Source organism: Episyrphus balteatus, chromosome 1 (genome assembly GCF_945859705.1).
Source record: "Episyrphus balteatus chromosome 1, idEpiBalt1.1, whole genome shotgun sequence".
NCBI lineage: Eukaryota > Metazoa > Arthropoda > Insecta > Diptera > Syrphidae > Episyrphus > Episyrphus balteatus.
In genome coordinates this window covers 54594285-54735516 of record NC_079134.1, presented here as the reverse complement: position 1 = coordinate 54735516, position 141232 = coordinate 54594285, and the positions used below count along the sequence as shown (strand labels likewise).

Here is a 141232-nt window from a genome sequence, read left to right as displayed (position 1 = left end):
TTCATTTTGTTGATATATTCTGGTTTTCATGCTAATTTACGGCCGTAAAATTAAATTTTAAATGAAAATAAAATGAGAAATGTATGCAAATTGGTTGTTTGTTCACACTTTTTGTGGATTTTTGCTGTAAAATGCTTTGATTTTAAAGGAGCCTTAAATCGCCAAGTAGTGTCTGACCGAAGCTTCGGCCATCGGCTTCGGCCGATTCGGCCAAAAAAAAACAACATTCGGCCAAACCTTCGGCTTCGGCCATTTTAATCTGTTTATTATATGGAGCATCGTACTAGGCGCCGGAAAAAATTTCAATTTTTGAATATCCAAGAAAAAATTGCAATCTTTTCTTCGGTAGGTATTCAAAAATTTCAAAACACATGTGTGTCATCATAAATAAATAAATAAAAATAATATTTTTATCCATTTCGTCGCCCGAGAGTTGTTTTGTCGTAAACGCCAAAATGCACTTTTTTAAACTGGATATGTAGTAATAGGTTTTAGAACGTTCTCTTTTCATTTCTGTTATCAGATTTGTCCTATCGTTTACCGTTACTGAGATAATTAGTGTGCATTTTGTCGTATATCCACAAAATAAGCATCGGATTAGCGTTGGTTTGTCGTAAGCGCCAACTTTTGGCGTTTACGACAAAAATTCTATGTATTTTTCAGCTTTTTTTTCTTCAGTATTGGTTTGTCGTACGTCGTACAAAACAGGTAGAAAATTTCGAACTTGTTTTGTCTTACATGTATGTAGGTATATGACCCAAATAGAATATAAACAAATATAATAAACCTACTAGAAAAGTATTTATTGAAAATAAGGACTTCATGTGCTATAAGGACAATGAATTTAAAAACTAAGGGCTGCATTAAGCTTTGCGCTTCTTGAGGTTTTGCACTATTCCTAGAGGTGCAAGGAAAAAAATGTGCATCTGAGAGACATCTCAAATGTTGTATTTAATTTTGTCATGGTTCTTGTCGTTTGTTCCTGCCGCTAGATACTTGACCTCATCCTCGGTCACAAGTACCGCTTATAACTATGTACACTTGTTGATCTTCTATCGAACACAAGATCAAGAAGTCGACCGTCTGTCGCGGGCGCCGCACAGTGTGTCGTCCCCTTATGATAAATCACTTTTTTTTTGTTAAAAATTAATATTTTTGCTATTAAAATATAATTTAGAAGTGTCAACTCATATGAAAACATATTTATCTTACAAAATAACCCAGGTTATGTATTCAAAATAAGCTCCGAAACATGAGTACCTCGGAAATTGAAAATATTTTGAGGAATTTATGGGAATCTTTGAGAGTATATATTTCACGTTTGGTAATTGTTTGAAAAATTTTGTTAATGTTATTTTGTTTATTTGAGTGTTGTTGTAAAGCGTATAACAAAAAAAAATTAAATTTATAAAATTATATATGAGTTATTAAAATTTCTTTGATAAATGGCCAAAAAAAAAAATTTAATTTTTAAACTTAATTTAAAAAAATACTTATTAAATCATATCGATAATTTTTTTATATTATTTTGCCATAGGCCTATACTTAATATTGGCAAAGTTTGGTCTGCTTCTCTTTGCGATTACCAGAGATATTCACATTTATGTGCTACGAGTCAAGTACTCAAAATAATTCATTTTTTGAGAAACATCTTCAAGGGGATCACAAAAATGAAAAAATCGATGTTTTTAATAATTTTTAGCCATACACAAGTAACAAAACGCTGTTTATGTAATTAAAAATATTTTAAATATTGTTTTCAACAAGAAAAAAATTATATTTTTCTGCATACTAGATTTTTAATATAATTACTTGACCCGGCCACGGTCTACTGTGTATTATAGCGTATTTACCAACCTCGCCGATATAAGAATTTACGAAAATGCAAATAAAACGTTATTTCAAAATTTGAAAGCGATTGACAAAAAACTATTCGAGATTTGCTATGAAACGCAAATAAACATACGATTTTTTTGTATAGAGAAGATAAACAAAACAAGTTGACTTCAACTTAAGATTTCTCAAAGTACAAAAAAGATATTGAAAAGATTTAAACGGGCTTTAAAAGAAAACATTTCGTTCTTTTAGAAACTGTCACAAATTTATTTAAAATAAATCACCACGTTCAAGAACATAACCTCAAAAACTGTTAAAAAACGACATTTCAGATTTTCTAACGGGAATATTTCAAAAACGTGATATGATAGAATTTTTCTGACTTCGGATTCGAGTTCAGCACACCAAAAACCTTACGTAAAAGTATATTTTTGTTTATATATAAAAAAAAATTAATTTTGCTCACAAGTGGCTTCTTCAATAAATGTTAATTTCATATATTATACTAAAAAATAAAAGTAATAGGTTGTTTAATTTGTTAATTTGTAATTTTTTTTTCTATTCCTGCCATAAAAACACAAAAAAAGATATTAAAACTCCAAAAACTTAGCTGCAAGTATTTATGATAAACTTTTGTATGGGCTCGACACACTGTGCGCCGCTTCGTTCAAGCGCGTTGTCTTGAGCGAAGTGAAAAAAGGTCGCAGTTAAATTGTTTTATTGTTGTACACTTCGTCGCCTGAGAATTGTTTTGTCGTATACGCCAATTTTGGAATTTTGGGAAATCGCATTTTAAGGTTTGAGCTTTTATAAAAAAAAAACTGGCCGATAGATTTTTTAGAATAATTTAGATAGAATATTTTGTGCGATATCTTCTTCATATTTATGTTGTCAAAATTGTCACATCTATTTTAGCTTTCAAATTATCAAGGTTTTTATCCAAAATCAGTTTGTCGTAAACGCCACCAAAATCAACTTTTTTTTCCATCCCATACACGTACGACAAAGTAGGCGCACGTACGACATTCCAATACTAAAAAATAAATAAAAAAATTTTCACAGTTCGTTTTTATTTATTAATTAAACATTTAAAAAATAGTTTCTTATTACATAGAAGTAGTATTGGTTTGACTTAGAGGCTCAATTATTAAAATAAATAGATTAAAAATAAAGAAAAACCAAAAAATATGACCATAAACATAAAAAAAAAATTTAAAAAATGTCTTAACAAAAAATAGAAGTCATCCTATGGCTATGAAATATGAAAGACATAAAATAAAAATAAACCAAGTTTGGTTAAATTAATAAATTAATATATGGTCATAAATAAAAGTAAATTAAATAAATATCAAACTAAAGAATTTATTCTAATTTTTTGATTTGAATAACGCTTCATAATATTCTTGGTCTGATTTAGGCATAAATATGAAAAGGCTTTTAATATCAATAATCTTATCCTTAGTTATCGAGTTAGATTTTTTAGTAATTTGAAGACATTGGCTGAACAAATTTACAGAAGTTGCTATGGTAGACTTTTTATATGTTTTAAATATTGATGAGCTTTTATATTCCACTTTTCTACCGCTCGCTTTATAAAATAGTGTAAAAGTATCATCAGTATCATCAATATGTAAAACAATAGGTAACGCAAATTTAGCGAAGAACAATGGCGGCTTAAAAAAATAATTTTCGACCAGCAGGTGTTTTTTGCGAGCGGGTGCAATAACAAAACTCACAGCAACCCTTTTTCGCTTCGTTCACGACAACGCGCGTGAACGAAGAGGCGCCACGGGCTCGGCGCCCACGACTACAGTCGAGTTGTTGATCTTGTGTGTTCGATACAAGATCAATAAGTATACAACAATAAAACAGCAACCTTTTTTTCACTTTACTTCGTTGAAGACAGCGAGCGCGAACGAAGTGACAAGATCAATAAGTGTACAACAATAAAAAAAATAAAACTGCGACCTTTTTTCACTTCGCTCAAGACAACGCGCTTGAACGAAGCGGCGCCCGCGACCGACGGTTTTTAAATTCATTGTCCTTATAGCACATGAAGTCCTTATTTTCAATAAATAGGTACTTTTCTAGTAGGTTTATTATATTTGTTTATATTCTATTTGGGTCATTTACCTTAGACAAAACAAGTTCGAAATTTCTACCGTATCTGTTTTGTACGACGTACGACAAACCAATACTGAAGAAAAAAAGCTGAAAAATACATAGAATTTTTGTCGTAAACGCCAAAAGTTGGCGCTTACGACAAACCAACGCTAATCCGATGCTTATTTTGTGGATATACGACAAAATGCACACTAATTATCTCAGTAACGGTAAACGATAGGACAAATCTGATAACAGAAATGAAAAGAGAACGTTCTAAAACCTATTACTACATATCCAGTTTAAAAAAGTGCATTTTGGCGTTTACGACAAAACAACTCTCGGGCGACGACTTATTGATCTTGTCACTTCGTTCGCGCGCGCTGTCTTCAACGAAGTAAAGTGAAAAAAAGGTTGCTGTTTTATTGCTGTATACTTATTGATCTTGTATCGAACACACAAGTTCAACAAGTCCACTGTAGTCGTGGGCGCCGAGCCCGTGGCGCCTCTTCGTTCACGCGCGTTGTCGTGAACGAAGCGAAAAAGGGTTGCTGTGAGTTTTGTTATTGCACCCGCTCGCAAAAAACACCTGCTGGTCGAAAATTATTTTTTTAAGGCGCCATTGTTCTTCGCTAAATTTGCGTTATTGTTTTGCAAATTGATTATACTGATGATAGGTACTTTTACACTATTTTATAAAGTGAGCGGTAGAAAAGTGGAATATAAAAGCTCATCAATATTTAAAACATATAAAAAGTTTACCATAGCAACTCCTGTAAATTTGTTCAGCCAATGTCTTCAAATTACTAAAAAATCTAACTCGATAACTAAGGATAAGATTATTGATATTAAAAGCCTTTTCATATTTATGCCTAAATCAGACCAAGAATATTATGAAGCGTCAAATCAAAAAATTAGAATAAATTCTTTAGTTTGATATTTATTTTATTTTATTTTATTTAATTTACTTTTATTTATGACCATATATTAATTTAACCAAACTTGGTTTATTTTTATTTTATTTCTTTCATATTTCATAGCCATAGGATGACTTTTATTTTTTGTTAAGACATTTTTTAAATTTTTTTTATGTTTATGGTCATATTTTTTGGTTTTTCTTTATTTTAGATATTTTTATTTTAATAATTGAGCCTCTAAGTCAAACCAATACTACTTCTATGTAATAAGAAACTATTTTTTAAATATTTAATTAATAAATAAAAACGAACTGTGAAAATTTTTTTATTTATTTTTTAGTATTGGAATGTTGTACGTGCGCCTACTTTGTCGTACGTGTACGGGATGGATTGGTGGCGTTTACGACAAACTGATTTTGGATAAAAACCTTGATAATTTGAAAACTAAAATAGATGTGACAATTTTGACAACATAAATATAAAGAAGATATCGCACAAAATATTCTATTAAAAATTGAAAAAAATTTATCGGCCAGTTTTTTTTTTATAAAAGCTCAAACCTTAAAATGCGATTTCCCAAAATTCCAAAATTGGCGTATACGATTCTCAGGCGACGATTTGGTAAGGAGAATTCTTGACTTTTTTCAACCTTAGGTTTCGGCTTCGGCCGAAGATTTTCTTTCAGCCTAATAATTCGGCTTAGGCTTCGGCTGATAGATCGAAAATAAAAATTTTAAGGAGCGAATTAACAGTTCCAGAGCCCGTTTGGCGATAAATGGCCGGCTCTGGCAACACTGGTCCTAGATCGCAAGCAGTATATGCAAACGATCGTCCGAGAAAGTCGTCCGAGTATTTCCGACCCAATGTCGGCCGATAATTCGGTTTTGGTGTACGCGAATCGTAAGAACAAGTTCATACGAACCAGTCTAGCATTTTATTTTTTTTTGTCCAAGGAAATGCGGTAAAAACGGATTGTTCGGTTAAAATGAAGAACTTATTGAATTAATAAAACAGAACAAGATTGTTATTTTTTTTATGAATTCAATTAGTTCTTCTGTTTTAACAAAATCAAAACAAACGTTATTTGAATTTTTGAATACCTAATATATTCTGCTCATTAGAAAAAAGTCTGTATCGAGAACTGTCAGATGAAAGAAAAAACAAGATGGCTTTATAAGTTTTTGACAGCTGCCCCATTGAAATTGTTGTTGTCAACAAAATTGTCTTGGATGTTGTTGTTGCTTTTGACTTTGCAATATTAAACGTCAAAAATTATTACTCCATTTTGTTAAATGGCGACTCTAATGATCATACCTTGTCTTCTTATACCATGGATTCTGCTAACTGTATCAGTAAAGCCAAATAACAATTATTACTTTGTATTTTTGTTGTTTTTATTTTGTGGCTGCAATGAAACTTGGCAGCAAATTTAGAAATAGAGACTTCTTGCAGTCCTGTACTGCATGCAGATTTTTCTCCCCTAAGAGGGCGTGTTATTTTATTTTGCTGCAGAAAAAAAATTGATCGCCTGTTTTGACCACCAGGCGATTAGTCAGTTACTTCGAACTAATATTTAAGTTATAAACGACCATATAATTCACTTTGGATTTAGTTTGGATTAAAGTGAATTTTAAATCCAAGGATTTAATTTTTTTATTCTATTATTCACTCAAAAAAAATATGGAATTATTCAATAAATTTTGTATAATTTGCATTTATCTTTATTTTTCTTTTCAAAATGCTTGACAAAATAACTGAACACTGTGAAAAATAATTTTTCATCAAAAGTTATAAAACTTAACAGACCTCCAGATACAGAGAACAGTATATATTTAATTTGGATAAAACATTATAAAAACCTTTTAAAATAACATGTATGTATCGCACCCTCAGTGCAAAAGAGCGAGAACTCAAAAAAGTTCATTTCGAGAAAACGCTTCTGCAAAATACATACTGACTCTAAACTTTCCCCTATAACTTTCCATGGGACAGCAATTTCCATAATGTCAAAGCTCTATTACAAGAACCATTATGTTTATTTTGTAGTTTTAATAAACTTATTTTTTTTTAAATTGTTTAAATTAGGAAAGAGTTTGACTTTTAATATAGTAGGAATTGGATAAAAACAGTCATAATCTTTCGAATTTTTCGTTTACGTTAACAACAAGCCCTTCAAAAGAAAGGTAATTTAAAAAGCAACATTTCCTCATCATTATCTCAAAAATGTCATTTTTTGACTTATCGCTCTTTTGCACTGAGGGTGCGGTATGTAGAATAACAACCCACCTTCAAAAAAATACTTACTTCAATAGTTTAGGAAGATTCTGAGACGATTGATATATCTACATCGTACACTGCACTACAAAAACAAAAAACAAACAGGAAGCAAACAGTTGTAGGCCAAAGATTATGATTTTATTAAAAACGACCCCTAAATGATTAGATTGTTTACATCACAAAAATAATAGTTTGATAATGCAAATGTCAATGTTTACTGGGGAACACCATGCTAATTTTTCAAAAATTCAAATTAAAATACGGGTTATGATGAATTGATAAAGCTCTTTATTTTGTTCAAGTAGAAGCGCCAAAATCCCGTCCGAGCGCCTAATTAGCAATACAGCTGTTTGTCGAAGCCACCCAACATTTTGGAATACATAGGTATAACTCGTATCAACGCCATAGGAGTTCATTGTCTTTAAGAGAAATCTCACTTGTTGTTAGGGCTTTGTTTTCGAGATTGGTAAACGAGATCAAAATAATAAAATGCACGACCAGGTCGCACGTACTTGCTCGTGCAGTTCAAAGTACATTTATGTCAGTTTACTTGTAGATTTTATGAGCTGGCTCTATGTTAATTTAAAAAAAATTTGATATTGGGGAAGAACCGACATAGGGCAAAATTTTGTTAAATGAAAAAAAAAAATTTATTTGACTTTTTTGAGAAAAACTGAAAATGCAGTTTAATTGCAATCGCTTTGAATATTATGTCTGCAAAGTTTAATCAAAATCGTTATAACATGAAAAATTTTTATGGGAGGTACACTTTCTAAGCGAGATATAAAAAAAAAACAAAAAAAAATCTTTCAGAATTCCATAAAAATCATCTGTACCAAATTTGAAGAAAATCCGTCCACCCGTTTAGGCTGTGGAAATGTGTGCAGACGCCCATACGGACGGACAGAATTGCGACACCCACTTTTTCGGACTTCTCCGTCACGTAATGTTGGTTTTGATTAAAACCTCAAATTTTTTTTCGACACGAAACCAATACTTGCCATATAGAACAAGTAAAAATTATAAACAATATTCGATTAATATTCATGGTGTTAATAAGTTTACGCCTTAATCTGAGCAATATTGTTGGTGTGAGGGTTTCTATCTTTAACAATATGAACCTGCCTATCTGGTAATTTCTTTGACTAGATAAGTGACTTTTTAACTGATTCTACCGCTTGATTTCTCTTACTTAATATGTTAGATGCAAGTCCCGAAAACGTTCATCAAAATCAAAATACACGAGTCAGCTATTTTTTTTTAGCTTGCAACCATATGTCTGGCTTAAGGGGAAAAAATACCTCCAAGTCCCTGAAACATATTAAATGGTAGATGGAAAGATTGAACCATTAGATGTACTTAATCATACATTTGAATGTAGGGGAAAGGTGCTAACAGTGAGACATTTAAGTTGTTAATTTTCCTACACCGAGAAATATCACACAAAATCAGATGAAAGTAGTTTTTGGTGTGTTATAAAAAGACTGTATAACACACAAAAATCAGACCAATGAACTTTTTTTTACAAATGTATTACATTTATATGTTCTTTCATAAAAAGATAACAAGTACTTAGAGTTCCTTGTCGAGAAATGACAAAAAGCAAACAGTGAGACATTGAAAAAAAGGAATCAGTGCGAGAACTCAAAAAGACCTAGGTGAAAAGAAATCCATGAATTGAAAATGATTTCAGTAATGATTTTGGGGGTGAATTTTTCTTTTGTTTTTTTTTTCTGTTTTTTTTGTAACTTTTTTGAAGTAATTGGTTAAAGTAACATAGTTTAATAAAGTAACTACTAGTTACTTTCTCATTTGACGTTTTCGTCAATTTGTTTCAGTTTTATTCGTCCGTCTCACTGTTCGCCTTAGCCTGTCTCACTGATCGTACCCCTTGCAAACAGTGAGACGTTTTTACTATTTCTACATTTTAGTTTAATGCGATCCTTTCATTCATTCTTTAATTATAACTTTTTCTTTAATATTCTGCAATATCTGCAATTATGTAAGATAAAATACGTCTACTTCAAAGTTTGGCTGAGATAGCTTGGAAACTTTCTGAAATATAACAATTTGAAAAAAAAAGTGTCTCACTGTTCGCACCTTTCCCCTTATTTATTAATATAATTTTTATTCTTTTAACCTTTGTTAAAATATTAAAATAATTAACAATTCAGGTGTACTTTTCTTTCTTCGTGAATATATTGAGAATGTAATAAACATATTGAATTTAATTTGAGGGAGACTTTAATATTTGTAACCGGATGGATTTCTTTTATTATTTGGGTCCGACCGCGACGCCCGCCCTAGAGCCTTGACTATTCAATGATAAGAAGTGCTCTATAATGTCTTATATTCATTCAGAAAAAATGGGCAATTACCACGGCCCCTGGGTATAGAATTGAAAAGTTTAAAATGTTTTACAAAATCATAAACCACTAGCATTACAAATAAAAGTGACACCAGATGAACTACATTATAGGGTTGCACTGCACCTCAACTTATCATTTTTAAACCTTCATTAAAAATCCGGGTGATAATAACGGCCGTTTTGCAAGGTGTCTATGTCTACCTCTTTGTAACTATTTAATGCTACTAGCTTTAATATGTACCAAGTCTTTTCTTTCTTTTTTTCTTTTTCTATTGAGTCTGGGCCCAGGGCGTACACAGATGAGACTTGTATCTAATAAAAGCTTATATTGAGCTCTATTAGTGAGCCAAATATTTTCAAATATGGTTTTGGGGATTTCGAGATATTTGAGTCCGAAGTTGGGGACGGAAAAATCAGAAAAATCGTATATTTTCGAAACAAATCCGAGCATCCGAAGTATAGAACCTAGAAAAACAATTTTGGTACCAAAAATGGGTCATGTCCTTTGAATTTTTTTCTCTGTACAAACTACCAGTTCTATTATATGTGCCCTTAATTATGAAAGTGGACTAAGTCACTAATAAAAATGGCATCAAATCTAGCCTTAAAATAATTATTATTTCAGGGATAAAGTTTATTTGAAAGCGAAATTGCAGTAAATAAACTTCTATATTGCTCCTCTAGTGATTTCATAAAAGAAATATAATTAAATCGTTATAAGAAAATTATTATTTAAGTTTTTCTTCAAACAATGCAAAAAGTGACTTAGTCCACTTTCATAATCATGGGCACATATTACCAAACTTCAAGACTCTACGATAGTCAAAAGAGCTCGATAATGTTTTGCATAAATCCAGCGGAAATGGAATATCTCAAATTTCCGATTTTTCTTTTGCCAAAAGAAACAAGGCCAAAAGACCAATCAAAGTGTAAAATTTGAAGTTTTTACGATAAATTTGATGATCTATCCGTTAGTGAGTCGGTGTTACCCGTTTCAGTGGTTTTCGAAGATCTTATTTCAATAACTACTCATGCCAAGAAGCTAGACAACTTGACTAATCACTGCCGTGCCCCTTGATGCACGCAACTCCCTAGTCCCAGAAAAAAAATCACTAACATCAGAAAAAATCTTTCGTTTTATTAACAGTATATTTATTTTTCTTTGAGAAATGTACTTCTATTCGAGCATTTTCATGATTGCTTCTATACTTTTTCCTTTTGTCTCGGGTACAAAAGCTATGACAAATATAGCTCCTGCTAAACAGCAACATGCAAATACAAACATTGTTCCATGCATTCCCAAAGAAAGTGTCATCAGCGGAAGATACTAGAATATATAAGAAAAAAAAAAATAAATAAAATGATATTATTAGATTTTTTTTAAATGACAATACAAATTGTCAGCATAGCACAGAGAAAAATAAGAACCGCTAAAAACTAACAGATTGCCATATTGTTTTACCGTCCATACATTTCATAAGGAAATCTTATTAAAATTAACGATTATAATAAGGATTTTTTAAAGAGATTTCTTATTAGTTTTATAGAGAAAATCTTATTAAAATTTGACTGAAAAGTTGATTTTTTTTTTGCAACTTAGCACTAGAACAAAAATCGCGATCAATATTTTCATGGCAGGTTGGTTCAGGTGGTAAGGTGGGCGACTAATGATTTGAAGTCTCCAGTTCGATTCCCAGCCTGGTCATCGTTTTTTTTATTTTTTTGCAGATTTTAAAACAATAAGTAAAACCCGATTGTTTTAAGGGGTAATAACACGTTGTAAACAATGAAATCGAGCGTCATTTTCATCAGTGTATAAAACAAAGAAGAAATATTATTTTCTTTTGGTGTTTGTTTAGTTTAATTAAGTATATTAATAGGTAACAGAATAGGCTAATGTTAAATTTTTTAATGATGTGAAATTTTTTAAATGGCGGTGTAGTTCAGGATGATAATAAAATCCTGTGCTCCCATCGGGCGACCAACTAACTCCTACAGTTTTTAACCGATTGGGCTGAAATTTTGTGTGGAGCTTAGAAATACTATTCTCTAGTGAAGTTCGTAGGATTTTTTTGAAATATTAAAATTTAGCGGTTTTATGGTCTTTTTTTCAATGAATTTTGTTTTTGGAATGAAATAATTTTTTCAAACTAATGCCATTTCTTTAAAAATTAATATTTCAAAAAAAACCTACGTACTTCACTAGAGAATAGTATTTCTAAGCTCCACACAAAATTTCAGCCCAATCGGTTAAAAACTGTAGGAGTTAGTTGGTCGCCCGATGGGAGCACAGGATTTTACTATCATCCTGAACTACACCGCCATTTAAAAAATTTTACATCATTAAAAAATTTTACACTAGCCTATTCTGTTTCTTATTAATATACTTTATTAAATCATCAAACACCAAAAGAAAATAATATTTCTTCTTTGTTTTATACGCTGATGAAAATGACGCTCGATTTCATGGTTTACAAGGTGTTATTATCCCTTAATAAGGTTTCCTTCTTGGATGAAAACCATAGGGAAATCTTATTGTTTTTGTTCTATTTTATGTGGTCTATTTTTCTCTGTGAGGGAGTACATAAAATATATCTGCAATCTGCATCTCATTCTGGTAAGAATGTATAAACAGTAAGGTATGTAATGGGGAAATGCTGCTCTCCTGCAAACTCCCAGGACACAGCAAGTCCTGTATAAGACTTACCAATTTATTCATCTATTTCAAAGTATGAGGGTGGACCGGTGGACCCCCTCTTGTTTCAATCGAATTAAGTTTTAGTACTTTTTACTTAAAAAGCTGTTGGCATTTGCGCCTGCCCGGCGACTTTACATACTCTAAGCGGGGAACGAAGTTGCTTTAGTGGGACAGATAACCCGAAAAGTGAGTTATAATTCTGAGAACCCGCGAAGCGGATCAGAGATACTTTTTACCAAAAAAAGTTTGACTTTAGCGAAAACGGTCTAGAAAATAAAAATGGTAGGTTAGAAAGTTTATTTTCTTATTATTTTCTCAAATACTCGGAGGCTTAGAATCATAAACAAAAATAGTATTCAATATGTTTTTTTTTTAACTTTTTTTCCATATTTTGACTTCTGGCTTTTAAAAAGGGTATCATTCATAACTGTTAGTATTGCCGTTGGTTTTTAATATTTTTTTTATTCTGAGGTCTGAGCAGGGCCACAAATTTTATTTTAATAATTTTTTCGATATTCATCACCAAAAAAAAGATAATGTCAAAAAACAAATGGCATGTCCTAAATTGTTCATGATACGCAAAAAATGTGTATGCATGAATTGTAGAACATGGTAAAAGCTACAAAAAAGCTTCTTGTAAAATTTTCGTATCTAGACGGAGTTATTGTCAAAAAAACAATTTTATCCTATGTTCCAAAATGGCGGAAAATGCTCATAGGAAAACTTCAAGTTAAGCATCCCCTACAACATATCCAAAATTAAGCTTTCTCGTCATTTTGTATTTCTAAGCCGTTTTTTCCGAAGAAATGACTGGACTAGAAGTAAATGTAAATGTTAAGGAAATATCTGTGTGGCAAGCATCCTTTTTTTAATAAATGTTACCATACGTTTAGCATAACTTTTCGATCATAATTTTTTTTTAGTATTTTTAACTGAAAAAAGGTTTAATTAATAAGTACAAAAATTACTTAAGTAACATATTTTATAAATATTTTCATAAGTTTTGCTATCAGGTTTCCTATCTTTGTGAATGTTTTGTTCTAGTTTGTTTTGTTACTTCGATAATTTTTTTACCTGTGGAGTAACTAAAGTTGAAAAATTGGCAATATTAGGGAACCCGACCGAACAGCTTAGATGTTGATGATCTTTTTTTTCAAACGTCGGTAATTAAAAATATATAAATCTATAGATTAAAAATTGCCGGTGTTGCTGTTTTGATTTTTTAAAATTTAACTAAAGATTTTTGTGAACAAAAAACATTTTTTTTCAAAAATGTTTCTTAAATTTCATAAATTAACTGATGCCAAAAGATTGTCTAGGAAATTAAAGGAAACAAATATATGAGATTAAGGTTCCATGGTTCAAGCGATAGATGCAATCTTCTTATTAATTGGCTTCAAACACAAAAAAAAATATTTGAACACAACGGGAACAACTACAATATTTAAATATACATTTTTAAAAAGCTAGAAGCTTAGTCATATTTGTAAAATTTAAATTAAGTTAATTGAATGCAGGGCTTTTGAAAGAATGGTAATTGAACTCAGATTTCTGAAAAAAATAATTACTGACAAAATCTTAACATGTCGTTTTTAAAACTTTTTTCGTATTATAAAATGCATTTATTTTCAATATTTTTTGGTCACATGTATTATAATTTGAAATTATAAAAGGAAATGTCAAAATGTATTACGATTTTTGAAAAAAATTAAAAAGTATTTCATTTTCGAAGAAATTTTTTTTAATAGAAGTCTTGAAAAAAATTTAACTTATTTTTTTTTTTAAGTTCAACATTTAAATATAAAGTTATTTTTTATTCATTAAATACCCTTATTGTTTAAAGTTAAAAAGCAAAAGTTTAAAGTTCTTATTTGCCAAAGTCTTTGAGAAATTTAATTATTTCAATGCAAAAATTCAGTTTTTATCAAGAAAATCCGATGAAATTGAAGTAATTTTTATATATATTTTCAAAACTGTACTATATATTACCTTTTCCTCTTCGGAATTCAACTAATAATATTTATGGCCAAAATATTTTTTTTTAAATAAATTCATGTTTTACTACGAAAAAATTAAAAAAAAAGCCATTTAAAATTATTTAATAACGTTTTTTCCAAAATTTTGAGTTCAGGACTATTCTTCAAAAACTCTTGACTAAATTTAGTGGATTTAAATTTTACTGATAGAAATGAGATTCTGGCTTAAAAACGTGTCTGTAAATATTGTAGGTGTTGCCGTTGTGTTCAAAATATTTTTTTTTGTGTTTGAAGTCAGTTTGTGAGAAAATTGCATTTATCGCTTAAACGATGGAAGATTGTCCCTTACTCCCTCATATTTTTTTCCTTAAATTTCCTAGAGAATCTTTTGCTATCATTTGTTTTATGAAATTTCAGCAAAAAAATGGTTTTGTTCCAAGAAAATTTAATTTTAATTAAAAAAAAAAAGCACGGCAACATCGGATTGTAAATTTTGATTTATCCTTATAGTCCAAGAGGCGAGAGGCGACCGTCGAGTTACTTAGCTCATAAGGTTGGAGGTTAAAATTGGTACAATACTCTTTTTTAGAGTACGGTTGGGATTTGGGAACCCTACCAACCTATGTGTGTAATTATACAAGAATCCAGCTCCTATTTTTAAGAATAACATTTTAATTTTGAAAGGAGCTTTTGGGTGGATTTTTGTTATTTTCTACTTAAAATATTACTCGATCTTTATATGAATTCACTAATTTAAATGCACATCAGTAACTCAAATATTTTTTTATCAATTAAGACAATTACCTTGAGAACGAGAAAGGCAAACACCCATAAAACCTCCATACAAATCATGCAACCAATATTACGAATTTTCGGCGGCATAACTTCTGAAACAACTAAGAATGGTAGTGTCAAAACTCCCATTGAGCCTACACATACAGCAAATGAGAAACTTGCTATTGGAATCCAATTGAAATTTTCCAATTGATAGCCATTCTCACTAAGGTAGGAATAAAGCCCTAGTGAAAATAATCCAAAACCAGTTCCAATCGCTGATGTTGCAAGAAGAAGCTGCCAAAATAGAATATAGATAATAAAAAAAAATATTAATATGTACACTATAATAAATAAATTTCGTGCAACCTTTCGTCCGGCGCGCTCCACAAGCATTGTAGAAATATAAGATCCAATTAATTGAATGAAACCAACTATAATGGCTGATAGCGTAGGAGATAAACTTGATCCAGATTGTTTGAATATAGTTGCAGTATAATTAAGCATAGCGAAGCATCCACAAAATTGATTCAAAGCCATTAAAGCAATGCCAATCACAAAAGCTTTCCTTGCTATTGGATTATCTAAAGAAAATATTTAAGAACAAAAGGATGTTTTATAAAGACGTGAACAGGGACACAAGCAAAGACAACAACAGTCAAGCAGTAGGTATGTATATTAGGGTGTTTCTTATCCGATATATGAAGCTGGAATTAGTGATTTGCCAACCCGTAAATTTTTCAACTCGAGTTAAAATTCGTCTAACACGGGTTGTAACTCAAGTTAAGTAACTCGAGTTTAATGACTCGATAAAAAAAAAAAATAAAATAATTAAAAAAAAGAACAACAATTAAGGAGGGACTTTTCAAAAAGGGATAAAAACACTTCTCAGAAAATTGAAGAAACTAAAACCAAAGTTGCGATTTTTCATACGATTTTATATTTTCACCGTTTTTCATCCGATCAATTTGTCGTTTTCATTTAATTTGGACTAGTTAAATTAAGCGTTGGAATGTGGACAACAAAACTGCATACTTAAGGTATAACTACCACTGCCACTTTTTGCAAAAAGTGAAAATTTTCAAATTAATTTTGTGGCATTTTTTGCTACCACAAATTAAAAAAAAATGGTGCAGAAATCTTATTTTTTGGTTTAATAAAAAAATTTTGTAGTGTTTTTCCAAAAACAAATAGCGCTAGATAAAAATAAAAATTTTCCTTTTGTAAATTTCCCACTTAAGGCTTAAAGTTATGGCTTAAGCCTTTAAGTCTTAACTACAATACCTAAAAAGGGGGACATTTAAAGAAGTAAATTTTTTGTATTTCTCTCTAGCGCTATTTGTTTTTGGAAAAAACTACAAAAATTATTTTTTAGACCAAAAAATAAGCTTTAAGCCTTAACTACATTGGCTCAAAAAGTGAAAGTGGCTGGAAAATTAAAACAAATGATGCAGAAAGCTTTTTTTTTTGGTCTAAAAAACAGCAATTTGTATACCTACTCTTTTTCACAAAACAATTCGCTATCCAGAAAAAAAATATTTTACTTTTGTCCTTTTTCAAAAAGTGGTGTATGTAGTTAAGCCTTTATGCATCATTATTTTTAATTTTGTGGTCGCAAAAACTGCCAAAAAATGAGTTTTGCAACTCGAGTTGAATTTTTTAACTCGAGTTTGCTCTAACTCGAGTTGAAATTAAATTAGACGAAATAAATCATGATACAATTTTGACTAACTTTTTTAAAAATCATTTTTTATGTAGTTTAAGCTTTGTTTTTTACTTACTAAAATCATTCCATTCTAGTGGACTACTATCATTAATGGTTCCACCTTTTTTTACTTTCAGTTTTTCCAGTTCATCTTTAAAAAGTTCATTTTGCTCTTTAGATTTTCGTCGATAATTTCGAAAATACCTTAGTGATTTTTCTGCTGCCTTGAATTTAAATCGTTTTTTTTTATAAATCTTGTAATGGAATATCATTTTACCTCATGCTTATTAGACTTCATTAAATACTGTGGTGTTTCCGGTAGGAATATAACTCCAATCAAAAATATCACTGGAAGTGTAGCTAGAATTAAGGGCACAGCCTTATAAGATAAAAAGTTTCCCAAAACGAATACTATAAGAATGCCAAAATTGCATGACAAAACCAAAAAAGATCCAATAGTTCCACGTACGCTACAAAATAAAATATTTATTATAAATTAACTACTTACTTTAGATTTTAGGTTATGGCCTACCGATCCTCAGTAATCTCAGTAACATAAACTGGAACTAGCGAAAACGAGGCACCACCCCCCACTCCGCCCAGAAAACGAGAAGCTAACAAATAGTTTATACTCGTTGCAAAAGGTATTAGAAGCCAACTAAGCTGAAAATATTAAAAACTTCCAATTTTTATTCATTTAAAAGGAACTACCTACTTACTAATGAAGGAATTGCAACTAAGAGCAACCCAACTTTTTTTCCACAACGCTCTGCAAGCCAGGAGAATAGAAGGCTTCCAACAAATCCACCAGCACAGAGAATAGCACCCACCCAGGAAGCTTGTTCATTTGTCATTGGACCTTGCTCAAAAGGTGATTCAGTTTTTGATTGAAGTGTAAGAAAACCTGCTGAAGGCCATCCACAGAAGGCTCCATAGGATATTGAAGCTATATTTACTAGAATATAAGAAATACAAAAATAATAAGCTTAGAACTGTTTGAATGTGTTGTTTAAAACCGAAAGAAATATACACACCGAAAGGTGTGATTCTTGGCTATATTCTAAGAAATAATCCTTTTTATAAAAAAAAAAAAAACAAAACTTGGAAACTTGGATTTATGGTTTTCTCATGGATTCAGAATTGAGTTATAAAAATTTGTTTACCCAGTCCAAAGTTATGAGGTAACAAACATAAAAAAAAAGAAATACAGACGAATTGATAACCTCCTCCTTTTTGGAAGTGAGTTAAAAATTGTAAACAAGCTTTATTATAACTCTACATACAAAATCATTAAATGAAAATTATTTTTTTACTCAGCCTTTTGAGGCTAAATTAAAAAAAAAAAAACAAAGATTTTATTTGTTGCAGGTTTACCAAAGTATGAGGTTTCCCACAAACTTTTGAATGGCCTTTTTGTTTATAATTGTTTCCTCCGAAAAAATAACCTTAGGTATATTACATTATGTTAATCACGCATTTTTCAAAAAAAATCGGTCTCAAAGTAAAAATGGATCATGGACCAGAAAAAAGCTTTAAAATGAATATCTTAACAATCAAGGCAGTTCTAAGGAATTAGATTTTTCTTAAAAATAAAAATCTTAACGAAGTTTCTTCCATTACTATTAAAGAAATATTATTATCATTTACATGAGTGAAGGTGTAAACAAATGTAAGCGTTTTCTTGAATCATCGGTTAGTGGTATCAACTTTGCAGATAGAGCACGACTGTAAAACAATTGTTTAGAACACACTAAATAAAAATGTAACCTACTCAACTCACCGAAATTCAAAGCTCGGAAATAGACATATTTACTGAAACAGAAGAGGATTTCAACTATAAAAAAATTCTGATGATCAGACCAGGTAATAACTTCGAAAAATTGTATAACTCAGCAAAAATCTTGCTTTTTCCTTATTACCTTTATTTTTTCAGGAGGAGATTTTCCAATCACTTCTACAGAAATTGTATATCCCAAAAAAGATCCAACTATTAAAGGTTAGAATAATTAAAATAAAAATAAAAAAAAATTGCTGAATTTATAATTCAGTAATTGTTTTTGATTTTACAAACGACTCTTCCTACTGAAATAAATTGCTCATACACCCCAATGTACAGTGTATGTACATACTTTATACTATGAAGTATATGAGTAGAGTACAAAAAATACAGGTCCTACAAAACGTGATTTGTTTCCACTTGAGTTATAGTGTTTGCACATTATACAGGGTGTTTCGAAAGTAATGGATCAAACGAAATATGGGTGTCCCAAAAGTAATGGATCACATAAAATAGGCTGATAGAACAACTTAAAAGCTCTCAGAATTTGGTAACTTGTTCATCCCAAATTCTTACCGTTTTCGATCAAATGCAGTTCTTGTGAAATTTCACTGGTTGAAATTAGATCGAGAAATATTACAATTTGATTTCAACCAAACAGGGTATAGCAAAAAAAAAAAGAAAAAACAAACGAAAATTGTTCAAAGAGAAATAAACAAACAACAGTTCTAGAAAATTTGTGTCTATTTTTGTTTGTTTTTTGTTCTGAAAATCCCAGTTTTGTTGAATTCAAAAAGGTTACCAAATTCTGAGAGCCCTTAAGTTGTTCTATCAGCCTATTTTATGTGATCCATTACTTTTGGGACACCCTGTATAGTTTTATTATTATGTATCGCAATTTTTCTTAATTTTTATCTTTCATAATCTTCCTTTTTAATAATTTTAAGATACAACAACTTCAACTGTTGAAGCACCCTTCAACACCCCTACGAATAATAATGTCCTTAGATAATCAAACCATCAAAACTCCTAAATTTAAAAAAACACTAAAACGTTATAACTTTCCTTATTCACATGCTAATGTTTTTAATTATAGCCTTGTGTAATTAGCTGCGTTCCTTTGGAAATATTTATCTACTTTTTAGTACTTAAAGCTGCTTTGAACTACTTTTTCAGTATAGCAAAGTTGATCAAAGTAGTTTTAAGTACTAAAAAGTAGATAAATATTTCCAAAGGAACGCAGCTATTGTAAGGAGTTTAGGGACACCATCATTGCCAATCAAGAGGCAACCCAAAAAATGTTTAAACTCCTCACCGAAGAAGTTTTCTTGTTACGAAAAGAACTCCGTGAGGAAAGAGCTTCACGAGAAATGAAATCGCACACCGTCGTTCTTCCACAAAAACCTTTCGAATTGATAGAAGAATTCCTTGAATTCGAAAAAGGAATTCAAAATTCGCAGGAAAATTTCAACAACTTGGCAAATCTTTTTTTTTCTTAAAAGCTGCATTTACACTCTCGGTTTCATCGCCGGTATGTAAGTTGTTCGTTTTTTGAATTAAAACCGAACAACAAGAGGGTTTTACTATTTACATTCTCTCGTTGCACGGTGTTAGTTCAAGAACGAACATCGTACATCGGCGATAAAACTGAGAGTGTAAATGCAGCTAAGTCTTCAACTGCATTTAATACATTTGGCAGATCTTCTTCGCTTTGCTTCTATGTTGGTTTTTTTTAAAATAATAGCCTGAAATGTCGACGACGACGACCTCTCATGTACCTACTTTAAAATAACGGTTTAAACCTAGTTTACAGTTCAACGCATACCAAAACTCAATTTTCAAAACCATGGCACACGATTACGATCATACGTTAACGTTTTGACTATAACTACCGTCTCTATTTAATCAGTAGAAAAATATAGGGACAGATAGCGGCCATTCGTAAACGAACGTATGTCGTGATCGACCCCAGCTTGAAAGCAAAAATGGAATGATAAAATGAAAAAGTCGAATGAAAATTCCGATGATAAAAATAGCATTTCATTCTTTCACAGAACCAGAATATGCGCCCAGACAAAACGTTACATGCCTTAAAAAAGAAGACTCAGGAACACAAAGAAGATTTGGCATAAACCTCAAACGTGATGGTGGAAGTTTTCTTTGTAAATTAAAAGCTAGTATGTGTGAACTTAAGGCTAAAAAAATGGCTTAGTTTTTAGCGTGTGCATTAGAGTGTCCGCAAGAAATCGATTTTCGAAATTTGGTCGGGGGAACCCCATAAAATGTTCCGCCTTTGCAGATTTTTAGATAGCCAAAATTTAAGCTCGATTGGATAAGTCTAAATGGTGCCGACACTCGATCAAAGTATCAAAAATCTCTGTTTTTTTACTGTTTTTCGAAGAAAATTAGCTCTAGCTCCCAAACAGATGGGGTTATTTTCACTTTTTATATATTAAATGAAAGGTAGTGTTATTACACATAATTCAGATTCAAAATTTGTTTAGTTTTACAAAAAAAAAAATATTGTCATCAATTTAAATTTTCAGTACTTACCTCAAAAAGAGCTGAAGTGCAAACTCGATTTAAAATAAAACTTTCTATGTTATAGATTGATGTTACCTATCTAATTGAAATGCTTCTCGTATTATATATAATAATATATAATAATTTTATCAATTATAGAAGCACAGAGTAAAATTGACTGAAAAAAAAAAACAAAACAAAAAGGGCACCCAGTGGGGGTTGAACCTGCCATGCCTGGATTGATAGGCGAGCGCTTTAACATCGGGCTAACTCAATGTTGACAATTGTCGTGACAAACTAAAACAAATCTTAAGATATTCAACGAAGTGTTATGGAATTTTCAGGATTTAAGCTTTTAATAGAAAAAAAATTAAATTTTAGAGAAATAATTTTTCTGTTTATTTACGTTTTTTTTTTATAGAAACAAAATAAAATGCAGTTGTAAAATACATATTTGTTGTTTTTTTTTTATGAAGTTTAAGCTTCACGAGTCGTTTCGTTGGTAGTTCAATAATTTTATTAAGATAAACTCTCGCTTTTTGCTAATTTTCCTTTGTATATAAAATAAATTAACTTAAAATAAAATGTGAGTATTAATTCTGTTGCGTTTTTGTTTTAAGATTAAAAGAAGTTTTAAGAATTGTTAGTGTTTTCCAGATATATTTTGTGTTCGTTGATATGGCATTGGCAGCAAACACCCGAGAAAAAATTTTTCTTGTAGGCTATCCGTCTCATCAAATTACAGGGTGTAAATTACCCTCAAATCGTCAAGTTTTGTCAACACTATTTTTTAATTTGCGAATTGTAAAATTAAATTTAAAGGAATCTGCAAGACTTGTCATTCTTTTTTGGGAAAAAGCCAGAATTCAAACAAAATATGAAAAAGATGCCATTGTTAAATTAGAAAAACTTTACAATGAGTGGAGAAATCACCAACGAAATAAAAACAAAACGCTTGAAAGCACCAAAAATAAAATAAAAGAATTTGCGTTGAAAATGGACGATCTCTTTGATATAGCACATCGAGATGCCTTGACCATTACTGAAAAAAACGCAGAATTGAAGAATTCAGATTTGATATTGGTAAGCTTTAGTATTATTATCATTTTAATTAGATCTTTGCTAATGTTGACTGATTTTAAAAGATACTGAAGATGACGCGGAAACACAGGGGACGGAGGAGGAAGCTCAAGAAGAAGTATATAGCCAGAATTCTGCGGATTGGGATAGAATGGATGTTTCTCTATCTCAGGCAACCTCTGGGCCATCGGGTAGCAGGAAAATGAGATGGAAGCGTAGTTGGATTCAGAACACCAGGAGCCACTCATCATGCTAGGTGGATGGCCAAAGCTATTTATAGCTTAAAAATATTCATGTTTCGAAGCCAGTTTAAAATGAGTAACGAGGAACGTAACGCTCTCGGTGATATCTGCGTTTTCATCGTAAAAATTTACTGCAAGGCTTGGTTTAATGCCCCAAGAGCTTATCTGGCTCCTAAACAAGATCTTGATCTTTTGCGTGATTTCATTGAATACCGCAAGATAGACAAAGACATTTCAGAGAAGGCTCTTGCTAAATTCTCAAACCATTTATGGTATTTGAGTTCAGAGCTGGTAGGTCTAGCGTTCTTTGACCCAACTTTACCAGATGGCGAAAAATCAGAAATGGCCAACATAATTTTAAAAAACAGAGAAACAGAAACCAACAGAATAGTAAATCCAAAGCTACATCCACATGAAATTGAACAATTTGTCACAGCAGGGTTAAAAAATATTGTGAACAAAGAAACATTGAACTTTTTCGGCCGATTGAAAATAGACACAAGTTTTCTCAAAGAACCTCCAAATCTTTGGCCCGAAAACCCCCATTTTAAAGAAGGCTTTAAGAAAGTGAAAACACTTAAAGTCGTAAATGACATGGCAGAAAGAGGAGTCAAGTTAATAACCGATTTTAATAATCTCTTAACTAAAGATGAGGAACAAAAACAATATGTACTTCAGGTAGTCAGTGAGTGCCGAAAATTATATCCTGATGCTTCTAAAACTACTTTAAGTAAGTCACTTGATTAAATTTTTTAGTATTTACTTCAATAATTATGTATAAGAAATTTAACACGATGTTAAGTATTTTGTTTTTTAGAAATCTGTTAAATGTTTCGATTTTTTTTTTAAATAAAACAGTAAAAAAAGTTTCATTTTAAATCGAGTTTGCACTTCAGCTCTTTTTGAGGTAGGTACTGAAAATTTAAATTGATGACAATATTTTTTTTTTTTGTAAAACTAAACAAATTTTGAATCTGAATTATGTGTAATAACACTACCTTTCATTTAATATATAAAAAGTGAAAATAACCCCATCTGTTTCGGAGCTAGAGCTAATTTTCTTCGAAAAACAGTGAAAAAACAGAGATTTTTGATACTTTGAGCGAGTGTCGGCACCATTTAGACTTATCCAATCGAGCTGAAATTTTGGCTATCTAAAAATCTGCAAAGGCGGAACATTTTATGGGGTTCCCCCGAAAAAAATTCGACAAAAATTTTTTTCTATGGGAGTTGCGGTCACTCTAGTGTGCATGGAAATGATTGTCAAACAATACACACACCCTTGCATAAATCTAAAGAACCGTTTTCAGATTCCTTTCACACTTTTTTAAAGTGATTTTACACAGTCGAAAGAAGAGCCACTTATTTAAAAGCGCTACGCGACGCTTTATCATTTAAGTGAAGAAATACTGAATACCTTACCTTCACCTTAATGATTCATAATGCAATCATATTTATGCTTCAGAAATGATTTGCGAAATAGTCATTTAAATAAATATATAGGCCCTTATATACATTCATTTAAATGAAGTTTAAATGAAGAATTTTTGGATTATAAATCATTCAAAAAAGCGATTCATATCGGTGTCCAAGTACCCAGGTAAAAGAATTCAAATTGCATCATAAGTGAGTTCTTTTCCGGTCAGGTTCCTCACTTTTGTGATTTATTTTTGCTTCAATTCTAAATTAAAATGTTTGCTTTTTTTAACATTTTAAAGATTAAATCAAAGTCTAATCAAACACAAAAACAAGCAACAGGTCGAACTTATGTATGTAAATAGAAATGTCAAAATATTTACAGATTATTGAAGGTACATATCCTGCTGTCATTCCACTGGAAAGTGAAAAGCTGCCATTAATTTGACAAATGTTTGTTTGATGTATCAAATTTCTTAGGTATAAGACTTCTTTTTTGTTGAAAAAATTGATATTGGTACGTCAAAACATGACAATTTGGCGACCAACGTCAGCTATCGAATTCTTAATTGTTTTAAAATACCGACGAAAAACGCACAAAAACCGAAAAACCACGCACAACACTAATTTTTTAACAATTATCGACCATTTTCCGCGAAGAAACACCAAGAAAATTTGTTATTTTCCAATTTATAATTATCTTAAATGACATTTTATAAATTAATACAAAAACAAATTTCCTGTTTACTGCGATTAAAATATAAAAATCAAAGGCCGATTTGACAGATTGGTGCCCATTTTTGACAAACAAATTTTGACAACGTTCGGAATATATTACCTTATTATGTGTACTGTGGTGTTTATGGTTTTGTTTCTTATAAGCGAGTTTTTCTTATAATATATGTAAGTGTTTCTTATATCCGTAAAATACTGTATAAAGTGTTTAGAGATATGGAGGGAAAACAATTTCTTGTCATAAATTTTTTCAGTAAAATAAAGTTTTTCATTTCAACTTAGGGCCAATTTTTCAATAGTCAGTTAAACAGTCAGTTAGTAGGTACTTATTCCCCTGATAGAGAAAAAATCATTTTTTCAACAGGCAGATATAGCTTATTCCTAGGAATAAAACTATCTGCTTCTTTCAGGGACGAATACAAATTATTCTAAGGAATAATTTAAATAAAGATATTGTGTATATTGTCAAAGCTGCTTTGAAAGAATTTTGACAAAAAATACAGAGGAACACAAGAATACAAAAACAATTATGTATGAATAAAAATGACGTTTAATTTTGAATATTTTTGAATTTGACAATTTTTTTTTTTTTTTGTTATTCTGTAGAATAAATTATTCTTGATTGAAAATTTCAATGTTGTTTTCTGATTGTTTATGAGCCTAATAACTTTACAGTTAACTGACTGTTTATTAGAAGATTGAAAAATCGGCTCTTAAACAGATATATATTTGAAACGTACCGATGGAACTATCACAAAATTAAAAAAAAAATATGTCAAAGTTTTGTACAAGTTTTTTATAGTTTTGTACAACCAAAGCTGAGTTTTGTACAAGCTTACAACCAAAGATATAGCTTAGTGAAAGTACCAGGCTGGGGAAACGTTTCCCCAGCTCGTACCTTTCGCAAAAATAAAAAAAAAAATATGTAAAAGTTTTGTACAAGTTTTTTATAGTTTTGTACAACCATAGCCGTAGCTAGGATTTCATTTCGGGGGGGGGGGGGGTTAGCTCAGACCAAACAAAATTTTTTTTTAGAAATCACAATACTTTGTATCAACTATATGTAACTGCAGTGGATTCTAAATCCCACTAAATCAAATAGTCATTTGAACTGTGTAGAAGCGAAAAATTTGCCAATATCCTTTTTAAGTATTTTTTAGGAGAGGAATTCGTAGTTAAAAGTTTAAAAAAGCCCTGCTTACGGTAAACGAATTTAAAAATGACCGAATATTCAGCGGCATCTCTAGTTTTGTAGGTCAAAAGAGTGATAAGTTGGTTGATATAAATTGCGAGCGTTAGCGAGCAAGAAAATTTTTTTTAAGAAACAAATTTTAACCATTCTAAGGCTTTATAAAAAAAAATTATTTCGTACAATTTAATATATAAAACATTGAAAAATCGACTTTTTCTTGCACTGAAATTTTGTAGCAGAAAATTGACAGGTACATTCTATCTATTGAGTTCTAAATGAAATTAGCAATACTTAAAAACCAAAATTTTAAATAATCCAAGTTGTTTCACATGAGCTAATTACACTGGTCAACAAGGTTTTTGTTACAGAAACCAGGGTATACTTTTCTATAGGCTGAGCTCGAATCCGAAGTCAGAAAAATTTTATCACATCACGTTTTGGAGATATTCCAGTTAGAAAATCGAAAATGCCGATTTTAACCAGTTTTCAAAGTTATTTTTTAGCGTTTACTTATTTTTTTTTTAAATTAAATTTGTAACAGTTTCTAAAAGAATTGTGTCAAAATTTGAAAGCAATTGATACAGAACTTTTCGATATTTGCTATTAAAACCATTAAAAGCAAATAAATATGAGATGCCCCAAACAATTTGATTTCAAGTTATGATTTCTCGAGGAAGAAAATAGATATTTAAAAGATTTAAACGGATTTAGAGAGACAAAACTTAATTTAAAAAAAGTAAACGCTAAAAAATAACCCTGAAAAGTGGTAAAAAGCGGCATTTTCGATTTTCTAAAGGGGATATCTCAAAAACTTGATGTGATCGAATTTTTCTGACTTCGGTTTCGAGCTCAGCACACAAAAAAACCTATAGAAGAGTATACCCTGGTTTCTGTAACAAAAACCTTGTTGGCCATACTCAAAATAAAAAAATGCGATTATACTTTTGCAATGGAATCATATCACTAAAATACAAAACACAAATCATTTAGTGCTGCACATATTAGACTTGTATATGTTTATAATATAGGTATCTTTTGATTTTCTGAAAAAAAAATTTCGGGGGGGGGCTGGAATTTTATTGTTCAAGGAACAATACTCTAGGACCACGGCTTTTTGTCGCCGAAGACGAATAGCTAAATAGCTATCTATTAAATTTCCAAGAAAAAATCCTTTTTATACAGAAAATAAATGGCATACCTACTCCCTTGTGGTCATATCCATTTAAAACTATAAAAACGTATTTTTTATTTTTACATTACTTATGAAATTTCTAAGAAAAATTAATTTATAGTTTTGTTTTAGTATAAGAGCTACTTTTATGAGCATCCGACCCAGTCGTGCATGTTCTAAATGCCAGATAGGTATTTAAACTATCTAAAACTCTAGAATCTTGATTCTTGAATTTTATAGCTGGGAAACATACACAGAACTTTTTTTCTTAGAACCTTAGAAGAATATTTTGTTTTCCACATAACGCACGTTTAATTTACAGTAATATAGCATTACGAAATTCCGTAATGGTGACTTACTACTATTTCTTTTTATAGGTATTTACTACTTATACGATAATCTACGATTTTAAAATGAGGACAATTATTTCAAGCTCCCTACACATTATAGTTCAGTATGAAGGAATGATTCCATATCAAATTGACTTTTATACTAACCACATGCAGCCGCATAATATTGGTTGATCACTGTATTAACACTCATTATCTTATGAATTTGTTATGATTGATTAAGTTAAAAAATGATTCTTCTATAAAAACTCATTTAAGTTGACAATTATTATTTCGGGTACACTATTCGATCTTTCGCCGATGTCTCTTATTTTTGAGAGAATATCTATCCATCCAAGGTGTTTGAAAGACTTTAAACTTACCTAATCTAAAACTCGCAGTAGCAAAATTTTTTTGTTTATACAGTGATAAGATGCTTTTTAAACAATAAAAACAAATCAATTTATTCAAAGTCAGACAAAGAACATCAAGTGTGATTTTAAAACTGTAGTCTTGTTATTAAATTATTGAGGTAATCTACTGAGGTGGATTCTGCTGTAAATATTTGATCTTAGAATATTTTTAAATTTTAATCTCTCTGTACCTACGTTTTTTATCTTTTAAATCTTTTATTAAGCAATTTTAGTCATAAATATTCTTCTCTTAAGGATGAATTTTGGGAAGGTCGTTCAAGATCGTTTGTTGTTTTTATTTAGGAGTCAGTTATAGAGATTGCTGTATTGAACGACTGAGTCACACGTTCTTGCTCTTGTAGTTCGAAGTGTATACAACACTACTGGCCAAAAGTTCGAAAAAACCTTACCTACCTTATTTTGAAAAAGTTAATTTGAAAATACTATTCCCTTACTGAGATTAAACGTTATACCCTCTTTGAGTATAGATTTTAAGATCAACGCTGTATGGGAGTTTGTTATATGTTTTCTTATAAACAATTGAACGTATGTATCTCAGGCCTTTTTTTTTTATAAAATTTCAGGAATTTGCAAAAACAAACATCGCAGCTAGATTTATTACCCTCAAAAACTGGTTTTAAGCTCCCAATGCTGGTTTAAGCACTACCGGCGCCCCTGGACAATATTGCACGTGACGCCTCTCAAAAAAAAAAAAATAATAATAATTTTAAAACAATTTTTTAAAATCACGAAAAAAAGCAATAGCAGATTATGTCTTACCTCTCATACTTGTTAATGCATTTATGTATGTAATAAAGTGCACTTTATTATTTTTTATTTTATTTATTGACAATAATGGTTTGTACAGTAAGATTACATCTTTTATAGTAATTAGATATAGTTAAAGTTAACATTGATTAGGAAAGCAAAAAAAATAACAAAAAGATAAATTATGATGAGCAAATCTTTGTGGAAGTTGGGATTTGGGAATAGGATCAAAGTTGGATTAGGGCTAATGTTAAACTGGGAGGGATGAGAAAGGAAGAAAAATTGCAGCTTTAAATTTTTTAACGACCAATGATTACATTGGTGTGTTTATACCCAGATAAAGATCGGTCTATAACAAACCCAAGGCTAGTACAATGCTCAACTACTTTAATTTTGTCATCTCGCAGCCTTATATCCGGAATGATGCAGAGATCAAACTTTTTTTTGGATATAGGAATGATTAGTGATTTAGCCGGGTTCAAGAGTAGCCCATTGACGATAGACCAAGCGTTTATTTGACGTAGATCATCATTCATGGAGAGCGAAAGTTCATCCAGCTGATTGAAGGGTTTTGATAGATGGAGTTGAACATCATCCGCATATAGATGGACTGAGGCATGTGAACAGCAAGACGGGAGATCATTGATAAAAAGGCAGAAAAGTATTGGTCCGAGAATAGATCCCTGTGGGACCCCTTGCACAACAGGTTTAGAGAGTGAGTATCTACCATCAAAAAACACTTTCTGCGATCTACCAGATAGATAATCAGCAATGAGTTTGCATGCCCGTTCACCAAAACCAAAGAGGCGTTGCAGTTTGCGCTGTAAAATATTATGGTTTACTTTATCAAACGCGTTAGAAAAATCGAGCAGGCACAGAAGATTTAAATAACCCTTATCATAGTCCACCCTAATGTCCTCAAGAAGATTTATCATAGCAGTGGAGCAGCTATGTTTAGCTCTAAAGCCAGATTGTTTTATGTATAACAAATTATTGGATGTAATGTGCCTTAAAATTTGCTTCTCAATTATCTTCTCGAAGACCTTAGAGAGGCATGGCAGGATGCTGATTGGTCTGAAATCTGCCGGAGTCATACAATCTCGCTTTTTTACAATTGGAAGAACTTTGGCAACTTTCTAGGAAACAGGGAAAGTGATAGTTATAATACACCAGTTTATTATGTGAGTGAGATGGGAAATGATAAATGGCATTAATAATTTAACGAAGCGAATGGGCACTCCATCCTCACCTATAGAGTCAGACTTTATAGCCATCACACATTTCGCTACATCATCTTCATTGACCACTTGAAAATCTTCCAGGTTAGCAATGGAATCTGAAGAGTTGAGTTGAGTGTTTAGTTCAAAATCATAAACAGGAGTTGGGCCACCAAGGAAAAAATCATTTAGTTCATCAGGGTCGAGCAAACATTGAGAACCTTTGTTCTTACAAATACCAATTTTTCTTAAATTGCTCCATAACTTTTTTGATGGTAAAGAGGTGTTGAGTTTGGATGAATAATAATTGGATTTAGATACTCGAATTTTGTATGTTGCTTGATTGCGAGCGAACTTGAAAGCTTTCCAGTTTTCAGCAGTTGGTCTGTGCCTCCACCTACTATGCAGTATATTTCTATGCTTGATGGCCAAAAGTACAGACGAGCTTAACCAAGGACAACAATTATTGAGTACTCTTACCGTCTTAGTAGGGACGCATTCATCATACAGTTCAAGCAACACATTTTGGAAAGAGTTGACCTTATCATTGGCGTTTGCATGTAGGCGGCAATTGGTCCAGGGGGCAGAGACAGTAGCTTGATGGAGATTATTTAAATCAATCGATTTAAAATCTTTATAAGAGAAAGTTTCATTACTGGCAGGTTGTGATATCTAAAGTAAAGTTTAACTTAAAAAAAATGTCTGACTTTTTTATTTAAACACATTTAAAGAGATGTGATCCAGTAGGTATAGTTGGTCTTATTTGAACAATATTTTTTCAAAAACTTTTTCAACTACATTAATATCGTTTTCGATTCAAAGATTCGCTCATTCTGAAATCCAATACAAAAGTTCGAATCGCTTCCACTCAATTCTGAAATTTAATATCTGTACATATTGGTGGAAAATCAAATAACATTTTTTGTTTTTTCACTAGCAGAATTTTTTTGACATGGCCCTGTGTGAATTGCGTTAAATAGTTAACACCGTGTAAAATTTTTGACACTATTGAGGTGAATACAAAATTTTCACTTGTTAAAAATTTAATGGGCTCTGGGACCTGGTTAAATTAGGTTAAATTTTTTTTTGCAGATGGTTTTGTTTTGTTTGTTTTTTAGTAAAAAGGAGTTTCATGGCAGAAAAGAAGCAGGGAAATATATTAAACAATACTTTATACAGCTGAAATTTTTTTATTCACCTCAATAGTGTCAAAAATTTTACACGGGGTTAACTATTTAAAGCAATTCACACACGCCCTTAATGTCGTTGTCGATTGGCTCTCCGGAAGCGTCTGGAATCATTCAGAAGCTTTCTGAAAGTATTTAATTCGGACAAACATGACAAAAAGAACGCTTCTCAGAATAAAAATTATCTTCTTGATTTCAAAACAGAATTCACTCAAAATGAACAATATTTTATTTGATTATTCACCAATACAGATATAAAAATTCAGAATTGAGTGGAAGCGATTCAGACTGTTTTATTGGATTTCAGAATGAGTGAATCTTTGAGTGGAACCAATCGAAAAGGACATAGATATCAGTGATTTTGAGTGAATTCTGTTTTGAAATTTTTCGTGCGAATAAATAAACGCTTTCAGCAGGCTTCTGATTGATTCCGTACGGGCACGTACGACGTATTTTTCAATTTCCACACACAAGCGTAGTTTTTATGAGAAATAAAGGAGCTGTCAATTTTTCAAGAATTGGAAAATGAGATCGGGAGTAGTTCTCGCGTCTAGTTGGAAATAAATAAAAATTGTAAACAATAAGAATAATAAATACCGAAAGAGTGCTTACGTTGCACCTATTTGCAACTATTTAAATCTTCATCTATTTAAATCTTTAAAGTATCTACAATATTTTACAAATAACCCAATTAGTGAATATCTACATATGAATTTTGTTTTGACACATAAATAAATGACTGTACACTGTACAGATTGACATTCTTTTCTTTCCAGTTCTGTTTCCTTATTCATTATCATTACAGTCTGGATATTCTTCATAAACTATTTTGACTCATCGGTCTATTCTTTTCATATCCGGAAAAATAAAGAAACACACTCCATCTCCATATTACCAGGTATGATTTAGTGATTTAAATATAGGAGCGCCTTTGCAAAAATTAAATTGGTTAGAGGAATATTAGGATCACGGTTGCCGGAGTGGGTAGGATCCTACCAAACTGGGTAGGTTTTTTTACCTTGGGTAGGTTGGTAGGTTTGAAGTCAATTTGGTAGGTTTTTCCAAGTTCTTTCTCTAAAATAATTTTATTTTTAATAATTGACAAAAAAAAATTTAATTATGTCAAATCTACCCAAAATATTTTTTTGCCAAACAAATGTGCCCATCTAAACCGAGAGTAATAATATTAAGTAGTGTATGTAAACGCAGTATCCTCATTGTTGGTGTCTGAACTCATCCATTTTCATGTTTTGTGTTGACACTAATTTCACATTCTTGATTAGTGATTTCTACAAAATGGGATTACAATTTTATTTTAAAACTTTTTTTCCAAAAAATTATTTATAAAAAATTATTTTTTTAAAAAACGGTTCTAACGATTTTGAAATTTTTTTTCTAAAAATGCACGTTAATATATCAATCAAAACTGCATACTTGTTTTTGTTATTTTATTTTTTTTTTTAAACGAATTTTATTTCTATATAAAAAGTCTTAAAAATTTAAGCAACTTTAACTCCAAGAGCAAGTTCGTGCGACCCAGTCGTGGATTTTATTTTTTTAAACAAGAATTTATTCTCTTATGTCGTTTTCTTTCACTCCAATGAGAGTACCCTTTTAGTACTTATTTTTGCACTTTTGAAGGTTTTGTGTTCTTTGACGCCACAAAAGTGTAAAAAAAAAATTACTCCGGAGTAATTTTAGTACTACGGAGTACCCCGGATTTACTCCACATTTTTAGTCAGATTTACACCGATTTGCACACACACTTATGAATTTGAAGTTTGACATTTTTAAATTTTGTTTGAAAATTGAAAAATGGGAAAAGTTTTTCTTTCAAACTCTTTTGTTATTAACAAAAACAACCCTTATGAATATATTTTCTACTGTATTATATTCCGCCATATATATTTCTTCCATTTTTTCGTTAATTCTTCGCTTTTTCCAAAATGAAATTGAAAACCGAATAAAAAAAATTTTCAGCCAGTGTTCTTCATCAATAAAAAAAATCCTGTGCCATATAACAAAAAAATCCCATTTTTTTCTGCGTTGATGGGATATTTTTATTTTACAATTTATAAAATCGAACTAAGGGTGTGTGTCAATTAGGGTGAAAAACCGATCAAAAGCATAATGAAAAATATACCAAAAGTAAAACTAAGTCCGCTTCTACACGAAGACGCAAAGAGGGACGCGCATAAGAGCAAGGGAGAAACAAAGTTCGAAAAAAGGGAAAGAAGATTTTCTACCGTGAGTCTCCGGTAAAAAATTTTGTGACTCTTTTTGACGTTTCCCTTTGATCTTGTTCTTTTTTTTGGTGTTCTGCTTTAATTTATTTCGTCGATTGTGGAATCTTCTTCGTCGGTCGTGTATTATTTGCGTGTATAGTAACGTTTTTAATTTATTCAGAGCAAAGGAGAAATCGATCATTCTCTCTCCCTTGTTCTTATGTGCATCTCGTGCGTCTACGTCTTCCTGTAGAAGTTGTCATACGAAAACAAGAACAAAATAAAACCAAAGAAAATAACTGTCAAATTTGCGTCTTCAAAAAAATTATACGTGTAGAAGCGCGTGACGCACCGAAACGAAAATCAAAAAGAAATTTGAAGATGATTTCTGCGTCTTGCGTCTTCGTGTAGAAGCAGACTTATCAACGATATTATTATGCTTCATATTTTTTTGAATATTATTTTTTTTTGATTCATAAAATGTTTTCCCTAGGCCTGTTATCACTATTTTTTTCAAGGAAATTATCCATTTTAGCCTTGTCACACACACAATTACAAAAAAAAAATTACTCTCATTATGTTCTTTCACTCCAGAAAAAGGAGTAAAAATTTAAAGTACTCCTTAATAGAGTGAAAGAAAACGACATTAAAATCGAAAATTTTCGTTGGGTAGGTTTTTCTTTGAATTGGTAGGTTTTTTTGAAAAATTTGGTAGGAAATTTTTTATGCGAGTGGCAACCGTGATTAGGATTGCTTTAGTCCCGTAATTTTAGATTTGTTTTTTATGTATGCATCAGTTGAAAGTCATTTATTGTAATCTTTTAATGTGGCTTAGTTTTTTTGTGTGAAAAATTACATCGGTAATAATAGATTTTTTGTATTGTTTTATATAAAATTCTTGTTATGGAAGTTTCAGCTGCAGGTGTGTAGGTACTTTATTTAAAGAATTTATTCATTGCATTTGAAGCTTTAATTTATTGTAAAATGATTTTATTTTAAATGTAAGTAGAAAGGCAGTTTTTTTATTCTTCTGCTTTTTTAATGAACCTTTTGTGATATCATTCGGTGTTATTCGGTAACATTTCTAATACCATATTAAAGAGGAAGATGTCAAAAAGCAAAAACAAAAAAAAAAGTTTGCCCGTTAGTGTCCGTCTACCTTTTATGTGAACCTAGGTTTGTGAAAATTATCTACTGTTTTAATTAAAAAAAAAAAATTTGACGAATTGATATTTTATTATCAAGTAAACAAATATAACCGTGACATTTTAACTATCAAATATTTATTGATATTGAAAATATATCAGAATTCACTATTTTTTTTTTAGTTTAGGTATACCAACCTACAAATCCAAAATACTTTATTTATACCTAAATTCACTAGAAAAAAGCTTTATTACTGTCAATCGGTCAAGTACAACTTCATTAAGCGAAAAAAATTCTGATTAGCGGTTTTTGAAGGTAAATAGATACTATTGCTACGCGACGTTTCGTTTTATAAAATAAAAGAAAAGTCACTTAAATTGTTCAAGAATTTTTTAATAACATGATAAGTAACTCATATATCATTTTTTGTAATGAGGGACACATAAATTATTCAGCAAATGGCCCTAATTCTTTTTAGATTTTGAATTATAATGAAATGAAGAGCAATATATGTACATATTTTTTATTTTGTACGTTCTGTAACAAATGTGTTATAAGCCCGCACAGTAAAGTAATAAAATATCTCAACAAAGCTTAGCAAACTTGCTCCAACAAATAATCCAGTAGTTCCACCCATTGACACTGGAAATAATTTAATATCTTATAATTAATATAATTTTCTTTACATTTTGTATCGTAAAATTGGATGTTGGAGCACAGAATTAAATGCAAACTAAAAAACAAATTACTAACTCAAAGTTATGTACACATATAGAAGGTAAACGTACTCCGAATTTTCATTTTTTTCTAAATATATATTCAACAATCAATAATATTTTTTGCAATTATTTTTTACTACATACACGCACTTGCAATTTGACACTCCTCCTCACTTATGATCTTTTTTGTATGCACAGAGAAAAATAGACCACGTAAAATAGAACAAAAATAAGAAGAAGGAAGCCCTATTAAAACAATCGGGTTTTCCTTATTGTTTTAAAATCTGCACTTGTAGGGTTTTGAAATCGAACTGGGAATCGAACTGGAGACTTCAAATCATTAGAATCGTTAGAAAATATTGATCGCGATTTTCATTCTAGTGCCAAGTTGAAATAAAAAAATTAACTTTTCACTCAAATTTTAATAAAATAATAAGAAATCCTTGTAGGAAAACCTTATTAATCGTTGCTTTTAATAAGATTTCCTTGTAAAACATATGAGCAGTAAAACAATATGGCAATCTATTAGTTTTTAGGTGGTAATATTTTTCTCTGTGTGTGTGACCTGATTTTGATAAGATGCGCAATATATTACCTTCTATAAGTGTACTATGGAAGTGGATTGATAAAATGATAATTGTTCAACATTCGAAATTTAACCGACAACGTTTCCACTAGCGATAAATATGTATATAACCATCGCTAGGAGACGAAGAGATGGAGTGATTCATAAAAAGCTTTTACAGATGATACAAACCAACTAAATCCAATTTTCCTCGTACGACAATCCGTTTATAACGTTCGGTTGGAAGTTCCATTAATGATATTTGAACCTTTGAAATGGGATTCTGATGACCATATATGCTATAAGGAATACAATTTGGAAGAATAAGCCATTCTTCCAACCTAGATTTAGAATCTATTTTCTCACTTTTCTTTGCTATCGAGAACAGTTGATATATCGACTTCACTACATGATGGCAAACAATCGCATACCAATCCCTTACGTCCATATGACCATTTAGCAATAACCACTGAAAGATCTTCATAATATTCATTAAGGCACTGCAACCCGGTCATGTTACAATAAAGCCATTCCGGAGTATTTGGCATAAGGTGACTTGTACAATTGCAAAGCCTAAATTGCTTATCCTTGCGGCATTGAACAATGCAAGCGCTATAGCTGTAGTATTTATGAACGTTGAGAATATTTTCATCGTTGAATCGACAATTTCTTTGCTGAACACTAGTGCTGCGAGTTTGCTCATCATTTTGAATATCTTTCTTTGATATAAATCTTCTGTGAAAGAGAAAAGAATATTATATACTTATATTTGACTTTAGAATTTAAAATTACTTACAAATAAGACACATAAGGACCAACGGTTAAAATTTCTGTCTTTGGAGTAACCAGGTTTGGGACTTCTTCTTCACCAAGTACATAAATCTAATTTTTATAAAGATATAACAGATAGTTCTTTAAACATTTGAAAATTCAATGCCTGACTGGATTGCACGTAAATACCATCTGGGCGGCTTGGATAGTTTAAGATGCTTAGTTTTAAGTACATATAAGCTCAGAGAAAAAAAAATGTTATTTTGTTACTATTTGTAGAGAATTCGAAAAAAGTTACAATATAGTTAGAAATAACTATTACGATAGTCACTTGCCACGCCATAAAAGTTAAAAGTATCTATTTTGTATTTTGTAGAAGCAAATGTGTGAGTACTATGTATTTGGAGAAGTCTGTGGTACAAAAACAGGACAATTTAACAAAAAAAACAAAAAATAAATAAACAACAGTTCGAGAAAAACCAGTGTCATACCATATGTTTCAGTGTGTTGCTCTCAAATAATAGTAAGAAATTATTATTAATTATTAATTGTTCTAAATTATTAACCAATATTTCAGTCAAAAATTTGTAAAAAAAAAACAAAAATCAATTATGAACAGAGAGAGCAAGCTACAATCAACATATTTCGTGTTAACCTTTTTTTTCGGCACACTCTGTATAAAAAAAAACCATTCCAAATAAAACGATTTATAAACAATTTTTTTCATTTTTAGTGTTTTTTTTAAATAATTTCCCCTCCCGCCTAAGCGGAGGGAGACATACCACTCCCACTCAAAAAAACGCATTATATATTAGTCCCTCCAACTGACAATTTTAATAGTCACAAATACATAACTTTTTTAATAGTTAAAATAACTTTAGTTAATTTGGAAAATACTTCGATTGACTATTTAAAAAGTCATAAACAACTATTTTTAACTATTTAAAAAAATCATAAATAACTATTTTTAATTATATAAAAAGTCATAGACAACTATTTTTAACTATTTAAAATAGTCATCCGTTTTAACTTTGAAAATAGTTAAAAAGAAAATAGTTAGATTTAAATGACTATTTTTTATCTGCACTAAAACAAAATTGCTTGCATAGGAGCTGTTTTTAAGTAGCTTTATTAGTTTTAATTAAATTCGAGTATCGCGACATGACAAATGACAGTAATTTTCTTACTGCAAGAAATACTTTTGCAAATTTAATGAAACAAAATTGAATAATCATGAATATTGAATACCTTTGGGTATTCAATAACAAGAGTTTTTTGTATTGCTTTTGGGAACTTTCGACTTTCGAGAAATCAAAAGGACATCTCAGGCATTGTGATAAATTCTTAAATTTTTCAATCTTTGATCTTGTACGAGTATATTAAAAAAAAAAGAATTGTTTTTAACCAAAATGAATAAAAACAAAATAATTGTATAGTTACATTTGCCTCTGTTAGTACATCCATTATCAAAGAACCTGGCCCGGTCACTCGATTTGAGTACATAGACATTTTATCAGGAGAACTAAATGTCACAAAATATAAGGTATCATACAAATTAAAATTACCTATCAAAAAATACTCACCTTGTTTGCAAGGAATTAATAGCATAACAAATTCCGAGCTCTGTTTCCAATTTTACAAAATACTTGCAACAATCAAATGGAGAACCATTCCATTTACATGATGAAATGGTTTTTTCACAACTGCTCCGAACTAGTTTTGCATAATACGAAAAATTCGAAGTGAAACAATTTTCAGCCATTTCATTTTCACCGCATTCATGCACTGTATGATAAGATTCGCCTCGAAAAAATGCAATTTCACTTAGAACTTCTTCTAGGGTAAAATCATGTTCATATCCCCAAAGGCTAGAAACAATAAAGGTTATAGAAACAACGAAACGTTAAATAATTATTTTAGTTTGGTGTGAGCAACGGAGTGGAGTGACTTTAAAAATACAAAAAAATAAATTGTGTTCTACATACAGGGTGTCCCAAAAGTTAACGTCGAAACGAAAACGGTAGATAAGGTAGGTGGTGACAGTTATCAGAAAAATAATACAAAAAATCGCAGCCATATATTTTGGGAGTTATGGGCATTTGAAAAAAAGTCGAAAAAATGGTCACCCTGTGACGGTTTTTCATGTGCCGTGACTACAAATCTTAATTTTTCTCATTTTTTTCTTTTGTTACGGAACCTTGAATAACCCTGCTATCAAATGCATTCAAAAATTTTAACTCAGCTGCATCAGTTTTAAAGAAAATATTACTTTTTTACCCAACTTAGTACTAAAAAATTTTACATGACTCTAATTCAATGAGCCGTAGTGTAAAAAAAATGCACTACGATGTTTCGGCAAGTTGCCTTAAAAGTTGGTGTGTTCAATTCTCTTTTCAAAATGGTATAACATTGTTGGGAATATTTCATAAATAACCGAGATAAATTTTTTTTTTTCTTAAGAAATCCGACTTTTTTTTAGGTAAATTTTCCATATAATTTAAGTTTTTGTATTCTGAAAGGTTCTGATAGTCCAGTAATTTTAGGTTTTATCTGCGGAAAAATTCCTACTGGGCTGAATTTTAGTATACAGCTTAATGACGGCTTTGTTATGAAGATGTGAAAAATCGACATTGATATCGTGTCCGCGTTAAGAGTCATAGGGGTCAAAAGGTCACAAAAACTGGTTTTTCACGATTTTCAGCTAACGGTAAGTCTTATCAAAAATTTTTCAATGCAAGAATTGTAGACCAGATTATTATATATAAAAAGTGTCATGACACTTTTTTTCCTAAGACCCACCGTTTTTTAGGTATAACGATTCAAAAAGTTGAAGTTTAGTTGTAATCGTCATAATCCTATTCCTGAAAAAAAAAACTCCTAACTGAAAAGTTCCTGAAATTTCATTATTTTTTTAGCTTGAATTTCGTTCCTCAACTGTTAAGAATATGTGGAAACCAAAAAAAAATGGAAATTTTCTCCATTTTTCCGATTGGGGCCCTTCTCCCGAAACCATTTCCCTGGGAATTTTTGTTTAGAATATGTCTGAAAATATACAGGGTGTGCAATAGAGAATGAACAACCCTAAAACGGCTTATAGCTACACTTATGATTGTTCTATAAACAGATAGAAAATAGTTCTATCGCAACCAGTTCATAAAATATGGACTTTTTTTCGTTCAGTGTATTTTAAATTTTATCATCTTATGTTTTCGTTCACTACAACCACGAATGAATGAATTTTATTTATTTCTTTTTTTTATAATTTTCTACAATAATTGGATGAGTACATATACACTTTAAAAACTGCAAAGCTATTGCACATTTTCGTAAAAAAAATTTTGAAATCTGTTTTTTGATGCAAAATGTAAAAAAAGTATTTTATGAAAAATTTTAAACACCTGTGGTATAAAATAAATCTATAGAAACCTAGGTGGCCAACTTTCTTAAAAATATTCTGGTATAAGGAGAATATTTTTAAGAAAGATGGCCACCTAGGTTTCTAAAGATTTATTTTATACCACAGGTGTTTGAAATTTTTCATAAAATACTTTTTTTACATTTTGCATCAAAAAACAGATTTCAAAATTTTTTTTTACGAAAATGTGCAATAGCTATGAAATTTTTAAAGTGATAGATAGATAGATAGATAGATAGATAGATAGATAAAAATTTTATTTCCAAGAATATATACATAGTTAATTTAGTTTTCTTAACTTTAAAATTTAAATTTAATGACAATAACTTATAAAGTTGCCTGTCAGGTAAAGAGTTTTAATAAATTTGTATAATTAGTTTTAGCTTAGCGATTTGTTATGAATACTCATTTATAATTAAACTTCGATAACGTAGTGCATTTCTAAGAAAGTTGTAGAGATTGGTATAATTTTGTCCATTGAGGATATTAATGGACAAGTGTTTATGTTAATGTTTTAAAGTGTTTATGTACTCATCCAATTATTGTAGAAAATTATAAAAAAAAGAAATAAATAAAATTCATTCATTCGTGGTTGTAGTGAACGAAAACATAAGATGATAAAATTTAAAATACACTGAACGAAAAAAAGTCCATATTTTATGAACTGGTTGTGATAGAACTTTTTTCTATCTGTTTTTAGAACAATCATAAGTGTAGCTATAAGCCGTTTTAGGGTTGTTCATTCTCTATTGCACACCCTGTATATTTTCAGACATATTCTAAACAAAAATTCCCAGGGAAATGGTTTCGGGAGAAGGGCCCCAATCGAAAAAATGGCGAAAATTTCCATTTTTTTTTGGTTTCCCCATATTCTTAACAGTTGAGGAACGAAATTCAAGCTAAAAAAATAATGAAATTTCAGGAACTTTTCAGTTAGGAGTTTTTTTTTTCAGGAATAGGATTATGACGATTACAACTAAACTTCAACTTTTTGAATCGTTATACCTAAAAAACGGTGGGTCTTAGGAAAAAAAGTGTCATGACACTTTTTATATATAATAATCTGGTCTACAATTCTTGCATTGAAAATTTTTTGATAAGACTTACCGTTTTGCTGAAAATCGTGAAAAACCAGTTTTTGTGACCTTTTGACCCCTATAACTATTAACGCGGACACGATATCAATGTCGATTTTTCACATCTTCATAACAAAGCCGTCATTAAGCTGTATACTAAAATTCAGCCCAGTAGGAATTATTCCGCAGATTGGGCTTAAAAATGACTAAAATGACTGGGCTATGAAAGCACATCTAATATATAAAAATCTCATGTCGCAGTGTTTGTTATCAAACTCCTTCGAAACGGCGAGACTGATTTTTATGAAATTTTGCACACATATCGGGTAGGTCTGAGAATCGGCCAACATCTATTTTTCATACCCCTAAATTGTTAGGGTGGTCCAGCCAATTTTTTTTTTATATCTTCTTGGAACGATTTTTTCGAAATTTTTTGTGTATGTCGGGAAGTCTGAGAATCGGCCTTTCGACCAACATGAATTTTCATACCATTAAATCGTTAGGATGCACAGTGGGCACCGCCATAGGTCAAAAATAAAAAAAGTAAATGTTTTTTAAAATTCAATGATTAAACAATTTTCTACAATCTCCCACCAAACCAAAACCAAAAAAAGTTAGACGGTTGCACGTTTTTTCCATTTCTTTATAGCCATTCAAAGTCAATATATAAAAAAAGTATAGTTGGCTTATCGCTGCAGTTATAAGGTGTGAACTTGGGATAGTGATAACGGATGTTAAAAAATTGTAAACAATATTAAATTATTATGGATATTAAAGGAGAAGGTTAATACTTCTTAAAAACATAAATTATATTGTTAAATAACATTAAGGCTTATTGTAATGGGGCTCGTAAGCGAAGCATTTTTAACCATTTTTATTTAGCTTGATTTTCAGTTAATTGGAGATTTAGTTGGTTTGCCTTCGAGTGCCTTCTACAATTTAAGTTATCAAATGAAGAATACTGTCCTACCTTTCGAAATAATGGGGCAGTTTTTTCCCCTTTTTTCCCCTTTTCGAGTAATACGAGTTTAAATGACCCTACACTGAAAGAAAAAAATTACAACTTAAAACTAAAAGATTGCCTTATTGGCACTATTATTTTTATAAAAGACTGACCAAGAGGGTAAGGGTAAGGTGCACGACTGACAGTCAGGTTCGATTCCCGGCATTAACCATTTTTTTTTATTTTTCTTCAAAATAACAAAAAAAAATTAAAATTGACTTTATGTATTATTTTGCAATAATAAATCATATAAAGTCATAATACAGGCGTTTCATTAAAAAAAAATGGTCATTATATTTTTGACCGCACTTTGTATGGGAGGTTACCCACTGTGGGGTGGTCCAATCAAAAAAATTTCTATATTTTATTGAAATGATTTTTATGAAATTTTGTAGGTATATCGGGTAAGTCTAAAATCGATTTTTGAACGATTTTTCCAAGTTCTGGCTTTATGTTGTTAAAAAAAGTTAGCTTTCCAAATCATACGAATAGCCTAAATTCGTAATATTTCATATTATAAATATAGAAACTTTAAGCCTACAAACATCAATCTTGATAATGCGATCAATAGAACTCAAAAAAACACATTCTTTTATTTATAAAGACCTGAGGTCGAACTACGGCAAACGTTCGTTAACGTTTTGACTATTGCTCTCTCTCTACATATTTAATCAGAAGAAAATGATAGAGACATAAGGCGTCAGTAAGTTAACGAACGTATGCCGTAGTTCGACCCCTTTATACTATATTTGATGTTGTGACCCGATTTTTTTTTTGGAAAAGATTGACTCACTCCAAAATTTAAAGTAAATAGCCGAAGAGGCGTAACGAAGTCCGCCGGGTCAGCTAGTTATAATATAATACCTTTTTGGAAAGTTAAAATATACTACTTGAATTTGATGTTTATTTGAAGTTGAGAAATTTAATTTTAAAGCCATCATTATAGAAAAAAATATGTTTTTTTTCTTCAAGTTTATTTTATTCAATTTTTTTTTTAAATTAAGGGTATATTTTTTTACACAAATCAAAGCTTTCATTGATTTTAAGTCAAAAACACAAAAACCGCATGTTTATAAGCATCTTAGTTTTTGAAAAGAAGATGTATCTTTTCTCCAGAATTTTTTTTAGTATTTTCTTAATTTTTTTTCAAAAAAAAAAAAAAAAAATCATTTTTAGCAAAAAAGCAAAACCGATTTCCATGGATCAAAACTGGGTTTTTTGGTTTTTAAAATAGTTCCTATGGCTAAAAGTGAACGAAATTGATATAGGACCACACTGCACCCACCAGCTTTCCAATACAAAAAGAATTATCAAAATTGGTTCACTCAGTTCAAAGTTATGCGGTAACAAACATAAAAAAAAAAAAATACAGACGAATTGAATACCTCCTCCTTTTTGGAAGTCGGTAAAAATAGCATTAAATCAAATGGAAAAAAGGTCGCGTTTACACACAGCTGATCACGACGTCTTCATTTTTTTAAATTAACGCGAAAAGTCAACATGGATTCAAGAGAATGGGCTCCCACGATGAAAATCGAGAAAAGGTTTTGTGGTCCCTGAGGACCTGAACTGTGCGGAAATCTATGAAAATGTGGGATATTTTTCTGTTATACGTAACATTATAACTCTTACATTTCAAAAACAGTCTTGAAATATACAGAACGTAATAAAAATAACTTAAAAAATATATAATAAATTAAAAAAATAAAATGCACGACTGGGTCGCACGTACTTGCTCTTGTAGTTCAAAGTATCTTTATCTTAAATATCTATTGGAAATTTAAGATTTTGTTTAGTGTGCAGAAAAAAAAAAATTTTAAAAAAATCGAAAGTTAAAAAATTTTATTTCTAAAATTTTTTTTTTAAACAATTTTTGTTTTACATTTTACACTTCATTAATATATACATACATATGTCTGTAAATTTTGAATAAAATTGATTTATGCTTTGATGAAATCTATGAACTTAAAAAATATGTCAATAAAAAAAAACGCAGTTTTGTTAGAATCAATAAAAGTATTATGTGCACCAAATTTAATCAAAATCGTTAAGCCGAGAAAACTGCAATACCTAGAAAACGTTATATGAAAGGTATGCGTTTAAAAAGAGATATTAAAAAAATTTAAACAAAACGGGTCTAGGGAATCATCTGTACCAAGTTTCAAGCAAATCCATTTTGGAAAAAACTTGTACCTTGTAATTCAAGACCACCGTGATATACAATTATACAAACTTTACTATTATAATTATTGCTGACCATTAATGTGGACAAAAAAATATTTTTTTCGATTTTCGCTAAATTTGTTCCACTTATCTATAACATTGACGTTGTGAAATTTCAATTCGCTATCTTAGGCGCAAGAGCAGAGGCGAACGTTGAGTTGCTGGGCCCCCGGGGCAAGGCCTAATTTTGGGGCCCCTTTGATATTTGGAGGTCTTTTTGATATAAACAAAAAAAATACAAAATTACGTTACCTACGCTTTACTTTTTTTTTACGCTTGTTGGTCGCTAAGATTGGGGCCCTTATATAGCTAATATTTAACTTTTTTTTTCAAATATGCAATTCATTTTTAGGGGCCCCTGATGTATTATTTTCATGGATTCATGTCAAATATCTTATCTTTTTGCTTCTATTCTATACTTTTACTGCATTGTCTCCAGTCGGGGCCCTATCGTGTCGGTCGGGAGCCCCAGGGCACCGCCCCGCTTGCCCCAATGGTGTGTCCCTGCGCAAGAGCGTGCTAGTAACAGTTCAATTTTTAGATTTTGTAGGTAATCTTGATTTTTTTTTTAATTTTTTTTGAAAAGCAAATATTTTACAAGTTTTACTTGTCTTTATAAAACATATAAAATATTTTTTTTTTCGAAAAAAGTGGGCAATAATTAAAAACAATAAATAATAAGTAAAATGTGCAAACAAAACGTCAGTGTATTACCTATTGAGGAAATTTACTAGGAAGTGTTCCTTTTCCCAAAAAAAAATACAGTTTTTCAATATCGAGCAGCACCCTCTTCTATATAAGATAGGAGGCTGAAAATTCAACAGAATGATTCCAATAGGATGTGGAACCAAACTAGGGGGTGGCCCAACGTTTATTTGAAAATTTTATTTTTCCCATACAAGCGTGGACCACCTTAATGTACATTTTGATTTTTATGCTCATTAACGGGAGTCAATTCATTTAAAAATGAAAGCAAATTGGTTGTCTCTTTCACATTCCTGGTGGATTTTTCTTACATACGTTTCTTCAGCTTCTACGAAATCATTACCTTAGCTTCCGATTGTTCCTTAAAGCCACGTACATACAATTTCATTCAAATTCCAGTAAACAACTGAGCAATAAGCTTAAGCACAGACTTAATTTTTAAAAATTCACTTTGGCAGTGAGATAGAAATGAAACGCCTTTCACATTCTGAAAATAGTTACCCCAATATGTGGTTTTCGTTGATTTTAAGTTGTTTTTTCCTTTAGTGTAGCAAAAAAATATAGTGAAAAAAATATTTTTCAACTGAAGGGTCCAGGGGAAAAACAACACAAGTCCATTCCAACTCATTTCGAGAAAAACGCATTTTAAGATTTTGTTCTCCATACAACTTAGTACTAAAAGCACACAATTTATTTATTTTTCCAGCAAGGCTTTAAGGGGGGAAATCCCTCTGGAAGACAGCTTTTTCAATAATTTTTCTTGGGAAACCGAAAGCATTTATTGAAATTTGGAAAAGTATATGATATTATTGACATTATGAAGTATTGATACAATTTTTGTTGAAGTAAAATAAAAACAAAATGCCAGCTCTACAGCTCTTTAAAGTTGGCGTCTACAGTTTGCGTCGTGCAATGCCCAAGTCCAGAAAATTATTTACAATCAAAAAAGAATTTTTTTTCCAATAAAATATATTTATACGCATTGCATGAACCTAAATTTAGTAAAAAAAAAAGTGTAAAATAAAAATTAGAGACAAAACAAAAACGAAAAAACACAATGTTTTTTTTTATAAAAAAAATTGTAAAAAAAAATATTTGTAGTAAAAATTATATTGAACTTTTAGGTTCATGCTATGGCCATAAGTTAATGAGTAATTTGCATTTTATTTCAAGTCGATAGCTTCATTAGTTTTTGAATTACGTTGCCGTTGGAAATGTGCCGTTTTTTCCCAGGATCCTTCAGTTGAAGAATATTTTTTTCACTATATTTTTTAGTTTCAGTGCAATGCAGTATTGAACTTTTACATTTTAGTGATGGGATACTAATAAGAATAACACTTAAAAAGGTTTTTTTTTTTAAATAAGCAAACACTGAACACAATGACTTATTTACTCTTCGGCAATTTCTTGGATTCGATCCATATTTTTTAGTTCACAAACTACAACTGCAGGAAAATTAGTCTCCCAATCCTTGTAGGATGTCTCGGCAACAAAACTGATGGCATTATTTTCAAATGCCTCTGACGGAATATTAATAATATTAATATTTCACAAAAAAAAAATATTATTATATTTACCCAATGATGCAGAAATAAGAAGCCACGAGGCGAACCATGAAACTAGGACACAAATTAACCAAAAAAACTTCTCGATGCGCGACGCATCTTCATCTACAATAAATCGTGCTCCATGAAGAGTTGAGTTCTTTAAATATTCGTAAAGAATTCTTTGCAACCGCATTTTATGAGTTATTTGTTGGTAATGATAAGAGAGTGAACTCGGACGAAATTAAACCATGGTCCGTAAATGCTACTAATAGCACATGGTATTTTCTCACGCTTTATCTAATATCAACATTAAATGCAATTAAATATGCATATGACAATGATATCCATTTTTTGTAAAATAAAGAATCCGTTGTGGGTTGTGGGGTATTGCGTATTGGAAGCAATTTAAATATGGTAAAACATGTTCCTAAATAGGGACAAAATCTGTTTATGTATGCAATTAAATACAAACATATACAAAAACTCGTGTTGAGATATGAATAACTTATTTCTATAAAGGTAGTAGGTACATTACCTTATTTTTTTCTGTTTTTCTTCTTCAAAAAACTTTCCAAAACTTTTCGATACCTATCTCTTTGTCGAGGTATCATACGTTTAAGTAAGTCTTTGGCTTTTTAACAAAAACTGACGACAAAGGTATAGTCGTATAGTATAAGACAATTAAAGGGATATTGGGAAAATTTAAACAGTTTTTAGGAAGAAGAGAAACAGTTTTTATAGATAGAGTAAGGTCAGTGAATATGGACCACCAATCATATTTTTGCTACAACCGTTACATTTAAGGTTTTATCATAGATAAATTTAGGCGTGTTTTTTGGCAAAGCTATCCGCAGTAGGATTTCCCAAATATCAACACTGATGAAAAAATTATATGCAAATTTTCTTTTTCGATTTTTGTTAATGAATAAAATTGCATCATTGAAGGTCAACTATAATTATAGCCATATGCGCCCTATGCGGACTTATGTCAAAATCGACCGAAATGCTTCGTCCTGTTTCTGAAAACATGAGGATTATAGTTGGGCCTTAACTCAATTTGAGCATAGTTGGGCCTTAACTCAATTTGAGCATATGTCGGACTTATGTATGCTGTTAACGTTCGCGTACACCAGGCATGTCAAACTTGCGGCCCGCGGGCCGCATGCGGCCCACAACGAATAACTTTGCGGCCCAGTCCACATTTTTATTAATTTTGAGTTTTAGATTATAATTTAGATTTTATGTTCACAGCGTTCGACACACATGCACCTCCTTTTTTTTCCTAATCAACAAATAAATATGGGACAAAACCAAAAAAAAAAATAACAGATTGTATAAGATCTCGTGGGTTAAATCATTGTGATTTCTTAAAGTGAACTAGGAAGCGAATATTCTGAGTTAACCACCTACCAACGATTCTGGGGCTTGGGAATTTTTTTATAATAATTCACGATACTAGATGTAGCAAAACATTTATCTGAGTTAAACTCAAAACTGCGAGGAAAATTCATAATATAACGAATATGTGAACAAATGCAAATGTGCATTCAAATACAACCTAGCTCTTTTGGAACATCAGAAGATAAACTAGAATTTGACGTATCAAAAATACTACGCAAAAAATCTAAACTATAAAATTGAATACGAAAAAGGCTTGCAGAATATTTCTTGAAAGACAAGTTCGCTTGATTTTTTTCGATTTGTTCCATAAACATAGAGTTAATGCCGAATCATGTGAAAATGGAGGAAAGCGATTTCTAATTTGACTCCGAAGTAAGTTCCAAATTCGTTGAAATGCCCGATTTTATAAGTATTTTTGTGCACTTGAAAACTGCCATATAAAATCGTTTGCAAATTTCACAGTAGGTACCTGTCGAAGCGAGCAGTTATTTCAGTCATTAAGAGGAATGAGTTACCTATAAAATCCTGAATAACTAACTTTGGTCTGAGAAAAAAATGGTAAATGAAAAAAAATAGTTTCATCATTGTAGCTTAACATGTTCTGCGGCCCACACAAATTTTTATCTTGCTGTTTTGGCCCCTTGTCACCATAGAGTTTGACATGCCTGGCGTACACTAAAACCGAATTATTGGCCGACATCGGGTCGGAACGACTCGGACGACTTTCTCGGGCGATCGATCGTCTGCATACACTGCTTCCGATCTAGGACGTCGCCGGTCTGTAGTCTGACTTTGTGAAACTTGAAGTGCATATAATAATTGTTTTCAATGGAATATTTTGAGGAAATTTATATTTCGCCAAATTTTGCAAAGAGAAGGCTTTTAGCAATATCTATGTATAAATCAACCCGACAACGGACGAAAAATCCAAACAAGTTCGGATTATGCCGGTTGATCGGTTATTATCGGGCGTCAACGTACGTCAACGGACGATGTCACTTTCAGTGGTGTACGCACTCTCTTTTCTTTCTATGTGCTTGGTTCTATGGGCCGAGTTCGGTCGACAACGCCCGAGCATAATTCGGCCGATGACGGATTTGGTGTACGTGAGCCGTTAGGGATTATTGACACTTTTATTTCACGTTCCTTTGAATATTCTCCTGTAACTAATTAAGATAATAAACACAATACATATATAAAACAATCAAGTAATAAAAAGAACAGATTTTAATAACTATGATTATTAACTCATAATGAAACTAATGGTGTAATTTATATGCATGTCTTAACTTATTATGAACTTTTCCAAGTACCAGTACCATCAATTTCGGAGTGAGTTTGTTTTAAAAACCACATTGTGAAAAAAAATTCAAATAAACAAGTTCCTCCAAATATCCAAAGAAGTCCTGCAAAGTCGATCGAATCATTCAAAACATAATAAAACTGAAAATAAAATGCGTTGAAAAAAAACATTATTTTTAAATACATAAAAAAAGAATAATAATAATTAAATATAAATAGTATTCAGTCAACAAAGGCAAAAAGAAGGGCAAACCTTAGGATAATGCTAATAGGCTTAAAATATTGTTAGCGCACCCTCAGCGCAAAAGAGCGTAAACTCAGGAAATTCCATTTTGAGAAAACGCTTCTGCAAAATAATGACTAAACTTTCGCTAATAACTAACCATACCACAGCAATTTTTAGAATCTCAGAATATCGAAATTCTATTAGGTACAAGAGCAAATATATAGGGGAAGTGGGGGCCAGACCGCCCCTTTATTGTTTGGATGTGTTATGGTCAAAACAGACGTGCAGATTTTTCCCTGCAGCAAAATAAAATAACACGGGCTCTTATTAGTGATGGGAACTATCGAATGATTTGAACTATCGGTAGTTAGTAACTAAATGATTTGAACTATCGAATAGATCATTCATTCATTTAATTATTCGAATAAAAACTATCGAATTAAACTATCGGATACAAACTATCGAATAAGCTATCGAATAAACTATCGAATAAAAAAAACTATAAGAAAACTATTCGAATGAGAAAACTATTGAATAAAAAAAACTATTTTAATGAAAAAAACTATCGTTTAAGAAAACTATTCCAATGAGAAAACTATCGCATAAAAAATTATTCGAATGAAAAAACTAACCAATAAAAAAACTATTCGAATGAAAAAAATTATCGTATAAAAAACCATTCATATGAAAAAATTATCGTATAAAAAAACTATTCGAATGAGAAAACTATCGTTTGAAAACTATTCGAATGAAAAAACTATCGAATAAAAAAAAACTATTCGGATGAAAAAACTATCGAATAAAAAAACTATTCGAATGAAAATAGTAACTAAATGAATTAATGAGTTAAAACTATCGAATGAATGAATATTTTACAACTATCGATAGTTTGATAGTTTTTATTCGATAGTTCCCACCACTTATTTTATTATTATTACTATACACATATTTACCTTAACAGCTAACATCGCCAACAACCACATTAAACTCATAGAAAGACAAATTGCTTTTGCTCTTATCTAAAAAAAAAAATCTTATGACATTAAATACAAAGACTAAAAACAGTGCCACCTTTTCCGGAGAGATGTCCGAAACAACAACAAATGTTAATGAAAAGAATCCAATATTTGCTATAAGTATGTATACAGTCAATATAATAAGAGTGATCCATTTTATTTGCAGTGCATTCAACTTTATCAAATTGTGAAATGTCATCAATATGGACAGTGTAATTAAAATTATTCCACAGGATATCGCTGTAACTGAAATAAGGGTCTGAAAATAAAGAACTTCTACAGTATTGTATTGTTATATTATTTGCATATGGATCTTAATCAACTCCAAATAACGAAAAACAAAATATTCTGTATTTGTCAGCTTTTTATATATATGATATTCGTCTGAAATTGGAAAAAAAAAAAACAAAATAGGTAGAGAAATACTCTTTCATTGTACAGTACACAAAATAATCAGGGGTCGTATCACGGCACACGATTACGATCATACGTTAACGTTTTAGAAAAAGGTAGGGACACATAGCAACCATACGTTAACGAACGTATGCCGTAGTTCGACCCCAGCCCTATTCTGCTATTCGATTCACGTGAAAGTCTAAAATAAGAAGCGTTTAAAAGGTGGTTTAAATTAAATTTAGACAATTTCTTTCTCTAGAATTTCTAAAACAGAGGGGAACAACACTTTGCTATCGAAAATTAGAGGTTTTTCAAAGCCATTTTGACATGATCAAGAAAGGGAATCCTTCGATTTACGTGAATCGAATAGCAGAATAGGGCTGAATGTAATATCTTCCGAACGTTGTCAAAATTTGTTTGTCAAAAACGGAGACTTATCCGTCAGTTCAGCCTTTAATTTAAATATTTCAATCGCAGTAAACAGGTAATTTGTTTTTATTTCAATTTATAAAATGTCGCTTAAAAAATTAGACATTGGAAAATAAAAAATTTTCTTTGTTCTTCTTGTCGGAAAATGGTTTATACGGTTCTTGTGTGTAACAACTTTTTTCAAATTTGACGACGTGCGGAAGATATTACCTTGTTTTTTTGTACTGTGCTTTCATAAGGCTATTGATTATGTCTTACAGAAAGGAACTGAGACTTTCATGGGTTTTTATTGCAGGAATCGTTACTAAGGCTTGACCACACCGGAAGGGTATGCGGTAGCAGTACGGGTACTTGTATGAAACAAAATCCACACCTTAATATTGATGTTCCAATTTGGAATGTTGTACTTAAAAGCTGTACTTAAAAGAAGATAAAACCGCGGTTTTTTAATAACGTTTTTTTCCCATTCTTTCAAAAACTCTTGATTAAATTTAGTGGATTTAAATTTTACAGATAGAAATGAGATTCTGGCTTTTCGAAAACTTACATTCAAATATTGTAGGTGTTGCCGTTGTGTTCAAAATATTTTTTTTTTGTGTTTGTCTTTGTAGTCAGTTTGTGAGAAAATTTATCGTTTAAGGAAAGATTGTCTTTTACTCCTATATTATTTTTTCTTAAATTACCTAGACAATCTTTTGGTATCATTTATTTTAAGAAATTTAAGCAAAAAAAAGTGGTTTTATTAAAAAAAATTAATTTTAATTTAAAAAAACAATACGGCAACATCAGCAATTTTTAACCTATTAGGGCTTTAGTTACTCCACTATATTCAGTGATTCGTGCAATAAAAACCCGTGAACGGCTTAGTTCATTATTGGTATGTTTTTTTCGGCATAATCAATAGCCGGTTATAGCGATCAGAATAACGGATTTTTTTTTAAGAGCCGATTTTTCCATCTTCTAATAAACAGCCAGTTAACTGTTCGACGAACAAAGTTATTAGGCTCATAAACAATCAGATAAAAACATTGAATTTTTCAATCAAGAATAATTTATTCTACAGAATAACAAAAAAAAATTGTCAAATTCAAAAATATTTAAAATTAAACGTCATTTTTATTCATGATTGTTTTTGTTTTCTTGAGTTCCACTGTACTTTTTTCAAAATTCTTTCAAAACAGTTTTGACAACCGACACAATATTTTTATTGAGATTATTCCTTAGAATAATTTTTATTCGTCTCTGAAGGAAGCAGATAGTTTTATTCTTAGGAATAAGCTATATCTGCCTGTTGAAAAATTGATTTTTTCTCTATCCTTAGGAATAAGTACTAACTGACTGTTTAACTGACTATTGAAAAATTGGCCCTAAATCGAAAATTTATGGTTCACACAAATTCAAGCACTAATGCTGAATGGAGATAATAGAAACCATTGGAAGAATATGTTGTGCTAAGAAATTGTATGTTCTTTTGTTTTCTTTAATTTTCTGGCCTTTGTCATGAGAAAACACGGAAATGCTTCAACCGCATTTCCGTATTCCTGATCGCATACCGGACCCTTCTTTGGAGCTGACTTAGGTCCATTTCATGTGAACTTTTTTTAAAGATCATTCCATAGTTTATATTAAATATACTGCCCATAATCTCGTAAAGGCCCCAAATACAAAATATTCGATTTTGATTTGTTTGCATATTTTAATGCATATTGGACTTAGGGCATTGTTTCTGTTTTATTCTGATTTATTTTTTCAGTTTAGGTCTTCAAATGATCCAAAAAATTCCAAATATTTTTTTTTTTTAATTTCTATACTCAGATTGCCATTGCGGTAAGCGATTAAGTATTTCCCTCTATAACTCAGGGCCAGAGATACCCAGGAGGAGATCGGAAACTTTCGTACATTTTACCCTCCAAAACTCATTTGTTTATTTCGTGTTGTTTATGTATCCGTGAATAAATGTGAAATACACACAGTGTAACCACAGTGTTTTTAACGCATATATACTTAGGCATCAATATTTTCACGCATACTTAGCCAAAAGATTTAATCCGAGCTTGTAGGCAAACCAGAATGACGTCAGAAGTTACCCATCTCCTTCTGGGTATCTCTAGTTAGGGCCTTTACGAGATTATGGGCAGTATGGGTATGTAAATACCTTTTGATTAATTTTATTTTGCACTGAAGTGCTGATAAAAGATCCAATCAACTGTGCCCCAGCCAGAATAATAACACTCCACTTTGCATCTTTTGGAGTACTCAGTTTTATAAAAATAGTTTCAGCGTAGTTGAAAATTAAAAATATTCCACTTAGTTGAGATGTTAAGACCATGATTAAGCTTACTAATATTAATCGTGGATAATTGCTTTTGTGAACTATTTTTCCAAAGTAGTTCGTTTGACATTCAACAATATTTTTTATTTCATCGAGAAACTCAGGTTTATTTCGGTCCTCTAACTTCCGAATGCCTCGAAGCCATCTCAGAGATTTTTCCATCATTGAAATGTCACCAATGCTCACATAGAAATACGGACTTTCAGGCATGAATGGAAAAAGCATGGTAAATATAAACGAAATACATAAGCCAATTATGGGCAAGATTTCGTATGGAGTTAGAGATGTCATTATAAAACCAAGGAAAATACCAACATTCTTATAGAAATCAGTTAATGGCTGGAGAAATCGTTGGTGTTTTTCTTCAGAAATATCCTTTATATATATTGGTAAGACTGCAAAAGCGCCACCAGCAGCAAGCCCTCCAGCTATCCGCGAGCTATAAATGTGGTCGATGTGATAAGCAAATAATATGCAAAACCAACAACCCTGTAAATATGCGTTAAATTATATTTTGAGTACATTTTCATTACAAAAAAAAAGAACAATTTTTTTTCTAAAATAAAAAAAAAAGAAGACGCCCCCGGGTGGACTCGAACCACCAACCTTTCGGTTAACAGCCGAACGCGCTAACCGATTGCGCCACGGAGGCGATGAGAGTTGGAAGATAAAAACCACACTTAATCCCCAACTGAAAGTCATGGTATCAAAGAAATTATTCTATTATTATCTTTGCTGCTATCAAAAAATAATATTGAAAGGAATATTTAACTAGTGGGTACTTACATATAAGGGCCATTTTATTCACTATTCCACTTCAACTCGAGGGCTGAAACAGAAGTTGAAGATTTGTTTTTTTCACTAATTGTTTCTCTCGAGTTAAAAAAAACTTAAGTTGGCCAACTTCCAGTTTAAAAATATTCAGGAATTAAATTTAAAATGCAACAATTAGTAGGTACCTAGGAAGTATAAATCACTTTAAATAGAAATGCACTTATATGCTTTTGATAATAATAACACGGTGCATTGTGCAAGTCGAAATTTTAGAGACGTCTGTACCTTCCTGAGGTACCTGAGGAATCAATTGGCACCATTATTTTTTCGATGTATTCATTTATTGGTAGGTAGGACTTCCGAAAAAAAATTTCGGAGGCTTTTTCAAACATTTTCAGCATTTTGCACGGTTTAAAGTTATTTTTCATCCAAAAACAATGGCGCAAAATTTTAAACAAGCTATTGTTAAGAGTTAAGCATATTAATAAATTACTAACGCACAAATTATCAATTTTGATAGAGAAATGAAAAAAAAATATAACAAGACAAACTGCCAACGTGCGCAAGCATGATTGTGGTGGCCGAGTGGTTAAGGCGGTGAACTGATTACTGCCCATCAGTGTGCTCTGCGCACGAGGTTCGAGTCCTGTTATCGCCGAATATTTTTTTTTGTTCAATCTAAAAATGTATGTATTTCAAAACGAAAAATTGAAAAACACACCTTAATTCTCTCAAATAAAATTGAAATAATTTTTTTTCGAGGAAAGGGGCAGGCGTCTCAAAATTAGTTTTTAAAAACTTGCTCCGTGAAAGGTATAACTACAATGGCCACTTTTAGGAAAAAGTGGGCAATTTACATATTAATAATATTTTCTTTCTTTTGTTTTTGGAAGATACTACCAAAATTGCTTTTGAACCAAAACCTAAGCTTTCTACATCATTATTTTAATTTTTTCTGTCGGAAAAACTATCACAAAATGCGTTTGAAAATTTTCACTTTTTCACTTTTTGCAAAAAGTGGCCGTTGGAGTTTATGCTTTAATAATTATAATTGCCAAGTCTTCCCATTTTATATTAGTGGTTACGTGTCGTAAACGCGTAAAAACCATAGAAACTGTAGAAACCGTAGAATTTTCTATCAGTAGAAATGAGCTGGCAAAATTTGTATGAGGAAAATATTCTGCAAATCATAGAATTTAATCTCACAAATTTGAAGCAGAAACCGTAAAAAAAAAATCTGATAAACTTCGGGTGAATTCAATCACCTATCGGATAGGCTGGAATATCTTTTTGAACGTGATTTATGTCTTATTATTCAGATGACCACAAATATTAATAATATTATTTTATCTGAGAAAATTACATTTTCTTGTTTCATAGTATTTTTCTACAAAGTGGGGAATTCTATCGTTACATGAATACCCTTATATTATATTCAATCCAATCTTCCATGAATATTTTTTCGGAAAATAACACAGCCACAAAAAAAAAGTGCTGACCTGGTGGTGCGACTATGTTAATAATATGTTTTTTAGGTCGCTGAAATCAGGTTTTCGAGATAACCTCGAAAAATGTCACAACTACAGACATTTTTTTTTTTTTTTGATCTGAGTGTGCGACTATGTTAAATATATGTTTTTTAGGTCGCTGAAACCAGATTCTAATGGCCAATTTCATAAAACCCTTTTAAATATTTATCAGAGGCCAAATTGTCGCATCCGTTCCCGAAACCTCAAGTGTACAATTACATGATACATTTAACGAGCACATAGATTGGGATGACGGTGACGGCATACGTTAGCAAACAGAACGCAATTTTTAGCACAATCTACAACTGCAAAGGCTATATGTAATTGTGTGACAAATTTCCTTCAAGCAAGAAAACTGAGTTCAGAAAAGACACTCCGACCTCCGACCGAGAAAAACGGGGTTGCCCCTTAGAGGATATAATATATGGAGTGCTTGTTCCTATACCTAATACATTGTAACGCCATATGCATGGATAGGGGTCACTGCCTTCGTTTTTCAGTGCGAATCCGGTTCCGCAGCTGTAAATAAACACGCTTGTTGATGACAGCCATCAAATGAAAATAAAATGGAGGCATGCACTCATCGAAAAACTTAAAGAAACTAGAGCCCTCTATAAAAGCTTCACGGAACTAACAGCACAAGCACTCCATATATTATATCCTCTAAGGGTTGCACTCACACACTTGCAACTTTTTGTGTATGAACACAAATCGTTTGTGAAGAAAATGTAATACAAGTAACATTTAATGATATATCTAATAAATTATATCAATTAAATACTAAAATTCTGTTGTGGAGTTCAATTTTACTATGCCAAAGTCTTATCTACAAATGATAATCTGTTATTAAAAATTGTTTTTAACTGAAGAGGAAGTACCTACATGAAATCTAGTCGCGCATTTTATTTTATTAAAAAAAAGAACAACAATAATAGTTAAAAATTTCTATTTAAAATAAATTGTTTTTTATTGTAAATAAATTTATTCTTTTATTTTTTGGCGCAACGTTTCAGGGATGGCTATCCCCTTCATCAGGCCTTTAAGCAAAAATTTTAAATAATTAATAAAATTTATAAATAAGAATTTAGGAAAACTTACAAAATATAAACAATATTTGATGAAACGTTGCGCCATAAAATAAAAGAATAAAATTGACTAAGCCTATACAATAAAAAAACAATTTATTTTAAATATTAAAAAAAAGTCACCTAATTTGTTAAAGAGTTAAAAATTTCTTGCATCAGAACTTCCTTGGTGCACACTCAGCGATAAAATATCGAACACACCTCGGAATTTGAAGTGAGCTGTCAAAAAGCAATCCGTCGTACGACGTATTCTATGGGTCACCCCTTTCTGTCCCATCCTTCAACTTCAACGGATGGATTGACGGAACGGATGCAACGGATTCTATGGGTTGGGGCCTTAAAGCGCCTGACCAAATGGTTAAAGTGGTCTTTGTTTTTATGCCTTGACCGGCTTAAGGCCCCAGCCCATAGAATCCGTTGCGTCCGTTCCGTCGAAGTTTTTGACTGACAGCTCGATAAAATACACACGTTCTTATGGGAAGCGATCCATAAGCGACGGATCGGACGGAGACGGACGGTTTCGACGGAAGAAGTTGCCCAACTTTCTACTTTTTCATCCGTCGTATGGTTTGACATTGGTTGTCAACAATAGATCTGTTCATTTTTCTGTTTGAGAGTGCACACCGGGGAATTTCAGAACTAAATGAACTGCGTTCTTTTCTTCTCCGATTTTATGAGTTGTGAAATTTCAGTATTCGTTAGTGAATTAATTGTAATAAAAGTAACATTTAATGATATATCTAATAAATTATATCAATTAAATACTAAAATTCTGTTGAAGAGTTCAATTTTACTATGCCAAAGTCATATCTACAAATGATAATCTGTTATTAAAAATTGTTTTTAACTGAAGAGCAAGTACCTACATGAAATCTAGTCGCACATTTTATTTTATTAAAAAAAAGAACAACAATAATAGTTAAAAATTTCTTGCATCAGAACTTCCTTAGTGCACATTCAGCGATAAAATATCGAACACACCTCGGAATTTGAAGTGAGCTGTCAAAAAGCAATCCGTCGTACGACGTATTCTATGGGTCACCCCTTTCTGTCCCAAACTTCAACTTCAACGGATGGATTGACGGAACGGACGCAACGGATTCTATGGGCTGGGGCCTTTACATAGTTTCAGGTGTTAAGGGTTAAGTAGGGACAGTCGGGATGGCACAAAAACAAATACACAAAAAAATACAAATACAAAAAATAAAAAATACAAACAAAAAAAAATTTTTTAAATACACAAAATACAAAATTGCATGCTGTGGCTGTTCTAGTTTTTAAGTAGTTTTAAGTAGTTTAAGTAGTTTAGGTAGTTTTAACTAATTAGTTTTTAAATTTCAAAATAAACAAAAAAAATGATCAGAGTCCAAGTTTTTTTTATAAATTATTTCTTGGAAAAAAATAAAACCTTGAAATACTATTTGAATTAAATTAGTTTTAAGGCAAAAAGGCATTAGTATTAAGAAAAATGAAGTATAACTTAGAGTGCCCGTATAGGGCCAGTAAGTTAGTTGTAAATAATTGATAAGTAGGCTAGTTTTATGAATTTTTTCTAGCTTTAAGATAGTTTTAGGATGATGAAAAATAAAAATTAATTTAAAAATGAAAATTAAGTCGCCTGACACAAGAAGCAATGGTGCTTCATAAAAGATATGGGAGCGTAAATGGGTTCGAGCTCCACTTTTGAGAAGATTTTTTTTTATACATTTTAAGAGTTATATTATTAATCACGGCGTTTTGATTATAAAGTCTATTTTTTTTTCCAATATTATTCTAATTAGAGGAATTTTTTTTAAATCAATGCAATGGTGGTTGGTGCTGATGCTTTGAACTCTTTTGGTGAAATTTTATTTTGTTAATATATGCCCTAATGTAAAGTAATGGATCAAACGAAACATGCTGATTGGAGAACTTAAGGGCTCTCAGAATTTTGTAACTTGTTCATCCGATTAAAAACAAAAATGAATAATGGGCGCAGGATAATAATACTGTTGCAAAGTAAAGAATTTTCAAAATTTCACAAGAATTGCATTAAATCGAAAACCGTAAGGATTTGGGATGAACAAGTTACCAAATACTGAGAGCCCTTCAGTTCCTCAATCAGCATATTTCGTTTGATATCTTACTTTTGGGACAGGGTGTCCCAAAAGTAATGGATCAAACGAAATATGCTGATAGGCCAACTTTAGAGCTCTCAGAATTTGGTAACTTGTTTATCCCAAATCCTTTCGGTTTTCGATTTAATGCAGTTTTTGTGAAATTTCGAAAAATCCCGACTTTGCAACAGTATTTTGCTTCCTCCGCTCATAATTGATTTTTGTTTTTTACAATTCTTTCACTAAAACATTGCCTAATAATAAGAAATAATTAATTAATCAAAATATTTTTCATTCATACGCCATTTTGCTGCAAATTAATTAACAGTTCCATGTTTTATAAAAACTCAATTTCTTTCTTTTATTTCAGAGCAACACCCTGAAAACAATTTGTATGGTATGGCACTGGTTTATTATTTTGAAAACTTGCCGTGTTATTGCAGTTTTCAAAAATGTATAAAAATTTCCAAAGTTGAAATTATAACGAAAGATATAACAATTTGAATGCAAAAAAACAGACGTTTTCAGAGCAAAATAACAAACAAAAATCGAGGCTTTTGTTCAAAAAGAAATAAATAAACAACAGTTGAAAAAATTTGTTTATTTTTCCTTGTTATTTTTCTCTGAAAGACCCTGTTTTATTGCTTTTAAATTGTAAAATCTTCAGTTCTAACTTCAACTTTGGAAACTTTTATACATTTTTGAAAACTGCAATAACACGGCAAGTTTTCAAAATAATAAACCAGTGCCATACCATACAAATTTTTTTCAGGGTGTTGCTCTGAAATAAAAGAAAGAAATTGAGTTTTTATAAAACATGGAACTGTTAATTAATTTGCAGCAAAATGGCGTATGAAATGAAAAATATTTTGATTAATTAATTATTTCTTATTATTAGGCAATGTTTTAATGAAAGAATTGTAAAAAACAAAAATCAATTATGAGCGGAGGAAGCAAAATACTGTTGCAAAGTCGGGATTTTTCGGAATTTCACAAAAACTGCATTAAATCGAAACCGAAAGGATTTGGGATGAACAAGTTACCAAATTCTGAGAGCCCTAAAGTTGGCCTATCAGCATATTTCTTTTGATCCATTACTTTTGGGACACCCTGTATATATATATGTTTGTGATATATTTTTTTTTTTTTTGGTTGCTGGAAACTGAATCCGAAGTTCGTTTTACTCGATCGCGTCAGGTTTACTAGATAAACTCAATGGAGTTCACAGACAACCTGACTCAAACCTTTTTTGAAATTACATATCTCAAAAACCAGATAATTAACATAGTCGCACACTCAGATCAAATAAAAAAAAGAGTGTGTGTACACACATTTACACGAGACTGAAGTTATACTTCTCACTCAGTTTATTAAGGGCGATTTTATTCACTATAGCTCAACTTTAGAAAAAATCTAAAGTTGGCAAGCTTCAGAGTTGACCCCAACTAAAGATTTGAATCATAAGTTGAATGTTTGTTTTATTCAATAGTTTTTTTCTCAACTTTCTAGTTTGAAATCAAAAGTTAGCAAACTTGTCGTTTTATAAATATCCCTAGGATATTTGTGACAATTAATAAAAAAATCTGCCAATTTCAATTGTATTTTGAATACTTTGTCATTCCAATTGAAGTTTAATTTCTTTTTTTTAAAAAAATAATGGCTCCATCTTTCCTTATCTATATTTTAAATGGCTTTATTTTTTTCTATCAAACAGCGGAAATTTATTTTAGAGCCCGTAAATACTGAAGAAAATAGCTTTTCCAAGAGCACAAGACCTCAACAAGAAAAAAAAAATCAATTTTTGTCACACACATTATTTTTATTCATTTTTAACCTTTAATTAAAACACATACATTATGTACCTACATTATCTACAAATAAGAAAATATTATGCGCTGCATTTTTTTTTAAATACTTTTGTAACAAACAAAAATAGGTTAACGGCACGTTTTTAGGGACACAAAATATTTGTTGGCTTTCTTGGAAACACTCAAAACGCATCAGTTCCATCATTTTCATTATCCAAACCATTAATAATGGAATGTTAAATTTTTCAAAGACAACAATAATTTTTATGTAATTTTTTTTTGAATTCTAAAATACTTTTGACACAAAAATGAATATAAATAAATGACATTTTAAACAAAAATCTCAAGTTTGCTCGGCAAACTTCTCATATTTTCGAGAGTTGAGAAAATCTAAAGTTGATAAACTCTAGATTTAGTATTTGACATTTGATAACTTCAACTTTCAGTGAATAAAACCAAATTCTAAAGTTGAAACTAAAAATCCTAAAGTTATATTCAACTTCGACTGAATAAAATCGCCCTAAATGTTTTAGTCTATGTTGTTTTGTTTTCCTTTTATTTTTTTGAGCTTTGACATTTTTGTTTTTTTTTGTGGCAACTTGCCACATGCAACTTGCCCCACACAACTTGCCACATGCAACTCGCCACACGCAACTTGCCACACGCAACTTGCCATACGCAACTTGCCACACGCAACTTGCCATATGCAACTTGCCACATGCAACTTGCCACATTTTGCATACTGAATGCCACATGCCTCGTGCTACTTGTTTCATGCCACATGGTACTTGCCACATGCTACATGGAACTTGCGTACCTACATTTTCTCTCCTTAAATATATCCTAACAAAAACAATTTCTTTAAAGTAAAATATGACTCTCGACTTTGAGTGAATAAAATCAAATTTGGAAGTTGAAGATAAAAATCCTCAAGTTATGTTTAACTTTGAGTGAATAAATGGCCCTAAGTGTTAAGTACTCCACTTTTCACCAATAAATTAATATAAAAAACTTTCAACTTACAATTTGTAGTAAGCCACATAATAGTAATGTGGATTTAGGCCCAATTTTATCCGATGCATATCCAAAAACTAATGATCCAATTATTCCGCCTAGACAAAGATATGCTCCCAGGAGGGAAGCACCTTCAATATCAACTGTTTTGCTAAGAGGGGAATCCGCGGATTGATATAAAATTATATTCGATGATGTGATTCCAAAAAGAACCCCGTAATTTAAACAAAGTAAACTACCTATTAAAGAATAAATTACAGAATTAAAATATTCCTTAAAGTAAATTATTGCTTGCCAATTCCTGTTGTAACCTTCTGGAATAAAAAACCGTCTGCCTTCTCAGATAAACACATGTTTATTTAAACATGTCAAGTATAATGAATCCCGCCGAAAGTTTGAAGCCGAAATGTAAAAAAATGAATCTACAAAGAAAATTTTATAAGATTAATTAGAGAATTAATTTTTTGTTTATTTAATATATATGCGATACAAGAATATTTAAAATACTTTATGTATGATTCAACGCATAGCGTAATAGATACAATTGTTGGCACCCCTTATTTTCAATTTCAACTTTGATCGAATGTTATATTTTTATATTGCTTGGAGAGGTATCTGAATCTTTTGTGTAGCAGAGTATAAATTGTCTAATTTTATAAATATATTTTTAATTTCAATTCATTTATTCAGTTTATTTAAATGTACAAAGAAGATTGCTCTTATATCAAGTACCTACAGGTTTATAATTGGAAAGATAATGTTTAATACTTAATTATTATTAGAAAAATGTTTAAAATATTTGTCTTCAAAAACTTATCGAAAATTACAACGATTGGCTCCCTGATCCCTGATGTAATAACACTGGTCAACAAGGTTTTTGTTACAGACACCAAGATATACTTTTCTATAGGTTTTTTGGGTGCTGAGCTCGAATCCGAAGTCAGAACAATTCTACCACATCACGTTTTTGAGATAATCCCGTTAGAAAATCGAAAATGCCGCTTTTTTACCAGTTTTCGAGATTATTTCTTAGCTTTTGGTTATTTGTTTTAAATAAATTTGTAACGGTTTCTAATAGAACTAAATGTTGTCTTTCTAAATCCGTTTAAATCTTTTAAAAATCTCTTATCTTCTTTGAGAAATCTGAAATTGAAATCAACGTGTTTGGTATATCTCATATTTATTTGCTTTTAATAGTAAATCTCGAAATATTCTTTGCCAATCGCTTTCAAATTTTGACACAACGTTTGATTTACATTCCAGTAAGTTCTTATCTTGTTTTTAACAAGAAAAAAAATTATATTTTTCTCACTAGTAATTATTTAGTATAAGTATCTGACACGGTCACGCTTTGATGTATCTCACTGCGATTCACCACCTTCGCAAATATAAAAACTTGCAAGATTCTAAATGGAACGTTGTATCAAAATTTGAAAGCGATTGGCAAAGAACTTTTCGAGATTCGCTATTAAAAGTAAATAAATATGAGATATACGAAACACGTTGATTTCAATTTCAGATTTCTCAAAGAAGATAAGAGATTTTTAAAAGATTTAAACGGATTTAGAAAGACAACATTTAGTTCTATTAGAAACCGTTACAAATTTATTTAAAACAAATAACCAAAAGCTAAGAAATAATCTCGAAAACTGGTAAAAAAGCGGCATTTTCGATTTTTTAACGGGATTATCTCAAAAACGTGATGTGATAGAATTTTTTTGACTTCGGATTTGAGCTCAGCACACCAAAATCCTATAGAAAAGTATACCTTGGTTTCTGTAACAAAAAAAAAGTTTAATTTTGTTGACCAGTGTAATTAATTGACATGCAAAAAATGATAATCACTTGCACTTGCAAAAAAAACAACAGTTAAAATCATTTGTTTTATTAAACTTATTTTTTAAGAAACTTAAATGTACTTTGTTATTTTATTACCTAAACATATCATAAAACAAATTACCTACTACAAATAAAAAATCCTTAGTTTTGTAAGCAAACATACCTATAGAACATTTATATTTTTTAAAGGAATATAATGAAAGTAATTGCAAATTTTAATAATTTAATAATTGTATAAATAATTTAATACCTACTTTTAGAAATCTAAGCGCAAATTTTCAAACATTTAGGCCGTGTGTGAATTGCGTTAAATAGTTAAATTGTGTAAAATTTTGACACTATTGAGGTGAATAAAAAATTTTCAGCTGTTAAAAATTTATTGGGCTCCGGAACCTGGTTAAATTTGAGTTAAATTTTGTTTGCAGATGGTTTTGTTTTTTTTTTATTAAAAAGGAGTATCATGGCAGAAAAAAGGCAGACAAAATTTTAAACAATAAATTCTTTTTTTTAAATTAATATATATATGAATAAGAAATTTTCAGTTGTTAAAAATTTATTGGGCTCTGGGACCTGGTTAATTTTGAGTTATATTTTTTTTGGTGATGGTTTTGTTTTGTTTTTTTTTTTTTTATTAAAAAGCAGTATCAAGGCAGAAAAAAGACAGAGAAAATTATTAAACAAAAAGCCATACAGCTGAAAATTTTTAATTCACCCCAGTAGTGTCAAAAATTTTACACGGTGTTAACTATTTAACGCAATTCACGACGGCCTCAGATTAACTTCACACAATTTATCATATGTGCGATCGGTTTCTCACGTCTCTCCCCCAAAACCATCGACAAAATATACCAAGACTGGAAATTTTCGTACGTCTTACCCCCCAAACCCCTTTTGTTTACAGTGTTGTCTGTGAATATATGTGAAAGCCACCGCAGTGGTAAATAACGTTAACACGCACACAAAGCTATATTCACGACATTCACCACACGCTACAACACTCACACATATGTAGATAGATTCACGACATTCGCCACACCTCGCAGCTTGTAGGCAAACATCATTTGACCGCTCAGTTTCCAGCCTTGGTATAGTTTGTTTCTGATAAAAACAAGAAATAAAAATCACTTGAATGCGAAAAAACAAAATTCTTTGAACTCCATAGGATTTGTTAAGGACTTAAAACCCGATAAAATAAGTTTCTTACTTGCATATCTGTCCTTACGTTTACTTCAGCTTCAAATATTTTTTGTTTGCAGCAAATAAACTTAAGTATTTGTGTTTATTTTTTAATTTGGTAGTTTATTTCACACCACGTAATAATGTCCAAAAATTATTCTAGGTTGGTATTTATAATACAATGGGTCACCAGCAAACGAACTACTTTAATTCAACTCCCCATATACATTTTTATGTTTACAATTCTTAACACGCTTTTAACTTGTAACAATACATTCAACTAAGTGATTTCAACTTAACAGAATCGTATCTCCACAAAATCTGTGTTTGACAAAAAATATTTTCATAAAGTGAGAGTTTAATTAAAGTGACCTATCAATAGAGACGCACTTCGTATTCAATTATTTTTGATTAAATGAAATAAAAATAAACTATGTAGTCCGGTCAATTTAGACATTCGAGGTTACATTAATTCCCAGCAAGCTGAAAATTGGTAGGATTGTTGAAAACACCATCATAAATTAAATCTAAAATTGAATTGAAAACACCATCATAAATTAAATCTAAAAAGTCCTCATCGATCCGAGGCCTGGAAAAAAATTTACGGGGTTTAGTCAGGACATACATGTCTTTTTTGAGTTTATTAAAGCAAGCATGTTTTATTTAAATAAGCATATGAGTAGCATGAAAAATAAAATAAAACCCAAAAACGACATGTATGTCCTGACTAAACCCCTTGTCCTAGAAAAATGGTTTATACCTTTTTAAAAACGTTGTTTAATGTAGACAAGATCCTCATCAAACAATTTTACTATAAGGCCATAATTAAGAAAATGGCCTTATAAGCCAACATTTACCTTTATCATTTAAGAAAAAACTTTAACCCTCTTGGGGCGCCATCTAGCGTCAAAATAAAAATTTGAAAAAAAATAGGTGATTTTTTTTTATTATTTAGAAACAGTTTTTCCACTTAGGAACTTGATTCAAAAATAACGAACGCCCTAATGTTACATATTCCCATTCCGCATTTAAAATTATATGTATACAAAATCGTAAATGCTATTGCGGTTTAAAAATAATTTAATTTTAAAAATTTTAAGAGCCAATTTTTCAATCTTCTAATTAACAGTCAGTTAACTGTTAGACGAATTAAGTTATTAGGCTCATAAACAATCAGATAAAAACATTGAATTTTTCAATCAAGAATAATTTATTCTACAGAATAACAAAAAAAAAAAAATTGTCAAGTTCAAAAATATTAAAAATTAAACGTCATTTTTATTCATGATTGTTTTCTTGTGTTCCGCTGTATTATTTTCAAAATTCTTTCAAACAGCTTTGACAATTGATACAACATTTTTGTTGACAGTATATTATTCCTTAGAATAATTTTTATTCGTCTCTGAAAGAAGCAGATATTTGTATTCCTAGGAATAAGCTATATTTGCCTGTTGAAAAATTGATTTTTTCTCTATCCTTAGCAATAATATACTAACTGACTGTTTAACTGACTATTGAAAAATTGGCCCTAAGAAGAATAAATAAACAGAACAGCGACCAGGATTCTAACCTCGCTCCTGTTGAAGAAAATTTGTTCCACTACTTAGGAAAAAAAATCTACTCCAATCACGCATTTTTTCTAAACAGTTTTAACTAAATACTACAGGCATTAGGGAATCACCTGAGAATTTTTGGAAAGGATATGAGTTTGATATTTCATATAAAGAGGTGCATTGAGACGAACATAAAAAAATATTTTTTTTTGTCCCAAAAACGTATGGTTTGGCTGCCATTTTGAAAAATGTGTTTTTGTGATTTTCTCGGCTGCTGTTTATCGTTGAATGGATTTTTTGTCTTGTTTTGTAGAAAACCGTTTTTTCAAATGTTTTTATTAAATCATTTTTTTTTTTTGTAATGTTTCTCCGTTATTGGCGAAAACATTAGGTGTGTTTTTTATTACCACCGGTCTTAACCGGACAAAAAAAACGCAGTCGGGGCTAAGGAATTTACATGTTAAATGCAACAACACTTTAGCCCCTTGGGCTTAGCTGTTAAGCCCGGAGAATTCTCTGGGCTTAACTTTTTCAACAGATTTAAATCTGTGCTACCAACTCAACTTGTTCGTAAATTGTTTAGAATTTGTTTAAAAACAACAAAAAGTATGTTTTTAAGGACAATTATTATTTTAAACATTTATTTAATAGTTAATTGAACTTTTTTTTTCAAAAACACACAAAAAAAACCCCAAAAGCGAAAATATGACAACTTTATATTTTTTTGTGTCAGCTGATTTCGGAACATTTAGTATGCAGTGCTGCCAATTTTTCTCGCTAAGCCCCGAGGCGTTTTTTTTAACCAGTTAAGCCCGGTGGTAATAAAAAACACACCTATTGAAATTTTCGGAGATGATCGTAAGTATTACATTTCTTTCAGTTTAGGTTTATGTGAGCGAAAAAGTTCTTATAATAACATTGATAGTACTCTAAATTTCCTACATTTTGGTATACTGACTTTTTTTGTACGTCCAAAACTATTTCAGTTATAACCTGACGAATTCAATATTTTGGTTGGCTACAGTGATAATACTGCTCAAAAAAATTAAACTTTTTTTTTGGCAGAAGAACCAAAATATACTTTTCTGAGGGCCAGTTGTACAAATATTTAATCCATGGTTCAGCAACTTTTATCTTCTGAACTCGCTGAAAATATTGAGTTTTATCACTGGTTCTAGGTCCATATACAGTAGCGAGCAAAAAAATGCAAACAATAAAAACATTTGCATTTTTTTGCTCGTCTTAAAACGCATATTTAGGTAGACTTTTGACCAAATAATGGTTTCGGAGTAAAATATTCCACAAATTGACTCTGTTTAATGAAAATAAAACAGTTTCAATATGCCAAATTTGGTAACTTAGCTCTTGTTCAAAAATTCTTTAAACCTCTTTCGTTTGCATTTTTTTTGCTCGCTACTGTAGGTTGAAATAGCTAAATCCATCCTTGAACCAGAGTTGGTCAACTGCTAATCCGCCGAAATCGGCGAGCTAAATTCCTGACCCGAGGCTGAACCACGTTTGTACAACTGGCCATGAATGTTTTCGTGGTGCTGATTTTGAAATTTTGAAGTCATAAAAAATGTATTGGCCTAGTTTTTGAAATATTACCGTTATAAAACGCAGAAAAACGTCATTTTTATTGTTTTTGAGGTTGAGCTGTAATTTGTAGAAATTTATTTTAGAGTGATTTGTAATTGTGTCTATAATAGGGTTGCCATCCGTCCGGGTTTTCCCAGACATGTACTCTTTTTTTGGTGTGTGGGGGACGTCCGGGATAGTTTCTATTAATTGTCCGGGATTGTACTCTTTTCAAGCTTTTAATATCTCACTACTTGTATGCTTGTTCGAAGAACGAATAGAGTTCATTAAAAGCTAGGCGTATTTAATTTGGTTTATTATATGGTCAATTTGTTTTATAATCTGTTCCAATATAATCAAAACTGCGTATGAGCTACTGCTTAGTGAATTATCTAATCAACACATTTTTTTTATATTTAGTTTAAAATAACGGTATTTTTGGGAGTCTTCCGATTTTTTCATGTAACTTTAAGAGCTACAAAATTAGCACTGAAACCTGAAAGAAAACAATTGTAATTGTCCTGCATACAATATGTTAAAAAATTTTCGTGAGAAGACTTACTTTTCCAGTTTTATTAGTAACTTAATTAACAATTATTGTAAAACACGATTTAGGAAAATGCTAAAGCCATTTAAGTAAGTAAGTTGTTAAGTCGAAAAAAGACTGTTTCTTAACTAAGTAACTAACTAAAACGACTTTAGCATTTAATTAATTTTTTGTAATATTAGCTCAAAAGTTTAGTATATACTCATATACTAAGGGCCATGTTGAACATAAATTCTTATTCTCTTCTTTTTCCTCCGTGTAAACTGTCACATAGGGATTTATGTAGAACTTAAATGCTTTAGTTTCGATTCAGCAAACAGCTCTAAGTATACGACAGGAAATGCCAAACTTTGTCTCAAGGTTCTATTATTTGTGAAAAAAATAAGAAAAAAAATTTTGGTACGGGAACCAGGGAGGGATTTTTCCGTTTTCTTTTTTTTTATTTCAACTAAGCGTTCGTTTGTCCTAGTTTTGTACTCTTTTTTGTCCCTGTTTGTCCGGGAAAGTCCGGGATTTTGCATCTCAATTACTAGTTTCGTCAAAATATATCTGGCAACCCTAGTCTATAATAACCTTGCTTCTTCCAAAAATTATTTAAATCTTTCCGCAGAGATACCCAAAAGAGATGAGAAACTTCTGACGTAATACGGGTTTGCCTACAAGCTGCGGTAGATATTTTTGGATAAGTATGCGTGAAAAAATATACATTTTTGGCTAAGTATGCGTGAAAAATCGTACATTTTTGCTTAGGTGTGCGTAAAAACACCGTGGCTACACTATGTGTGTTTTTCACATTTATTCACGAATACAAAAGAGATTACAACAACACGAAATAAACAAATGGGTTTTGAGGGGTAAAACGTAAAAGTTTCCCGTCTCCTTTAGGTATCTCTGTCTTTCCGATATATCTTTAATTGACCGAGATATCTGTTAACTCATTTATTTATAGTAGCGTTACAGGGACCATTAAACTACCCTACCAGGGGAAGCGATACTGGTAGCGGTACAGGTTACTTGTATCAACAAAAAAAAACTCCACACCTCAGTTTTGGTGTTCAAGTTTGGAATTTTTTTCGTACAATTACCCGTACCGCCACCACATACCTTTTCGGTATGGTCAAGGCTTTAATAAGTGAATTCCTGTGAGTGGGAACTATAACTTCAAGCGCGTGTACATGTGTGCACACATTTTTTGATGCATTTTTATACCTTAAATGAGATAATGTCACAAATCATCTTATTTCTAACGTCAAATCGTACAAAATTTTTTTTAAATCAAATTCAAACTCACCTAAGGAACATAATAAAATTTATGTAAACTAATTTTTTCATAAATTGTTTAGAATTTGTTAAAAAACGTGAAAACTCACGTTTGGAAGGACAAATTGTATTAAAATAGTTTTGCTAGCATACATTTTTGTATCTCTTTGTAAAACATATATGAAAAATACAAGAAAATGACTAAAGCGAAAAATATGACAACTCTAAATTTTTGTTGTGTCTGCTGTTTTCGGAACATTCAATATACAGTGCTGCCAAGATTTCAGGTTAAGCCCCGAGGCGTTTTTTTTGTCCAGTTAAGACCGGTGGTAATAAAAAACACACCTATTGTATTGCCTTGTCATCACCAATAAAAGTAAGTTCGCTTTTGGAAAACTAGCTCGAAATTTGATAGATTATCCACCAATTGACAGATTATCCAACAATTTATTTTTTTTATTTTTTCGGTTCTTCATTCACCAACTCTATAGGTGTGATATACACTCATGATTTTACTTCTTATTCAATGGCTGCGAAAGCGATGCCAAAAAAACACGCCTACTGAAATTGATAAACTAGACACCTATTTCTGTACCTACCCTTCAAGCAAACAAGTCCGACCTCGGTCCGAATCCGCTCCGCCTGAGGCGGAGCTGAGTCCGACTTCGGATCAGAAACTGGTCCGGAGGCGGCTCAAATTAGTATGGAAATTATAATCACCGCGAAGTCGATTGCATATGTATTGGTGTGGTGAAAACCTCCATTCCGAGAAAACGAAGCCGAAGTCGGACCCGAGGCGGATCAGCGAAAGCCTACCAGAAAAGGAATCGAAAAAAGGAATGACGTTTGGCACCTGAAGCCATTTGCACCAACAAAAAGAACACAATTTATTTTTTTTTTTTCACTAAAATTTTTTCATTTTATTTTCACAAACAAAAACATATTTTGATAATTTTCTGTTGATATATCCTGTACTGGCCAGCGGCTGGAGTGGTGTTTGATCTTCCTTCCATATAATTCAACAAATTATTGCATAATTATGTAGCTGTTGAATGTTGGTGGTGGTTTAATGCCGGAGAAGATTACCTACGAAAAACATAAAATGATTAATTATTAACAAGAAAATTGCTATGCTACATTTCAGCAATGCTTACCTTTATTTTTGGTTGAAATATTCCAATTTGTTAACATTATTATAAAAATAAAAATTAATTTATGACGAGCCACGACACGCGAGACAATGCAACAAATAACAAAATGGCGCTATGTCATTTTGTTTCCTTTGTCTTTCCTTCTTTATTTCTCCTTTTTGCACTTTTCACCACTATTTCTCCTTCGACTTTGTGTTCATACACAAAAAGTCTCAAGTGTGTGAGTGCAACCCCGCTTTTCTCGTTCGGAGGTCGGAGTGTCTTTTCCGAACTCCGTTTTCTTGCTTGAAGGGTACTTCTTATACAGAGGAAAAAATAAAGAAACACACTCAGTGCGTTTCTTTATTTTTTCCGAATATTCCACAAACGTGGAACACGCCTATTGTATTTCTTATTCCCCGGAATATTCCGGATAGACTTTTTTATTAGGTGTGTTTTTTATTACCACCGGTTTTAACTGGACAAAAAAACACAGTCGGGGCTAAGCAATTTACATGTTAAATACAACAACACCTTAGCCCCTTGGGCTAGTTGTTTAGCCCAAAGAATTCTCTGGGCTTATGTCGTTTTCCAAAATTCGAGGAATGACACTCTTAGCTATATAATCACTCCAAAAGGAGTGATTTCAAATTCCAAAATTGAAAAAGGAGTGAATTTTTGGAGTGAATTCTTCACTCCCAAAATTTTGAAGGAGTGACGGAGTGATTACCAATACTTCTACATTTGACTTCATGGATTGCATGTCAAATTGTTGGGTGGTTGTTTTAACTTTTTTTTGTGAAGGAAATTATATTTATTAACAAAAAAAATTCAATAAAGTATTGTAAAAAATCACTAAAAGTGAATTTAAAAGATTGTGTTATTATTTTATTCATTATTTCGTGTTACAAACACATGCAAATCAAACGTCAAATCACTCCACTTGTTAAATTCTTAGTGGACAAATTCCAAAATTGTACAAAAAAGGAATGATTAGCTCCCATAATTTTGGAAAACGACATTAGGTGTGTTTTTTATTACCACCGGTCTTAACTGGACAAAAAAAACGCAGTCGGGGCTAAGGAATTTACATGTTAAATGCAACAACACTTTAGCCCCTTGGGCTTAGTCGTTTAGCCCGGAGAATTCTCTGGGCTTAACTTTTTCAACAGATTTAAATCTGTGCTACCAAATTAACTTGTTCGTAAATTGTTTAGAATTTGATTAAAAACATCAAAATTGATGTTTGGAATGACAATTATTATTTTAAATATTTATTTAATAGTTAGTTAAACTTTTTTTCTTCAAAAACACACAAGAAACCCCAAAAGCGAAAAATATGACAACTTTATATTTTTTTGAGTCAGCTGATTTCGGAACATTTAGTATGCAGTGCTGCCAATTTTTCTCGCTAAGCCCCGAGGCGTTTTTTTTAACCAGTTAAGACCGGTAGTAATAAAAAACACACCTATTAATTTCTTCAACAGATTTAAATCTGTGCTACCAAATCAACTTGTTCGTAAATTGTTTAGAATTTATTTAAAAACATCATTTTCTTGCCTTTGTCTTTCTTTCGTCATTTCTCCTTTTCGCACTTTTCACCACACTTCTTCTTCGACTTTGTGTTCATACACAAACAGTTGTAAGTGTGTTTGGTTAACTCGTCTAATCTCAGATTTGGCGTTTCCAAATGGAGGAATAATATCTGAACTCCGTTTTCTTGCTTCCGAATCCGCTCCGCCTGAGTCCGACCCCGAAATTATAATCACCGCGGAGCAGATTTTATATGTATTGGTTTTTTCACCACGATTTCTCCTTCGACTTTGTGTTCATACACAAAAAGTTGCAAGTGTGTGAGTGTAACCCCGCTTTTCTCGGTCGGAGGTTGGAGTGTCTTTTCTGAACTCCGTTTTCTCGCTTGAAGGGTTCACTGGAAAGTCAGTGTGTTTCCAAGTACTATGATCTTGGTATTAATTTATCTATGGTATGTCAACATTCAACAAACAAATTTGATTTTTGTATCATTTTTTCATTTCATATCAACAAGTTGGCGCCAACATTGAACTTCTTATTCAATGGGCGCCAATCAACAAACCGAAGTTAAAGTAATAATTGTTTATTAATTTATTTTATCTAATTAATAATATTATTCTACTAATATGGAGGTAGGACACCATATTCTTCAAGAATTCATTCGAATCAATAAACAATTATCTGATTTAAATTTTGATGAAAAAGCCGATGTGATTCGAAAACAAACGTTCGCTCTTCAAGAGCTTACCAAGTTCGTGAATTTCAAATTTTTCAATGCACTCAGATAAACTAAATTTTTGTTTTAACTTGTTCTCGTAGGTTGTCAGCAGAAGTCTCAAAGATGTCTGTTTTTCGAAATTACTTGGAAGAATTCTCAAACCCTGACGATTCCTTTTTGTCGCATATTAAAAAACGTAAAAAAGGAGTTGATAATTTGCTCTCCGCTCTGCCCCATCGATTGACATCACTAAAAGATTCTCCAGAAATGTTCCTTAAAGAAAATAATATTGTCTTGGAATCAGAGTGCTCAGGCAATTACGAAAGTTGTAATAAATACGAAGTCAATGCGTATGATCTGAAAGCTTTTCAAAAGGTATTTGGACCAGTATTGCCACAGGAGGTTAAAACACCTCCTAGGAAGATTATTAGGTGTGAGGCTCTTAAGGGCCACAGTAATAGTTTAATTTCCTGCCCAACAAATCCATTGCTAAGCACAAAAACACTTTCTCCGAAAAGTACTTCGGTTGCATCGACTTCATCAAAATTTTCAGGTTTTCGAACAGCGAGAGAGGAGTTTATTATACAAAATATGAAAGTGAGTAGGTATATACTACATATTTTAAAATCATCATTAAGTTATGCAACTGTAGAAAATGCAATAATAGCCCAGTAATTTTAGGCATTTTTAACCCCAATCTGCGAAAAAATTCCCATTGGGCTGAATTTTTGTATACCTCTTCTTTATGGCGTGGTAATGAAGATGTGAAAAATCGACATTGATATCGTGCCGGCGTAAGAAGTTATAGAGGTCAAAAGGTCACGAAAATTAGTTTTCCGCATGTACATATCTCGCGACCTGTTGCTCGGAGGTCAATAAGTAGTGGAGTAACTAAAGCTCAAAAATTGGCAATATTAAGGAACCTGGCCGAACAGCTTAGATTTTGATGATCTTTTTTTTTTAAACGTCGGTAATTAAATACTTTAAAGTCTATAGATTAAAAATTGCCGGGGTCTCTAATAAATTTGCTTTAGTTACTCTACTAAAGGGCCTAATTGTTCGTCATAAAATTATCTACAAAAAATATTGTCTTATGTATTTTTCTGTAAAATCAACTATTTTAGGAATAGAGCGATTTCAAGCGTAGGCATAAACTTTAAAATAGGGTTGCCACATAGAAGTTCCCACTTTAGAAGTGGCAACCCTATTTTTTTATTTTCAGTATCCACAAGTGTAAATTGTCAGCTGTTTGTTTGATTGTGAAAAAATAGTTTTCTATATGGTTTTGAGATTTTTGTGTAAAAATCTCAGATTTGCCACTGCAAATAGAATATTAAATCTAGTTTTGTAATTGTGTACGAAATCTGTGCGTATAAAAAAAACCTTATTAAAATAAAACAACAACAAATGTTCAGACAAATGTCGAACAGAGGAGTGTGTGTGAGAGTGCGTGTGCTCGCATGCGTGAATCTTGATAAAAATCCAGATTCAGATTTTTGAATCTCGGATTAATTTTTTTTGAATCTCAAGCCGCAAAAAGATCATAAAATCTGAGATTTTTCCGCTTTTTCCCCTCTTTCAGCTGTCAGATCCACAAATCTGATTCTGAATCTCGTCAACAAAAAACGACATAAGAGGAAATAAGATTTTAAAATGAGCTTTAGAGCTTTTGATTAATAAAAAAAAAAAAAAAAAAAACAGGGAAGTGCTAGCTAATAATTTATTTTAGTAAAAAATAATTTCAAGAAATGTTTTTGAATTAAAAATTTTGCAACTGATATAGACAACTGTCTTGTTAAATACGAAGTTGAACTTTTCTGTTATTTCTTGTTCTGACAGTATTTACAAACTTGTGCTGCTCTGATCTGTTCTGTTCTAGATTTTTTTCACTAAACAGACCTATTAATATATTTTTTTTACTTTTTAGATTTTAGTCTTATTTTTATTTGACAAGTTCTTTTTTTAACAAATTGTAGTGATTATTTATTATTATTATAATGAAATAAAAAAAAGTTTTCCTAATTAGCCAACTATTAATAGTAATACTAAAAGTTGGAAATTAATTAATATATTTTAAATAGAAAAATGGAGACGATTGCAGCACTTCATCTTCTAATAACCTTTTTAATTATGGTGCATCAAAAAAGTCTCTGGGTGCCAGAAGAAACGTTCGTTCTGGTTTTGTGCCACCTGTACGCCAAGAAGAGTAATTTAAATTAAATAATTCCATTATAACGCATTTTAATGTATATTCTAAATAGCAGTGGATCCTCTAGATTTACACCACCAGATAGCATTGATGCATCCCCTACTGAGCCATTAGACGAACGCCTAAGAAATATTGATCCAAAGATGGTAGAGCTTATAACAAATGAAATTATGCACAAGTACAAACCGATTGGTATGTAAAATAGGATATTATAAGTCTTTTGCATTTAAATTACTTAACGTCTTAAATTTCAGACTGGAAAGATATAGCTGGATTGGAATACGCTAAATCTACCATAAAAGAGGCCGTAGTGTGGCCTTTACTGAGGCCAGATATTTTTACAGGGTTAAGACGCCCACCTAGAGGAATTCTTCTCTTTGGGCCTCCAGGAACGGGTAAAACCCTAATTGGAAAATGTATAGCATCGCAATCGCGGTCTACATTCTTTAGCATTAGTGCATCTTCTCTTACGTCGAAATGGGTCGGTGATGGAGAGAAAATGGTTCGAGCGTTGTTTGCTGTTGCTGCGGTTAATCAACCCTCGGTGAGAAATCAAAAAATGTTGCAACATGTTCCTTGCGGAACCGTTTTTTTTTTTTTCATTAACTCATATGAATACATAGTTTAAAAATAATTCCTATCTTCGTGACCTTATTTTTGAATACAAATTCAATCCTGAGTGGGCTTTAGGTCTGGTTTATAATTTTTTCTATTTTGTCTCCGACGTTTCGACCGTGTTTATATTTAAATAATTAAATAATCTGACGTTTCAAAAAAAAAAAACAATAGCGCAAAATTTTAAACGATTAAGTAAATTCCTAAAGCCATTTTAGTATGTTACTAAGCCAAAAAGCGGCCAGTTTTTTAACTATGTAACTTACTAATTGGGTTTAGCAATTTAGTAAATCGTTTAAAATTTTGCGCTACTACATTTTAGTAGTTTTAAAATTAGTTTTTGTAGAAATCGATTGGCATTTCAAAGTATTACTATAGGGCTATGAGTATTAAGGTTGCTTTTGATTTTCGGTCGGGCCACCCGCTTAATTTGTTCGAAATATCTATAACATTAATGTTGTGAAATTTCAATTCGATAACTTAAGCACAAGAGGGTGCTGGTAACAGTTCAATTTTCAGGCTTTGTACGTAATCTTAATTTTTTTTTGAAAAGCAAATATTTTATTTAAGTTTTATGCCTGATTTACAATATTGCGAAACGACGAGACGAGAGCGTTGCGTTTTTTCTGAGTCGATTAAAAAAAAAATCGTTTTAAAATCGTATGGAAATTCACAATACTGCAATTTTTTTAAGTAAACAATTTTAAAACAAATAAAATAAAAAAAAAAAAAACAACAATAGTAATTTTTGGAGATTTGAACCCAGGATGGCGAGGTTTTTTTTTCATTTTAAATTCATTTTTATCATTCATCAACTTAAAACTATCTTAAAGCTAGACAAAAATTCATAAAAACAACCCTACTTATCAAATACTTACAACTAACTCACTGGCCATATACGGGCACTCTAAGATATAATTCATTTTTCTTAATTCTAATGCCTCTCGGCCTTATAACTATTTTAATACTAATATTTAAATGGTTGTTATTTTTCACCAAGAAATAATAATAAAAAAAAACTTGGATTCATATCATTTTTTTCTTATTCTCGGCGCTCGCTGTTAGGATCTCGATGTCGAGGGGATCATAACTATCCCACGTAACTGCTTCACACTATACGTGATTTTTTAAAATAAAAAAACTAGTTTTCGGGATAGTAAAATTCGGGATTATAAGAAACTATATTATAAAAAGCGGGTTTATAAAAAGCAGTATTATAAAAACCGGGATTTTAAATAACGGGAATATAAAAAGATATCGAACCCAACCCGAATTAAAGAAAAGTAACTTTTTACATTTGTTCGTCAAAATCCATTGGATAAGAAGCATCACGTAATGACCGACGTATTTTGATTTGCTGATTTGCGTTAACTTCATCATAACTCCCTACAAAAAACAATTGACATTATTTTTCTGATAGTCGTAACTAATGATTAAAAATATGGGCTTTTTGGTTGAAACAAAAATCAGAGACAATTTTGTTTACATCGGCAACGATCATAGACATGTGCATTTGCTATTGATGCAAATTTGAACGTTTTAAAATAACGCCTCAAAATAATTTTAATCTTTTTTTATTAAAGGTTGTTTTCATTGACGAAATCGATTCGCTGCTCTCCCAACGTTCGGAGAGCGAACACGAGAGCTCCCGCAGACTTAAAGTATATAAAATCAAAACTTCATAAGTTTTACTATTCCCTCAAAACGTACTTTTCTCAATTTCAGACGGAATTCCTTGTTCAGTTGGATGGTGCTAATACATCAGACGATGAAAGAATTCTAATTGTCGGAGCTACAAATCGACCACAAGAACTTGATGAGGCTGCTCGGCGTCGTTTGGTTCGTCGATTATATATTCCGTTACCTGAATCGACAGCACGAATACAAATCCTCACTAATCTTCTGAAAACCGTTCGTAATAGTATAACAGAAGAAGAGATTTTAGAGGTAGGAAATTTAACTGGTGGTTATTCGGGAGCTGACATGGAGACACTATGTCGTGAAGCTTCAATGGAACCAATTCGATCTATTCCACCAGAGGAAATACCATTCTTTAGCGAAGAGAATGTACGCCCAGTGCAAGTTAATGACTTCCATCTAGCATTGAAAAGAGTGAAAGCTAGCGTATCGGAAAAAGATTTACAGCAATATGCCGATTGGAATCGGATCTACGGAGCAGGACAGCAATGATATGATGATTTATATCTGGAACAGATGATTTATATCTGGGAAGGTGCTCCTAAGACCCACTTGAGTTATTTGGATACAATTCAAAATAGAGCTTTTAAAATGATAGATGATAGGTTCATTACTGATACAATCCCACCACTTGAGCACCGCCGGAATGTATCATGCCTGTCCTTATTTTATAGGTACTTTTTTAAAAAATGTTATAATGAAATAGCTAGCTGCATTCCTCCCCTTAAACAATTCAACCGTAATACTCGTACTTCAAGGAATGCCCATCAGTTTACACTTAAGCCCAACTTCGGACGTACCGTCAAATACAGAGATTCTTTCTTTAGTCGTACTACTAGAATGTGGAATGCATTACCCGCCTCAGTTTTTCCCTCCCATTTTAATGTTCAGAACTTTAAAACCAATGTGCATCAGTATCTCCTTTTACATCCCTTCCTCTTTTCCTAAACCTCGTACTGTGTATATATACATATTAAGGGTACCCAAAACCCCTTTAGTGCGCGCTCATTATAAAAAAAAAAATATATCATTCTATAATTTAAACATTTTTATGGATCAGTATTTTGGTATATTTTTTAGTGCACTCTCTTAATAAAACAAGACACACAAAAATTGTAATATAATTACAGATTATTTTATGTTGAACAATGAACCATTGAACATATTCAGAAAGATTAAAGGCTAATGATGAGAAATATCGAATGAAAACCATCGGATTTGTCGATATTTGCAAATTTGTTCATAAAAAAGAAAAGGAGCTTCATAAAAAAACACTGACATGGAAAACCGACCATGTTTGACTAGTAAGTAGTATTTCAGGTATAGAAATCTTTTCTTAAAAAACGCTTTAAGTAGCGTTTTTATTGTCGTCGGTAGTCGTTGGTTTGAGAGAAAGTCAATACTTATCAGTTTACCCTTGAACTCAACGTCTGATGTACCGTCAAGTACAGAGATTCTTGCACCACACGAATGCGGAATATATTACCTGCGTGTCCTTTTCCCAGTCAATGTGTATGGTTTCTCCTTTTTTTCCCGAAGCTGTTCATCATGTGATACCAAAAACTAAATTCACAATCAAGAAAATTTATAAAAAGAAAATCAATTTTTGTATTTTTCATAAGAATTTAATTAATTTATATATTTTGTTCCTTTGAATTTTAAATTATAAAATAACAGTGACATATTTATAAAATATATCTTCTATTTATAACAAAGTACATTCAGTATAATATTTTTACAATCACATATTTTATATTTACATATTTACAAAAATTTATTAAATGTATGAATCAAATGAAATTAGCTTTCCCATTGTAAAATAAATCAAATATTATCTTGTATCGGTGGGAAAACATAATCATCGCTTATACTACTTATATCGACATAAATGGTCTTAGGTTGTAGCTCCGCATATATGTCGGAAAATGAAGGACGGATAATAGGATCTTCATGCCAACAGTGCAACATCAGTTCATATACCTTATCGCTACATATTTCTGGTTTTTCAAGACGTTGTCCAGACAACAAAAATGGAATCAGCTCATTGTTGCTTAAAGTAGGGTAGGGAGAAGCACCTGAATGATTGAATGTTTTTAAATTTTGTTTTTCAATTTGAATATTAAAGTAAAAAAGTTTACCTAATGTTCCAATTTCCCAGAGAACTACACCAAAAGCCCATACATCGCTTTTACTAGAATATAGGTTGTCACGTATTGCTTCAATAGAGAGCCATCGTAAGGGCAACTGCAAGAAATAAATAAACGTTTAATTTTGTGATTATTGTCTGCTTTTAACCCTCCCTAGAACCATGGGTGGTATTATTAATTCGATTTATAGTAGAAATTATTACAATGCCGTTTCTTAAGAGGCTGAGCTCAGCAGGTATGTACTTGTACATAATGCATCTTCCCTGGATTGATTTCACTCACGAGTCTTGAAATACTAAATTGCAACCTCTGGGGAGGTTAATTGAAGCGGAAAGCCATTTTACCAAAATAAATAACTTACAGTACCGTGCCATATAACTAGGCCCAAGCGGAAAAATACATATTTTTGGATTATTTAACTCAGTTTTTTTTTAAGTGACTCATTTGTTGGTCTCATTTACTTTAATAAACATGTAGATTTGACATACAAAAATAGTAAGTAGCAAAAGAGAATCATACAAAATTCGAAATAAAATGGTGGTTTCATGTTTCTTATGTTTTTTTTCTATCAAAATTTATAATTTTTTTTACTTTTTGTGTGTCAATCCAAATGAACATGATAAGTATAATTAAATCAGACCAACAAATGTAAAAATATCTATTTTTCGCTTGGTCTCAATAATATGGCACAATACTGTAATTTCTACTTGTGCCTATTTTTTCCCAAATTGTATTTTGCATTTGTTGTTATATTTTTATTATGTCGTTTTCTATTGACTTTTCAGATTTTTGTGTAAAATTCTCAGAATTTCCAGTGCAAATAGAATATGAAATCTAGTTTTGTAATTGTGTGCGAAATCTGTGCGTATAAAAAAAATAAAACAACAACAAATGTTCAGACAAATGTCAAACAGAGGAGTGTGTGTGAAAGTGCGTGTGTTTGTATGCGTGAATCTTGATAAAAATCCAGAATCAGATTCTTGAATCTCAGATTCATTTTTTTGTAATTTTTTTGAATCTCAAGACGCAAATAGATCATGAAATCTGAGATTTGTCCACTATTTCCCCTCTTCACCCCCCCTTTTAGCTGTCAAATTCACAAATCTCATTCTGAGATTCGTCAATAGAAAACGACATTAGATATTATATATTTAATTAAAGTTGAAAAATTACACATATTTTTCCCTTTTGTAAGTATTATTGGAGCGGGTAAAGGGTGTTTTTGTACGCAATTTATATGAATGTATGTACTGTAAAAATTATTAACGGAACTTTTTTGCAGTGCATGTATATGTTTCCACGAAGTTCGGATATAATTTCGTTTAAGATACGAATATTCGATGTAGAATTCTGTTAAAAATTTTGGTGAGCGTGAAGGTTGGGTTGAAATTGTGACGCAAGAAAAAGACAAACGAGAGAGGGGTTTTTCCCTCTGTTTAACTAAGAAAGCAGTTTCAGTTTCAAAATCAATGCTTACACTAACAATGACGCGCTATACTTGTTTGTAAGGCCAATATCGTATTCTTTTATTTTGTTTTTAAATAAAGCTGTTTTAATGTATATTATTTTTAAACTGAAAATTTTGAAAACCAAATTACAAAAAAAAAAAATTCTAAATTTTATGTAAATTATAAAATTTTTTTTTGAGGATACAATAAGATGACACAGTATTGTATTAACCCGAAATAAACTCTTTTTTGTTTACATTATAATGTCTGAAAAATGGCCTCTGAAATTTTCTTTTTATGGCTGGGTCGCGTGTTGTTCACGTTATGACCCCGCAAAAGATCATGAAAACCCCAATTTTTTTGTCATGGAATATTGAAAAAAAAAATTGTAATTTGTAGGTTTGTAATATTTGTATGGTTAAATATAAATAAAAATAAATAGTAAATTCCTACATTTCATACAAACGCAATGTATTATTTTCAATTAAAACTTAATTTTTGCTTAAAGTTAAAGCTTTTCGTTTTCTTAATGTTTTAGCATAAGTTTATTTGATTACAAATGGTTGTTTACCTTTCGCGTTTTGGTGTTTGTATAAATGCCATGTCTTGAAAGTCCAAAATCTGAAATTTTCAATGTTTTTCTATCGTCAACAAGAACATTGCGCGCAGCCAAATCCCTATTCAAAAACATAACATTGTTATAAGAATTTCACTAAAAGGTACCAATTTTAGAAATTTTAATTTACCTGTGTGTTATTTGTTGTTCTTCCAAAAATTGCATTCCTTTCGCAATTTGAAGAGCAAAATTATGTAATTCCGCATGATCAAGGATATACTCAAATGTAAACTCTTCTTCATCGTTCATCGATTTGTACTTTTCACTTAGAGTAGTATACATGGCTTTAATGGTAAGAAAAATGTAAATAAATAAAAAGTGTTTAAAAGATTACCTTACTTTCAGTTACAGATGGACGAAGATTAACTTCCGCCTCATCTGAAACAAAGGACTGTTGGGAATGTCTGAAAAATTTTGTTTAAAAAACGAAAATTAATTTTGTTACGAAATGTATAGTTGGTGTAATAAATTCAACTAACGAAGTAGAGGTGCGTTTAAGTTCTATGTATTTAACTTGTTTTGACATATTTTCGTTGATTTTGTCGTTATGGCCTTCTGAGTATTTTTGGTTTAGCTGCTTTAATGATACACGATTTCGAACTGTCCGGAGATAATCCAGCTAAAATGTACACATAAATAAAACAGAATTTTAATAAAATTATAATACAACTAATTGAAGGATTTTTTAAACAAATGTGTTCTGTTTTTGAAAATAGCTTTTTGTACAGTCAAGTAAGGCAAAACGAAGGGTAAACCTCAGAATAAATTAATGAAAAGTTATAAATATGTAAATATCTTTGTATGGATATTCAATGTCGTACCTTGTAAGTGATTTTAAAATGAATTATAATAATTAGGTATAGGTATTGCTTACATTCATATGGTTCAACTTACTAAATCCCCTCGTCCCACGTATTCCATTATCATCATATAGGGTGCTCGTATTGTACAGCATCCCAAAAATGAAACAATATTATGATGTCGTCCTACTTCTTTCAGCATATTGATTTCTGTTAAAAATTCTTGAATTTCTTCCGATGTTGGATTGGCTGCAAAGAAATTAACAATAAAATAAATACAAAGTAAAGTTATTAAATACTGGATGTTTATTTCATCATTATTTGCACTTGACCTGATGTGACAAAAATACGGTCTATTTTTAATCATTTTAATTTATAGCAAATTATGTATTACACTTCAAATTTTAAGTGTCTCTCCAATGTGACATTTGTTCATAAAATATTTGTTTATACATAAATGTACATACATTGTACATTAGGGTGGGTCAAAAAAATTGAAATTCTTTTTTTTGATTTGGTACTCCGAAAACTCGATTGCTAGACACCTCTAGAATATTTTCACCAAATATGAGCTCTTTATCTTAATGGGAAGGTCCTCCGCTTCGCAATTTTCCATTTTTACATCAAGCTTCTACTAAAAAAAATCATTTTTTTTTAAATCGACTTTTTAGCAAACTTTTTTACATATTCTTGTAGGAAATTGAACGCTCTACAAAAAAGGCCTTGAACACTTTTTTCGTTTATCTAACCGTTTAATAGATATTTGGGGTCCAAAAATCAAGAAAATCTTTAAAGAGTTCGTTTTTTGTTCTTAATTTTGTAGCAAATTGAAAAATTATAATAATCAAACGCGCAAGACATATTAATGTAGGAAACAGATTGCTCCACAAAAAAGGTCTTCTTATGTTTTTTCATTAATCTAACTATACTAAGGATATTCCGGGTCAAAGTTAAAATAAATTATAAAAACATTTTTTACTTTTAAAAATTTTCCAGTTCACTAAAAATTTATTATTTTCAAATTAGCAAAATGTATTCATGTAGGCGATTAAACGTTCTACAAAAACTTCCTTGGCATCAAATTGATTGCTTTAACCGGTTAAAAGATATTCGTATCCAAATCATAACGCATACGAGTCATAAGAAAACTACTGAAATCAGTGGGCATTGGTTTGGATACGAATATCTTCTAAACGGTTAAAGCAATCAATTTGATTCTGAGGAATTTTTTATAGAACGTTTAAGCCCCTACAAGAATATATCTTGTTAATTTGAAAATAATGAATTTTCAGTAAATTATAAATTTTTTAAAAGTAAAAAATGTTATTATATTTTTTTTTAATTTGACGTCGAATATCTTTAGAATGGTTAGATTAATGAAAAAAAGTTAATAAGACCTTTTTTGTGGAACAATCTATTTCCTACAAGCATATGTCTTGCGCGTTTGATGATTATAATTTTTCAATTTGTTACAAAATTTAGAACAAAAAACGAATTTTTAAAGATTTTCTTGATTTTTGACCTCAAATATCTATTAAACGGTTAGATAAACGAAAAAAGTGTTCAAGGCCTTTTTTGTAGAGCGTTCGATTTCCTACAAGAATATGTGAAGACATTTGCTAAAAAGTCGATTTAAAAAAAAAAAAAATTTTTTAGTAGAAGCTGGATGTAAAAATGGAAAATTGCGAAGCGGAGGACCTTCCCATTAATATTAAGAGCTCATATTTGGTGTGTATATTCTAGAGGTGTCTAGCAATCGATTTTTCGGAGTACCAAATCAAAAAAAAATTTCGATTTTTTTGACCCACCCTATTGTACATACAATGTTTGTATGTTATACACTTAGGTACAAAACTGTTCCAAGCAATAAGTATTTTATTTTTTACCTTCTTTGTTTTGCTTCTTTAAGTTCAATTAATTAATTTTTTTGAACTTAAAGAAGCAAAACAAAGAAGGTAAAAAATAAAATAATTAAAAAGTTCAACATATAAAACAAATAAAATAAATAAGTATTTTGCTTCAACACTTTGGTATTATTTTTGTTTTGACCTTTTGGGAATTAGGACTGTTATTATCAGTCCTATTCTGCTATTCACGTGAATCTCATCCAGCCCTGCTAACAAATACTCAAAAAGTTGTGAGAGGTGACATTTTGTTTAATTAAAACTATGGTGAATTTATTTTTACAACCAAAAGTGACAGATTCGCAACATTTTTTATGCGGATTTAAAATCCCCGCGTTAATCCGGAGTACTCCGTAGTACTAAAATTAATGCGGAGTAATTTATTTTACACTTTTGTGGCGTCAAGGAACCCAAAACCTTCAAAGGTGCAAAAATAAGTACTAAAAGGGTACTCTCATGCGTCGTAAGTAGGGCCCGGATTTTTATGCCCTAAAAAACACGAAATATGCGCCTAAAATATGCGCTTAAAATTACTTAATATGCCATCAAAAATCTAAAATATGCCTTAATAAATCCAAAATATGTTGCAAAAATACTCAGTACAACACAAAAGTAAACAAAAATAATTCAGTCTTTTATTAATGGAAAGTTTTCACAGCAAATAGTAGATAAAATTAACATTAAATTCAGGTAGGTTTAATAAAAAATATATCATTTCTATAATATCTTAGTACATTAGTTTCGTAAAAAGGTTGTGTAAGCATGAATCATGAAATGCTTCCTGAAGTTTTCAAAACTAAACCGTTGGGATTTGGTTTTAATAAACTTTTATACATGGAAAATGACCTCTCCAAATCCACAGACGTTAGTGGAGCATTTATTAAAGAGCTGATCTGATTTATAGAATATTGACTATCCAGGCACTCTTCCTTTTCATTTAGGGATAACATGGTGGAGAAATTCTTCATTTTTATGTATCCTTCGTTTTTTTTAAGAACATTTTCTATTTTTTTACAAATAGACTGACCCATTGAAGACTCTACTGCATTTATTTTCGAAATTGCTTCCTTCATCAAACTTACTTGTTTACTAAGCGAGTTCCAATTCCAACCCTCTAGTTTTACTATAGTCTCACTGAGAAACCCATAGTTTAAACTTATTAAAGTCAGCTGGAATTGTGTTTAGTGCTGCCAACAGTATTCTTTTCCAGATGAAGATAGAAATGTTTTATCGGAGAAATTAGGTTAAGGTCCTTAAAATTTATTTTTCTTAAAATATGCTCGAAAAATATGCATTTATTGTGAAAATATGGTCACTAAGCCAGAATATGCATTTATACCAAAATATGCAAAAATATGCGCTAACGGTTGAATGCCACTTTAAAGCAAATCTCTTGATTCGAAAAACTATCTGATTCATTTGTTTCTAAGGCTGTCAAAAAAAATATGCATTTGCATAAAAATCCTGATCACAAGTGTCATTTTAAACAAAATGAGTAAATATCTATTATAATTGATGTCTAGCAAGACAATAAAGTTTTTGAATTTTTCAAATCAGTTCCTTGGTGTCTGAGATATAACGGATTGTTTATAAGATACCTAACTCTCTTTCTTTTTATTTTTTATTATAAACAGTATCTCAGCCATTAATGAACCGATTTGAAAAAAGACTTAGGTTCATTTTCTTCACTCGGAGTTGAACAAAACTTGAGAATTTTTATATTAATTGTCTTGCTAGACTCTAGACATCAATTATAATACTTACTCATTTTGTTTAAAATGACACCGACTTTGAGATAGTTCCCTTTGTTTATAAAATTTCAGAAATTTGTAAAACTAACATTGCAGCTAGATTTCTCATACCTTAAAACATATAAAAACACCCATATTGGTGTGTTTTTTTGTTTATCTAATAGATTTTGCACAAAAAAACGACATCGAGATATTTGAAATCAAAACAATTTACGTATTAAAAACAACAACAGCTATCTGTATAGATATTTGAAAAATCCAGATAATGATCCAGATTTTACTTTCTCTCGATAAAAACAGTAGTGCCAAGGTAGTTTAATTGTTGTGTTGTCGATAATTAATACACAAATATCTAAAAATTTTAACAAAAAAAAAAGCGGAGAAAATGAGGTTTGAAAAGAGCTCTCATAGAAAAAAATAATCAAACATTTGTCTGACATGGTTGCATTGAGATGTTAACATTTCGAGATATACGCAATGCACTTTTTCAGATAAAAGTCTTAAATGGATTCTGATAAGATTGTTGAACAAATATATATATAAAATTACCAAAGTTTTTTCGAAAAATTAGAAATAAAAATAAAAAAGTTTCCACGTTTGATTTTTAAAAAATCGAAAAAAAAATTCAAACGCTAATAACACAAGAACGACGCAACTAATTTTAATGGTTATGGTCTTAAAATGTAGTTAAGAATATACAAATGATTTTTGTTTTTTTTGTAAAAAAAAAATTTTAAATTCAACATGGATGCCATGGCCATACAAATGGTTTTTGTTTTTTTGTGAATTTATTTTTTGCATCCATCATGAGATAGCTCCCTTTGTTTATAAAATTTCAGGAATTTGCAAAAACTAACATTGCAGCTAGATTTCTCAAATAAAAACACTCCCATATTGCGTTGATCTTAAAATCTATACTCAGAGCGGGTATAACGCTTAAGCTGAGTAAGGGAATAATTTTTTCAAATAAACTTGAAAAATATTTATTAAGGTAAAAGTTATAGAAAATAAAATTTTCTACAGGTTTTACCAATATCATTGTTGTCGAAAATCAAAAATGGCCGAGTTATTCATTAAAATTAGTTTTTCCTTAAATCCAAGATGGCGGCCTTGGTTCAAGCTCGATTTTCTCGAAAAACTGCTTTTAAGCTCTCAGTGATCCCCTCTACCGTCCTATGAAAAAAATTGGACGATTTAATTTTCTCCATTTGAAATGTTTAATTCGACTGGTCGTCACGAAAAGAGGATATTGAAATTTTTTTAACGGTACGAGCCATATGTACAGTCAGTCACGAAAGTATACGTATAAATCCTAAAGTAGCTAAATTTGCACTCATTGTTTTAAAATGCATTTGTTATATTTAATAAGACATTCGTTTTTATTTATAAGATAGTAATTGAGAAACAAAACAAGTAACCTCCTTCTTATTTAGTTGTTACTTCTTAAGCCAGTTACTTCTAATTTTTCTTAACCATGCCTACTCAAAAAATATTCATCTTTTCCGAAAATAGATTATAAATTTTTTTGAAAGTGGTCGTTTAGAGTTTCATTCTATTCAACATTATAAAATACTTTAAAATAATGTGTCATATGGCCAGATTACATGAACCTTAATTCTCTAGCTTGATCAACCGTCTTCTCCTCCTTTACTCTTGCAACTGTGGCTAAAAAAAACAATAACAAAATAGAGCACGTATACGCCGCAGTGCATTAAATTAAAAAAACGTTTTGCAAATTAAATAAACATTTGCACTGAATAATTAAACAAAATGTTAATTTTTTTTCGTCAGTGTAAATAAACGAATAGAAAAACAAAATCATTTCAAATGTAGAAAAATTGTTAAAAATCTAATCAACTTTTACCATAATATGTGATATAAATTTCTTACTTTTAAGTTGTTTTACTGCAACAATGGTTGTTCCCCTCATACGCAACAGATTTCTCGCAGTTGCTTTGAACACTCGCCCAAATGCTCCTACACCAATTTCTTGACCAATGCACACAGCCGAATGAGGCACTTCAAAAATATCCGCCAATCCATTATATTGGGCATCCTTTTTACACATGAATTAAAAAAATGTACCTTTATTAAAATTATAAGAATGAACTGCTTACCACTACATCTTTGTCCACATATAGTATATTATCTTCCATTGTTCTGAAATATTATATTGTTTTTATATTTTTCATAAAATGTTTATTGCAAACAAAGCGAAAAGCTGAAAATTGTTAAATTGCAACAAAAAATAAAGCTGTGAATTTTTTTCGAAAAACAAAATTGCATAACAGAAACAGTTTTCTTAAAGCATTGCAAAAAGCTCTAATGTTTTTAATCAACGAACAAACAAAATTAAGTTTAAACAGGCGCTCCTGAGTATAGAGAAATTTTTTAGGACAATATTTTGGAAAATTATACATAACGATAGTAATAATTTTATTTTAAACTTACTCTGGTGTAAAGTTCTTCCCATAATGAGAAAACATAACTCTTGGAACATTTTTGCAGCTTTTTGTACTTCGACGTCTTATGCAAACCATTAACATTAAGGTTAAACTGCAGATGGATAAGAAACAAACAATTATGATGCCAACTTTCTGTAAAACAAAATAAGGAAAGATTTATTTTTTTTTTTAATTTTATATTATACATATGTTAATTATTATATTAATCTGATTTTTCAATCGTCATTTAGTGTCGAAAAAAATATAATATTTTAGTTTTGTTTATTAATATGAAAATATTTATTTCCATTCTTCGTTAAACATTGAAATATGTATATTATTACGTTTACTAAAAACTGTTTATTATTTTATATAATTCCAATATTTAGACTATCAAAAGAATAATGTCAATATAAAAAAAAACTTTATTCCTAGGAATAAGCTTTATCTGGCCTCCACCAAATGCAAATTTTTCTTTCAAACCTATCTGGTTCGATTGCCCAAGGTTAGCCCCGGATAGCCCAAGATTTTTTTTTCGTTAGCCCACCATTAGTTTTAAAATTATAACGGAATAATTTTTTTTTCACCTCGAAAATCACAAAAAAAAACTTTTTTTATTCTGTGCAAAAATTGTTGGTTTTGCACTGTGGTTCGATTGCCCAACGTTAGCCCAGGATAGCCTAACATTTTTTTCTTGATTGCACTATTTTTTCAAAAGATACAACAAAAAACTTTTTTTCATATCAGAAACCAAAAATTTTAATTTTTTTTCCTGTGAAAAAATCGTTAGTTTAAAACCGTGGTTTGTTTGGCCAATGTTAGCCCAGGATACCCCAACTTTTATTTTTGCTATCGTAAGCTTAGTTTAAAAATTATAGAAGAATTAGTTTTTATTCACCACACAAAAAAAAAAAAAAGTACGTATACACCTCAGTGACCCTTTTTTAATTTATAATTAAGAACAATTAAATTCACTGGTGTTTGCATTGCACCTCAAATGTTTTTAATTTGAATTAACATTTTTACTTGATTGAATGTAGTCAATATAACATATTGTTAAGAAGCTTAAGTTGACATTTAACATTAAAAACCACAACATACAAATAATTTTTCAAGTCTCAAAATCAATTTTTTTTTGTTTGCCATATAAGTACCTAGAAAAGTTACATGCTTAGTAAAATACATATATCGAAACGTATTTCAAAAGTAACAACAAACATGAAATGGTGTGAAGTGATTGCTTTTTCAGAACACGAAAAAACACTTTTTTCAAAGTACCAACTTCTTGAAAATCAAAATTTGTTTTTTTCAGTGTAAAATGTATCCTTTTTCATTTTTCCTCAATTAACCATTCTAATATCAACTAATTACATCAATTTTTTTCGTTAGCCCACCCACTTTGAAAAAAGTTTTTTGTTATAACTTTTAAAGTAAGGGTGGGCTAACGAAAAAAAGTGATGTAATCAGTTGGAATTAGAATGGTTAATTGAGAAAAAATGAAAAAAGTATAAATTTTACACTGAAAAAAAAAAACAAATTAAGATTTTCAAGAAGTTGGTACTTTGAAAAAAGTGTTTTAATTAATTAACAGTAGAATGGTTAATTGAGAAAAAATGAAAAAAGTATAAATTTTACACTGAAAAAAAAACAAATTTTGATTTTTAAGAAGTTGGTTCTTTGAAAAAAATGTTTTTTTCGTGTTCTGTTGTTACTTTTGAAATACGTTTGGATATATTTTACTAAGCATGTAGCTTTTCTAGGTACTTATATGGCAAACAAAAAAAAATTGATTTTGAGACTTGAAAAATTATTTGTATGTTGTGGTTTTTAATGTTAAATGTCAAATTAAGCTGCTTAACAATATGTTATATGGACTACTTTCAATCAAGTAAAAATGTTAATTCAAATTAAAAACATTTGAGGCGCAATGCAAACACCAGTGAATTTAATTGTTCTTAATTATAAATTAAAAAATGGTCACTGAGGTGTATACGTACTTTTTTTTTTGTGTGGTGAATACAAACTAATTCTTCTATAATTTTTAAAATAAGCTTACGATAGCAAAAATAAAACTTGGGCTATCCTGGGCTAACCTTGGGCAAACAAACCACGGGTTTAAACTAACGATTTTTTCACAGGAAAAAAAAATTAAAATTTTTGGTTTCTGATACCTATAAAAAAAAGTTTTTTGTTGTATCTTTTGAGAAAATAGTGTAATCAAGAAAAAAAAGTTGGGCTATCCTGGGCTAACGTTGGGCAATCGAACCACAGTGCTAAACCAACAATTTTTACACAATAAAAAAAAGTTTTTTTTTGTGATTTTTGAGATGAAAAAAAATAATTCCGTTATAATTTTAAAACTAAGGGTGGGCTATCGAAAAAAAATCTTGGGCTATCCTGGGCTAACCTTGGGCAATCGAACCAGATAGGTTTGAAAAAAAAAATTTGCATTTGGGGGTGCCAGCTTCACATAGCAGCTTTATCTGGGGTTTATCTGGCTAATGAAAAATTGGCTCTAAATAAACATAATTTAACATTATCCATGACAAGAGCGTGAATGGTCGAAATTACTTTTTTCCCCAATTATCTGCTTCTATAAATATTTCGGTATTTTTATAGTCTAAGAGCCGGCATTATATTTTGGCAGTTTTGGTATAACCGAAATTCGAGTATGACAATGTACTTATCTAGATATGTACCACAGTATGTCAACGCAAAAAGTGGCAGTGATCTTTTACTGCCGGAGGAGGCGAAAGTTCAAAAATGGTAATTTTTCAGATTGTTTTTGGTATAACCACTTCAAATCAAATAAAAACAATAGATAGTTGCCCCTTGATTCTGAAAAAGTGGTTACCAGGTGTTTCACCTTCAGCTTTCCCCTTGCCAGACGCATCCAAAGTGCAGTAAAAAATCAACTTTTCTCTAAAGTAGGTACCTACTATTCACATAAGCATGACCAACGAACGACAAATGAATGAAAAAAACTGATTTTAGACATGTTTCAAGCCCTATTTCTTTACACATTCTCAACAAATCAATAGGAACATAGTTAATATTTGATTTTATGATGCATTTATTTACTTTTTAATATAAAATGTTAAAAAATTTGAGAAAACAAATGTATTCGTCGCAAAAAGGATTCTAGTTGGTACGAACTGTCAGACTCAATTCGCGTTCCACACAATCCACATCCCAAGGAACAAAATGTTCGCGCGTCCTTTACCTCAAAAATAATTTTAGTTTTGGTTTTGGTTGTACACGTTGTCAAATTCTAACTTCATTCCCGACGAATTAAAAACTCTAGTGTGAAAGAAATGTCAAGATCAACGAATTTTCGTTTATTCGTTGTATTGGTCGTGCTCATTAGGGCGTTCGTTATTTTTATTATTTCTAAATAATAAAAAAAAAATCCTCTAATTTTTTCAGATTTTTATTTCGACACTAGATGGCGCCCCAAGAGGGTTAAAGTTTTTCATCATTTGAAATAGGTATGTGTTGACTTATAAGGCCATTTTTTTATATCATAATTTTTTGATGAGGTTCTTGTCTACATTAAACAACGTTTTCAAAAAGGTATAAACCATTTTTCTAGGACCAGGAGCTTAGTCAGGACATGCATGTTTTTTTTATTGTATTTTATTTTTCATGCTATTTCATATGCTTGTTTAAATAAAACATGCTTGCTTTAATAGACCTAAACAACCATGCATGCCCTGACTAAACCCATGGTCCTAAAAAATGGTTTATACCTTTTTTAAATGAGAAATTGATATGAAAAATTGATAATAAAATATCAAAAAAAAATTTAAAAAATGTGATATTTAAATATCATCCTGGTAATAAAAATATTGTTTTAATATTTCAATTATCATAAAACACATTTTATAGATCATTTTTTGTTGATATTTAAAAAATGTTAAATTGATATTGGATTTTTTTTTCGGTGTACGAACCTATATAATTTCCATTTTTGCTGATTCCTTAAGAATAAATCGTTGACCTAGCCCGCGAAATAAAATCATATCTACTCCTGGCGATGAGATAAGATCTTCTAACTTCAAAATCATTATTTTGGATGGTTTTCGTATAAACGCATGGCAAACAAGATGCTAAATTTTCAAATTTAGGTACAACGTTAATACTCGTTGCTGTTTTTTGATTTTATAAATGTTTTTTTTTTTTCGCCGCAGAAAGCAAAAGATTTACATACAAGTAGATTTTTTTATCTTCTCAAAAAATAACAAAATTTAATTTATAGAACGAACTTCAAGAAATTAACATACACTAATGTTAAAAACTTAACGCACACCCTATTTATTCTATATAAAAATCCTATTTATATCTTATACCCCACCATATAATGGTTCTTTTCTCAAATAAGACAAGGGTGAGCTTAAATTCAAGGGACCGAATGAAATGTGTGTAGAGAAGATTTGTGGAGAGATTTGCTGAAGTTTATTTGTAGGTGGGCCACCTCATAAACTTTCCTATGGAATCTTCTTTATAACACCTAAGCCTAGTAAGCTGTAATGCGACACGAAAAATCGCATACAAAAATATCTCAACGAAATCAAAAATTTCGTTCTGCTGCGGCTGTTCCACCAGCGAAATTTAAAATTATACTAGATAAATCTGGGCAAGTCTCCACCTCTTTTTCGCACACAAATAATTGACTGGAAAATTGTTTTTGTTGTTCATTTAGTCATTGGATGTCTTTCTGAGATTTGTGTTTGGATTCTTTGCAATATTTTTTGTTATGCAATTTGTCATACTCTACATAAATATTTTTCCCTTGATATTTCGCATCAGCAGCGTACTAGGCTTTATGGAGTTATTGAGCTTTCCTAAACATGCGTTGCATGCCCAAAAATATGTAGGTACATGACTGATATGATCCAACATCATGCGATGCCAATGGTTCAAAGTTTATTCTGATGCTGACCATAATGCACGGCCTAATAGTGCTAGAGTAAATTTTTGGCTCCAATACAAAAATACTGAATTATTGTGTGTTAATTTTGAGCAGGAGTGTATAAGTAAAAATAATCTCTTTTGTTTATTTTTACATATTTTTTGTTTGGTTTCTAATTTTAAGCAATTTGAATAAAAAACAAAAAAAGAGAACCAAGCACGTCATTATTAAATGATGACATGAACTCGAAATAAGCAAGTAAAGTTGTATTATTGATGGGTGATAACGTAAACTTTCAAATAACTTAATTCAGTCATAGTCCAGTAATTTTAGGTTTTATCTGCGGAAAAACTCCTACTGGGCTCGATTTTGGTATAGACCTTCGTTACAGCGTTGTTATGAAGATGTGAAAAATCGAAATTGATATCGCGTCCGCGTTAGAAGTTATAGAGGTCAAAAGGTCACGAAAATCAGTTTTTCGCATATATCTCGTGACCTGTTGCTCGGAGCTCAATAAGGGTCTATGGAAAATTTGTTCGTCATAAAATTATCTACAAATATTGCTTTGTGCATTTTTCTGTAAATCCAACCGTTTTCGGAATAGAGCTGTTTCAAGCGTAGGCATAATACATGATACGTAATAATAGGTTTGTTTTATTTAAGAGTGAATAATTCAGTATTTGAATACTGAAAAATACATGTGTAATCTCTTTTGCTTTTTATTAATACGTTTTTATAAGTTTCACTTGTAATTGATATTCAAACTAACTTACTTACTAACTTACTAACTAACTAACTATTCAATAAAATCTTAGCAATTAATTTTGACCCTCAGGTCAAAATTACCTACCCTGAGACGTTTTGGTCTCAGGGTAAAAACATTTGAGGCTCAAAACACCCCAAATCAATCTTAGACTACTTCAAAGAGTCATATCGAAACTCTGTACAAATTTATGTAGTTTGAATGACTACGTTATAATATAGTCCGAAATCGGTTGGATTTAGGTACAGAAAAATGCATAAGGCAATATTTGTAGATAATTTTATGACGAACAGATTTTCCATAGACCCCTATTCTGCCGTGCTAAGCAAAAAGGGCGCATATCCATTTTTGTAGTTTTGAAATAAATGCATTTTACTGAATAAGGAAAGAGTTGAGAATTGTTAATGTGCTCAGTTTCAAAGGGATTTTAAGCAACTTGTAGTAGGAAATATATATTTTTTATTTTACACAATAATAATATAATATTCAAGCTTCCCAAATGTGTAAAAAAAATATTTTTTTTTTAATTCCTAGTGTTAGAAAAATGCATTTTTCTATTAGAGAATACAGCGGGTTAATATCGTTGTGCTCATCTTCATTGACTATTTTGAGCCACTTGGAAGTGGAAATGCGATGTTTTTAGTTAAAATATAAATGAGGCATTGTTTCAGGATGTCAAAAATACCCTTAACTCTATTTTGGGTTTTTGGCTCATACGCCCTTTTTGCTTAGTACGGCAGTATTGACCTCCGAGCAACAGGTCACGAGATATATGCGAAAAACTGATTTTCGTGACCTTTTGACCTCTATAACTTCTAACGCGGACGCGATATCAATGTCGATTTTTCACATCTTCATAACAACGCCGTAACGAAGGTCTATACTAAAATCGAGCCCAGTAGGAATTTTTTCGCAAATTGGGGTAAAAAATGCTTAAATTACTATCAATAAGGTGCCAAAGATAGAGAAACTGAAAAATAGTTGTGACGTCAGCATTCAATACTATTAAAGATGGGTTTATTTTTGAAAAAAAAAGATAAACTCTCTAGTGATTTCGTAGGCTTTATTCCAAAATTTCGCTCTTATGCTGTTCTTACAAGAACAGCACATGGATTTGCATTATGTATATTTTTTGAAAAAATAACTTTGACTTAAGTATACAATTTTGCAGAAATTTCAAGAAACAAAACAGCTCATGTTACTTAAGCTGTTTTGCAAAATTGAATTTGGTTCAAAATGCGCGATGAATATGTTTGATTTAAAAAAATTTACTCTTCTTAAGATTTGGACATAAGCTATTATGCAAATGCAGTTTTTGTCCACAAAGTCTTAAGCTTCTTTGATTTTTTTAAATTTAACGGTTTATATTTTGCGTAGAGAAATGAGACCCAAACTAAAATAAAGCTGAACAAAAGGTGAACATGTTAAGCAAATAAAATCGATGTTCACTTAGTCGACATAAGCTCTTTTAACTTATTACCACAGAATTATTATTATGCCAGATTTGATCGTTTTTTTAGGAGTGACTTAGTCCACTTTCGTAATTAAGGGCACATATACATTATGTACCTAATGTACATTTATGCATGTTGTTCAGGGAAAAGTTGTATGTTCCTACACTTACACACAAATATCAATGTAAATACGAAATCACCGTTCTTACTTACCATATTTAAGTGGTTATCTATCCCTTTTAATCCTGAAACATGTTGAGGCACTGAAATATAAATACAAGAGTATCAAAGGTAATAAAAAAATTTATATTTTATTTAAAAATTAAAATTAACTTTATTCAATAAACTAAATAAAATTACGAAAGTGAGCAAAATTCTTGATTCATAAATCGTACAAAAAGTTCCTTTACATTAATATTAACTGTTTTCAAAATATAAAATAACTATAAAATTAAATGAAACTTTAAATCAATTTCTACTTACTTTTTATTATAAAATGTTCTATTGGCCCAGTGCAATTTTGTTTGTCAATAAGATGTGCTCTTATTTGATACAAAGAATTCGGATTAAGTTGTTCCGATGTTTGGAAAAGTGCTTTTCCTTCTATTGAATCAAAAGCCATTGAAATGGCGCTTTCGGTGATGCCATACATTTTTTCTTCGACAAATATGTGCTTCCCACCCCATGTCAAAGATGGGTTTGTCTGTTGACTAATACTATTTTATTGTTCCCAAAATACAAAGAATCAATTAAACGTAAAATTAAAATAATATTTATAACAAACAAACAAAATTACAAACCTGATGTAAATTTTATCCAACTGAAATTCCTCAAACAAACTCGAGGTATTTTTGTCCATAGGTATCCATATTGTCCAGCTGGCTTCCACTGTATTGTTTTCTGTTATTTTCGAAGTGATGTTTATTTTTGGCCAAACAGAAATATGTTGACATGAACATACATCATTAACGCAATCTTGAATTAAAACAAATTTGAATTCAATTTTGAAACAAAAAAAACGTAATAATTCTTGTTAAATTGTAAATTGTCGAGTAATTTTAGGTTTTATCTGCGGAAAAAATCCTAGTGGGCTGAATATCGACATTGACATCGTTCCGTCAAAAAAAGTTATTAGGGTCAAAAGGTCAAGATAATCAGTTTTTCACAAATATCTCGCGAGCTTTTGCTTGGAGGTCATCAGAGTTCGTCGTGATATTATCTACAACTTAATATGTCTATAACATTTTTCTGTATAATCAATCGTTTTGGGAGTAGAGCGCAAGAAAGTGAAGAGATACCCAAAGTGAGATGGGAAACTTTCGTACGTTTTACCCCCCAAAACCCATTTGTTTATTTCGTGCTGTTGTAATTTCTTTTGTATCCGTGAATAAATGTGAAATACACACAAAGTGTAACCACAGTGTTTTCAAGCATACATATGTAACTTACGCATACTTAGCCAAAAGCCTCAATCTGTTCACGCATCAATCCGAGCTTGTAGATAAACCAGTGTGACGTCAGAAGTTTCCCATCTCCTTCTGGGTATCTCTGGGAAAGTGACTAGATTGCACTCACATGCAAAAAAATACTTTTATGGGACTCAATATTTGAGGTTTTTATCAAAGTAGCTTATATTTTTTTTCCTATATAAGCATATGTTAGTCAATCCGTGACTAATAAAAGGAAAGGAAAATGCACACATTGAGATAAAAATAATAAACAGAGGGTTAAAACACATTTTTGGAAATTTTGTATGTTTGATTATTGGAATAAGGTACTGTGAAAAGCTTTGCTCGACTGGCGTTCTGAACAAAAATATCGTATTAATCGTATTTTCTTTAATAGGTTTTGAAATTCGATTAATGCATAAAGAAGTATACCAAAATTCAGCCTACTAGGAATTTATTCGTAGATTGGGGTTAAAAATGCCTTAAATTACTGAACTTACAAGGTATGTCTATATGTTTGGTTTTAAAAATTTTTCCATTAGACGATTCAACTTTGACGTCATATGAACATCCGGGTAATATGACACATTCCTTGATATCTAACAATGGTGAGACTTCATTGGGCAGTACTGCTTGTTTCGTAGCCTAAAAGTGAAAAACATTGTATAGATATTATAAACGAAAGCATAAGGAAATCAATTTAATCTTATCACAATCATTCTAATTACGTGTGAAACCATTGAATGATTACAATGCTGATACATACTATACAATTTTCTTTCATTATATTCAATAGTAACTTTGATATGTCGAATTCTTTTACTTTTGTTTATTTATATAAATAGTATCTACAGGTAAAATAGTACATTCTTTAACAAATTTGGTGACTTTTCTTATATATAAATAAATTCTTTTATTGTGGGCTTAAAGTCAATTTTATTCAATTTTTATATATTATATATATTTTTTTTTTTTTTTTTTATTTTTTGGTGCAACGTTTCAGGGATGGTTATCCCCTTCATCAGGCAAAATATAAACAATATTTGATGAAAACAAAATTATTTATGATTTTTACAAAATAAGCAAAATATTTAAATAAATATAAACAATATTTGATGAAAACAAAATTATTTATATTTATTATATTTAAATATTTTGCTTATTTTGTAAAAATCATAAATAATTTTGTTTTCATCAAATATTGTTTATATTTTGCCTGATGAAGGGGATAACCATCCCTGAAACGTTGCGCCAAAAAATATAATATATAAAAATTGAATAAAATTGACTTTAAGCCCACAATAAAAGAATTTATGTAAAATAGTACAGACAGTCAATAAATAAAAAAAAATTCTTCCCTCATTAAACTTGGACGATTAAAAAAGAGTCTATGGACACGCCCACGCCATTGGGTGAAAGGGTGTTTTTTTCGCGGTAGAAAGAGCAGGGCAGAAATTCAACTAAACAATTAAAAAATTGTAGAATATAATAATATTACACAAGTTTTTAGATATGTTATACTTCTTTTGCTGCGTTGGGATATGAAAATATACTTTTTGAAAAGACATTTCAAAGGGATTAGCAAGTAGCATGATCTAGACCTCATAATTGTAAAACAGTGTTGTTATGTTATGGACCTCCCTACTAACAATTTTGCTTCTATAATGCTTTACAGAAGCAACAATTGCATCTGTGAAGCTTTATAGAACCAAAATTGTTTGTCGGGCTACTAAATGAATTTCTTTAAGTAGTATAGAAGTATAACTTCAATCGCATGTACATGTGTATACACACACACACTCTTTTTTTAATGCTGAATCTAATGACATGAAAATTGCAATTACTCTAAGAGAAGTTTGCTTATTTTTTACTACAACGTATAACGAAACTACTAAAAATATAACCAAAACCCATGCGAAAAACTAAATATGCAGGGCAGACAAGTACAATGCCGGCCAGCGGGCACCCCTGTATCTCCAAATTTAACAGGTGCTTTAAAGTTAAAGTATTTTAAAAATGTGCTTTGGCAGCTGCTTATTCTTATGTGTAAATAGCCCAGTCGAAATAAACATTTCAAATTAAAGAAAAAAAAAAAAACACTCTAAACTATTTGTTTTTCTAAAATGACAACAAAATGGCTACAAAAAACGCTTCAAGGCGAGTTCGGAGCTACTCAGAGATCAGAGTGCCATAGAGCTCACAACGAACAAATCTAATTTGAAGTATATGTAAGAATATCGTGGTTAAAGGGTGTTTTTTTCATTGGACCATCCTAATAAAATTTGGTAATAATCTTACATGGGTTAGGTTAGGTTTAAGTGGCTGTCGGGCAAAGACCCGACTCACTTAGATCCTTATGACCCTTGGTTCATTGTGATATCAACCACTAGACTACCAAGTTACATGGGATAGAAAGCAAGTAGGTATAAAGAGAATTCATAAAATAATTTTCGATACTTTTTTTGCGAAATGATTTTCTGTTAACAAATTGTCGCATAATGCATAACTAAAGTGAAGTACCTACGTATAAATATGTTCCTAAAAAAAGATATTTCTAGATGAAATATATGTACATATATATATGTATATGTATATATATGTACATATATATATGTATGTATATATATTTATATATAAATGGCAGTAATCTCTTAACCCTTTCGGACCCAGCGTTACTCTCATGTAACATATTTTTAAAAATTCGTAAAAAATATTACATTAAATATTTTTTTAGGTTTCGATGGCTCAATTGAAAGATAATGATGCCTAGTTACTGGATTATTAAAAAATTTAGTTAAATACCATACCTTTAATTTATTTTTTATCGAAAAAGGAACTGAATTTCACATTTTTTCTTTTTTTTTTGCAAAAATTTTTTTTTTTATATATGGTCATAATTTTGAAAAAAAGATATAAAAAAAGTTAATCCAGAAAGTGTTTTGCTTTTTGGCTTAGAAGAAGTAGCATATATTATTGTTCCATAAAAAATTATTTTCTCAGTTGTCCGACTTTTTTTGGTGGTCATAGGCAGTGCATGTTACTTACACGCAATATGAGAGTAACACATTATTTTTGCTATTTATTATTTTGGAAAATAACTTTTTGCTATTCATATTTCTTAGTTGTGATGTTTTTGATACGATAATACTGAAAAAACATTTTTTAATATTGATTTTCATAGCTTGGGTTCGAAAGGGTTAAACAGGGGCAATATCGTAGGAACAAAGAAATGAAAATTACATTTACCTTTGAAATACTCATTTGGTGACACGATGTGGGTAAGCAATCGGATATATTTGTAGGTTTAACAAAAACATTATAGTTCCAATCTGAAATTTCAAATAAATTATGTAGGAATGTAAGTTAATTTCGTATATTATCTATGCTTATCTGAGTTTTTCAATGTTTACCTTCTACAATTGTGTCATTCCAATTGATATGCAACTGAATTTCACCTTCAAGTGTGGTGACATCTATAAAAATTTCTGAAAAGTTAAGAGAATTATTTTTTTACAATTATCTCTAAAAGCCTAGTATACGTTCTTTTTGATAAAAAAAATAAGTGGTGAAGAGAACATTTTTTCTTGAAAACAAATATGTGTGGTAAACAGTTAACTGAAGTTGTAAGTTTTTTTCCACAAAAACAATGGGCTGCACATTGTATTGCGAGAAAAAAAATTGTGGTGAATATATTTTTTTTTTTTTTAGTTTGGTGAATTAAAGAATATTTTTTTTCGAAAAAAATCACTCCCAAAAGAAATGCATTGGTTTTTTTTTTTCCTAGAAGAACTGTATACTTAGCTTAAGTAAGGAAAATTGTATTACTTATAATAATTTAAGAGGCGGAATTGTATTAAGTAAGAACAAATTTAAGAGAAATAATTTTGAAAAAAATCTAGTTCAGGACCCCTGGTCTGTAACCTTTATCACTGGCGATAAAATGTATCAATGACTTAAAAATCCATTTTATCTCATCAAAATAATTAGTTCACAAATTCTTAATTCAAAAGAAATTTTTCTTCATTTATGGAAGAAAATGGATTTTATAGACGTAGAAAAACATTTATCGCCAGTGATAAAGTTACATAACAGTGGCCCAGGTTTCTGATATGTCAGAGATTTTAGTGATATCATTGCACAAATGCACAGTGATATCAAGCACATCAGCACCTGTTTCAATATCACGCTATTTTTGTTTCTTTAACAATCCATTATACATTACAGTAGTGGTCCAGTATAACGAATGCCGATATAACGAATGATCGATATTGCCAACATTTTTTTCAAGTCCATTAGGTATTCTATATAACGAACAAATAACGAACTTAAGAAAATGAAAAACGAAAAAAAATATTACAAACTAATTTGTGAGAAATTCTTGAACGTAAGTGTGTTAATATCTACTTCTATGTATATTTATAATAATATAAGAAGATAAATACATATTTTTCTATTACTCAAGTGTTTTACAAAAGGATATTTAGTTCTATTTTTTGTTGTTTTAGAATTTGTAGTATTCTTTTTTGTTGTTTTAAGTCATATGTAAAATAAAAAAATGAAAAATACAACTGTACTTTTTATTTAACTAAGGGCTTTTATAAAAAGAAAAACGTATCCGATATAACGAATTTTTGGTATTACGAATTGACTCTGGACATTACATCATTCGTTATACTGGGCCTCCACTGTATTTAGTTTTCCTTTCAAACTGTGCATTTTGATAGAATTATGTCAACTTTGTCCAATTGGAATGGATGATTTTGTTATGTTCAAGATTTTAAGAAATTAAGCGAAAGTTAAATTTAATAATGAAACTTATAAATCTTTATTTGAAAAGTACCGTGTTTTACAATATTAATTTAAAAAAAACTCGGTATTTTCATTTTTAGATTTAACCTTTCTTTAATTTCTTAAAAGTTACATAATGACAACATGGAGACAAAACAATAACATATTACGTTCAAAGTGTATGATAATGTATATTGCAACAATTAATCAAATAATATTAGTAACAATAAATTAGTAACGCTTAAAATAGAACAACAAAAAACACTCACGATCAATAAAGCCCAAAGAGGTTGTTGCTGCCTATAGAAAAGAGTTAGCTTTTAGTAATTTAATTTTCATGTTATGGGTTATATAATTGGTTATTTTTCTTAAAACGCACTTACCTCTGTTGTGATAAAAGCCAACACATACGCTATTATACTTAAAATAAATGACATTAGCAACACCATTGTTTTCTTATAGAATGTGTAATAATATAAGAGCTCATTTCCAACTTTTTAGGAGTCATTATGGAGTTAGGGGCTCTGCAAAAAAAAACAATTTTAATATTAATGGCGAGGCGTTTAAAAATTATATTGATCAAAATCTACCCAAAAACCTTGATGCCTATTTAGACCGTATGTGAATTGCGTTAAATAGTTAACCCCGTGTAAAACTTTTGACGCTATTGAGGTGAATAAAAAAAAATTCAGCTGTATGGCTTATTGTTTAATATTTTTCTCTGCCTCTTTTCTGCCATAAAACTCCTTTTTAATAAAAAAAAAACAACAAAACCATCTGCAAAAAAAATTTACCTAATTTAACCAGGTCCTAAAGCCCATTAAATTTTTAACAGCTGAAAATTTTTTATTCACCTCAATAGTGTCAAAAACTTTACACGGGGTTAACTATATAACGCAATTCACACACGGCCTTAGAACATTAGGACACATTATAAAAAATCCAAATATTGAAGTTAACATTTAAAGACAGTTTTATTTTCTTAAAATGATATGAAACACGTACAAAATTGCAGTTCAAGAGTTTACCAGGTTGCATTAATATATTATATTAATAATTGTTATCAACAATTTAATTATTCATGAAACGTGGTAAACTTTTGGTAAACGTGGTAAAATGGTAATTACGGTAAACAAACAGGTCTACCCCATATAAAATTTTGTCACATTTACCACTTTACCAGAAGTGCGTTCTTTTATTAACCGAAGTTAACTATTGTTAACAATAGTTAATTTGTAGGCCCTCTTAATTGGATTTTTTTTATGTAGGTAAATTTAGAAGTCATGAAAACCCTAGACATTAATGAAGTTTTTATCATAAGTACTAACGGAGTCATTAACATGAGTAAAGGTATACCAAAGTAAGCGTTTTCTTAAACCATCGCTAAAAGGTATCAACTTTGCAGATAGAGTGTTACTGTGGAACAATTTTTTTCTTAGAATATACCCAAGAATCATCATATCGTCTAAGTCTGAGAATCTACCAATATGTATTTATTTTCGTAAACTACAAATTTTCATCTTAGTAATTTGAATTGTTTTTCTTCATCGTTTTCAATTTAATCGTGTGAAGGCACCCATAAGAACGTGTATCTAGCAACCGGCTATCCGGGCCGTTTATTCGGTTCCCGGCTATGTGAACTGGGCCTAAATAGCAGAAGAGGCGTAACGAAGTCCGCCGGGTCAGCTTATATATACATAGGCACAGGGTGTCCCAAAAGTAATGGATCAAACGAAATATGCTGATAGGCCAACTTAAGGGCTCTCAGAATTTGGTAAATTGTTCATCCCAAATCCTTATGGTTTTCGATTAAATTCAGTTTTTGTGAAATTTCGAAAATCCCTACTTTGCAACAGTATTTTACTTCCTCCATCCCCAATCGATTTTTGTTTTTTATTATTCTTTCACCAAAACATTTCCCAATAACAAGAAACAATTAATTGATGAAAAAATTTTTTATTTCATAAGCCATTTTGCGGCAAATTATTTAACAAATTATTTATTAAATTCCCTAGAGAATCTTTTGGTATCATTTATTTTATGAAATTTAAACAAAAAAAAATGGTTTTGTTCAAAAAAAATTTAATTTTAATTTAAAAAAAAAATACGGCAACATCGGCAATTTTTAATCTATAGACTTTAAAATATTTTTAATTCACGACGTTTGAAAAAAAAATCATCAAAATCAGAGCTGTTCGGCCGAGTTCCCTAATAGTTACTATTTTTCTTCAGTTCTGTTTGATGTTTTGCTGGTGAAAAAAAACTTCAAACCTTCCATATCTCCAGACCCTTCATAACTTTTATATCTAAACGGTACCTACAGATACATATGTACATACATTCAAATTATTGATAAAAGCCATATAAATTATATTGGATCACATTGCTGTGGATTTATTTTTATCAAATTCTAATCGAATAATGTTGACTTATTGATTAATAGCACTAAAAAGGAGGTTATGTTGGTAATAAATGTTTTACATTCTGTACTTCAGAGTTGTTATCTTTTATGTTATTAGCAATTAACAGGGCTTACTTGATAAGAAACGCTTTTTTAAGAGTTTTTTTTTTGACAGTTGTGTTTTGTGTATTACATTAATGAATCTGGGGGCTGTTTCTCGACAAGCTACATCAAAAACATCAGCTAAATTTATTACATCGACGATCCTAAAAACCAATAGTAAAGCTCCATTTTAATATTAGGAAATATTGTTTGTGGCCGGAATAATTCAAAAATACTAAAATTTTATCCGTGAGGCCCGATGTAATAGAGATATTGAAGTTTAAAGCCGTTGATGTAGATGTAGTTGATGTAGCTCGTCGAGAAATAGGCCCCAGATCCGCTCAGAAAAGATTCGAAAAGTACAGGTTTGTTTGTTCCATGGAGGAAATCCTTGCCCCACACCCACACTGTTCTACAATGTCATTTTGTATGTTCCATGTAATTATCCAGAACAGTTTAGTTCAAGTTTTGTCTGCTCCTACTTTTTAGGTGGAGTAAGCGAGTGAGAAGTGTCAAGTAATCAAGCAGCTGATTAGTTTGATTTGGTAAAAGCAGTCTCTTCACAAATCAATTTTATTATTTCTAGGTATATATATAATATACATATATATGTTATTTAGCGGTCTATTTATGACGATTGGGCGCTGGGGGCTTATTCTGGTTCTGTGAGAAAGTGAATAGAAAATATTTTCACCCTCTCAACTTAAATCCGATTATCTTTCTGCGAAAAAATGAAATGCACGTCTAAAACTTTCATAATATATAAATTTATTTTCACGCCGACATTTCGAAATGAATACCAAAATAAAAAAAAGAAAACAAAATCTTTTGTAGGTAGAAATGAACCAAATTCATTAAATTCAACTAAACCTTCCGATTTGGTACATTGAAAAGATTCAATTCAATCCCTTTACTTCAAAATATCGGCATTGATTAATAATAAATTTAAATGTTTATAGATTTTATTTGTTTAATTTCCTATAAAGTACTTATTTTGATAACAAAATTTGAACCATTACTTTAATGATTTAATTTAAAAAAAAATGTTATTTAGCCACTTCTTAATATCATCACTAGGAACTTTCACCGGAAGCTACAACACGAAACTTAACTTCGAGACAGAAAAATTGCTCCATCTGAACTTAGTTGCAATCGAGAGAAGTTGGTTTTAGTGGTTAAGAGTCCCATATATCTTTGAGCACGCGTTTTCCGGTCCTCATAGAATCTTTTGAAGATTTCAACACCTACCCACGGACAAAAAAAAAAATCAACAAAAATACAAGACCCAAAATGTAGGTACTGATAGTATGAGTTCTGTAATTGAAATGATAACGTATTTTGAGACGATAATACATTTTTTTAATTTTCTTATTCACAGAACGAGAATGCGAGTTTGGCAAAATTTTAAAATTAACGATTTTTCAAAAAAGGTGTTCGCAAAACAGTCTCATTATAATGGTGACAATATATTTTTTAGGAATTGTGAATACAATATTCGCATTCTCAGGAAAATTCTTCCTCAATTTCTTATGCATATTCGCAGTAAAATATTGAAACCGAACCGGCCGACGTGTCCTAAATCGCGATCTTTTTCGCAATAGCAAAAAGCAAGGGCTTGGGCCTTGGGGTAACCACTTGAAATTAGTCTCATCCTGCCCTTGCTTTTAGCTTACACGAAAAAGAACGCAATTTAGGACTCGTCTTCTCGTGTCTGACTGGGAACAAAACAGACCCATCTTCAATAGCGAGTATTGTACACAGATGGCTTCAAAACAAATGAAGGTGTTGGGGCCGGAGTATTCGGAATGAACGCCAAAACTTATCTGCACCAGAGCATGGACAAGTTCAATTCCGTATCAAAGAAAACAGAGCTGTGATAAACAAAAAAAATTATATTCTCATCAATACACGTCGACGTCATCTCGAAGGGTATTATCTCGAAGCATACTAAGGGCCATTTTATTCACTATTAGTCAAAATTTAGGAAAACTCTGAATCTGGCAAGCTTGAGAATTAACTACAACTCGAGTTTAAAATCGCAAGTTGAAAATTTATTTTTTTCAATAATTTTGTTCTTAGCTCCATAGTTTCGAACCAAAAGTTGGCCAACTTCCGTTTTAAAAATTTCCCTGGGATATTTGTGACAATTAATTAAATAACATGTTAATTTCAAATGTTATTTTGAATTATGTCACTTTTTTAAGTTAATGGTTTCGAATATCATGCTATATGATTAATTAAAAACCAATGTGAAACATCAGAGCCAATAAAAAAAAGTAGAATTTCCGAGGTCACGAAAAGAAATTCCGAACCAATGGCTCTTTTGCAAAGAAAAAAATCAATTTTGTCACACACATCACTTTTTTACTTATTTAAAATTATTCAGGAAAATATATATACAGGGTGTCCGGTAGAAAATGGATAAGCCAAAAATGGCTGATAGGTGCACTTTTGACTGTTCTGAAACCGAATAGAAAAAGTTTCTATCGCAACCAGTTTAGAAAATATTAGCTTTTTTTCGTTCAGTGTACTTTTAATTTCATCATCTTACGTTTTCTTTAACCACAACCACGAATGAATGAATTTTATAAATTTCTTATTTTTATAATTTTCTACAATAATTGGCTCACTACATAAGAAGTTAAAAGTTTTTACAACTGTTGCATCTTTTCTTTAAAAAAAATTTGAAATTAGTTTTTCGATGCAAAATGTAAAAAAAAATATTTTATGAAAATTTTCAAACACCTGTAGTATAAAAAAAATCCTTAGGAACGTAGGTGGCCAACTTTTTTAAAAATATGCGCGTCCAAAGGGGATTGCAGAATGGTAAAAGTTTTTATCAAATCTAGAGTTACTAGGAAGTTATTGGTACCAAAGTGCAAAAAAAGCCTATTAATTTAATAAATTATTTTAACTGTAAAATCTTAAGTTTTTCACATTGCTGCCTCAAATGCATGGATTCCATCAGTTTTTTTAATCAGTCATATTTTACAATAATTCTTCTTACACATAACTATTAAAAAAGCGTTATAACCGTTGAACAATGGCTATAAAATAAATAATTTAACTTTTTTTTAATGCAAAGTAGAAAAAAAAAATATTTGTTTGCTCAGTTTAAGCATGGGCATAAAATTGTGCATCGGGACAGCTTGTTTTGAGTTTTGACTTCTTAATGATCTCGTTTTAAAGAAAAATTGAGATTTTCGGTCCCGTTGGCCCAATGCAACCTCATCGAAAATGTTGCAATGTTTTCGAATTTTTGTTCAATTCCCAATGTTATTGGGATACGAAAAACATCCAATATTTGTTAGATGCAATTTAATTTACAGTTAATATGGTGAGCCACTTCTTATTTTATCTTTTAAACTGGTTATTAGCGAATTAGCAAACAAATATTTTTTTTCTACTTTGAATTAAAAAAAAAGTTAAATTATTTTTTTATAGCCATTGTTCAACGGTTATAACACTTTTTTTTAGTAGTTATGTGTAAGAAGAATTATTGTAAAATATGACTGATTAAAAAAACTGATGGAATCCATGCATTTGAGGCAGCAATGTGAAAAACTTATAAGATTTTACAGTTAAAATAATTTATTAAATTAATAGGCTTTTTTTGCACTTTGGTACCAATAACTTCCTAGTAACTCTAGATTTGATATAAACTTTTACCATTCTGCAATCCCCTTTGGACGCGCATATTTTTAAAAAAGTTGGCCACCTACGTTCCTATGAATTTTTTTATTACAACAGGTGTTTGAAAATTTTCATAAAATATTTTTTTTTACATTTTGCATCGAAAAACTAATTTCAAATTTTTTTTAAAGAAAAGATGCAACAGTTGTAAAAACTTTTAACTTCTTATGTAGTGAGCCAATTATTGTAGAAAATTATAAAAATAAGAAATTTATAAAATTCATTCATTCGTGGTTGTGGTTAAAGAAAACGTAAGATGATGAAATTAAAAGTACACTGAACGAAAAAAAGCTAATATTTTCTAAACTGGTTGCGATAGAAACTTTTTCTATTCGGTTTCAGAACAGTCAAAAGTGCACCTATCAGCCATTTTAGGCTTATCCATTTTCTACCGGACACCCTGTATAAACAAAAAAATATTGTTTTGACCTAAAAGGTTCCAATTAATTGGTAGGTGAATATAATTATCCAAAAAACCAACAATTTATCATTCTCCAATAAAAAGTTTCTTCATTTTTTAAATTAAAACTAATTTTGAAACAAAAATGAAAATAAAAAATGACATTTCAAAGCAAAATGGTCAGGTTCAGAAACGTTAGGGACTAAATATTTATGTAATGGGCACGTTCAGGAAATATTAGGGACTAGATATTTAGGCAACGTTATTTTCTGAACGGAAATTTGAGTAAATTGACTAAATTAGTTTGGATGTGATGCTATTGTCAAATTTCGAAATTTATTTAAGAATTTTACCGGTCGCATGGGTAAGACACCAAATTTCACTTAACTGTAATGAATAAATAAAATTAATTATAACCGATAATGCACTTTTTAGTTATTTTTGACACAAATAAATTTAATTTTTCTAAATTAATTCTTTAATTAAAAACAATCTGCTGTCATGTTGACAAAAAAAATTTCCTAAATTTTTAGGGAAAATTTTCTTGCCTAACTTTCCAGTCAGCTTTCCAGTAAAATTACCTAAATTGGAAGGATTTTTTTTGACAGCTGCCCAATCAGAGACCGAGAAATTACCTAAATATTTAGTCCCTAACGTTTCTGAACCTGCCCAATTTCTCGGTCTGGTTGGTCAGCTGTCAAAAAAATCCTTCCAATTTAGGTAATTTTATTGGAAAGCTGACTGGAAAGTTAGGCAAGAAAATTTTCCCTAAAAATTTAGGAAAGTTTTTTTTGTCAACATGACAGCAGATTGTTTTTATTTAAAGAATTAATTTAGCAAAACCGTCAACTTTCAGTGAATAAAATCAAATTGTCAAGCTGAAAATAAAAATTCTCGGGTTGTTTTCAATTTTGAGTGAATAAAATCGCCCTAAGTTTTCTAAGCTCAGGATTTCTACGTGAACTTTAAAAAAGAGGAAATCACAATAGGCCCATCAGAAGCCGCAGTGATAAGGCGAATTATTCCCCACCTCTCACCCTAATCTTAATCTCGTGTTTGGTCGCAAGTAAAACGTCATAGGTATCTTTGCTATCGGGGAGTCAAGGGCAACAGTATGAGATTAATTTCAAGTGATTACCTCAAACCCTGGCTTTCGCATTTTTGGGCTCGTCTATCGAGTGTTTGGGCGCGGATAAAACGGCTGTCATGGTATTTTTGCAATCATAAAAGTCAATTTGTTTTGATGATAGGACGTGCGTCGGGAGCAGCCGCCATCTTGGAAAAGAGGTTGGTTGGTTTTTTTTAATAGCTCCATTTTTACTTATTAGAACCAAAAATGACCAAGGACACACATATTAACAATAAAATTATCTAAAAAATGGTATACGAAAGTTAATTAAATTCAATTTTATAGTCGCTCAAAGTCCGGATTTGTCTCGCAAGGTTGGGGCAAAATGACATTTTTCCAAATATATGACGAACTTTTGATTTTTTGGGTAATTCTTCAAGAATGAATTATAGCACATTTAATCATCTATAAAATGAGCCCTCAATTATTTTTGTAAGCATAATATTGTAGAAAAAATTAAACATAACAGTCTCGAAAACATAACGGGTTAAACAACTCATATCTTGAGTTCTACTAATCGCATTGCTGAGATTGAGGTGTTCAAATTTAGGAAAAATGACAGAGCATCAGTTCTTATATTTAGAATTTTAAATGGTGTCAATTTAGCCTAATTATATTAATTGGAAAACTCACGTTATTAAACCCCTCGGAAACCATATAAAGCTCAACTTTAAAGATTCCAAAGTTTGAATTCGATATTAAGACGTATAAATTTATAAAACTGCTTACTTATATTTTTGTTGCTTCTACAATATGATGGTTACAGAAACAATTGAGCGCTCATTTTATATGTAGATGATTAAATGTGCTATAATTCATCCTTGAAAAATTACCCAAACAAATCAAAAGTTCGTCATATATTTGAAAAAATGTCATTTTGCCCCAACCTTGCGAGACAAATCCGGACTTTGACCGACTATAAAATTGAATTTAATTAACTTTCGGAATTCATTCGTATACCATTTTTTAGATAATTTTATTGTTAATAAGTCTGTCCTTGGTCATTTTTGGTTCTAATAAGTAATAATGGAGCTATTTATTAAAAAAAAACGAAACCAACCTTTTTTCCAAGATGGCGGCTGCTCCCGACGCACAGTGTGCAATTTTACCTACATATCTAGTAGAATTTTATTAAAATTTCGAAGTCTTCCGAATAGAAATATTTTGATGTAGAATGAAAGGTTAAATTCCATACAAAAATTAAAACTGCATGCTGGGTTCTGCAGGGTCATGAACATAAGATTAAAATAAGCAAAAATATATTTAAAGCCAGTTGATTTTTTCGAGTGAAACCAATGGTTACGTATTTTGTTATTTATCAAAGTTAGCTGAACAAACATTTTTTTGTATTATATTTTGGTATTCTATTATGTGATAACCACAAGAAAAAATGTGTTGATAAGTCTTAATGAAAGTTTCATTTTGTTTCATCTGACTTCGTCAAGCGTTTTAAAAATGTATCCGCATGTATCCGTCGTGAAATGGTGCTTAGGACCTCGCTCAATATTCTATTTATCAGAATCCGTTAAGAATTTTTGTGAATAACTGCGGCTCCCATACAATATTTTTTTTTTGGTCAGATTCATAGGGCAAAAACGTATTTTCGATATTTTCAAAAATCGTAAATCACATTTTTGTGAATCGCAATTTACTTTTTAAGATTCTTCATAATAATATAAGACAAAAAGATTAAATAAAATTTTTCGATATCTCGCTTCGTTTTCGAGATATAGATAGTTTTGAGAAACAACTCCCAAAATCGTTTGCACGATGTCGGCTCTTCCCCATCTATTTTTGTACATATGTACTCGATTGCCACATATCGCACTTATAATTAGATATATATATATTTAAAAATCAATAAAGCACTTGTAAAAATACATATTTAACAAAATTAAACTGGTTTTCATTGCAATAATTTATTGTACTTGGAACCACGAATTTAGTTCTGCTAGATTTGCAAAATTGCACACTGCGCGACGTCCTATCATCCCAACAAATTGACTTTTATGATGAGGACATACACCCGATCACATTCCATGAAAAAAATTTTGTGCCGCAAAAAATGCGATTTCATGACTATATTTTGACAAATTTGCCTGGGCTATTTGGTTTTGTGTTATGTTTGAATTTCTTGTTTTTTTGTAATATTACAATGAATTAAGGAGGATAAAGAAATATATAAAAAATTTTGATTCTTATTTGAAACGATTTTGTTTTTGTGTTTATTTATTAACACTGACGACAAGAAGGTAAATATTTTGTACAATTATTGAGTGCAAGTGTTTATTTAATTTCAGTAAGGCCAAACTTGTAATTCACTTATTTGCAGTCAACTGTGGCGTATACATGATCTTTTTTATTGTTTTTTTTTTACCGTATATGCGGAGAGTAGGAGAGACCCGAAACGATCGTTCTAAATAAGTTTATAATCTTTGTGAAGAGATGAACATTTTTTGAATAGAAGTGAGATGCATTGGAAGTTACTAATAACAAGGGAAGAAGTAACAGCTAAAAAAAACACTGTTCCTCTTAGAACTTAGAATTCTGTGAAAGTCGTCTTTTCCATAGCTACCGACTCATCTGCTTCAGCTCAAATTATACTATAGTAAAGGTTCTTAGGTTGGTGCACACAAAATCACTTTGTGTTTTTGGTCTTTCTCTTAATAGAGAAGAGATACATTTCTGGTTATTTTGTTTTTGCCACGCATTTGTCTTTTGGTAAGTTGTATTTGGTATTATAGAAAATCACGAATCAACACCTTAAAAAAATCGAAAAAATTATAGACAGGGTTTAAAAAAAATTGTGTTTTTTTTAAACAAAAGCATCTACCGTACTACCAAAGATCTAAAATGCATTTATACCAAAGTGCGCAATTTTGTTCCTTAACCACTTCGGTATTACATATTTAAATTCCATACAATAAACAAACAAAAAATACCTTAAAAATTTTAATATCTAATGAAAACAAGGTTTTTTTTTTAACTTTTGTTAATAATCAGAATCACTTAAAATATTGAAGGTATGTGCCTGCCTATATCAATTCCCAAAGTGATCATTTTAATTAATTTCTTGTTGGTTCTTATCAAACAAATGTACAGTGTTTAAGTTTGATGGTGTCACAAATACTTATACTTTCTCTCATAGATGCGTGCGTAGTAAGAAATTATGTTGTTTAATTTTGGCTGTACACAACAACCACTAAAATTCTTTCTTTTTTTTGTCCAATAAACTATTAATAATGAATTTTGGGTGAATCCTTGTTTACTTAAGAGAAATAAGTCAGGTTTTGGCTAGAAAGGGTTGTTTTATTTATTATTGATTATATTATGTATCCAAACACAATCAACAACGTCAAAATCCTTTTAAAAATAATTTTTCCTAATGGATTCTTTCAATAAAAATAATTATGTTTACATGAAAGTAAGAAAGAAAATAATTTAGATTCACAAGAAATTCTAGAAAATTAATCATTTAGCGGCGACAATGATGCAGTCAATGTAGTTATATATTAACCCTCTAAGCTCTCCACAGTTCTCATCCCCTATATATTCCCCTTTTTTATTACTTTATTCTTTCAATTTCTGTTGTGTTTTATAAATATCAAGTCAATAAAAAAAAAATATTTATAGTGTTGAAGAGGTGCGAATGGGATCGTTCATTGAAGCAATTAGTTTTGAGTTGAGAAATATCCTCATTTTTTTATTTTGGTTTGAAAAAAAAAATGATAGTTAATTTAGAAATCTCAACTTTCTAGTAATACCTAAGTAGTAATTGTTTGGTTAAATAAATGGACCAGGTTAATTGTTCATAATGCAGTTGCTTCATTAATTGTGTCTGCCCTTTCTTAAAACCTTGAGTGTGTTTCTCAGATTTCTCATCATATAACACCTACAAGAAACGTTTTAATACCACTTTCACCCGAATCAAAATCTCAGCGAAATCTAAAAGGCTTCTCATACATTTTAGGTTTTCATCAGCTTACTAGTTATCTAGATGTTAATCTACTCAAAATCTATTTGTTTTTTTTTTTTTAGCGGAGACATATTTATGACACATTTCTTTGGTGGGGAACCGTAAACGCGATAGTAGATAATCAAAATCTACAATGTTCCTCCATCAATTGTCGATTTGGATTATCAACTTTCGCGTCAACTGATCCCATTACACTATTCCTGCCTGTTTTAAGGACATCTAGTGAGAAAAAAGTTTTGATGTTACACAATCTAAGCAGCACTATCATTAGTTCGAAAAAGATCAAATAAGGCTCTTCGAACTGGGTTTCCAATTTTCTGTTAAGTTGAAATTAAGGTTGAATTCATAAATGCATCACTGCCTTTGTTTGGCACGAAAATATTTCAGTTCTGGGGAATTTTCACCTGCCTTGAGTTCTGAACCGCACGGACGTGAAATTTTTTTAAAATTGAATATAAAAAAATTTGTTTGCTTGGGACACGGAACTTAACCGAAGTTTTCCGAGAAATCCTCTGATTTTGTCTTTTGCAGCTACATTGTTTTCGTCTCTTCCTTTCTTCTTATGTAATTAGATTGAGTTTTGAACGGCTACAGTGTAAAAAGATATTTAAAAATACTGACACATTACAGTGGGAGGAGGTCGCCAAAATATTTTCATCTCAAGGGGTCGCGAACTCAAAAATTTTGAAAACATTAATTACCGACGCGACGTGACGTATGAAAAAAAGATCATCAAAATCGGAGCTGTTCGACTGGGTTCCCTTATAATTTGCTTTAGTTACTCCATTATAAAATTTAAAAAAATAAGATTCTGCAAAACGAGGTCATAAAATAACCGAATACGTTAGTTATTTCTTACAAAGTTGTTGGAAAACGTGGCGTATACGTAATATGTAAAAAAAAACGAAAAATAGAGGTGCACTGAGGGAAAAAACAACTTAAAATCAACGAAAACCACGTTGATTCAACTATTTTTCGGAATGATTTTACTTTGTAGACGAAAATTTTAAGATCAAAGTAGAACATCGTTAGTTTAAAGTGGTTTACCGTTATAAAACATCTTTAAATCAAAGTTGTTTCATCTTTTAAAAAACCATCAATTTATTTTAAAAAAAAGAAAAAAAAGGGCAGCGGCTGGGGATCGAACGTACAACTCTTGGGTTACTAGGCGAATGCTTTACCAACGTGCTATCTCACTGTTGAAGATTAGAGTGATAAAATGCAACAAAAGCTGAAGTCCAACAAAAATAAAAAAATTTCTTACGTTGTTTCAATTTTAGTTTGAAGAATTTTTATGTTAATTTCTTTCCCAACATTAAATCAACGTTGAACATTTTACATTTTACTTTGCGTTTTTTCCCTCAGTGTACAAGAATGCATATATATGTATGTTTTTTTTTATTTGAATCTCTTTCTGTCTTTACTTTTTTAGTTGTTTTCAGTTGACAAAATAAATTTAAGGTTAAGTGATAAGTTAAAAGTGAACAAAATATAAATATAACAAATAAATTAATACAACTACCTAGTGACTAAGGGCGAAATTCAGAGTCGTCACTCAAGTAAATTTTTTTCTGAATCACAAGTCTGAGATGAGTTTTGTGAGTGTTTGCTCATGCATTTACTTAAAAATTGCCTCAGTTGGTATTTAAAGCTAAAATCAAAGAAACTCTTAGGTTTTCTTTACGTAACGACGAAATGGAGTGGGCCAAACGCAAGAGCAAATGTTCACTTGAGTAAAATTTTTACTTGAGTGACGACTCTGAATTCCGCTCTTAAACTCATAGTATGTTAGTATACAGGGTGTTCCATAATAAGACACGGAAAATTTAAATGATGATTTTTGAGTATATTCTAAGAAAGAATTTATTCTACAGTAACGCTCTATCTACAAATTTGATATCACTTAGCGACGATTCAAAAAACGCTTACTTTGGTATACTTTTAATCATGTTAATGAGGGATTATTCTGTGAAAAAATAATGTTATAAAAACTTTGTTTAGAAGAAACATAATAACTTTATTTTTAGAAGAAACATAATCCTTTGTAAATGTTTTTTAAAAACATTAAAATCTTTTTTTGTTACTCAGATATTAATTTTTGAAGGATGTTATCATTTTTTCTTGGCTATAATTTGACTTTGAGGCCAATTTTCTCCGAGAAATGTGTAATTGTATTTTATTCATAGGCAATAGAAGTTTAGAGACAATAAGAGGTACATAACCTAAACCCACAGCTTTGTTTTTCTACAACTCGGTAGTTACTCATTTTTTTTATTTTATCCGCAAATTAAAACAAAACAAATACTTGTGCAGATTGTTTTGCGTGTAAAACGAAACATGAGTAACATGAAAACATGGCCAATATGCAATTAATTGATAATTTTTTAAAGTCGAAAGTGTTCTAAGAAACATTGTTAAAATGATAAAAAAGAATAAAATAATTTGTATCTTACTCACAAAACATCAATAAGGCAACTTACGGTTATTAAAAGTATGATTTTGTCCTCCGTTGAAAAGCTGCAATTTCCAGCGGTTAAACACGAACGGTCGAAATTTTAAAATTTAGCAGAAACGTTTTTGTACAATTAGTTTAAGAATTGATCACTGATTACTCTGACAAATAAAATAAAATTTAATTGCAAGGCATATACATATGTATGTATGTAGCTTTAACTTAAGAATGTATTTTTTATTACATAGATAGGTACGTATAGGTATGCATATAAATATATTTGCTCTGTCGTTGATATGGTATTATTTATCTTATCACATTTTTGTTATTATTTTCTATGTCGGTCTTAAAAATTTGAAAAGAATAAGAAACAACAGCAACAAATTGTAAAGCACTCAACACCTTTCTGATAATAATAAAAATTGACGAGGGGTAACCTTTAATTTAAGCGATAAATAGCAGACATATTCGAAGAAAAAACGAACAAAGCCATACAAAATTGCGATAAATTAAAATTAAAATTTATCTTTACTAGATTTTTTTTGTTTAAGACCAAAACCCCAATTGTTATTGCATACCATAAAACACAAAAAACATAATTTGCACCTGCAAATTAAACAAAAAAAAAAATAATAATAAAAACATTTAAATTCTTTATCACAATATTTAATCCAACCGATATCTTAGAGCAAATATTTAGACAAAACCGTTTATTTAACAAATAAATCGACAGTTTTTACGATCACCATAACCGCATATGTAGATGACCAGACGATCAATCGATACCCGATACGACGACATCCAGATGTGTACTTTGTTTTTTTTATTTTAATGATTATTTGAAGAAGTGAGAAAAATAGTTTATAAATGAAAATAAACAATGAAATAATGAATTTACTGAACAAAATAACCATTAGCGAAACTGAATTGCTGAAACATAGAATGTTTGAAAAAACTCAAAGAATATTAAAAAAAAAAAACAATACAAATCCGGAAAGTAGGTATTATCTTATAATTACAAATTCACTTTTAACGGAGAGAGATTATTTTTAATTTAATTTATTTAAGACTTCCTTGAAACTGTTTACAATACCATCGATTTATTAATTATATCTACTTATTAGCACCCTTGAAAGTGATTACTTAAAGCGAATTCAAAACAGCATTTCTATCTCTCAAATAGAGTATCAATAAATTGCTGTGTGTCTGTGCATGTTTCTAAATAAAAGTGGACTTTATATTTCACATAGAGTTCAGTGAAGTTATTATTTACTTCAAGATTCGACTATATTTTAGTAGGTACTGATTTCTTACATACGTTCGCGAATCACTTAACTCTCTGGAAATTCGAAACAAACTATTCTTTGACAGCAATAAACTAAGCAGTCAACCGAAACAGCAAATGGAACATTTAATTGCCGGCACTTGGCGCAGGTACAAGATAACGTATAAACAACAACTAGAGGAGAATAGCGCGCGTAAAAATAGGATACTGTTGAGTTGAGGTTATAAAATAATATCTGTTGATAAATTAGTTTAATTTTACAATAATTTTACGAGCAGAGTGTGATATCTTCAGTTGTGAGGTTTATTGCGTGTTTTGATAATAAAGCTCACTTCGAGAGCTTTTGTGAGAAAAAGGCGCAAACGTAAGTTTTGAAAAAGAGAAATGTTAACTGATTTGAACGTGTGTTGACTGCTGATGTATTGCAACTAAAATATACGTTAGACTCTTAGAAAAATGTTTAAATTGAAAAATAAATAAAACATCATTAGGTACTTGCTTATTTAGTGAATATCAAGACTTGTCATTTGAAAATGGCATATATGACAAAAAAGTGTTCTACAAATAAGATAGCAACATGATTGAAATATATTCTTAATAAAACATTTATGAGCGTGGATTTTGAGCCTTAAAATGACATAAAATTGCAGAAGACTTGGAAATCATTTTTGACATGATAACGCCTTATAAATCGATGAACACTCTGACTGCATGCAAGAAAAAGTGTGACTCATGCTGACGTTCCACTTCCCGTTAGCTATGTGGTATTTAATTGCAATTTCATCTTAAAAGCCAAGTCATATGAAGCGATGAAGCCAACTCCATCTCAAAACAGCCATATTCGTATAGAGTGAGGAGATAAGAGGGTTTAAGCGCTGTACGTTTTGTGTTTTGCAAGGTTCAAATCCCCAGACAGCCCAACAATTTTTTTCTTAAATATAATTTTTAAATATTTTTTTAATTTATTAGTGGAGTAACTAAAGCTCAAAAATTGGCAATGTTAGGGAACCCGGCCGAACAGCTTAGATTTTGATGATCTTTTTTTTCAAACGTCGGTAATTAAAAATACTTTAAAGTCTATAGATTAAAAGTTGCCGGTGTTGCCGTTTTGATTTTTTAAATTTAATTGAAGATTTTTGTGAACAAAAACAAATTTTTTTCAAAAATTTTTCTTAAATTTCATAAATTAATTAATGCCAAAAGATTGTCTAAGAAATTCAAGGAAAAAAAATATATGGGAGTGAGGGACAATCTTCCATAGTTCAAGAGATAGATGCAATTTTCTTATTAATTGACTTCAAACACAAAAAAAATATTTGAGCACAACGGCAACACCTACAATATTCAAATATACATTTTTTAAAAGCTAGAAGCTTAGTCGTATGTGTAAAATTAAAACTAAGTCAATTGAATGAACGGCTTTTGAAAGAATGGTAATTGAACTCAGATTTTTGAAAAAAAAAAATTATTGAAAAAATTTTAACATGTCGTTTTTTAAGCTTGGTCGTAATGTAAAATGCATTTATTTTCAAATTTTTTTGGCCGCATTTATTATGATTTCAAATTAAAAGGAAATGTCAATATGTATTACGGTTTATGAAAAAAATTAAAAAGTATTTCATTTTCGAAGAACTTTTTTTAATAAAAGTTTTGAAAAAAAACGTAACTTATTTTTTTTTTAAGTTCAACATCTAAACATAAAATTATTTTTTATTCATTTAATAACCCTTACTGTTGAAAGTTAAAAAGAAAAAATTTAAAGTTCCTATTTACCACAATCTTTGAGAAAATTAATTATTTCAATGCAAAAATTCAGTTTTAATAAAAAAAAACCATTGAAATTGAAGTAATTTTTCATTTTTTTTTTCAAAAGTGTGATATATTTTACCTTTTTTGCTTCGAAATTCAACTGATAATATTTATGGCCAAAAATTTTTTTTAAATAAATTCATATTTTATTTGAAAAAGTTTGGAAAAAAGTCATTTTAAATTTTTCTAATAACATTTTTTTTTAATTCTGAGTTTGAGGACCATTTTCTCAAAAAGTCTTGATTAAATTTAGTGGATTTAAATTTATGAGATAAGAATGAGCTTCTGGCCTTTTAAAAACGTATTTTAAAATATTGTAGGTGTTGCCGTTGTTTTCAAAATATTTTTTTTTTGTTTGAAGTCAGAATGTAAGAAAATTGCATTTATCGCTTAAACGATGGAAGATTGTCCCTTACTGCCTTTTATATATTTTCCTTAAATTACCTAGAGAATCTTTTGCTATCATTTGTTTTACGAAATTCAAGCAAAAAAAATGGTTTTGTTAAAAAAAAATTTAATTTTAATTTTAAAAAACAATACGGCAACACCGGCAATTTTTAATCTATAGACTTTAAAGTCTTTTTAATTACCTACATTTGAAAAAAAATCGTCAAAATCAGAGCTGTTCGGCCGGGTTCCCTAATAATTTGCTTTAGTTACTCTACTATATCTATAGATTCTTTTTGTATTTGAAAGCTGGTGCTTCCAGTGGTGTCCCATTTTTGACTATGGCATCCATGAGAAAACTATAATATAATTTTGGAGCCATAGAAAGCGTTTTATTTTTATAAAATGATCTTATAGCGTCAACACGTATATCATCCGTAAACGGCCTTTACGAATTGAATTTGCAGATAGCCAATATTTTTTTTATATATAATGTTTTTTTAATATATTGTTTAAGCCTTTCTATAGAAAAAAAAAATGTTGCACATTCGTTACAGTTATCACATAACATAATAGGAGGTGGTTGAAAAATCTCCTTCGATCTTTTAAATTTACGTATAAATTTCAAATTTAAAGCAGATATATAAAAAAAAAAACAAAGAAAAAGAATCAATCGGGAAAAAGAAGAGGACATGTAATGTAGACTGTGTGGCTTACTAATTGACATAATTTTCCGGACCACAACAAACGGCCATTAGGTAAAATATTCAATTTCTTACCGTTTTTTTTTTGTTTTGTTTAATTATTCATTTTCCTGATCGCTATAAACGACTCCTTAGCAAACCACACAATCTACCTACCGCTTTCTTTTTTACTGTTTGATATACAGGAGCGAGCAAAAAAATGCAAACAATAAAAACATTTCCATTTTTTTGCTCGTCTAAAAACGCATATTTAAGTAGACTTTTGACCAAATAATGGTTTTGGAGTAAAATATTCCACAAATTGACTCTGTTTAATGAAAATAAATCAGTTTCAATATGCCAAATTTGGTAACTAGTTCTTGATCAAAACTCTTTAAACCTCTTTCGTTTGCATTTTTTTTGCTCGCTACTGTAGTTTTGTTCAATTAGTGAGTACAATGGAAATTAATCCCATTAGGGTGAGTTAGAAAATTGCTATTCATATTATTTGCAAATTGTCCACATGCACTGTGGCGTATACGTAATTTTTACTTGCTCTACTGACAAGTATTGGTTTCGTGTCAAAAAAATTTCGAGGTTTAAATCAAAACTAACATAACGATGATGGACAAGTCCAAAAAAGTGGTTTTCTTCATTACGTCCCGTCGGTCGGTCGGTCTGTGAGACGCATCGGTGCGTCCATCTGCGCATGAAGCTACAGCCTAAACGCGTGCACAGATTTTCTTGAAATTTGGTACAGATGATTTTATCTTATGTTGGCTCTTCCCTAAAATCGTTAATGGAGAAAACCAATTTTGTTTAAAACTGAATTATAGACGGTTTGTATAATAATAAAGATGAATGGTTATTGGTTAACTAACATAAAGTCAATTCTGTCAACTCCCACTTTGAAGAATATGACAGATACAAATTTTAAATTTAAGATAACACGGGCTTATACACATTTTTGAAGTTTGTTAGCTATTACACGAAGCCTCAAGAGAGTTGACTCTTTTTTCTAATTTTCTTTTGATAATAATCATTCTGTGAGGCGCATGCTATTACACGATGCCTCTTGAGTCCAGGACTCAAATTTGACATTTCTCTTTTGATTTCAAATTTGTTGTTGTTGTAATGGACCAAGAAGCAAAACGAAATGAAAGGGAATGTTGAAATAAGAAAAAGTGGAAAAGGAAACGTCAAAAAAGAGTCTCAGAATTTCGAAGCCTCTCGAGGCCTCGTGTAATAGCTGACTTTTCGTTTCGGGTCGCATTCCATTCAACATAACACGAAATACTTTACTAATGGCCTGATCGCATTAACCTAAATTTTGTAGCTGATCAACCGTCAAGAGAAGGAAAGGAGAACTCTCCTAATCTTACATATCCGGTTTAAAAAACAAATCCAATACAAAATAAAATGCGTGACTGCACGTACTTATGCTCTTGGAGTTCAAAGTACCTATATTAGACTGGGCCAAAAAAATAAAATATTTTTTTTTTTGAAAGTTACTTCGAAAATCTTGTTCAGGATGATGAAAAAAAAATTTGGTGAAAATTTGAGCCGTTAAAAAAAATTTTAAGAGGTCTATCATCGGTGTTTTTTATTTTTATACATGATATGATGTTTTACAACAGAACTGCTAGACGATCAAAGTAAAAAAAATTTCTGTTCATTTTTTCTTATATAAAATTAAATTTCCTACAAAAAAGATCTAATTGAAAATTTTCGTCAGACGAGCCGTATTCGAGTAATTAAGCTTTTTAAATCGAAGTGTTTTTTCAATTTGCCTGTTTCACTTTGGAATTTTGTGATGAGCAAATAAGTGAATAGAAAAATAAAACCTCGACAGTTTCTTATAGGAAATTTAATTCTCTACAAAATAGGTCTTGTAGTAATTTTCCCTAAATTGAGTTTTGAAGAAGTTATTCACGATTTAAATCGAGAAAAAAATTAAAAAATCAATTTTCAATTTCAAAATTTTCTAATTCACTGAAAATTCAATATTTTCAAATTAGCAAGATGTTTTCTTGTAGAGAATTAAACGTTCTATAAAAAGTTCCTTGGCAGCAAATTAATTGCTTTAACCGTTTAGAAGATAATCGTATTCAAATCGCAAATGCATACTTGTCATAAGAAAATTATTGAAATCAGTGGGCATTGGTTTTGATACGAATATCTTCTTAACGGTTAAAGCAATTAATTTGCTGCCAAGGAACTTTTTATAGAACGTTTAATTCTCTACAAGAAAACATCTTGCTAATTTGAAAATATTGAATTTTCAGTGAATTAGAAAATTTTGAAATTGAAAATTGATTTTTTAATTTTTTTCTCGATTTAAATCGTGAATAACTTCTTCAAAACTCAATTTAGGGAAAATTACTACAAGACCTTTTTTGTAGAGAATCAAATTTCCTATAAGAATCTGTCGAGGTTTTATTTTTCTATTCACTTATTTACTCATCACAAAATTCCAAAGTGAAACAGGCAAATTGAAAAAACACTTCGATTTAAAAAGCTTAATTACTCGAATACGGCTCGTCTGACGAAAATTTTCAATTAGATCTTTTTTGTAGGAAATTTAATTTTATATAAGAAAAAATGAACAGAAATTTTTTTTACTTTGATCGTCTAGCAGTTCTGTTGTAAAACATCATATCATGTATAAAAATAAAAAACACCGATGATAGACCTCTTAAAATTTTTTTTAACGGCTCAAATTTTCACCAAATTTTTTTTTCATCATCCTGAACAAGATTTTCGAAGTAACTTTCAAAAAAAAAAATATTTTATTTTTTTGGCCCAGTCTAACCTATATACTTTAGTTTACTTTTCAAAATATTAAATATTATCAGAATTTTCTTTATTTAAGTTTTAAACAAAATTGGTTTATCTATTACCGAAATACAGGGTGTCCCAAATGTCAACGTCGAAACGAAAACGGTAGATAAGGTAAGTGGTGACTGTTATCAGGAAAATAATAAAAAAAATCGCAGCCATATATTTTGGGAATTATGAGCATTCGAAAAACAATCTGACAACAGTCACCACCTACCCTATCTATCGTTTTCGTTTCGACGTTAACTTTTGGGACACCCTGTATACAGGAAGAAACCACATCAGGCAAACTAAAAAAAATTCTGTGTCCATATTTTTTTACTAAAAACAGTTTTTCCTGTAACGCATCCATAAGCTAGTTGAAAATCAAATGCAAAATTTCACCAAACAAACGGATAAACAATAGATAATGCAAATCAATATTGAAACAGGAACTCTATTGTAAATATGATAATATACCGTGAAATTATTCATTTCTGAGATACTTCTTAACAGTTTGAAGTGTCGTCATTTTGAAATTTTAGAATGCACTGAAAAATTTCAGTCGAACCATTAGGAAAGCCGTTTTATAAATATTAAATATTATGGTACCAACCCGAATATAATGCTCATATTGAACGGAAAATGAAAACTGGAAATGTATAATACCTTACTAATATGCTGTGCAAAAAAGCGACCTTATATATAAACGTATTATTAAATTTTCTATTGTTTAAAATTAACAAAAAAAAAACAACAAATAAAAAATGAGCAAGAAGGTTAGCATACGATATCTTATTGATGTTGCAATTGGAAACCCAGAGCCTGGAATTGTAAATTTTAATGCCCTTTACACTGTTCTTCAAGCAATTTCTCAGAAACTTGATCTTAAAGATGAGGAAATTGAAATCGACAGTTCTTTTTGTCCAATTTCAACAAATACTTTTGGCAGTAAAAGTAACGTATCATCAGAAAGATTAATGGAACATCAAGTATATGATATTCTACCGATGTCGGATAAAATTAAAGAAGGCCAACAAAACATGTGCAGTACATCAAAAGAAGCTTTTCAAAGTAAAAATTCAACAGAAAATAAAAAAGCTCATCGTTTTGTGTCACTACAAGACCAGCAAACTGCCGAAGATCGTAAAGTTGCATTTGGTCACACTGAAACTAAGAACGATGATGAAGAAATGTCAAGCCTTCACGGATCCAAGAAGTCTAAGAACTTTGAAATCAGGCAACAAGTTGATTGTCTCTATTCCAGATTAGACAAAATTGAAAATATAGCCATATGGAGTGTAGACACTGAACAGAGCGTTGAGTGCCTTCGACAAATAGTACAGATGATTCAAGATAAAATGGATTTACTCGAACAATCAGTATGTGAATTAAAAGATAAACAATTTATTCGGGAAGACGATAAAACAGCTTGCAGATTGAGATCGGATTATTTGAAATTGTCAGTTAGTACTAATATCCTGAGAAATGAGCTGGATGCTTTGAAGAACTCAATTATAAGTGGTAATTACAAAAACTTACAAATGAAGGTAACTTCTGAAACACCTCATGGATCAGCTGATTTCAAAAGGCTTGAAGATCAATTAATTGAACTCAAATCTAATGTTTGTGTTTTGAATGAAAAGATTACACGCTTAGAAGAATATAAAGCTAAAACTGATGAAAACTCCTCGATGGTTACACAAGATTTGTTTCATAATCAAATGTTGGGTCTCAAAACTAAAATTGAAAATTTAATTTTACAAACCAAACATCAGGTTTTTGAAGAACTTGGAAACAAGATCGACGAAGTAAAAAAAACAACAATGGATAAAGAAGGACTTGAAGAACTGTTATCAGAAAAAGCTGATTATTCGATGCTTCATCAAAAAGTTTCGGTAGAAAATATGACTGCTGAACATCGTAAATTTGAGAAACAATTAGCTGAAATCACTAATTGTGTTGTCATTAATGAAGAGCATGTTCAGAAACAAATTGATGAGATTAAAAGAATTGTTGGCGAGGAAAATATCCTTGCCATGTTCAACGATTTCAAATCAACATTCAATATACAAATTAAAAGTGTGTCCGACGGATTAAAAAAATTGTCTTCAATAAAGCCTGATGTCGATGCAGCAGCCACAAGGCTAAAAGACTTGGCATGTTTATCTTGCGATCGGGATGTTGTTATGAAAGCAACCGAGACAAATAATTTGGTTAAATTCAAAGATGCACATGTATCGAAAACAATGAGTTCTTCCATTACATTTGAGGTAGGAAAATTGAGACAAGCTGGAAAAGTTGGGCTTTTCTATGATGATGACATTATTTTTGAGTTGGACAAAAAATTTCGTCACAGTGGTGGTGTTCATACCATTGTCACTAACAGAGATCGTATTCTTAAGACAAGAGTCCGAAACAACAATTAAATCAATTATGTATTATGATTTACTTGTTACATCTACCCAGAATCTATTAATTTGAAATAAAAATTGTTGTTGAGCAAATATTTTATTATTTTTGATCATGTGGAGAAACTAAAGTAAATTATTAGGGAGTCCGGCCGAACAGCTCCGATTTTTTTCCGATGATCTTGTTTTCAAACGTCGCACCTAAAACGTGGTCATAAGTCAAATTTCTCAATTTCGCCCCCCCCCCCCCCCCCAGGAAAAAACTGGCTTTTCTAAGTATTTTGTTTTTTGTATAAAAGTGGTTTTAGTGAAAAATTTTGATATGGATATTGACAATCAAGGAATTAGGTACCTAATTGTATTCTAAAAAAAATTAATTGTATATGCAACTCTATTTTTTCGTGTCCCAAAAGTTGTCATTTTAGAGTCATGTAAAATTTTTTATTACTAAGTTGGGTAAAAAAGTAATATTTTCTTTAAAACTGATGCAGCTGAGTTAAAATTTTTGAATACATTTGGTAGCAGGATTATTCAAGGTTCCGTAACAAAAGAAAAAAATGAGAAAAATTAAGATTTGTAGTCACGGCACATGAAAAACCGTCACAGGGTGACCATTTTTTCGACTTTTTTTCAAATGCCCATAACTCCCAAAAAATATGGCTGCGATTTTTTAATTATTTTTCTGATAACTGTCACCACCTACCCTATCTACCATTTTCGTTTCGACGTTAACTTTTGGGACACCCTGTATATCATGTTATGCATTCGTACAAAAACAAGTTGAGATAACATTTTTCCATGACATTACGATGGTAGAGAATGCCAAAAAAATGGGTCCCGGAAGTCCGTCTGTCTGTCAGTCTGTCAGTCTGTCAGTCTGTCAGTCTGTCAGTCTGTCAGTCTGTCAGTCTGTCAGTCTGTCAGTCTGTCAGTCTGTCAGTCTGTCAGTCTGTCAGTCTGTCAGTCTGTCAGTCTGTCAGTCTGTCAGTCTGTCAGTCTGTCAGTCTGTCAGTCTGTCAGTCTGTCAGTCTGTCAGTCTGTCAGTCTGTCAGTCTGTCAGTCTGTCAGTCTGTCAGTCTGTCAGTCTGTCAGTCTGTCAGTCTGTCAGTCTGTCAGTCTGTCAGTCTGTCAGTCTGTCAGTCTGTCAGTCTGTCAGTCTGTCAGTCTGTCAGTCTGTCAGTCTGTCAGTCTGTCAGTCTGTCAGTCTGTCAGTCTGTCAGTCTGTCAGTCTGTCAGTCTGTCAGTCTGTCAGTCTGTCAGTCTGTCAGTCTGTCAGTCTGTCAGTCTGTCAGTCTGTCAGTCTGTCAGTCTGTCAGTCTGTCAGTCTGTCAGTCTGTAGGTAGAGATTGAAGCAAATTACAAAATGCACAATCTACACAAAAAGCCGGTATACTGTATTTACAAATTTTGGGTTAATAAAATTGGGGTTACAAAAAAACCATTACCATCTTCTTCTCATTATTTATTAAATAAATACATAGATTTGTATGTATGTGTTACTGATATAATAATATAAACATTAAAAAAAAACATGAATGATTGTTTTTTTTACAACCGAACGGGCTAAACGACTTTGCGGACGGCTGGAAGTCGTAATTTTTTTCAAAAAAAAATATAAAAATACGACATTGTAGGTCTGAATGTGGTCTACAAATTTTATTTTAATAAATTTTTTCGATATTCATCACCCAAAAATAGATTATGTCAAAAAACAAATGGCATGTCCTAAATGTTTGACTTTTTTAATCGATATCTCGAAAACGGTTCATGATACACAAAAAATGTGTATGCATGAATTGTAGAACTCGGTAAAAACTACAAAAAAGCTTCTTGTAAAATTTTCGCATCCCGTCAGATAGCCGAGTTATTGTCAAAAAACCAAAGGAAATCTTGGTCGAAAACTTCAAGTTAAGCTTTTTTAAGCATCCTCTACAACATATCCAAAATTAAGCTTTCTCGGTCATTTTGCATTTCCAAATTATATAATGACTGGCCTATTTTTAAACATTAGTGTTTTGAAATAGCGCAACACGCTGCAACATGTTCTAACCTATATATTATTAAACTGCTAGATATGTAGAACAACATAGCATTTCAAGAGTTTGCCCGAGTTTGCCACACGGAAATAAGAGCCCTTTGAAAAAAAAGATCCTTACCAATAGATTTTTATATTATTCCATTGAATGTATTATATTAATGAGAAAATTTCTATACACTGAGGGAAAAAACAACTTAAAATCAACAAAAACCACGTTGATTCAACTATTTTTCGGAATGATTTTGCTTTGCAGACGAAATTTTTAAAATCAAAGTGGAACATCGTTAGTTTAAAGTGGTTTACCGTTATAAAACATCTTTAAATCAAAGTTGTTTCAACTTTAAAAGAAAGCATCAATTTATTAAAAAAAAAAAAAAGAAAAAATGGGCAGCCGCTGGAGATCGAACCTACAACTCTTGGGTTACTAGGCGAATGCTTTACCAACGTGCTATCTCAACAAAATAAATAAATTTCTTACGTTATTTCAATTTTATTTTGAAGAAGTTTCATGTTAATTTTTTCAACATTAAATCAACGTTGAACATTTTATATTTTGCTTTGCGTTTTTTCCCTCAGTGTAGGGATACCTTTAAAACTATCTACAGAAATAGTATTTCAAATTTCAAAAGAATCAGTGCAGTAGTTTTGAAGTTATGAGGCTTTGAAAACATTAGTTGTGGGGAGAACGATTTAAAGTTTTGACCTCTGGAATAAATCATTCGTAAGCGAAGTATTAAAATACTCATAACTTGGTCAATTTGGCTCGAATCCTCCTAAAACATTCTTGAGATATAATGCATTCAGATAAAAATTTAAAAAAAATGCAAATAAAAAATTTTAATGCAAATTAAAATAAAAAAAGGGTATCCCAGGAAAAAAGTATTGTAATGTTTTATTCCGGGTTCACAATAAAACTTATTTAATTTCCACTTACATATATTTCCGTTCAAATAAGAACACACTTTATTTCAACTCAATTTACTTTTATTATTTGCTCAAACAAACACACTTTTAAATCACTTTATTTACTACTAACAATTCGCAACACTTTATTTCACTTTGTACTGTACTCTTTCACTTTCAAGATTAAATTGTGTCCGGTCGATGTCTACGCTGCCCTTTTATACCGGAATTTCAAGATTCGAGAATGTCTTCGAAGGTTCTCGTCTTTGCTTCTCGAAACTTTCTTTCCAAGAGGGGCGCTTCATACTTCCAGTCTAGTGGGATATTTTGGGATGTGTTCAGAGGGTAGTTTCTTAATTACTAAAGGTCCGTTCACATTTCTACCTTTGCAGTAGCAGGTAGTGTGTTCGGACTTTTATCTTAAAAGTAGTTCAGTAATTCATCGTTACATTGCCCCCCTCTTAGGATTGTTCGTCCCGAACAACTCCATTGCTACTTTCACCATTATAACGATGTAAACGGTCACAATAAACTACCTTTAGTTTGCCTCTTACCCCTCTTTGTATACGGTAAACCACGTCGTTAATTCTGGTTATTACTGTGTAAGGGCCTTCCCAGTTTTGTTGTAGCTTCGGTGATAGTCCCTTTAGTCGGTGGGGATTGTAAAACCACACAAGTTCTTCTTCTTGAAACCCTGTTGCTGTCGCTCGTGCGTCATATCTTGTTTTCACCCTGTCACTAGACGCTTTTATATTTGTCCTTGTCCGTTGGTGAATGTCAGCCAGTGTTCCTTTCAGGTTATCTACGTACTCATCCATTTCATGTGGCTCGTTTGGAACACTTCCAAATTTTATCTCACTTGGCAGGCGTATTGTTGAGCCAAATAGGACTTCCGATGGTGTATGTCTATAAGCCATCAAGATTAATGGAATATTTCGGTCCCAGTCTCGTTGATTATCATTGACTACTTTTGACATGTGTTCCTTAAGTGCCCTGTTAAATCGCTCAACCATCCCATCAGATTGTGGATGAAGCGGTGTTGTTCGCGTCTTCTTGATGCCAAGTAGTGAGCAAACCTCTTGAAAGATCTTAGATTCGAAGTTCCTTCCTTGGTCGGAATGAACTTCCATGGGTACTCCGAACCTGCTCACCCAATGAAAGACAATCTTATCCACAACTGTTTTGGTTTCCTGGTTTGGAATGGCAAATGCCTCAGGCCATTTGCTGAACTAGTCCATCACTACAAGGATGTATCGATTTCCGTTGTTGGTTTCGGGAAAAGGACCTGCTACGTCTATTGCAATTCTCTCAAAAGGTGCACCCACATTGAACTGCTGCGTCTTGCTTTGGGTTTTTCTAGCTGGTCCTTTGCTAGCGGCACAAGTATCACATTTTCGGCACCACTTTTCAACGTCTTCTCTCATACGTAACCAGTAGAATTTCGAGAGTACCTTGCTGAAATAGGCAACGACCTTTTCTTCTCCGTCATGAACTTGCGATAAAACAGCACCAACTCCAACATTACTTGCATCTGCGTCAAAATGATGAATTGTTTGCCTGGAGTCGGATAGGCCAGCACAGGAGCTTCCTGAAAGCTTTTCTCACACTCACCTGACCATTTAAAGGGTTTACCCTTCTCCGTAAGTTGGTGCAAGCTTTTGGCGATTCTCGCAAAATCCTTCACAAATCGTCGATAGTACGTTGCCAGACCGAGGAAACTCCGAAGTTGATGCTTGTCCTGAGGGGTTGGCCAGTTCTTCACAGCGTCAACTTTTCAGGATCAGTCTTCAATCCTTGGGATGAGATGATATGCCCCAAATATTTAACCTCGGTCTTGAAAAGTGCACATTTCTTTGGATTCAACTTAAGATGTGCTTCTCGTAGCCTCTGGAATACAGCCTTTAGGTTCTCACAATGGTCATCAAATGTTTTTCCGTAAAAGATGACATTATCCAAATAGACTAGGCAAGATTTCCAGGTTAATCCATTCAAAACGCACTCCATCAAGCGCTCAAAAGTAGCTGGGGCATTACATAGCCCAAACGGCATGACATTAAACTGCCACAGACCATTTCCTGTGGAGAAAGCCGTCTTTTCCCGATCTTCTGGATGGATTTCTACCTGCCAGTAGCCACTCTTCAAGTCCAAAGTCGAAAACCATTGTGCTCCTTCCATTGCATCTAGAGTATCGCTGATTCTTGGCAGTGGGTAGCTGATGTCTTTCTTCGTCACATCATTCAGCCTGCGGTAGTGGACACAAAATCGAGTGCTTCCATATTTCTTTTTGACGAGAACTACCGGTGATGCCCAAGGGCATCAGTCCATCTTTCTTCATTGTCGATATCATTTCTTCAACTTCACCTTGTTTGGCCAAGGGGAGACATCTTGCTGGTTGACGAACCGGCCTAGCATCTCCTGTATCGATTCGATGTTGCACCAGTTGTGTTCGGCCGTACTGCCCGCTGGGTGAAGAGAAGATATCAGCATATTCGTGAAGAAGCCTTCCCGCAACATTAAGCTGATTTTGACTCAAGTTGTCTGATTTAAGAATTTGAGTCTTTAGTTTCTCCGAGTTCATAGTCATCTGTGTGTCCGCCTCGTTGATCTTAGTTATTGCGGGCACAGATTCGCATTGCCCAACAACTTCTCCTTTCTTAAGCTGTATTGGGTACGGTTTGATGTTAAGTATCCGTACGGGTACCATGTTGTTCTTTGGTGCCACAAGAGTCTTCCCAATGATGACGTTTTGGGAACTTTGCTCAACTTCTGGCTCAACCATGAGGTATCGATGGCTTCCAATATTCCCCTTTAGTTTCGTCCACACAAACACTTCTGAAGAAGGAGGCAGGCACATCGCACATGTCTTCTTTGATGACAGTTCTAATTGTTGTTGAATTTTCGTTGCCATAGACCATTGGGATCTCCACATTTCTGTATTTCAGGACTTGATTACATGCATCCAAAATGATTCCATGGTCCTTCATGAAGTCGATTCCAATGATGCATGCGTCACATATATCTGCCACCAAAAACACATGCGAAAACTCTAGTTCTGCCATACGGATCGTAAGACGAACTTCAACGTACACCCTTGCTGCTTCTCCTGTGGCGGTCTTCAGACGGTAGCTGTTGGTATTATGTAGCCATGTCATCTTCACCAAGTCTCTTCGTACAATAGAGGCGGTGGCACCGGTGTCAATTGTAGCCACGTGTTGTTTGTTGTTTATGGTCGCCTCCACTGTCAGACTTTTGTTGTCTCGTTTAGTCTGTGAGACTTGAATTGTGGTTCTGGAGCCATTGATACCAGAAACCAGCTTCTGCTCCTCGAAGTTGGTTCTTACTCGTTTTCCCGAATGGGAATCAAGATGAGCATGAGTGTTAGTTGTATCGCTTACCTGTTGTTGGGCAATATTCCTGTTTCCACAGTGTTCGCAAGCAGTTCTTCTTGGTGGCAATCTGCACTGCCGCTGGAGATGTCCTGTCTTGTTACAGTTCCAGCATCGAGCAGCTCCGTCTCGCTGGTTTCTTTGGAATGCGAGTTTTTGACAAGAGCATTCCTCCACTGCAACTTCTCTAACCCGATGAACGCCTTGAAAAGCCTGTTCTGCTGCTTCCATAGTAAGTGCGAACGCTAGTGCTTCAGGAAGGGAACGTTTTCCAGCTGTTCGTATCGCTCGCTGAAGATTTATGTCAGAAACACCACGAACAAAGGCTTCTGTCGCAAACTGATTGATAATGTCGTCTCCTGCTGTCGGATATGCAAGATGAGCTAACCTTTCAATATCAGCTTGGAGTTGTTGCAGAGTTTCTCCTCTTTTCTGGACTCTTGTATTGAGTTGGACGCGGAAGACTTCCTGCATATGGCCATCTCCAAAGCGTTTTTCAATGACCTGGACAAGAGCGTTAAAGTTAACATTCTTTTCTGGTGGTAAAGTTTGTAACAACTCAGCAGCAGGACCTCTAAGAGCAAGAGTCAGCGCTCTTAGAATTGGAAAATGATTCTACAAACTCTTTGCACTCAATATGTGAAATTCCTAGAGAAATTATTACGAAAGAAAAGTTGATCTGGGCCATCAACTCCTTCTCTCCTTATAAATCTCCAGGCCTAGATGGCGTCTTCCCCTTGATGCTGCAAGAAAGTAGTGAATTCATTATTCCATACCTGATCACAATATTCCAAAATAGCCTACAATTGGGATATGTCCCTAAAACATGACGTGAAGTCAAAGTTTTCTTTATACCAAAAGCTGGTAAATCCAGTTACACAGAACCCAAAGATTTCAGACCTATCAGTCTAACTTCTTTTACACTCAAGACACTTGAAAGGTTAATCGATATACATATCCGCAGTTATTTAAGACCGGAGACTATATCACCCTTTCAGCATGCATACACAAAAGGTAGAAGTGTAGAGACAGCTTTACACTGTGCAGTCAGAACAATAGAAAAGTCACTTGTGGTTAAAGAATATACCCTCGCAGCATTTCTAGACATAGAAGGAGCATTCAATAATGTTCATAACAGTGCAATTGAAAAAGCACTCACTGATCTTAAAATAGAAGACACGGTCATAAAATGGATCGTGTGCATGTTGAAAAACAGACAAATAAATAGTGAATTAGGTGGGTCACATATAAAAATGTACGCATCTAGAGAAACCCCACAAGGCGGTATTCTATCACCTCTTCTTTGGATTTTGGTGATGAATGAGATTCATCAAACTGAATAATAGCGGTGTCAAGGTTCCCCTTGATGCTGCAAAAAAGTAGTGATTTCATTATTCCATACCTGATCACAATATTCCAAAATAGCCTACAATTGGGATATGTCCCTAAAACATGACGTGAAGTCAAAGTTGTCTTTATACCAAAAGCTGGTAAATCCAGTTACACAGAACCCAAAGATTTCAGACCTATCAGTCTAACTTCTTTTACACTCAAGACACTTGAAAGGTTAATCGATATACATATCCGCAGTTATTTAAGACCGGAGACTATATCACCCTTTCAGCATGCATACACAAAAGGTAGAAGTGTAGAGACAGCTTTACACTGTGCAGTCAGAACAATAGAAAAGTCACTTGTGGTTAAAGAATATACCCTCGCAGCATTTCTAGACATAGAAGGAGCATTCAATAATGTTCATAACAGTGCAATTGAAAAAGCACTCACTGATCTTAAAATAGAAGACACGGTCATAAAATGGATCGTGTGCATGTTGAAAAACAGACAAATAAATAGTGAATTAGGTGGGTCACATATAAAAATGTACGCATCTAGAGGAACCCCACAAGGCGGTATTCTATCACCTCTTCTTTGGATTTTGGTGATGAATGAGATTCATCAAACTGAATAATAGCGGTGTCAAGGTTATAGCCTACGCAGACGATCTAGCTCTTCTAGCGACAGGTAAATACCTAACCACTGTAAGCGAACAATTAGAAAGCGCATTATCCAGGGTCAGTAACTGGACCAGGAGATGCGGTCTTAAAGTAAACACCCTTAAAACAGAACTGGTACTTTTCACAAACAGAAGGAAAATTCCTCCTTTTGCAGTACCAAAAATTGATGGCACCCCACTTAAGATTTCGGATAAAGCGAAATATCTCGGAGTGATCTTGGATAAGAAACTTAAGTGGGGTCCAAACATTCAAGAAAGATATACGAAAGCCACGTTTGCACTTTACTCATGTAATAGAATTCTTGGCAGAAACTGGGGACCAAATCCCAAAATAATCATGTGGATGTATACCGCCATGGTCAGACCCATTCTGACTTATGGCAGCTTAGTCTGGTGGCAAGCTCTGGAGAAATCCACGAACTTGAAGACCCTAACCAAAGTACAAAGAGCAGCATGCATTAGCACTACGGGGGTGATGAGGTTCACTCCAACCGCAGGTCTGGAAGCAATCCTTAATCTCACTCCCTTAGATCTATTTGTACAAGAATTAGCAGCAAACAGCGCCCTACGACTCAGTCAAACCAACATTTGGAATACTAGTCAAAACGGCCATACTACGATCCTTTCTAACTACGTTGGCAACAACGTAAGTACAGATTACATGACCCCTTACTTCGACTTCAACAAGTCTTTTAATGTCAGTTTCCCTAACAGACAAGATTGGGAAAACAGTGTACCTTTCTCAAATGAGTCGACTATCGCCATCTTTACTGATAGTTCGAAAATGAACACTGGGGTTGGTGCAGGTTTTTACTCAGAAAACCTTAACCTTGCCAGTTCCTTCAGGCTCCCCGATCACAGCAGTGTCTTCCAAGCCGAGATATTGGCAGTAAAAAATGCTGCTAAACAAATATCCATGATGGCGATATCACCTGCTGACATCACCTTTTTCATTGATAGCCAAGCGGCAATTAAAGCGATTCTGCCACCTTAATCAAGTCAAATCTTGTGATTTCTGCCACCTTAATCAAGTCAAAGCTTGTTTCTTGCTGTCGCGAAGAGCTTAGGGTTCTTGGTATGCAGCATAATGTAAGACTCTGCTGGGTTCCCGGCCACAGTGATGTGTTCGGCAACGAAAAAGCGGATGAGCTTGCAAGGGAGGGCTCAGTTCTTGATCCCTCCCTCATAGACCATAACATCAGAATCCCACAATGTAAAATAAAGCGAAATATCGTCAACAAGATTTCTCAAAAAACCAATGATAGATGGAACCTCCTAGAAACCTGCGGTCACACCAGGAAACTATGGCCGAACTTCGACAAGAAAAAATCAAATAAGATCTTACTACTTAGTAAGCCTTCCTTAAGATCCCTAACAGGCGTCTTAACGGGTCATAACCTACTAGGATACCACAAAAAGAAAATGGGGCTTAGTACGGATGATCTATGCAGAGGCTGCGGTAATGAGGACGAACAGGAAAACACTGTTCACTTCCTCTGTCACTGCCCAGCACTCTGTCGCACTAGGAAAAAACTCTTAGGAAGTTACTTCTTTAATGAATTAGAAGAACTATCGGAACTCTCAGGCAATAGCCTACTGAAATTTGTCAAGTCCTCTAAATGGCTTGAACAACCATAGCATTCATAGGTTAACACTTTTTCATGAAGTTACAATACTTCAGGGTATCACAAGGGATCTACATTGATCTAAGTGTGACGGTAACAAAATCAACTGTCAGCCTATATAACCTAACCTAACCTAAGAGTCAGAGCTATACATTTGTCTTCGTCATCCCAGCCATTTGTTGTGGCAGCTGCCTCAAACTGTTTCTTGTAGATCGACCAAGAACTTTGTCCATCAAAGGTTGGTGGATGCATTTCTTTCTTCTTTAAATACTCACCAAAACTTTCTCGCACCTTAATTTTTCGAACCTTGTCAAGTTCTTCGGTAAAACTTTGCATTTTAACTTCCATTCCTTTCATTTTGTCATCGAATTTTATTTCTACTTTCTCGAATTTTTCTTGGGATTGTTTTTCAACACCTTTGATGGAAGCATCAAGAGCAACGAACTTGTTCTCGATAGCATCAAGCTTACCTTCGATGAGGTTTTTCTGTTCATCTATAAGGTTCTTTTGCTCTGTGCGTTGTTGTTCCATTTGTTCTCTCTGTTCTTTGCGTTGTGTCTCAATTTTTTCGAGAACACTACTCTGTTGTTTTTCTAATTGTTCTCTATGTTCCTTAAGTTGTGTCTCAATTTGTTAGAAAAGATTTTTCTCGAACTTAGCAAGGAGAACAGACATCATGGACGACATATCGGAAGCGGAACCAGTACTTACTTGTTCTTCTGTCATTTCAACTTCAAATTCAAATGTATCCAAATTTTCGTTCTTTCGGGTTAAATAATCCTGCAGACGGATAATGAGGTCATTTTTCGATCCAGCAGTAGGAAGACCTCGCTTAGTTAATTCCGCCTTAAGTTCAGTCAAACTTAACTGATTTAATGTTTTACCCATTTTATCTTTTTTTTTTTTTAAACGCGAGAACTTTTTTGAATTTTAACACTTTGTTTATTTTTATAACACACCCGCACTTTCTTTTTATTCGCGAAATTATCTAAATCGCACAGTTAAAAAAAGTTTTATTCCACTTTTCTGACACCAATGAAATGTTTTATTCCGGGTTCACAATAAAACTTATTTAATTTCCACTTATATTTCCGTAGTAGTTCAGTAATTCATCTTTTTAAGGAAACTATTTTAAGGAACTTTGTTATTTATTAGAATGAATTCTTTAGTATTTGACTTAAAACTACCAGGTCATTAAATGATGATAAGAAAAGTGCATGATATTGCTAAATTTTATACAGAATCAATTAATTAGCGAAAAAAAATTTGTTTTCTAAATTTCATCTTTAAAACATAATTTTTCAAAAACCACTCAATGAAACAACTTGAATCAGAAAACAAAATAAAGAACAAACTACTAGCTAGTTAAAGCACATGACTGTAAGTGCATGTTTATGATTTTTAACAATTTTTTTCACGGCTAATCGGAAGGTAAGCACTTAAGAGGGTTTTACTGTGCCAATAAAATGAAAAATTTTCCTTCTAAATAACTTTTTAGTAATTTTTTTTTAAGGAGTTAAAAAATAATATTCTGACTTTTTTATGAAAATCGCTATTTCGGGACTCTTGAAGGACGTCTGGTGGGGGTAATTCCGTGGTTAAAACGACTGGCACTTATATATTTTCTATCAAGGGGTAGTTATAATTTTTTACGAGGTAGGTACCACCTTATGGTTAAATTTAAGGGGAAAGAAAATTTGCTTAACTCTTTTCTGAAAATGCATTTCAGAATTTCAATGAGGTTTGGTAGGATGAATGCTGTAAAGGGCCCGACCCATAGAATCCGTTGCGTCGAAGTTTCAAAATAAAATACACACGTTCTTATGGGAAGCGACCCATAAGCGACGGATCGGACGGAGACGGACTTCCCATAAGAACGTGTGTATTTTATGGAGCTGTCAGTCAAAAACTTCGACGCAACGGACGCAACGGATTCTATGGGTTGGGCCCTTAAATAAAACGATTGGGACGAAGTGTTGTGATAGAAATCTAAAAAATTTTAAATGGAGATTTCTTCTTCAGTTATTTATTAACGATATTAATAAAGTTTTGGAAATGTTAGATGGTGTTTTTATTTTAATTCGGGCTTAGAACTAATATCTAAAAACTTGATATTTTTGTTAAGTTATCATTTGAACTTTAATGATTTTGTTTTAGTATACCCCGTTATTCTGCGATGAATTGAAACTTAAGAGTTAGTTTATATATTCTTAAACACAATGCAAGAAAAATTGGGGGCTCTTTTAGGTGCTCTTTAGAAAATTGAGGGTCAATTAGTTTTGTCACTTTCTGATAGAAAATACTCCTTGCTTTATGCAACGTTTTTTATTTTTAAATTAAATTTACTGATGTTATTAGTGCATTTTATTTTGGGTGATCTTGATTCAGGTTGGGGAAGAGAGAAAAGAAACTGAGAACTGCGTATAAGGGATGAGGAAAAAAAATTTGAGAAAAATAATGTCGACAGGTGGAGTACAGGCCATTAATCAAATTTTTTAGTTTTTGATAAAAAAAAATAAAAACAAAAATTAGTTTTATATTGTATTTTCTTGTAGGAATACTCATTTTAAACAGAAATAATAACAAAAACCACGAAAAATAATTATGGCTAGGTTTTTGATGACAATACTTCTCTGTGGGATTCAATGCATTCTATTTATAATAAACTAAGTAAAACATAAGAGCTATGTTCGACCTAGCTAAGATTAGAATTTATTTCTTGTATCTTGTATGAGCAAATGGGCAATAGAGATTTTATTTGTTTAACTTCCTATAACAATTTTTTTTTTGATAACAAAATTTGAACCATTACTTAAATGATGTAATTTTAAAAAAAATGTTATTTAGCTATTTTTAAATATAATCAGTAGGAACATTCACCGGAAAGTTACCTACAACTCGTAAATTAACTTCGAGAAAGATAAATTGCTATATACCTAAGTCCCATTCAACACCTACCAACGGACAAAAAAATATTCCTACACATTTGATCTTGTGATATGGTATACATGTATATATTTCTATAGTAGGTATCGTTAGTTTATTTTATATATGAACCTTAGAGGATATAATAGGTGTGTTTTTTATTACCACCGGTCTTAACTAGCCAAACAAAACGCAGTCTGGGCTAAGCAATTTACATGTTAAATACAGCAACACCTTAGCAACACCTTCTCTGCACAGAGAGAAAATAAGGCATGTACCACCTTATTTCTGGTACATTTAACTATTATGTAAAGTCAATATAGGGATGACTCCCCAATAAGATCAAATTTACCTTACTGTTCTAGTAAATTCGTAGCTTCTGATTTACTTTACAGTAAAGCCTTTTTTATTATGAATTTCAAACAAAAATTACTAGAAGTAAGGTACATATTTTACCTTACTGTAAGGCTGAAAATACTTCTTTTTAAAGTAACTTGAACTGGTGTGGAAGGTAAATAATGTATGAGGAAATAAAGTCAATTTCATATTATTAATGGTAGTTTCTTAAAGAAATTATTGTAACGCATGAATCTTCCAATATTATAACAAAATAAAAGTATTAATAATAACAATTATTGAAAAACATAACTTAGGTAACACGTACTTCTCCCTCCAAACCATTTAGTATGAAGCAAGTGAGCCAGTTATGTTTTTCAATAATTTTCAATATCACTTTTATTTTATTACAATATTGGTAGATTCATGCATTACAATTTTCTACAGGAAACTATTTTTAATAATATGAAATTACCTTAATTTGTTAAGAATATCCCAGCCGCAATTACGGAGAAAACGATGCTCAAGATAAGACAGAAAATAGGTACTGAAAGAAAAAATTATATTTTCCAAAAGAAAAAAAAAACACATCATGATGTAAAATTCTGGTGTTAGACTTCGTTCCAGTAAATCGAAGATATAATCCTCTTTTATTAAGTCCTTGAAATAGTGCTCCTCCATTAGGCATTTCATGTTAAAACTCGTCGACATGAAAAGAATCATTTCCATTGGAGGCTTCAAAGAAAACAATTATTGTTTATTTTTGTTAATAGTTTAATTTATTAATAATTTTTCAACTACAAATTATAAAAACAAATGGAAAAGACATTTGCACTTACTTTTTCTAGAATTATTCAACACTCAACTATGTTAAAAAAAAGCACACAAAGGGAAAGCGAAATGGCGCACTTTTCAATGTCACCATGAGTTTTTTTTGTATCTAAGACACTGTACTGTAAGGTAAAACTTGCACAATCCACCCAGAAACACTTAAATACTTTTTACTAGAATTTTAAAGTAAAAATAGTGATACAATTTTTTAGTTGAAAATATATTTTACCTTACATAAAGAAAATATTACTACAGGTAAAGTTTGTACTACTTTATTCTGTTCACCATAATTTTCTTGTCAAAATTACTTTACGGAGCCAAGAAATGTTCAATATGTAAGGTAAATTTTACTTAAAATCTAGGGCTTTTTACTTTAATTTCCTTACTAGTCATATGGAGTATAAAATACTAGATTCATTTTTCTCCGTGTGGGCTTAACTTTTTGAAGAGTTTTAAATCTGTGCTACCAAACAATTTTTTTTATAAATTGTTTAGAATTTGTTTAAAAACGTGAAAACTGACGTTTGGAAGGACAAAATGTATTAAAACACTTTTGCTAGCATACATTACTGTATCTCTTTGTAAAACATACATGAAAATTACAAGAAAAGGACGAAAGCGAAAAATATGACAACTCTAAATTTTTGTTGTGTCAGCTGTTTTCGGAACATTCAATATACAGTGCTGCCAAGATTTCAGGTTAAGCCCCCCAATCTTTTTTTTTGTCCACTTAAGACCGGTGGTAATAAAAAACACACCTAATATATGGAGTGCTTGTGCTGTTAGTTCCGTGAAGCTTTTATAGAGGGCTCTAGTTTTTTTAAGTTTTTCGATGAGTGCATGCCTCCATTTTATATTCATTTGATGGCTGTCATCAACAGCTGCGGAACCGGACTCTCACTGAAAAACGAAGCGACCTCTATCCATACATATGGCTTTACAATGTATTAGGTATAGGAACAAGCACTCCATTATTATATCCTCTAAGATTTGAACCTTAAGCCTGGTACGCTGCTCGCGCTAAATTTTAGCCGGGATAAAATTCCCATACAAGTTATCGATAATTTGTATGGGATCCATTTTAGCTCAAGCCTGGTACGCTGCTCGCGCTAAATTTTAGCTCCCATACAAATTATCGAAAAATTTTAGCCGAGCTAAAATGAGTCCCATACAAATTATCGATAACTTGTATGGGAATTTTATCTTGGCTAAAATTTAGCGCGAGCAGCGTACCAGGCTTCAGATAAAATTTTTCGATAATTTGTATGGGAGCTAAAATTTAGCGCGAGCAGCGTACCAGGCTTTACGTAGAAAATTTAAATGCAGATCTACCAAAAGATGTCGCTAAAGTATTTACTTTGATTGATAGTACTATAGAAATATATATACAATAATGATAGTACTATGAAAATATAAGGTGTGTTTTTTATTACCACCGGTCTTAACTGGACAAAAAAAACGCCTCGGGGCTTAACCTGAAATCTTGGCAGCACTGTATATTGAATGTTCCGAAAACAGCTGACACAACAAAAATTTAGAGTTGTCATATTTTTCGCTTTCGTCCTTTTCTTGTAATTTTCATGTATGTTTTACAAAGAGATACAATAATGTATGCTAGCAAAACTATTTTAATACATTTTGTCCTTCCAAACGTCAGTTTTCACGTTTTTAAACAAATTCTAAACAATTTATAAAAAAGTTTGTTTGGTAGCACAGATTTAAAACTCTTCAAAAAGTTAAGCCCAGAGAAATCTCCGGGCTAAACAACTAAGCCCAAGGGGCTAAGGTGTT

General features: G+C 31.3%; 5 protein-coding genes and 1 non-coding gene across 25 annotated transcripts; 2 read left to right on the top strand and 4 right to left on the bottom strand.

Annotated features, from left to right (window-relative positions):
• Nucleotides 1–10619: 10619 nt before the first annotated feature.
• LOC129920954 (facilitated trehalose transporter Tret1) lies at nucleotides 10620–27490 on the bottom strand. Of its 2 annotated transcripts, none has more exons than XM_056002529.1 (8): nucleotides 27288–27490; nucleotides 17374–17609; nucleotides 17187–17317; nucleotides 16932–17124; nucleotides 16731–16878; nucleotides 15319–15533; nucleotides 14980–15246; nucleotides 10620–10828 (listed from the first exon to the last, which is right to left on the bottom strand). In XM_056002529.1, the coding sequence occupies exons 1-8, from the start codon at nucleotides 27331–27333 to the stop codon at nucleotides 10679–10681; spliced, it is 1386 nt and encodes a 461-aa protein (XP_055858504.1). In that variant the 5' UTR covers nucleotides 27334–27490; the 3' UTR covers nucleotides 10620–10678. The 2 variants fall into 2 exon arrangements, with proteins under 2 accessions (XP_055858504.1, XP_055858505.1); XM_056002530.1 differs by lacking the exon at nucleotides 27288–27490 and adding an exon at nucleotides 18302–18359.
• A 6805-nt stretch (nucleotides 27491–34295) lies between these two features.
• LOC129920951 (facilitated trehalose transporter Tret1) lies at nucleotides 34296–78949 on the bottom strand. Of its 9 annotated transcripts, none has more exons than XM_056002525.1 (8): nucleotides 46130–48749; nucleotides 45946–46072; nucleotides 37714–37998; nucleotides 37571–37652; nucleotides 36156–36241; nucleotides 35726–36094; nucleotides 35552–35658; nucleotides 34296–34717 (listed from the first exon to the last, which is right to left on the bottom strand). In XM_056002525.1, exons 1-8 carry the CDS (start codon nucleotides 46290–46292, stop codon nucleotides 34599–34601), a joined length of 1338 nt encoding a protein of 445 aa, XP_055858500.1. In that variant the 5' UTR covers nucleotides 46293–48749; the 3' UTR covers nucleotides 34296–34598. The 9 variants fall into 9 exon arrangements, with proteins under 9 accessions (XP_055858500.1, XP_055858498.1, XP_055858493.1 ...); XM_056002518.1 differs by lacking the exons at nucleotides 34296–34717; nucleotides 35552–35658; nucleotides 35726–36094; ... (2 more) ...; nucleotides 37714–37998; nucleotides 45946–46072 and adding exons at nucleotides 49982–50047; nucleotides 50100–50303; nucleotides 53025–53690; ... (2 more) ...; nucleotides 63601–63739; nucleotides 64082–64140 and having other exon boundaries at nucleotides 48710–48943; XM_056002519.1 differs by lacking the exons at nucleotides 34296–34717; nucleotides 35552–35658; nucleotides 35726–36094; ... (2 more) ...; nucleotides 37714–37998; nucleotides 45946–46072 and adding exons at nucleotides 49982–50047; nucleotides 50100–50303; nucleotides 53025–53690; ... (2 more) ...; nucleotides 63601–63739; nucleotides 64093–64108 and having other exon boundaries at nucleotides 48710–48943.
• Trnan-guu (transfer RNA asparagine (anticodon GUU)) lies at nucleotides 53780–53853 on the bottom strand. Its single transcript has one exon. It is a non-coding gene; the product is annotated as a tRNA-Asn (tRNA).
• On the top strand, nucleotides 72581–79081 carry LOC129920950 (fidgetin-like protein 1). 7 transcript variants are annotated; one of them, XR_008773442.1, is made up of 9 exons: nucleotides 72592–72695; nucleotides 72756–72874; nucleotides 72943–73438; nucleotides 74923–75047; nucleotides 75103–75242; nucleotides 75305–75594; nucleotides 77249–77326; nucleotides 77391–78037; nucleotides 78494–79081. XR_008773442.1 is itself a non-coding variant. In XM_056002514.1 (8 exons), the coding sequence occupies exons 3-8, from the start codon at nucleotides 72965–72967 to the stop codon at nucleotides 77853–77855; spliced, it is 1572 nt and encodes a 523-aa protein (XP_055858489.1). In that variant the 5' UTR covers nucleotides 72581–72695; nucleotides 72760–72874; nucleotides 72943–72964; the 3' UTR covers nucleotides 77856–79081. The 7 variants fall into 7 exon arrangements, 4 of the variants coding, with proteins under 4 accessions (XP_055858489.1, XP_055858490.1, XP_055858488.1 ...); XR_008773443.1 differs by having other exon boundaries at nucleotides 77391–78667; nucleotides 78720–79081; XR_008773444.1 differs by having other exon boundaries at nucleotides 77391–78667; nucleotides 78717–79081.
• On the bottom strand, nucleotides 79074–117423 carry LOC129920949 (vascular endothelial growth factor receptor 1). Of its 5 annotated transcripts, XM_056002509.1 has the most exons (21): nucleotides 117306–117321; nucleotides 117085–117209; nucleotides 116020–116152; nucleotides 102222–102362; nucleotides 102108–102138; nucleotides 100461–100535; nucleotides 100297–100379; nucleotides 97551–97695; nucleotides 96403–96577; nucleotides 96086–96318; nucleotides 95816–95865; nucleotides 88481–88626; nucleotides 88147–88189; nucleotides 87920–88085; nucleotides 82469–82623; nucleotides 82054–82193; nucleotides 81914–81978; nucleotides 81705–81858; nucleotides 81530–81635; nucleotides 79502–79607; nucleotides 79074–79438 (listed from the first exon to the last, which is right to left on the bottom strand). In XM_056002509.1, exons 4-21 carry the CDS (start codon nucleotides 102285–102287, stop codon nucleotides 79188–79190), a joined length of 2190 nt encoding a protein of 729 aa, XP_055858484.1. In that variant the 5' UTR covers nucleotides 102288–102362; nucleotides 116020–116152; nucleotides 117085–117209; nucleotides 117306–117321; the 3' UTR covers nucleotides 79074–79187. The 5 variants fall into 5 exon arrangements, with proteins under 5 accessions (XP_055858484.1, XP_055858485.1, XP_055858483.1 ...); XM_056002510.1 differs by lacking the exon at nucleotides 117085–117209 and having other exon boundaries at nucleotides 117310–117423; XM_056002508.1 differs by lacking the exon at nucleotides 117085–117209 and having other exon boundaries at nucleotides 117306–117402.
• A 6242-nt stretch (nucleotides 117424–123665) lies between these two features.
• LOC129920947 (uncharacterized) lies at nucleotides 123666–125481 on the top strand. Its single transcript, XM_056002506.1, has one exon. It carries the CDS (start codon nucleotides 123740–123742, stop codon nucleotides 125399–125401), a length of 1662 nt encoding a protein of 553 aa, XP_055858481.1. The 5' UTR covers nucleotides 123666–123739; the 3' UTR covers nucleotides 125402–125481.
• The last annotated feature ends 15751 nt before the right edge of the window (nucleotides 125482–141232 follow it).

Excerpts from the sequence above, each read along its gene's own strand:
- LOC129920954 (XM_056002529.1), bottom strand. The coding sequence starts at position 27,333 with ATGAGTGTTAATACAGTGATCAACCAATATTATGCGGCTGCATGTG. Across the intron at positions 17,610-27,287 it reads ATATTATGCGGCTGCATGTG|TAAATATAGCTTCAATATCC; the intron begins GTTAGTATAAAA and ends CTTATATTCTAG. Across the intron at positions 17,125-17,186 it reads ACTGAGATTACTGAGGATCG|CGTACGTGGAACTATTGGAT; the intron begins GTAGGCCATAAC and ends TTTATTTTGTAG.
- LOC129920951 (XM_056002520.1), bottom strand. The coding sequence starts at position 61,860 with ATGTGTTTATCTGAGAAGGCAGACGGTTTTTTATTCCAGAAGGTTACA. Across the intron at positions 61,747-61,802 it reads GAAGGTTACAACAGGAATTG|GTAGTTTACTTTGTTTAAAT; the intron begins GCAAGCAATAAT and ends ATTCTTTAATAG. Across the intron at positions 48,944-49,981 it reads TGGCGATGTTAGCTGTTAAG|TTTTATTATGTTTTGAATGA; the intron begins GTAAATATGTGT and ends TTTTATTTTCAG.
- LOC129920950 (XM_056002512.1), top strand. The coding sequence starts at position 72,666 with ATGGGCGCCAATCAACAAACCGAAGTTAAA. Across the intron at positions 72,875-72,942 it reads GCTCTTCAAGAGCTTACCAA|GTTGTCAGCAGAAGTCTCAA; the intron begins GTTCGTGAATTT and ends TTGTTCTCGTAG. Across the intron at positions 75,048-75,102 it reads CCACCTGTACGCCAAGAAGA|CAGTGGATCCTCTAGATTTA; the intron begins GTAATTTAAATT and ends TATTCTAAATAG.
- LOC129920947 (XM_056002506.1), top strand. The coding sequence starts at position 123,740 with ATGAGCAAGAAGGTTAGCATACGATATCTTATTGATGTTGCAATTGGA.
- LOC129920949 (XM_056002510.1), bottom strand. The coding sequence starts at position 102,287 with ATGGTGTTGCTAATGTCATTTATTTTAAGTATAATAGCGTATGTGTTG. Across the intron at positions 102,139-102,221 it reads TGGCTTTTATCACAACAGAG|GCAGCAACAACCTCTTTGGG; the intron begins GTAAGTGCGTTT and ends TCTTTTCTATAG. Across the intron at positions 79,608-81,529 it reads CAAACACCAAAACGCGAAAG|TTGCCCTTACGATGGCTCTC; the intron begins GTAAACAACCAT and ends TATTTCTTGCAG.